The following is a 112075-nucleotide window of genomic DNA, read 5'->3' as shown; positions in this document are numbered from 1 at the left end:
ATTTATCTTCAAATCAACAAAAAATCATGATATATCCAACTTGTTATCCGGCAATTCCTCATTTCTGTGAATGATTTTTTAAAACTTGGTCGTCTAGGGAGGGAGGGTTAAGTACCGTTTTTAATTTTTTCCACGTCACATCAGTCCTAGAGGTTGGGTTAAAAAAGAAATGGCAATAATAGTGATCGCTAGCGGCTTTAATATATTTCGTTAAATTGTTACGAACACATTTGTATGCTTTAAAGAGATCAGAATCACGAGTTTTTATGAACTTCCTGTACATCCTATCTTTCGTTTGGATTCTAGTAAGTAGACTTGATGTTATCCACGGCTTGTGGATTTTATTTACTGCCTAAGGTATTCGCAAGGGGTTGTTGCATTATATATTCTCACAAAACTACCCAAGAATAATTTGTATGCATAATCTTCTTCTGTTTGGTCTATGATATATATTGCTCCAATGACAACTATTTCCGGTCTGAAAAGTTCTCAATTATTAGGAGCTATTTCTTGGAAAAGAACACGTTGTGTACGTGTTCCTTGAGCGTTTATTGTTGTTTTCAAGATTTTGCATTGTGATCACTGACATATCAACGCATAGTACTCCTGGTTTGAAGCAAGGTGTGTATTTATTTGTTATAAACACGTCAACTAGTGCCACAGATGTGGCAGTAATTCGGGTAGGAGAATTAATAACATTTGTGCATCCGAAGGACAGAATGAGTCACTCCGTTTCTCTTTTATAAATTAGTGAGAGTGTCAGAAAGCATGTTGATATTAAAATCTCCACCCAATATAATTCTGTACTTTATATTACCAACAAAGGTCAGTAAAGACTCCAAAAATATAAACAAGTTACTTATGTCTCTGTTTTGGGGTTGGTAAACAACGGCAGTGATAGTACTGCCCATCTTTAGTGACAGTATTTCATAGTCTGGATGAATGCTTGAATAGGTTGACAAGCTAGATTTCACATGAAAGCTGTTTTTTTTACCAACACTGCTACACTGTCCCTGCGGCCTGTAGTTGCTTAGATTACTGCAAGAATTCAAATTAAATGCGTTTGAATTGTCAACATACCATGTTTCTGTTAATATTACGAAGTCGAATTCCGACTGAAAATCAGGGAATAATGTTTCAAGTTGAGAAACCTTATTGCTTGCGGAGTGCACATTCAAGTGAAAAAACTTCAAAAATTAGAGTATACATTACCAGATAGTTCGTAGAGGTCTCAGACAAAAACCTAATCTACATTAATTAGCCATGAGAAACGGCTAGTGGGACCACTGTTAAGAAACAATCGATCTAGTGAACTAATAGCAAGCTTATCTAGGTAATTCTCGTGGCAGACATTAATAGCGTTGTCACCGTATTTCTGGCGAATATAGACGCTCCCATTTCAATGCCACGCGTTATGCGTCCGTTCCCCATCCTTCACGTCCCCAAGCAATGCCCTATTTTTTCCTTAAGGTTTTTAATAAGGATGTGACATTGCTTGCTCGAAGTGTTCAGGTCTTTTTGCTTCAGGAATGCCTATTTTAGCTAAGATTGCCTTCCCAGGCGGACGAGAATTCCTGGCCCCTATGGACCCCCCCCCCCCCCCGTGGGTACTGAAAATGCGGCCAAAAAGATTTGTGAGGAGTGTGCACGTCGAGTATCTCCGCACTTCCTGGGTATCGATATCCACGTCCTTTCAAGATTTCGCAGGGACGTCCCTTCGATGTCAGAGTTGTCAGTGGGCATATAGTATATAGTCGGATATTACTCAAGAACAAATTAAGCAGCAGGTGCCCCTCAAAGGAGGCCCTCCAACCAATGGCGTCAGCTGATTTTCATTGTGTCGTGGCTTTCATCCCCCTCCCCTGCAATTTCACGATAGCAGATCAAAGGAGATTGTCCACTATGTCAAAAGAATCGGTCGACACTTTGCTGGAGGGTCTCATTTGGGGGCATTTGCCGCTTCGTTCTTGAGTTGTATCCAAAGGTAGCGTTCGCGTCGGAGAGAACGGAATAAACGGGTGAAGAGGAAGAACGCAGTGATAGTATCCCTAGTCTGGCGCGAAATCGGGAAAAGCAATGAAGAAGCGAATAATAAATGGGAATTTGAATAGAAAATTAAAACCGTTGCTGACGCAGAAATGCCGCATCACATTTTATGATCACCAGTCAGTCTTCTGAGTTGTAAACATTCATGTACCCTATAATGCTGAGCGGGGCTACGAATTAATTCAGTCCACCTGAACAGCGCCAGGCACTGGTCTGGCATTTGTGGAAATTCGTTTTCGAGGAAAAGAAATGGCGCAGCAACTGTCTCACATCTCGGCCGACACCCGAACCGCACCGTAAGGGAAGGGATATAAAGGAGGGAGTGAAAGAAGAAAGGAAGGATGAGGTGCCGTAGTGAATGTCTCCTGCATAATTTCGACCACCTGGAATCTTTAACGTGCACTGACATCGCACAGCACACAGGCACATTTTGCGTTTCGCCTCCATCGAAACGCGCGCACAGCGAATCAAATCAAATCGTTTTATTTTCACCAGATCGATATTTACTGGTAGGAGCACCTGGGCTAAAAGCTGCTCGAGGCAGCTTGACGAGGCCCAGTCGGCTTCGGTCCAGGCCACATTTTCAGATAAGGATATCTAAAAACGTTGGTCCCGGGTGCGCCTTCGCCAAATGCAGCCGGCACAGCCTGACGGCCGCCGATTGGCCGCGACGGCTTGTGACGGATTTCCGGTGTATTTTTGTTTTGCGCGCTCAGAAATGTTCTGAACTGCAATAAACAGTTCACAAACTAAATAGAATCAATGCAAAAAATACTAAGCGAGATATATATTTTATGCCAACAAAAATGTTTGATTGTTATGACAACTAAGTAGACAAGATCGCGCCCAGCAGTTCGGTGAAACGAGCCGTGAAAGCAAGCACCAGCAGTGGGTGTAAAGAGGTGGCATAGGCGCGCACGAGCGTTGCGCCACGCGCTTCGATGCCGCTCTGCTTTTTTTTATTAAAGCGATGTTTATTGCCTCAGGGCATAAAAATTATGAAGTGCCGTTCTGCTTCAGCGTGGTCAATAGACGAATTTAGTGACCTCGTGGCTGTGCTCCGTCGTGCTTGTTCCTATTTGCTGTTCCTCAACCAGTCGTCGCGGAATGCTGTGCGTCATGCAAGTCTCGGTTTGCGTGCTCTATTCACCTGCGTGAGCTCTTCACTCTTTAGTAGCGTCATGCAAGTCTCGGTTTGCGTGCTCTATTCACCTGCGTGAGCTCTTCACTCTTTAGTAGTGGTCAGCGAGATGTTGGCATGCTGCTTGACGAAAAGATGTTTATCCTTCAGGCCTGCGATTGCCTTACTGTCTTGCCCATGACTGTTGTACTGGTGACACTGCAGGCGGATGTCACTAGCGCAACCCGCATTGATCTGATTACGCGTTTTTGTTTGCCGTCACCTTGTGCGAAGGGAATATCGCGGCGCCCGCACGAGCAAAGTTGTCCTGCACTCGAGATTCAAATAATTCCTTCTGTAGCTCACCAGTCAACAGGAATATGTGTGTTCTTCACTACTTGTCCCACTCCCTCGTCAGTTTTACCACAACTTATTAGGGCAGAACTTATTAATGCATACGTACAACCAAGCTTATTGACAATATTGCCGACTGCAGTGCACATAAAAGTGGACGGTAAAGTAAAAAACGACTTGTTTATTTTTACGCTGCTTTGTTTAGGTGCCAGCGCATCACACAGATTACTCTCACTAGATAGTTGCTGAATTATCATTACAACTCCTTACAGCAGTACTTCACTTGGAAGGACTACATCCTTGCATGGATTAACTGCAATTCATATCTCCTTGAGTAATTTCTAGCATTTTTCTTGCACAGTAATAACTGTGCTGCACGTGACTTCCTCCAAGATGAAAGGCCACTGATTTAGTAAAAACAAAATACTTCCACTCACGTGCTCAACAGTAAGAAAGGTATTAATGTTGGTGGGGCAGTGTGCACCCTAGATGAAGTTGCAGTCATCAGGTAATCCAGGTGGGCGTGGACCATGTGGGCGCTTGGCATGTAGGCAATTTCCTCCAGTCCTTGTCCTTTAGCACTGCTTCATATTACCCACGTGGCCCTGGCATAGATGTTATTGCGCGGAGGACAGCACTACAGTTACTGCACTCCTTTGCCGCATGCGAGCATGAGGAGCCTGAGATTTTTTTTTGTAAATATATGCAACCATATGTAAACTGGCGTGATCTTTCTATCTTTTTCTGTGTCCTAAAATAAATAATTTACCACGCATAGTAGGCTAAATCTTGGTGTAAATAAACTGCAATATGTGCAATGCTCTTAACCTGTGCAAATAACATGAAAGCTATCCAATGTGTTTACAACTTCCAGCTGTGGGAGAGTTCATGTGCACTGTCCAGAGATGCAATTACAGTGCCTCCAGCCACTCAGCTTTGATTTTTAGATTTATTAAATGCAGTGGACTGGCTGTCAGGGATCGCACAAATGTTCATAGCAACTTTCCTTACACTCATACTAAAAAGTGAAATATGCATGTACACTAGGCTGAACTTTTCGTTTGCATGCAGGACGAGGAACAAATTTTATTTGTCATATGACAAAGAGGGTAAGGGATGAGGCTTAGACATGGGCCCTCGTGAACTGCGCTAAGTGGCTTGAAGACCATGCTTCTTGGCGACCTCAGGGCCCAGCCCACTATCCAGAGTTTTATCTCCGTGTGAGGGCTGAGCAATGGAGTCTCCAACTGACTTTGGAACTGACTTTGATTTCAGATTTGGAAGCTCAAGGGTGGTGGGTCCTTTGGGCACTCGAATAGGATGTGATTGAGAATTTGCTTTAGAATCATTGCAGAGTGTGCAGCGGGAATTGTATTCCACAGGATACATCAAGGAATAGATATAAGGATTTCGTAATGTCCCCATCTGAAGTTGCCACCAGGAAACCTGCTCTGCTTTGGTGAGGGATTTGTGTAGGGGTGGGTATTTGAAGTTTGAGCTGAGAGTCATTGCCTTTCTGTAGTCACCTTCGTCCTTGGTACAGTGTATTGTGCTGCTTCTTGAAGATGTGTACCACCAAGTAATCCAGTTGTCTAAGCTAGTGGGATTTTGTTTCCAAGTGGACTCAAACATGTCTGCAGCCATTTAAACATGAGCTTAGAGCTTAAAAAGCAGTTCAGTAATGCAGCAGTTGTTTCTGAATGTTGCAATGTTTTTACTGTTGCTAGTGAAATGCAGCACAATATTTACATACACTTCCCCCAGCAGCAGTATATAGTCTGCAAAAGATGCAGAAGCCAGTTTTCATTTGACTGTAGTCAGAGCATAGAGGAATGATTAAACAGGCCCTGCCATCCAAGCTGCATTCCAGAAAGTGTCGTGGTTTTTCACGAAGAGCACCAAGATTTTTTAGCCATCAGTCATGTTAATGGCACCTGCAGCAAGCTCGAAGAGGATTTCCATGGTATCTGCTGCCCTGCACTGCTTTTTGCATGCTCAGGCATTGCTATAGCAAGAGAGATACCAGTTGCTCTCGGCTTCCCAATTGGTCATGTAAGTGGTATTCATGGCAATGCCTACTTGTCGCCACTGAAAAACTGCTGTAATGCAGTACAATGCCCTTTTATTTTTCATCTTTCCGACACACATCTCGATCAGCGGTGAAACACTGTGTGCATATCAGTAAAGCTGACCAGAAACTTCATAGAAATGAAAGTTGAACTTCTTGTGGACTGTCTCTGTAGAATCACAAAACACCACAAAAGTAATTGTTCAACACAGTATGCTGTCAGAAAGACTGTACAAGTTACAGGAGGCAGTAAAGACATTTCAGATATGGCTTTATGCTGTAGAGCTCAGTTGGGCACAGTTAATACGAACGACCCAAAGTATACACAGCTTTTCTACTGACTAAACTTTCTCAATGTGTTCTGTTAAGATGGAGATCTCCTGTTTGGACAATGGACAGAATGAAATGCAGAGAGTCCTTTAAGACCCATGGATGTTCGTTGCTTCATTATGGAGAGCAATGTGAACAAACCTTGACTGTGGTGACCAGATACTATATTACAGAACAAGTACTGATAGAACTGTTGGGCAGAAGCATCCAATATACATTGAACCGAACGACATTCTTACTCAGTGGAATGCACATCATACTGCTTATCAGTGTACAGATATTACTTCATTACCCCATGAACTGCAGGCACACTGGCTACCCCTGTTCACACATTTCCTGGCTGCCAGCACCTCCTTATGTAAAATTCATGGGTAGCAAGTTGCGCCCAAAGGTTTCGGCAACTAACTGTCTGGCACGCATCATTTTTATAACACTCAAGAAATGAAGCTACTCAAAAATAAAAGAACACAGCCACTTGCGAACAGGATAATCTTCCCGAAAAGGGCATGCAACAAATAAAAAATGCACGCTTCTCAGCTACTTAACAATAAACAGCAGCAGCAACCACATCACTCAATCCGAACAGTATAGGAATTGGTTCAACTGAAACTTGGTCACCACAGCAGCTGCCTAGCATAGCACTGCGAGCATCCGCCTGATATGTGGCAGGTCCAAGGCTTTATCTCTAGTGCCTTCGGGCACCCACCGGTTTCCAACGTGTACAAGCTTACCGCTGTACTGGTGTTTGGTTTCCCTGGGGTAAAATTATAGGAAAAATTGGATCTTTCACCTCACCTGAAGCACAAACACAATAGCAATGGTTTGTCTTGGCCTAAGTGTCCTTGGCAGGGCTTAAAACCAGGGGCTTAAAATAACTAGTGTTGACAAAGGACCTGAGACCCAACACCCCACCCCCCACCCCCTTACTAGAATGTGGGAACTGCATGAATCTGAAGCAGGCAATTATTTCTTATTCTTGTGAGTGATGGTCGGAACATTTATTTGCTATAGTTTCAGAAATTTCATTGTGATTTTTATTAAGAATCACTGATATGTTTTCTAAAACCAGAGAAGGAGAAAAATAAAAAGTTGGCAGCACTACACAAAGGCTGGAAGAAAAATGGAAACCTATGCCCTCACACCACGAGGCAATGCAGAGGTGGTCACGTAGCTCCAAGGCTAGACAGAAACAATGCATAACAACGAGCACACTGGCAGAGTGAGAAGATCATTTGTTTCTAGTCTGTGTTAAATTGAGCAAACGACGTTTAAAAATGATTTCTCCCCTTCGTATAAAACGATATGTAAAACAGGCTGCTAGTCACTTTCCCTCCGCCTGTCATTGCACCACTAGAGAACCCCCTTTGATGGAGCCAGACTTTAGCTCTTGGAGCATTAAAGAGAAGCCATCACTAAACGCGATTTGAGCCTCGACGGGCAGGCACTTGTATCAATAATGTAGTATTTGGAAACCGCTCAAAGCTGGCACTGCAGAGTCAACCACCATGTAAGAGCACTAGCACACTTCGAAGAATTGGGATCAGCCCTAATAAGGTGATACAGAAATATGCATGGTTTCACATGGTTCCATGAACACATAAATGGCAAAAGATACACTTACCAGGAAACATAGCTGGTTACAGCAAAAGTTGCAAATCAGAATCTATGTTTGAACAAAGTTTTGACAATGCAAGTGCCTATATTTGTCAATTTTGTTCTTTTGCATTTCTTTTGTTTTTGATCTTTCCCTGGCACCTGCTTCTGTATCATTTCCACTTGACTGTACATTGGATACAATGCTACTGCTCCTTAGCCAATTGTGTGTCACTTCTTGGCTCATATCATATATGTACCCTCTGGTGACTTCCAAAATATGTGAAAGTTAGCACCCATACCGACCACTCCTGTGTTTTTGTCTATGTTTCTGTCATGCTGGCCCTACATTGGCTAAGGGTTGGAGGACTAGGGAAAACAAGAAAGCAATTTTCATTGGTTAAGCACCGTTATCACTAAACAGAGAAGAAATCATGTCATTGCAGACGATCACAAGCAAAATGCAGCAGACGGATGCACATCAATGATATGCCCCGTGCAATGCTTTGAGAATGCCTTCAATAAGATGATGCTGCCGAACAAGGAAGCCTTGCTCAATGCCGGTAAAGAACCCGAGCTGGATGAGCGGCTCAGTGATGGCACTATTCTGAATACGGCAGCAAATACAGAATCAGAAGACAATACAATGAGCACAGTTTCATGGTGAAGAGTTAGGTCAGTGCAAAGCGCAGTACTATGCATACTGTGGCCCAGGAGTCTCTTCATACCTTGTCGCATTTTTGGAAGGCTGTACAAGATGCAACATGTACTTGAAAAATCACCAAAAATTTGCCTAATATCGACTGCACTACACACTGCTAGGCACAGAAGCATATTTAATTTACAAGAATTTTTCTGAACCCACGTTATTCATCATCAATAATTATTACAGCCAACTTGCTTTATTGAAAATTTTGGTTGAGAACCAAAGTGTTGATTTCAACAAGACATGACTAAACTGTATGAGACAGGACTCTTATACCTCTTAGCTGCGCTCTGCAACTTTCAATTTGTCAAAGAAGGTATGGAGATGACACTTAGCAATTCTATCACAGCTGTGTGAAGAACCGCATTCCATATATCCTGCACGTCACCTTTTCCATGTTGACTAAGAAAATAGGGCTAATCAGCGGCCCATGCCATTAGCCAAGCTAACATAAGCAACCAAAGCTAAATGGAAAGCTGCTTTATTGATGGATGCAACTCCCAATTGCATAAAGGGCGTTAAAATATGGGCGAAATCTATTGCCACAGGAATTATGGACGACCATGTTCAACATGCATAAAAAGCGTTTCTGGTCTATGTACCATAGGCTGCAGTGTCTGGAAGAAAATTAACAGTGTGATTTCGTTTATGGAGCCCCTTTAATTACTGAAACTGCATTCCAATGCATACTTATACAGCCCAGCATTAGAAAAAAGAAAGTCAAGAATCGCTTTTACTCATTTACGATGCTCGAAAACATTTTCAAATGAAGTCTCAAAATGTTTTCATCACCAAAGGGTGCCGTCTCGAGAATGTTTCAAGCAGCAAAAGCTGCAGTCTTGTCTGTATGCCAGACTTGTTTTTCCCCATTTTCTCGTGCGGGGCACAACCTGATGCAATTTGACCATGTGACAGGTGGGTAACAGGGAGGCGGGCATGTGAGGAGTAGTGCAAAGGAAAACATCGCCATGGAGAGAACACACAGCTCGTGCATTCTCAATTTCAAATTTACCGCAAGGGAGGCCGAGTCGATAATTGTGCTGAAAGAGGTGCAGGTTGTATGAAACAGAGATGAATCTCAGAAATATCAAACAACATAAAAGTTGACCGAAAACTGGAGGAGACACTTGAGCTGAAGGATATGACGCTATAGCGTTAATGGGTTAATGTCCATATATTCAGAACTGGTCATTCTTTACTTTAAATTCATACATTGCTGAGGGTCCTCATACCCCTCGTCGTGCAGTGCTGTAGCAGTAAGGTGATGTGCCACTTCCCTGGAATGGCAGGTGCTGCCCCAGTGGGAACCGAGAGACCCGAACTGATCTTTTTGAGCAACCTTTCGCGACCAGTCATTAATTTAACTGCCACCTGCCATGGTGGGCACTTCACAATCCGGTGGGCAGGTTATGACGATGCCACAAACCAAACAAAACCAAAGTGTCCCACATGTCCCCTAGGATGCTCCTCTGGGGATCTTTCGTGGATTTTTCGCTCACGGATAATGATGCCGATGACGACACTGGAATTTTGCGCGACATGAGGCCCTTACCGCTAGCACATTAAAAAGCACTGGGAGGAAAATTGTCAAAGGTATCAGAAGCTAGTGTTTCAACAGGCTGCACGAAGATATATAAGACTGGCCAGTGCCTGTTGAAATGAACAAGAAAATGGAAAAAAAAATGCAGCATGTGAGAAGGATAGCTAGGAAGAAACTAAAGAAGAGCATGGAAAACAATTTGTGGCGATCAATTGGATTGATGTGGAGAAAGTGTGATAGTATTGTTATTCCCCGCGTCAATCGATTCTATTTCTGATTCCGTCATGGTAGAATTAACTCAGACTTATAAATACCTCGGCGTAACAATGTCCAATGGTCTAACCTGGAACGCGCATGTAACAAAAGTCATATCCGCTAACAGGAGCCTTGAATTCTTAAAACGACATCTACGCCATGCGCCACAAAACGTAAAATTACTTGTCTACAAATCACTTGTCCGTTCTAAATTCGAATACACCTCTGCTATTTGGAGCCCAAACCAAAATTATCGAACAAATTCCCTAGAATCAGTACGAAGTCGAGCCACAAGGTTCATATGCTCGTGCTATTCATATAATGTGTACCACCATATATAATGTTAGTATATATAATGTTAGTATATCGTCATTAAAAGCAGAGGCAGGCTTAACATCTCTAGCTTGTAGACGTGGTAACACTAGTATGTGCTTGTTTCATAAACTTTATTACAGCTCACTTCGTTCTCCGCCCTACATCAATCCGCCGGCATGCATTTCCCCCCGCATTGGTCATCCCCTTCAAGTTGCCCGGCCTCGTACGCGCACTACTACATTTGCATCGTCATTCTTTCCACGTTCAGCCACGGACTGAAACGGCCTTCCACACGACATCGCCGCAATCACCTGTCCAACAACATTTGTGAATTGTTTAAAACACATATTTAACAGCGTATAATTTATGTACCTTACGTGTTTTCTTTGTTTATTAAATCTGTTTTATACATGTAACCGGCCCCTTATGTAACACCCCCAATCCCGGGGGCCTTTAAGGTAATAAAGTGAAGTGAAGTGAATTCCAACTACAGAAAATATGTAACATTGCCAGGTCGTGCCAAGTCCTCACATCACTGCCAGCGCATTGGTTAAGCGATGCGCCACTGCATTGGCCAGCGACTGTTTCAAGCACAGCCACCAATGGGGCTTGCGAGACCCAGGTCACTCTTTCCAAGCAATGTGACAAAGAACAGCTCCCGCAAGCCACATTTTTGCACAGACAGTTTTTCAGGATGATGTATATTTTGCTCATAGGACTTCTGTTGTCCGCATAGTTGTCTGCTCAGTTCGTCTCCCCTGCGAGTGAACAGGGGATAGGAGGCAGGTAAGAAGGGGGGGCAACTGGCAGGTGGAGAGAGAGAAATCCCTCTAAACACTACTTGACACGGTTGGCAGGTGGAGGATTTATGATGCTGCTGCCGCCGAGGGAGGCTCCAAGACCCTCCAATGTTATCACACTAAGATGCAGCATTTCTTTTTACTCGTCGGCTACTGAAGAAGTGCATTTCAACAGTAGAAAAGGGAATTTGTTGGCGAAATCTCTCTCGCAAACAGATAGAATGTAATAACCTTTTATTGATGTATTTCGACATGCCAAAGCAACACCATCAGCCATGAGGCACAGCATAATGAAGGCCTCCTCTTGGGATTCCATAACAAGCACCAAAATGTCAGTACACATAATTTCTGCACTTTGCCTCCATTGAAATGGTGGCATCATGGCCAGGATAGAAACCATAACCTTCAATCTAACAAATGAATGCCATAGTCACTGCGCCACAACTGCGTATCACTGTTTTCAAAGTACAATTGAGGCCCTTTATGGTTTGATGCCATTAGAGAACAAAGCATTGCAGAGGAGCCCCATTTCTCCTGTAAGGTGATACTAAGCAATGTTTTGGGGACCTGCCCGGCACCTGACTCGGCACACACTTGCCAGGGTCATCTACCTGACAAACATTTGGACAAATGACCCTCGACAACACATCATGCTACAGTTCATCACACAAAAAGGCACTAGCACCACCACAAGTGCTGACATTCCAAGGATGAGTCGTTGGGCATGTACAGAAGAAAATGTTCACAGCGTTCAGACAGATGAAGCTGATATGCTTGGTAGCTAGCTGCCACTCCTCACAGAAGTGCAAGCTGTCAATAAATGTGCAATACCTTTTACCCCATGGCCTTTTCTTCTTTCATTTATACCTCCTGATAGGGCTCTTAATCAATGCGCACATCGCTATAGAAATCCCAGTGACCACCTCCCCTTTGCTATTTGCAATCCTGGCTTCAGAACACTGCATACATTCAGGCATTGCCTTGTCACTGCAAGGCCAATGACAAATGTAAATACAACTGACCAGGCATTTCTGAAAATGATGGCAGTTTTCAATTTTAGCCACAAGATATTTTGTTACGTTGCATTTGCATTACCTATCAACACAATCAAAGTTTCACTGCAGCACCTCTTCACCCCCCCCCCCCCTCCCCAAGCCCCTTCCACTGAGGCCCCTATGGTCAAAACGCATCACAAAGATAACGAATGGTTATAAAAGATTTATTTCAATGCAATGAAATTCCATCATATACAAAATATTATTAGACAGCACATAGTTTTTAGCAGTACTGTCAGAAAACCTGCATGGCCATGGTCCTGCATTTTAAGCAATGGCGAGACAGGTCTAACCGAGTAAAGGTATAGGCCAAAGTTGACGCTCCCTTTAGAACATTAGGGGAGGAGGGGGGCCCTGCCTTGCCCTGCCCCCCCCCCCCCCCTCCCCCCGTGCGCACGTGTAATGATGAAGACCATAGAGTTTCTAAATATTAACTAGAGGGCAAGCTGGCAGCCTTGCTGGCATCCAAGGAGGTCATCCTAGGTATGCCGAGAAGACATGGCTTTGGACTAACATCTGGTAGCTTGTAGACACTTCTGAAGATCAGATTTTTTTGGTTCAGTTTCGTTTTCAATGATGTTTTTCGTGCTTTCAGTGGTGTAGTTATCCAGCTATGCAGGCAGTTCATTTCAGATCCGTAGCATGCGAAGGCTGGAACTGAACTGAACACAGTGTCTGGCTGCATGTTGGAAGAAAAATAGTGCAAAACAGACAAGGGCAAATGAAAAGGGGACACATACAAGCGCTTTCTCACAATGAAATTTTATTGGGAAGGCTGCAAAATACATATCAAAATGGAAGCAGGCAAAAACAAAACAAAAAAGGAAGAAGAAGGGCAAAAAACTGAACTGACAACTGCGGAAAAAAACAGGTCTGAAAAAAAAAACATAAAACATGTATGGCAGCATTATTGTTATGTGGCCCAAGGCGAGAACCCAAGAACGACCCGGGCACAGCGCAAAGGCTGACGGCACAGGGCCCGCACAGAGCACCCAAGCCCAGAACATGTGCACCACCGAGACACTCCGTTAACCTCTCCACTCACAATATCCGTTGCGCAGCCCCCGGTCGCAAAAACACCGTCTCTGTGTACATCAGGACACGGCCGGGGATGGCGACAGGTAGGGCTTGAGGCAAGAGACGTGGACAATGTCATGCTGAGCTGCACGGGAGATGGTCTCCGGGAAGGCCCGGGCGATCGCGTAGGTGACAGCGGTTACCTGGCAGAGCACACGGTTTGGGCCAACATACCGGGACAGAAGTCTTTTACAAAGCCCGACGCGGCGAGATGGCGACCAAAGCAAGACGAGGGCGCCAGAGGAGAAAGTGACCATGAGATGGCGGCAGTTGTAGTAGTCCTGCTGTGAGGCCTGCGATGCTAGTAGTCGGGATCGCTCCAGTTGGCGGGCGTGGTCTGCCCGGGCAATTGCGTCGTGTGCGTATTCAGAAGGCTGTGAAGTAGATGTCGGAAGCAGCATGTCCAGAGGTAATGGGGGCTTGAAGCAGTACAAAAGATAGAATGGTGAGTAACCGGCAGTGCCATGACGGGAAGAGTTATAAGCGAAAGTCACGTACGGAAGGAAGCCCAGTCCTGATGGTCCGGGAAAACATGCATTGCGAGCATATCCATGAGAGTGCAGCTGAGGCGCTCTATGAGGCCGTTGGTTTGGGGATGATAGGCGATGGCCAGCTTATGTTTAGTCAAGCAGGAATGGAGAACATAGTCGACAACTTTAGACAGACAGCAATGGCCGCGGTTGGTGAGAAGTTGGTGGGGTGCACCATTATGAAGGATGAGATCGTACAGAAGAAAGTCTGCAACATCAGAAGTACTGGTAGGGAGGGCCCGCATGATAGCGTAGTCAGTGGCATAATCCATAGCAACTGCAACCCATTTGTTTCCGGAGGTGGACTCAGGAAACAGGCCCAAAAGAACCAAGCCAACACGATGTAAAGGTTTGGGGAGCACATCCACAGGTTGGAACATGCCCGCTGAGAGAGTGGCAGGGCGTTTCCAGCGCCTGCACTGGTCGCAGGCACGAACATAGCGGCATACAGACTGGTAGAGGTAGGGACAAAAGAAGCGATGACGCATGCGGGCATAAGTACGCGAGACACCCTGATGTTCAGCAAAGTGGAGGTCATGAAGCTCGTGGAGGACGGGGCTTGGCGGGGTTCAGGCTTCTCTGCGGTATAGTGTGTCATAATGCAGCACAAACCGGCGCACAGCAGGGACAGATGGGGAGGAGTTGAGCTGGTCAATAATAGAGTGCAGCTCAGTATCCCGTTGTTGCTCATCGCCAACGTGAGCAATAGCAGAGTGCGAGAACAGGTCAGCAGCGCAGGCAGTGCAAGATGGTCAGAAGGGTCAACGGGATATCGGGAGAGGCAATCAGCATCTGTGTGTGGCCGACTGGACTTACAGACCACTGCGTAGTCATAGTCTTGTAGGCGCAAAGCCCAGCAACCTAGCCGGCCAGTAGGATCTTTCAGAGAGGTGAGCCAGCAAAGAGCATGGTGGTCTGTGACAACCATAAAAGGGCAGCTCTATAAATACGGGCAAAATTTTCTAATGACCCATACGAGGGCCAAGCACTCTCATTCTGTGATAGCTTCTCATTCCGTGAGGCGGCTGGCACAGGCAATGACACGGTCAGAACCAGATTGCCGCCGAGAAAGGACAGCGCAGATTCCATGACCGCTGGCATCAGTGCGGACTTCAGTGGGAATGACCACATCGAAGTGTATCAAGACTGGCGACGTGGTGAGCTTCGAGATTATAGTGGCAAAGACGTTTTCTTGTAGGGGTCCCCAGGTGAAAGTCATGTCCTTTTCGAGCAGATCACCGAGAGGGCGGGCAATGAGAGCAAAGCCTGGCACGAATCGACGGAAGTAGGAGCACAGTGCCAGGAAGCTCCGCACATCGTTGCAGGAACGCGGCACCGGGAACTCTTTCACGGCTCAGATTTTAGCTGGATCAGGGTGAACATTCGTGGCATCGACGACGTGGCCCAAGATTGTGATCTGACGACGCACAAAACGGCATTTGGAGGAGTTGAGCTGTAAGCTGGCATGACGGAAAAGGTAAAGAATCTTGGAAAGATCATCGAGGTGAGAGGAGAAGCTGCATGGGGGGAAGACTATGACATCGTCGAGATAGCAGAGGCACGTGGACCATTTGAATCTGTGCAGAAGGGCGTCCATCGTACGTTCGAAGGTGGCTGGTGCATTGCATAAGCCAAAAGGCATAACTCTGAACTGATACAGCCCATCAGGTGTCATAAATGCAGTATTCTTACGGTCCTGGTCATCCACTGCTATCTGCCAATAGCCAGAGCGTAGATCTATGGAGGAGAAGAATTTGGCACCGTAGAGGCAATCAAGGGCGTTGTCAATGCGTGGGAGACCCAGGTACAAGTCCTTTTTACTTATCTTGTTCAGGTGGCGATAGTCAAAACAAAAATGCCATGAGCCACCCTTTTTCCTCACAAGAACGACTGGCGAGGCCCAGGGGCTGTAGGAGGGTTTGATAATGTTTTTAGCAAGCATCTTCGTAACCTCAGCGTTGATGACCTCACATTGACGAAGATGGCAGCTTTCTGGACGTTTCGCTGCAGAAACCGCAGTGCAGTGACATCCTGCTGCTGCTCACAGTCGCGACCAAACCGACATCTACTTCCGGTGTTTCGAGCAATCAGGTTTGGCCGCTGCAGCAGATTGTGATGCTTTTGATGATGACACAAACTCAGAATACGGACCTTACTTGCAGTAGACAGGTTTCCGTTTCCTAATTCATGCTATTTTTTTTGCAAGAACCACAAGACAGTGCCAGGACATGGTGACAGCCAGCACTTTGCATGTGCAAACAAGTTTCTCATAGAAAGGTGAAAAGTCAGGCATGTTTTTCATAGCGTGAACCACAGCCTATGCGCGAGCATAGTGTGCAAATCCAGAATAGCAGACTACAGCAATGAAACGTTTCGATATTTCACAATGCCAAAAATGGTTTTATGGGAGTTAACGTCCCCAAGCGACTCAGGCTATGAAGGACAACATAGTGAACGTCTCTAGAAATTTCTGACCACCTGGGGTTCTTTAACGTGCACTGACATCGCACAGTGCACAGACCTATAGAATTTCGCCTCCATCGAAATACGACTACAGTGGCTGGGATCAAACCCACGTCTTTTGGATCAGCAGCCGAGCGCTACAACCACTGAGCCACCGCGGCGGCTCAATGCCAAAAATGGAAACTGAAGTGTTAAATTTTTTTCAATGAACATTTTCTCTGATATGTATACATGAGGTTCCATAGTGCAAAATGAAGGGACAAGACACAAGTGCCCTTGTACTTGTGGCTTGTACTTGTGTCTTGTCCCTTCATTTTGTGCAATGGAATCTCATATGTGAATGACCCACTAGCCTCAATCACCCTTCGGAAAAGTGCATCTACTAACAGCAAAAATTGTTTAACTATATTTGCTAAGATAAAAAGCCCTCTCTAAACTCAGTGCTCATTTACAACTATTTGCTTTTCTGTTCCTTTATTGCCATATAAAGTTTTTATTATGGGTCACTTTGACTGTACTATGAAGTTTCCTTGCTATATATTTTTAAAATTTATTTTTGCAGTCGTAGTTATGTTTTATGGCTAACAGTAGCGAGGCTGAGAAACCTCGTCGCCTCAGCAATCCCCATAGTTGAATAGCTCTTTTAAGGAGTATAGACAACTAATTAAGTATACATTGATAACCATGTGGTATCCACTTATGTATGCAAAATAATTTATATTCGAATTTCTCTGTCAGAATGCTGGCTCCGACGTCAAAGTTGCATATAGGTCACGTGGGGCATGTGAAAACAGATATAATCACTGCTTCGTTGCATTAATTCACTGCAATGCTAAGCCAGCAGCCTCAAGAACCAAAATAATGAATGAAGGAGCAGCGATTTTATTGCTGTCTTCGCACGCCTCACGTGGCCTATCCGGAACTTTGACATCACTGAGCTGTTGAAACCAAAACCGAAATTGCATGACAGAAATATTCAATTGTAAATTTGTTAAGAGTTGCAAGCAAATATCACATGATAATCCATATATACAGTTTTATACATAAAGTGCAATGGTGTCAAAGCTATTCCTGTTGTTTGTGCTGCCTGCATCTGTGGCCAAAAAGTAGTGCGTTCCTTGTGGTGAGAAGAAAATATTAAATACTTTGCCTCCAGACTTACTACATGTTACATTTGTCATGAGCTTGATTAAATGCACTCTTATCGCTGACGACACATTGTCGCTTTCTCGTGCCTTAGAACACTACACCACACAAGAAACGCTGAGTAATATGCCTCCCTTTATTTTTCCGTGCGGACTACTTCCGTACCTTTCACAGCGTTGCACCTGATGTATGAAACGGAGGAGTCTTATGCATCACTACAATGAAGAAAACATGCCACCAAAATTAGGTATCTATACTTCTTTAAGAAACTCGCAGAAACGGTGGCGCCAGCTTTCCCTTTAGGTAATATTTAGAAACTCTATGATGAAGACGATCAGTTGCTTGAGCATGACAACATGGCCTGGGCAAGGTGACAGTTTAAAAGCTTTTGTGCACAGTAGAGATGCACTTGTTAGCGAATAATTTTGTAAATAAAAACACCTGCACGCTGCAGTCAATGATGACCAAAATCGAAGGAACAGTCACAGCCAGTCACAGCGAAACGCTTATAATACAGACCATTGACGAGGCTGAAACTGTATGTAAACACGATCAACGGAAAAGCAGTACTGAACAAAACAGGTGTAGGCACGTCATCTTTCACAATCGCCTAGGCCATGAAGAAAGCATCGTGAACAAGAGCAGGTTTACTCCAGACGCAAGACGTGACATTTGTTCACAAGTGCGGCGTCTTTTTCCATGTCTGCTGTTTCAAGATTGAAAGAAATGCAAACTAACCATCACATGCACCAGCAGCCTCAACTCGAGTACAATGCTTTGTCCGCACATTTAGCAGTAAGGCAATGTAAACAACTGTAAGGCTCGGTTTGCTCCTACTTACGACGCGCAATATCGTACTCAACTGCGAGATTTCTGCGAAGAACATGCCGCCGACGTATGGGACGACCGTTGATGTGAGGCGTTTTGCCCTCCCGTTCAAGAAGAGGACACCAAGGCAATGCAGGCCCAGCAAGCTGCGTCTTGTGCACAAAGCAGACACACCGCATCATCATCTTGGAGCTCACCAGAGCCCGTGTTTGCCCGCCGCAAATCCTTTTCGGCACTGCGTCCCATCACAGATTTCCTTGAGTTTTTACCACAAAATATACTGACAATAACCTGGTTTCTACTTCAGATTAAATCCCAAATTAAGCAAACGGGCAAAAGCATGAAGAACCCGACGCCACTTTTCACTCCTTTCCATCATGGCGACTTCAACTTTGGATTGGATTGGATATTAGACGATGCGTCAATTAGGCAAGGCAACTATAGACGTCCTCTTTGTTAAAAGATGAATAAAATAAAAACGTTTCTGATATAACACGCACAAATTTTTTTTCAGAGTTATAAGTACATAAATCGTACTAGTGCGCAAAATACCATTCGCAGAGTAAGACAATAACGAAACCGAAACTCTTCACATCGCGCCGCTTCTGAAGCGTTGAAATGCGCGCGCTAAACTATTGCGCGAAAGTTTGCAAGTTCTCCGTGGTGTGTCTTCTGTAAGCCGACAGCTACGCCTAGCTGAGTGACAGCGACCTGCACAGTCTGATCGCATCCCTTAATGACAATAAAGTTGGCACCATAAAGTGCGCCATGGACCTTGGGCCATCCACATCTTTGCAGGGGGATGAACCGGCCGCCGGCGCTCTAGAGTGCGTGGAAGATTGCAGGTCATCCACTAGTGATGTGAAGGTGCTCCGCTGCAACTTGTTGGATGGAAAAGCCGCAGAACTGTGGGTGCGCCAATATAGCACGAACACTAACACCTCCTGGATTTGCGAGAAGATCCAAACAAAATGCACCAGGTAAGCGAAACTGCGGTTTTGGCATGACGAAATGTGATGCGTGTTATTCAAATCAGGATGTATATGTAGGTGGCTCCGGATTAATTTCAACCACCTAGGGTTCTTTAAAGTGCGCTGACATCGCACAGCACACGCGCGCCTTTCGCCTCCATCGAAACGCGGCCACCGCGGCCGAGATTGCAACAGGGTCCTCCGCCAGTAGTCGAGCGCTCTCGCAATTATAACCTCAAGAATTTTGATGTCTCAGGCTTGTTTGATATAAAGTCCCTTCATGAGCTTTATGAAGATCCATCCATTCATCCATCCATCCATCCATCCGTCCGTCCGTCCGTCCGTCCATTCTCAAGGATGGAGGAAGCCGATGTTGCATGCAAGCAGCTTGAGGAACCCTAGACTACTGTACAAGCAACAGTCGCAGAAGGCATATACACACTTTATGGAGCACTTTCACAGGGTGACAGATCGTAATGGCTTCAATACAACGAAACAATGTATAAATGCAAGTATAAAAAAATTGATTCTTTAAAAAAAAGACTAAAAAATTCAGGGGCACTTTGTTAACCTAAAGTGCGGTGAGGCGATAGCCTTTAGCGCGGTGTCACTGATGTGTAGTTAAGATGTTAATTAAGTACACAATTATTTGTGAATCTTAAATGCTGGAGACACTGGAGGGCATTTGGGAGGCATCCGCCTGATTCGACGCCTTTCTGCAAACACTCTCCAGCGACGTAGACAAGGAGAACTACATGTGCGTTGGCAGGAAGTAGAGTAGTCGTTAGCACTCTAAGCTGCGGAATGGGAGTATGGTAGTTCGAATCCCATCGTGCACAAAGATTTTTTTTCTTATCGAAATGAAGAGTGTCACGGACGGATGGACGAATGGACACCGCGAGTATGAGCCATTAAAGGCTTTCGCCTTAATAATGCAGCTTAAAATATATACAATTAAGTGTGATGAACATATTGATTAGAGGTAAGAGTTCATGAGCAACTTGATTTCTGACGGAGTTTGGTTGAGAATTTCTTTGCCTCTGTTGTGACAACTGTTTAGAACTTTGGGTAGGTGACACTGAAGCCTTTGATCACCATAATTAGTACGGGAGCTGGTAACTTTCCACACATCTGTATGATGATTTAGACGTGCTGATGCAGACTGTTGCAAGTTTGCTATTTCAGTTAATGTCATGCAATGTTTTCAAGAACTGAAATAAAATTGTTTTATCGTCTTCGGTTATAGATCTGCTGATTTTTAGGAAGATTATATTTTTTGAAACAGGTTAAGTGTGCTCTGTATAAGGTAGGTTTTCAAAAAAGATTTTTTTTGCAATAATAGAAGTTTGTTAAAGGAGTATAGATACCTAACTTTTGGGCGCGTGTTTTCTTCTTTGTAATGATGCGTAAGATATTATTATACATGGATCACCACGTGTTATTCTCCTACGACCGCTGAATAATTTATAATCGCATTTCTTTCTCGTGCTGTTTCGGTTTCAGCAGCCTAATGAGGACTGTGATGTCAACTTGTGTTTACAGGTCACGTAACGCATGAAAAAACTGCAATATAATTGCTGCTTCTACATTCGTTGGCATTTCGTCTCTTGAGGAAGGCTCACTTCAGCACTGCAGTAAATTAAAAAAATGAAGCAGCGATTATACGGATTGTAATGGGGCCGACAGGCGCAGCGCAGCGAAGAAGCGGACGAGTTCAAGCGGGACAACGAAGAAGCAGACGAAGTGCAGCTGGGTTTTTCGAACGACGCCTGTGAGTGTGCCCGTTGTGTCGCCGGACAACCAAGACCAACCGACCTGTGCTTCAAATAAACGCCTTGACACTTGGTGGAGGTGCCTCGGTTCCCGTCCCGGTCCTCATCCTGGAACTTCGAAGTGGAACGCTCCTCGTCTCCGCCACCATGCCGGAAGGTCCGAGTGAACCATCGCAGCCCCTCCCTGCCACCGTACTCTGTCACGGGGTGCAGCGCCAGCGCGACCCTTCTCCTTTTAGTGGCACCGATGACCAAGACGTCGACGATTGGCTGGCCTCCTATGAGCGCATCAGCACTTACAATCGGTGGGACGATTCCGTCAAACTTAGCAACGTCCTATTCTATCTAACGAACGTTGCCAACCTATGGTTTCGCAACCATGAGGCCGACCTTCCCACCTGGTCGTCCTTTAAAACAAGCTTCGCCGACGTTTTCGGCCGCCCCGCCGTCCGGAAGCTTCGCGCCGAGCAACGTCTTCGTGCTCGATCTCAGCTCCCTTCCGAGACGTTCACCAGCTACATCGAGGACATCGTTGACCTGTGCAAGCGTGTCAACCCCTCCATGTCCGAAGGGGATAAAGTCAACCACATACTTAAAGGCATAGCCGATGACGCTTTCCAGATGCTGCTGGCGAAGAACCCCACCTCCGTCGCCACCGTCATCCAGCTGTGCCAAAGCTTCGACGAACTCCGCAAGCAACGCGCATCTACGCGGCAGTCCGGCGCGCCTGCGGGGGGTCTTGCTGGCTTGGCCCTTGGTGGCTCGTCTGCTGAGCAGTCCCTGTTCATGCAGCAGGTTAAAGACTTCATCCGCGAAGAGGTCGCTCGCCAGCTTTCTCTGCTGCATCACCTTCCCGACCCCGTTTGCCCTCCGCACGACCTGGCGCCATCTCTCACGCCCACAATCCGTCGTGTTATTCAGGAGCAGGTCGCTGCAGTTCTGCCATCCAGTCCCCCACCTCCTCCAGTGGCAGCGCCGCTCACCTATGCTGAAGCAGTCACCGGTACACGGCGCTCGCCCACCTCTGCCGCCTACCCTAGCAGCCCGGCCTTTTATGCTCCACCGCCGTCTATACCCCCGCCGCAGGTCCCGGTTCGTCGACCCCGCCGAAACCCTACGAACCCTTGGCGTACCGAGGACAATCGACCGATATGCTATTCCTGCGGTCTTCCGGGCCATGTCGCACGCTTTTGCCGTCAGCGATCTCCTCGTTCTGGCGATTTCATGCGCAATTTCCGGTACGATTCCGGGCCGGCCTTGCCTAATGTCTCTTCTGCCTCCTCTACACATCGCTCCCAGTACCCTACTCGTCGCTCGCCTTCCCCTCGTCGACGTTCCATTTCTCCGATGCTCCGCCGCCCGGACCCTCTCCCAGAGGAAAACTGACTGCCGCAGTTCAGGAGGCAAGAACTGCGTGTTTTGCCAACTTTTTAAGTCCTCCGTGTTCTCCTGCTAACGTGATTGAGGTGTCTGTTGAAGGCGTCCCCGTTCTCGCGCTCGTCGACACGGGTGCTGCAGTGTCAGTAATTAGTGATGCTCTTCGCCGCAAACTTCGTAAGGTGACAACGCCGCTGTCTGACTTTTCACTACGTACGGCCACCTCTCAGCGCATCCACCCCATCGCAGCCTGCACGGTCCGCGTTACTATCAACGACGTCGCCTATACCATCGAGTTTGTTGTGCTGACCGCCTGCTCTCACGATGTCATCCTCGGCTGCGATTTCCTCTCGACCCACCGTGCAGTGATTGATTGTGCCCGTGCGGAACTTGAGCTTTCTCCCCTGTGTGATGTTTCGTTGTGTGACCTACCTGTGCGCTCCGCTAAGCTTCTTGTAGCTGCCGACACCGACATACCTCCCTCCTCTTCAGCCCTCGTTCCGCTCCGCCCCGACTCTTTCCTCAGCGGCCCTGTTCTTTTCACACCTACCGCAGCACCCACTCGCCATCAGCGCCTCCTCATTCCATTCGCCGTTGTCTCGATTTCCGATGGCCACTGCGCCATCTATGTCACCAACCCATTTTCTTACCCGTCGTTTGTTCTTCGCGGCGAATGCCTCGGCTCTATTGAAGAACTGGACCCTGCTCTTGCTTCCGAGTTCTCCGATACCCGTGCCTGCTCCCCAGTTACTGCCTTAGCCTCTTGAACAAACAGCGCGAACAAAGACGAGCACAAAAGACAAGAAAGCGAACGACACGGCGCTCGTGCTCGTCTTTGTTCGCGCTGTTTGTTCAAGATGCTTAACCAACTAGCCCGCCAAAACGTGTTAATGCCTTAGCCTGTTGTGCGACAGCGCCCGATCCGATTTCCATCGACGTCTTTCGTCGTAACATCGCTCCCGACCTTCCGTCCGCTTACCGTGACCAACTCTTGGAACTTCTCTGCCGCTTCCGCAACTCTTTCGACCTTTCCCAGCCCTCCTTGGGGCGCGCATTGGCCGTCTCTCACACAATTGACACTGGTACCCACGCTCCCTTGCGTCAGCGACCGTACCGAGTCTCGCCGAGCGAGCGCCGCGTCATCCGTGACAATGTTGACGACATGCTTCGGCGCGGCATAATACAGCCTTCTCACAGCCCTTGGGACTCTCCTGTTGTCTTGGTGACGAAAAAAGATGGCTCCATCAGGTTCTGTGTGGACTACCGCCGTCTCAACAAGATCACACGCAAGGATGTTTATCCTCTACCCCGAATCGACGACGCACTGGATTGCTTGCAGGGAGCGGAGTATTTTTCATCCCTCGACTTACGCTCCGGCTACTGGCAGGTCCCGATGGCGGCGAACGACAGGCCGAAAACCGCTTTCGTCACCCCAGACGGCTTGTATGAGTTCAATGTGATGCCATTCGGCCTCTGCAATGCTCCAGCCACATTCGAAAGGATGATGGACACTATTCTCAGTGGCCTCAAATGGGAAACTTGTCTGTGTTACTTAGATGACATTGTCGTTTTTTCCAAAGATTTTCCTTCCCATCTGCACCGCCTTCAGCGCGTACTCACTAGCCTTACTGACGCCGGCCTCCAACTAAACTTGAAAAAATGTTACTTCGGTGCAACGCAGCTCACAATATTAGGCCATGTCATCTCCAAAGACGGCGTTCTTCCTGACCCTGCCAAACTTCGCGCCGTCGCTGACTTCCCCAAACCAACCACCTTAAGAGAACTTCGCAGTTTTATAGGCTTATGCTCATATTTTCGCCGCTTCATCCGAAATTTCGCCAGTATCATCGCCCCTTTAACGCAGCTTCTTGCCGGCAGCCCGAACCTTTCGTCTTGGTCCCCCGCCTGCGATACCGCGTTCAGCACTTTACGTCGCCTGCTGGTCTCTCCCCCCATCCTTCGCCATTTTGATCCCGCCTGTCCGACAGAAATTCACACTGACGCGAGCGGTGTGGGCTTGGGCGCAGTTCTTGCCCAGCGAAAGCCTGGGTATCCGGAATACGTCGTCGCTTACGCCAGCCGCGCCCTCACCAAGGCGGAATCAAACTATTCTGTTACAGAAAAAGAATGTCTCGCCATCATTTGGGCAATTGCCAAGTTCCGCCCTTACATTTACGGCCGGCCCTTCTATGTCGTCACAGACCACCACGCCCTATGCTGGCTATCCTCCCTCAAAGATCCTTCTGGCCGACTCGCCCGCTGGGCTTTACGTCTCCAGGAGTTTGATATACACGTCATTTATCGCTCCGGCCGCAAGCACTCGGACGCCGACGCCCTTTCTCGTTCACCACTCCCATGCGAGTCAACCTCTGCCCTCGTCTGTGCCTACGAATTCTCTTCGTTCAACATCCCTGATATGCTCTCCGAACAATTGGAGGATCCTTGGATCACCTCGCTGCTAAACTTCCTGAACACTCCCTCGCCGCATCCTTCGACCCGGACCCTTCGCCGCCAAGCCCACCACTTCGCCGTTCGTGATGGCCTCTTATACCGCCGTAATTACCTACCCGACGGCCGGAAGTGGCTGTTGGTCATCCCTCGACACCTCCGTGCTACAATCTGTGCCTCTTTTCACTCCGCTCCACAATGCGGCCACGCTGGTGTACTGAAAACATATGCTCGCCTTCGTCAGCGATTCTACTGGCGAGGTATGTACTGCTACATACGTCAGTACATTCGGTCATGCATCGCCTGCCAACGTCGCAAGAAACCTCCCCACCCCGCCGCCGCTCCTTTGCAGCCGTTACCTTGCCCTGGCCGTCCCTTTGACCGCGTCGGCATTGATCTTTATGGCCCGCTTCCAACTACTTCGGCTAATAATCGGTGGATCATCGTTGCCGTTGACCATCTCACCCGTTACGTCGAAACGTCAGCTCTCAAATCTGCTACCGCAAACGATGTCGCCCACTTCGTTCTACACAGTCTTGTTCTTCGTCACGGCGCCCCGAAAGAACTTCTGAGTGACCGCGGCCGTGTTTTTCTCTCGGACGCCGTCGAGGCCCTGCTCAAGCAATGCCAAATCGTTCATCGCTACACCAGCGCCTATCACCCCCAGACCAACGGCATGACTGAGCGGTTCAACCGCACTCTGAGTGACATGCTCGCCATGTACGTTGACACCGCCCACTCCAACTGGGATCAAGTGCTCCCGTTCGTCACGTACGCGTATAACACAGCTACTCAGACAACAACGGGGTTTTCTCCTTTCTTCCTCTTATATGGCCGGGAGCCTACATCCACCATGGACACCATCCTTCCTTATCACCCTGACCCTTCCGAGACCTCCTTACTCTCCAAAGCTCACCTGTATGCCGAAGAATGCCGGCAACTTGCCCGCTCTTTCACCACACAGCAACAATGGGATCAGAAGCACCGTCGGGATTCCCCGGACCCTCCAGCGTCATACCCATCTGGCGCCCTCGTTTGGCTCTGGGTGCCTTCCTCCACTCCCGGCCTCGCCACGAAACTACTGTCTCGCTTTCACGGACCTTACCGGGTTGTCCACCAAACTTCTCCGGTGACTTATATCGTTGAGCCGCTCGTTCCCTCTTCGGACCACCGTCGCCGGGGGCGCGAAACTGTGCACGTTGAGCGCCTCAAGCCTTACTATGACCCGCACATCCTCTCCTCTCCGTAAGTCGCCAGGATGGCTCCTTTTTCGGAGGGAGAGTAATTGTAATGGGGCCGACAGGCGCAGCGCAGCGAAGAAGCGGACGAGTTCAAGCGGGACAACGAAGAAGCAGGCGAAGTGCAGCTGGGTTTTTCGAACGACGCCTGTGAGTGTGCCCGTTGTGCCGCCGGACAACCAAGACCAACCGACCTGTGCTTCAAATAAACGCCTTGACAGGATATTTTTCCATGCCTCACGTGACACAAAAGCACTTTTTGACATCACAGCCATCGTTCAGATATTGAAACCGACACAGCATGACAGAAAAATTCGATTATAAATTATTTACCAGTTGCAGGTGAATATTGAATGATGATTCATGCGTAGTAGTGTCTTCCGCATCATCGTAGAGAAGAAAACATGCCATCAAAATTAGGTGTCTATAGTCCTTTAATATTGGATTCCGCTGTCGAGCGCCATTCCAAATGGGAATACTGTATATTAAATATAACATATATATTGTATATATGTTATGTTGTGATGATAAAAACGTTTGCAAAGGTTGGTCCTTTGTTTGTTGGTTTGGTTTTATAGAACTTTAGTTAACGTCCTAAAACGGCTGAGGCGAGGGACACCGTACTGGGGAGCTCCGGAAAATTGTGACTACCTAAGGGTTCTTTAAAATGCACTGACACTGCACAGTACACGGGCCTCTAGCATTTTGCCTCCATTGAAATGCGACCGCTGCGGCTTGGATAGAACCCGTGTCCTTCAGGTAACTAACATGGAGTGAGGAACAGAGCTTCAAAAAGTTTCTTTTGATGAAAATAACCCTCTGTATTGTGCTCAGTTCTTTCATAAAGTGTAATAATTTCTCCAGGCGACATAGGTTGACTGCCATCAGAGCCTCTAACTTTTATCTCGGTGTGCCACCACCATCTGTTCTGGCTTGACATTCTTTGCAAATTCAAAATGTAAATCCTTGCTGAAACCCCCAGTTTTCCTATCGTTATTGTCATCATAGGGAAAGGTGTGCAAGAATATGCCAATAATTTAAACTTGTCCAAAAAGTTGACTTCGTTCGTTTAAGGATTTTGGTAAACTGCGTTATGAATTTTTACCTGTTCATTAATTATAATAAGCTATGGCTGTAATAACATTTTATACTGAACTATGAAACAGTACTGAAGTATGAAGACAAAGAAATCCCTTCCTGGCTCAAAATTTCAGAATTCCTCAAAACTTTTCATAATAAGCATGCCTTATAAGCACTATTTATTTTACCTCTCCCCAAAGGCACAAGGCACATATATCACACATATATCATGTATGATGTTAAATAATGGCACATAATTTGCTCCATATGCAAACTGTTAGGCCATGTTTTTTTTTTTTGCCCTGTAGAGGCCTTCTCAGTTATTACACTCCTTGATGTGTCTGGATTCATTTCAAATAATTTGGCTTGCCTGCTTTGCACAATTACATAAAGACTGTCTTGTTAAGGTCATTACCAAACCTCATAAGGCCTACATTATGCACGTGTGCACTGACTGTGGCATCTTTTGGTTCTTGTAGGATGGTCTTCCACAAGGTGTGGCGGTGCCAGCATAATCCACGTGACAAATCGTCACACCGCAACACCTCGTGCCCAGCGAAGCTGGATATCAAGATTAAAAAAGTGAATCGCGACACTATGAAAAATGACCTGTTCCTCTGCCGGCAGACACCTCTACAGGCCGTTGTGAAGGTGTCACAACACAACCACAGCCTGCAGTCAGCTGACTCACTAAGAGTTCTTCGACCCAGCGAAGAAACAAGAGCTGCTTTTCAAGAATATTTTGAAGATGGAATGACGACAGCTCAAGCAATAAGCCACCATGAGAGGGTTCTCACTGAAAAACCAAATGGGCACACCCTGCTGGCAAATTCCATGGCCAACCCACCACCAAGGAGTGTTTACCGGTGGCACCAGGAATGGCGGAGTCAAAAATATGGACCCCAGGGTAACCCGTCTTTAAAGCTGCAGGAAAACAAGCCCAGGTATTTAGCCCAAGGTAAGCAGGATTACCTATTCCAAAAAATTCCAGCATTATTCTTTGAAATTTTTAATTTCTGCTACTGCTTCCAATCCTGATAAGTGTTTGCATCACCACATATCAGAGATGTAAGTAATGTACAGTTGTGTGATGGGGAAGACATTCAGGAAAATACTTTGGACAGGTGCTGTACACTCTGCAGTGATTTAGCTCTTCATCATCCGGGCAAGGCAGAGCTAACGCATTGCCAGCATCTGTGCTTATTCATGAGAGTGTATTGTGAAAACAAAAAATGGGCCATCATTTCCAAGCTATACTAGCTGTGCATTTTCAGTGAAAGTCCTTACACTGTGGGAAAAAAATTTACGTTATAAATTAGAGTCCTACATTCATGCAAAGAAGAAGCGTGGAGTAAGTTCAGCAGGGTTCATTGCTGGGCAAGTTGGTTTGCCATACTCAAATATGCAACACTGGCAGACGACGGAAGTCATCAGCCAGTGCTGCATATATGAATGCAGTAAGTGCTCAGTGTTAATTGCTGACTTCAAAATTATTCTTGTACGCCAATGCACTGCACATGTAAAAGCTGTGTAGTGACAGACCTGTGCCATGTTTGAGCACAAAAAGCCATAAACAGAGGCATTTCCATGAAATAGTCTCAATACTACACTACAATGTTACAAAGTTCTAAAAGCGGCACTGTTACCACAGTGACCTCAGTTATTGTCAGTCTACGAAGTCATACCGAAATGATGTGTTGATTATTATTTACCTGAAAACACCTTAAACGAAATGAGGCCACAATGCAACTCACTGTAACTCTAAGTTGTCTGAGAAATATACATGAATGGTAGATGGGCAATACACTGCATATGTGTACACTCAAGTACATCTTCATCACTCATTTTGAAGAGCCAAAAGCATCATAAAATTGAATACAGCCGCTTTTATACATTTTCTCCTTCCTTCTGTGTATCTTTGAGTAGAAGGATTACCTGTTCGTATGACTACTGTAAAAAATTTATCACCGCCTCTACTGCTGTTGCACTGCATGAGTTGCAGGTTCTTTGTGTCCTACTAGTCCTAATTCTGACAAACTGGCTTATATTTACTGTTGAGCCATTGTTAGAAAGCTGCAAAGCATTGAAGGCAACAAGAGAACTGATGCATGACATGATAAAGGAAATGAACCATGTAAACAGTGCACCAACTCAGGCGGTGCAAAAAGATTCTCAGCATTACATAAGCGTAGATGGAGACTTTGCAAGTCACTGCTGCTGGTAGCATTCCATCACGCGCACTTATCAATCTATGATTATTTTTAAAAATGCATACAGTCATTTGATCACTTCAATGATATAAAGGTAATGAATAGATTTAGGCAAAGAATCTATAAAGTGCTGCCAGAAACTCAAGAGCTGTGGTATACAAGAGCGATAAACTTCCTGGCTGAAAACGTGCTAATCCTTGTTCACTGTCCAGAGACCTGACCAATGTGGGAGTTACACACATGAGCAACATTATCTTTTAGAGTAAGTGAGAACAAATTTATTGTCGACTTTGTCGCTTACGCTTGCTGCGGTGGACAGAAGAGGAATATGGAAATATCAGATTTGCCCTGCTCTAGAATTCTAAGGAAAAACTAAAACTATTTATTAACATTTTTTCGCCAAGAGATTACAATACAATATCTTTTTATTTTGCATTGGCAAAAAATATTGGCAAATATGCTAAGATAAGTGGCCTCTACAAAGCAATGTAAAGCGTGGCTATACCAACCGTGTCCTTCATTCATGTATCAATAGACCCCTACTTTTCCCTTTCTTAGCAACCCAATTCCCCAACAAATGGCCTTGAGCCTCCCTTTCTAAATAAACAGCTCATTCATTAATTCATTCATTTTACATGAAACATCAAACTGCTCTGAAAATGCACTGTTAAGATGCAAAGATATTAAAAAAGACTGTCTTCGAACAAGCTTGTGTTACTAGAGGGAACATTCTGTGATAAAAATTTACAATGCACAAATAAAAAAGACTGCCTTTGAACAAGCTTATATGTTATCAGAGGCAACATGCTGTGATAAAAATTTAAAATGCATAAAATCTTCTAGACAAAGTACTGCCAGTACAAGAGCTGGAATATGGTATGTGGAAACACCTGCATCAGGATTAGTGACTAGCTAAAATTAGTGATAAGCTCTTGTTCAAAATACCTTGCACACCAGTTGCAGTGCGGAGTAGAAACTGATGTTCAGAGTGCTGTGGTTTTATAAAAACAATAGCGAGCAAGCTTGTGAAGTCAAACATACAAATTTTACTTTACTCCGCTGCTGTAATCCATAGTGAGTAATAGAGAGTTCTCCTATATACATAAAAATGTTACGAAAGCTAGCTATTGGGCATAAAGAGAAACACAAAAGGTGGAGAGGCTAACCCTCATGTTTATCAGTCTTTTCATGCTCCTTCAATGATATGCTTGTTTGTTTTGCAGGGACAGATGTCAGCATCACGAGTGTGGCAGATGACAGCTGGGCAGTCCTTGTCGTCACACCCATCATGCATCGAGCCCAGCAGCTGGAGTCCGCACGTGACATTATATTCGTGGACTCTACATCATCATGCGACGAAACTAGGAGCACCATAACGGTGCTGCTGACAGCCACAAAGACAGGGGCAGTGCCTATTGCACTCGTCATACACAGCTCCCAGACCAGGGAGGGGTACAAACAGGCCTTCCAGCAACTCAAAAGCCAGCATCCATTATGCTTTAGAAACAGCCCGGTTTGTTGCTTTATTGAATTATGAGCAAATTAGAATAACATTAATTTTTTTTGCAAGACTTCCCATCCAAACTGCCTTACTATCCGAAATATGACAATGGTGACAGATTGATGTGGCACGATATTGTATTTTGATTTGGTTTTCTGTGCGTCTTACAACTTTTACATCTGACACTTCTAATATGACCACTGTATTTTTCTCTTAGATGCCTATTTGTCATATGCCCTGCATTAATGCTGCTACGAAGTGTACCTTGTACCTATGTATATTTTTGCCTTTAAGTTTTGCCACGTACAATAGTTTATTTACTTTTTGCCTTCCATCTCATGTTGTATTAATTAGTTTCTCTTGTACATATGCCACTTCTTGTCCCTCTTACTCAATGCATTTCTGACCCTTGTAAGGTATTATGAATAAATAAATGAATAAATACAGTGCATATCTAAAACCGAACACAACTGCAGGAGAAGTTGGATTTATAATGCAACAAGCTGGACAATTTTTTGGTATAGGTTCAGTCACATGTCAGGCAAAGGATTACCAACTTTCTTTTTCGAAGAAGATTGGATAGAGGCCAGGACACATGACAGACAAACAGCTGCATGTCGAAATTAGCAATTTTTTGGTTAACGCGTATCTGCCTACAAGCTGATTTTCTCGACCACGCTGCCTTTCAAGGCATGTTTCCACCAAGGAATTTTCAAAAGGAAACACAATGCAGGAAAAGCAAGCTACCAATTTTTCCACCAACTCGTTCTTGGTTTTTATCAAGGAACTCCTGCAGACTGTTGCTTTACCCCTCATGTAAATCTCTCACCCAAGGACCCTTGAGGTATCTATAACAACAAAAAATAAAATCAAGCACGTTCCTGAATTCTAGATGAATCTTTAGCTTAGTTTTGAGAAGTTATGTAATTAGCTGCATAGTCATCCTTTTCTTCTTATCTTTCCAAGAGTTCTTCACAGTAGAGAATGCTTTCTTCTCTGACTGCTGTTGCAAGGCAGATAGGTTAGAAAATGAAAACCCTTTGGAGTGGCTATTTATTCCTGGCTATATGACCTGATCGAACTCAAAAAGTGGTTATTTTGATAAGGTCATGTTCGGAACAGAAAGTGTGATTTGGAAAACCCTCACAAAACATGGGCTAATCAGTAATCATATACAACAGCATTGACTGCTTTTTTATACATGCCGAAGTGCTGGTCAGCATTGGTGTTAATGTCCACACAGTAAGTACATGTCCCACTACAACATTTTAAACATGGGCTGTAAGTGCCTCTGCATTTAGAAACCTGCCACCCACAGGCTCTAGTATGTGCCAGAAGTAAGCATAAATTTTTTTTAATCCTCTTGCCACAGTGTTTGCAGAATATTCAAGAAAAAACAGGGCATAGAGTTGGCAGATGGGTAGAATGTTAAAATACAATCTTGCCGAGGTGTATACGAGTGCGTCAGCCTGTTGGTTTATGCTTGTGATGGGTTCCTTTTCACCTTACAGGCTCCAGCTGTGTTTCTGACTGACAATTCAAGACCCGAAAAAGATGCCCTACATGAAACATGGCCCAGCGCACGACAGCTGCTGTGCCACTTTCATGTTCTACAGGCCGAGTGGCGTTGGCTGACCTCCACAAAGAACCAGGCAGCCAAGGAAGAGCGACGCCACTTGATGAGAGCTTTTCAGAAGGTGATGCAGACACTGTCATTTGACTACCTGCCTAGGCCATACAATACAAAAGAAAAGAGAGACACTCTGCACATAAAACACTTCGCCATGCCCATTTTGGCTGAAACATTGCATTACTCAGAAATAAGAATGTACAGCTAATATTTAAAAGGACGCTAAGGGTAAACTGAAGTTGGCCTGCACTGATAGATTCCTGCAAATGAAAAGAGGCTAACCACACCCCTAATGATGTAGCTTTTAGAAGTGAACAAAGACAGAAAAAAATGAGAGTTATCGCTACCACAACCATCCTAACAAGCAAACTAGAATGACATTAAGACCTAATCTTATACGTAGATTCCCAAGGCAAGGATCCATCACCTCCCACTTCTAAACAGTGATCACAGAGCTCTTTCCAGTCTTGACGGCATGAGTTTCAGTCAAGTGGAGGGAAGAAAACAAGTGTTTCATTTTTACAGCCAACTTTCCAAGAAATAAATGCCTCTTTCACTGCCATATGACTGTGCGGCACTAGTCATTTTGTTTTTGATTTTTAACGAAGTAAGTACAACATGCAGAACCTGGCACATATAGTGAACACCTTGAGGTAAACATACTCACGATGACAGGAAAAGAATTCCATGCACTTTTCCTGTCACATACATAGTCTCATTGCCATGCTTCACAACAATGTAGCAAACACAGATGAGAGAGACTGGACATAACAAGCACTTGTTGTGTCTAGTCTCCCTTTCACCCATGTTTGCTGCACTGTTGTGAATCATGAATATATATCAACTCGCCCAACCTTCTATACTCTCATTGCCACTTGATTCAATGGCCACTGAACTGAATGGAAATCCGCTGGTGCCAAACTTTAGTTTTTTCACTCGCCATTCAACTCTATGGGGATTAACTTAACAGAGGTTTGAAAATGCAAATAGATAATGTCAAGAAGCCATGAGAACAACCACATGGTCAGCATACATTGGAAAAAATACACAGGATTGAAACAAGAAAAATGAAAATTTTCTGTTCATTATTTTATTAACTGTTGACTTAACTAACTCCTTCAGAAATTACTTTTTATTCGATCATCAAAATAACAGCTCCGCAGATTTCCAGAAGTAAGCAAAGCAATACCATCTTTTTTGTATGCCACGTCTCTGTAGTTTGCCGATTTTGCCCATTTAAGCATAACTGCATACTTCATGACAACCAAGAACTGGCAATGCCCTACTGGTGCTACAACACAAAGAGAAGAGAACAGATAACAATTTGTTTGTGAAAGTACCACTGGAAAAAAAATAAATGCTTCTAGCTGAAACGAAATGCACAGTGTTACCTCCCATCTCTGTCTTTGGATTGTGCCTACTTGCAAAGTGTGCAGTGCTTTATTTTCTGAACATGTGTGAATTAAAAACTGCATTTACAACAATAACAAATGTTTTCCTAATCTGCTGCTTCAGGCCGAGTGTTCATCCCGAATGTAACTTACCTAGTTAGATATATCTTTTGCCAGCCAACAGATTTCATGCTTTCTTATTAACAAATTCATATCTGCGACAGCAACACACATGTATGGCCCTTGAAAAATTTTATGGTCATTGACTCCTTGCGCATTTAGATTGCTCATGTGACAGAGGATCCCTGGTGAGAAAAACTAAGCAAAGTTAACTGATCGAGGAAGGATGATGAGGAATGCAGAAACAGCTTGTACTTGCGCAAGATATAGGTCCAATCCTTTTGTGATATAAAGACATTCAGTTCAAAAATGAGTTCACGTGTTATGTATGGTACAGAAATAATGGTACGCAGCTAGTAATACAAAACACCACTGTATGCGTAGATGATATGCTTTTTTTGTTCTGGTTTCAGATTCTGTATGCAAAAACAATGGAAGAGCTCCAGACAGCTAAGGACGAGCTTCACTGCCACAAACACGAAGCCTTCATAAAGAGAGTGGAAACCTTCCTTCAACACCAGCAAGAGTGGGTGCTCCTCTACCGTGCAGGCACAGTCACCAGAGGCCATAACATGAATAATTATTCAGAGGCATCCATACGAATCCTGAAGGACATCGTTTTGTGCCGCACCAAGGCTTACAATGCAGTAGCCCTGGTAGAGTTTACGATCACAACTTGGGAAAAATATTTTGAGGCACGGTTGCTGAGGCATGCGCATAACCGTGACTCCTCCCACCGTGTTGCATTCCAGCACCTGCTGCAGAAGCTGCCCAATGATTTCGCCAAGTCCATTGTACAGGTGGATGGCGCTTTGTATAGTGTGCCAAGCTCATCTGGCACCAGCTCTTATGAAGTGGATGCGGACATTGGCTTCTGCAGCTGCTGGAGAGGCAGCCAAGGTGCTTTTTGCAAGCATCAGGCTGCTGTCCAGAAGGCTTTTGGTGGCTGTTTTCCGAACAGCCCGGAGCTGACGCCCGAAGACCGCCGACGGCTCGGCTACCTGGCACTGGGTGACCGTTGCCCAAACATAGAATTCTTTCTTCCAATGATGCCAGGAGGCAATGAAGAGGTCACAGTAGCCTGTACATCGGCACACAGTGAACAGGCTATGCATGCAGATGTGAGCCAGCTGCCAGAATCTCCTCCCGGGCCATTTCCAGAAAGGAAAGAGAAACCTGAGGTACAGTGGAGCATTAATCCTTTCAACTATTATAATGAACTATTGTAGAAGCATAACAAAACTTCTTGGAGGTTAATCGCATAGTCATCACTTTTAGCATAGTATATCCCTATGCTCATTACCTGGCTGATAAGAATATTGTAATGAACCACTAGGTTGTGGACAGTTTTTGTTATGTACTGTGTGCAGCAGGGTTAAAGTTTGGGGCATGCTTGCCCCAACTTGTAACCAGCAGCTCCATAATATTACATAAGTGTGAAACAATATATGAATGCAAGGCCAAGACACGCACCACCAACATCCCATTCCCAATAGTGTTATATCTTGTAGTGAGCCTTCAGATAATTTTTGTGCATCTTGAAGCACTGAAAAGCACATGTGTTTGACATACATGAACACATTAATACACTACATGCAGTCATATACATGCATGTATATATGCGTGCATGTCTATGCACACATGTATGGCAAGCATACAGTTGCCACTAGTGAGAAAGTTCCTTTTCAGGTGAGAAGGCCCTGAAGGTCAAAATAAAATGAAACAGCAGATCATGCATCAGTGCGTTCACCTTCATTTGGGATGGCGTGCATGCATGTGTTAATGATTACAGTGCACATATATTCAGGAAGGGCAACCTCCTTGAGAATACTGACAGGGTGATAAATCTAATGGCCAGGATCGAAACTTCACTTATTCTTGAAAACAGAGAGACAGATGCAAGGAAAGGCATAAAGGTTCACCAGGAAATGCCCAACAGGCTGCCCCACATGAGGAGAGGGTAAAAAAAGGACAAAACAGAAGAGAGAAGAAAAGTTGAATTCAATTAATTGAGAGGATGGAATATGTCCATATTGTCGTCTATAATCTACAAAACAAACAAGAGCTATTGTGTGTATACAGACTGTAGCTTAGGATAAACGTCATGTTTGTGACAGTAGAGGTAGTTTGGCAGCAGCACGTTTTAGGCATGCAACCAAAACAAAAATATACACATATCTGTAACTCAAGCTGGAAAGGCTGATGGTGGGTCAGTTGGTGTAGGATGTTCAGGAGGGTGAAAACCAGAAAAAAAGATACGGTGCAGAAGATAGAGGGCAGGACAGTGGCTTCACTAACAACTAAAGTCTGTATTGAAGACTGGCTGCGAATTAGTAACACAGCCATACATGGGCAAACAGAAATTTATCTATGAAAATTCACAACATCAATGTCTTTGTTATAGATGGTGCACTCACATTTTGTGCTTCCTTATCAGGAAGGTCTGAAGGATTTTGCGTGCCTTATGTGTTTTCTGGTGGCCTAGAATGGAAACCTTGCCAAAATATGGTGGTACATCTGCTACAGTGAAAGGTAGCATTACAACCAAGGCGGAATGCCTGTTCAGCTCGGACTTTCCATCAGGAATGACAAAACAGCAGAATCCGTCTTGAAAAGTAAGAACGGCAGTGCCAAAATAGAAAAAAGGAAAGATGTGACCAAAAAAAGGTACATTAAAGTCAGTCATTACTTATTTTCACAACATGATGCACAGCATAAAAAATTTACCAAACATCAAGGCATAAATGATTTTTTTTTTAAGTACAGCAAAGCCATCGTGCCTCATGAAATATGCACTGAGTAAAAAAGAAACTGTGCGCCACCAAACATGACAGCCAGCACATGTAATGCACCACAGAAGCGGTTTACAAGATTCCTTTAATTTGTGGAACAAGTTATGCCTGGCAGCACATGTGTTAATGATAGGAGAAGTGACAGATTGTAAAAGTACTAAGCTAGTGAGCAATACTGATGCTGGAGAAAATGGTCGTCTTGCCTTTTAATGTAGCTGATGTACCACAGTATCTATAGTCGCAGCCATTTAAATACAAAGCATTTGTTAATGATCAAACTCCTCTCGCACCTCACCTATAGTAAATTAGGAGGTACCCGACATGCACACAAACAAGTTCCGCTGGTGTGTTCATACATAACGTCTAGAAACCTTCACACTTTCGCTAAATGTATGCAAAAAGTTGAAATGATGAAGCTTGCTCTATATAGTTGTGGCCTTGACTGCACGTCACGTTTAGTGAAGTTTACATTCTAGGCCAGAGCGACATCCTTGAGGCCTTTCATATCAAGAAGTTTGGTGATTCTTATGCGAGTGTACCATCTCTAGCGCTGATGAAAAAAGAATTTTATGTTATGAATTCTCGTATGTAAATTTCTCTTAGCTGCGGCTTTGGCATATTTAGGCTGTATTATTTGGCAGCCTGCCTTCAATAAATATTTTAGTCCAGCAGTTGTCCACCCCTTTGTGTTGTGTACCGTCTTTTCTGGCTGATTTTCATCTACCTGTTACCCACTCTACCCACCCGTCCATTTAAAAATGTCGCATCAGTTTTGAACCCTTTGAGGTGTTATTTTTGTTTTAATCGAAAACAAACATTTTTCATCCTAAATAGTATATTCAAGCCCCATGAAGAGATAATTTGTTAGTTTGCAAGTGTGAAATACCACTTTATTTTTTAAACGGATGTGCAAAATCCGGTACATTGTGTCACAATTAATCGAAACAGCAATATTGAAATGACAGGAGTTGTCGAGTAAACAGCCGAAAAATAGTGAAATCAATTTTTGTTTTTGAGTTGCACATTACGCTTGAAATTGCGAGACAAAAATGACCTTACTGCTAGTGGCAAGATCTATCTGCATAAAAATGGCGAAGGACATGCTAATACCCTGCTCAATGTTTCGCTAAATATTACTTATTGTATTCATTAAGTGGCATAAATAAGAACCACATCATATGTGACATGAAGGACACTAATTCCATATGAAAGAAATTACTGCTAGGCATAGCACACTCTCAGAAAAGCCCGTTAGTTTGCCCTGTACACAGTTATGTACAAAATGCCTTAAAGGGTTAAGCAGGACTCACTCTTTCAGTATACAGTCAGAGATAGTATCATGATTATTTTTTTATTTTCCATTGCAGGACATGGAGGAAAAATACTGTGCACTTGAAAAGGAGCTGCGACGTGTGCACAAGCTGGCTGAAGACAGCGCTGTTTATCCGAAACTACTGGATGCAGTCACTGCACAGCTCAAAAATGTGACAACAAGTAGTGGTGCACATGCTCTTCTGCTGAAGCTAAAGGCCTCCTCTGCAGCAGATAGGAGGCGTGGCCAAATAATAAGAGTACAGCAACAAGCCTGGCAAGGCGCCGGCCTGGCCTACCAAGGGGCTCGAAACGTGTTCCTGCTGGGCGGCCACTCACAGCAGGACAAGCAAGAAAAATCAAACGTGGCCACAAACTGGGCAGTAGCATTCAGGAAAATGTACCGGGGGCAAAAAGTCACTAGACCTGCTTTCATAGGTAAAGACGAACAGGATGCAGCAGCACAAGAATACAACCACTGCTACTGCATCCTAGTGGCGTCGCTATAACTGCACCCAGTGCGGTGGCAATCGCGTCACCCTCCTGCCCCCTCCACCTTCTCTTCCAGTGTGTGCCGCATGAGCCCTCCTCCGCTTCACTCTTTAGCTTACTTCATACCATATGAATATAATTCAACTAACAGTGGCATGAAAAACATGCTTGGTGAACTTTCATATTCATATTAGCAGAGCCAGGAAAACGAAACCTCTGAAATTTGCTTTTTGAACAAAGGTGCACCAATTAAGAGAAATTTACACTTGTGTTTTGAAGACATGAATGAATGCAGCGACTGACAGTGTGAAAAGAATTGCGAAAATTGTGTGGGCGTTTAAAAGGTTTGCAAAGATATGAGTACCAAAAGCTAAAAAGAGTTATAACGGTAACCGCCTAAGGACTGTTTCAGATGTATACAGAACCACTGAATTGATATCTGCAGAGGTAATTAAAAAGAAACAATAATTAACTGATGCAAACTCCTTTCCAGTATGTGAAAATGTGTGTACTCATTACGCAGGAACCATGAAGGACAATTGAATGTCGAAGTGCACAAGGCCCTGACAAAAGTACAGAAAACAACTGAATTTTATTGCTGTTGGAATAAGCAACAAAAATGTAACCATTCAAGAGAGTTTTGACAGTTAGAAAGCTGAATTAAATTGCAAGAATGACAGGGCAACGTTATTTATTACTGCAAAACAAACACCTTCAGAACGACTAGTAAGTCGTTAATTGCAGTATGCAAAACACTTCTGGAGATGTACACACTAGCACTTCACTCCAATTAAAGCACTGGCAGTAACGGGATGACAACTGTAGTTAAGTGTGGGCTAAACAGAAATCAAAGGATTTCAAAATCTGTGCAATGGAATCACAGGGTTCCCAACTGTATCTAAAGAAATGTAGTGTACAAATTTCAACTGGAAAGATTACGGCCATACCCTTTTACAATACAGGAGGCTTTTTATTACTATAATGCATGCCATGTAATACGAAGACTTCAATATGCTTCAGTAACGACAAATATGGGAAAAACCAAAGTGAAATGTTGTGTGAAGCTGACAGCAAATGCGTTACGGCAAGTCTGCTCACGTCGATGCGCCAATATGCAAGCCTTTCAAATCTGAGCTATCTGGGAAGGTGGCTTCATGAAGCTTGAGCATTCACCGTGTTGCTCAGGCCTCGGTGGCGGTGATTATTTTATCTTCTGTAATACAAGCAATTTCTGCGTGGGCAATGATTTCCTGACGATAATGTTCCGATAGGTTCCTGCAGCGCCAAGAAGTCTCCTCAGTTGTGAGAGCAATGACGTAAGATGAAATTTGTGTTCATGTCAAGCAGTATTACACTGATAACAAGACGTACAATTTCTCTCCGAAAATTTTGTTTCAAATGCAAGTAGACAACCTATTAGCCCTTGGTGAACAACTCACTCACCTTGAGTTTGTATCGCGCAAATAAAACGAGCAATAATTTTTTTATTCAAGGAGAGGGTTGCAAGAAGCTCCTGATCGTTTCTTCAACTTCAGTGCTTTTTCCCAGTTTGCTTTCAAGAGATAATAATGCAAGGCCTGAGAACCTAGACATCTTATTTGTAGATGTTAAGTAGTTTTTGATAAGTTAGAAATTAGAACCACATACCACCTCATTATGCCCCAGGCAGGGGTATCCTGAGGAATATTTGAACGTCTAGTGAAAAAGCTCTGCAAGATGAAAAACCCAACTGAGGGATGAACGCAAAGATGTGCAACAAGGACGAATGCTTGGCCTCATGCAGGTCAGTGCCTGCCGCTTCAATGTGTCTCCGTAGCCAAAATATTTTGGCTCGAACAACTGTTCCGAGAGAGCTGTGAGTTTAGGAAATGAAGCATTAAGCTAAGTGGCAGTTAACAAAGGCACTGCGTGCCCCCCGCCATCCTTCTATCCTGCAGCTGCACCGCCTTGAGCCCTGCTCCTGATGCAGACCGCACCCCCTCACCCCCCTCGTGACGCCACTGCTGCATTATGCCACTGACTTTGCAAAGTGTCGCATTGCTATGCCTGCCACTTTTAGAAAAGGCCTCCCACCTCAGTTGTGCTCAGTATACATTCCTATTTCATGTTGGAGTGTGCTATGAGGTGTCCAAAGAAGCTCTAAGGGGCAAAAGAGAAAGGCTGTAAAGCTTTATTTAGTTGTTAAAAAAAACTGAACAACTGGAGACTTGAGATTACTGGTACGTTTACGATACCTAAGTGCATTTCTGTTCCATAGAATGTTTTCTGTTCCACCGATCCGTTTTCTGCTTTGCAATAGCTTAGTCGCGGTGCGAACTGTGCAATTTTTACACTTTTCTGTATACTGTTTTTTTTTTGTGTTGCCTTACGCTATGATACCTCAGTGCATTTCTGTTCCATAGAGTTTATTCTGTTTCACCGATCCGTTTTCTGCTTTGCAATAGCTTAGTCATGGTGCGAACTGTGCAATTTTTACACTTTTCTGTATACTGTTTTTTTTTGTGTGTGTTGCCTTACGCTACGATACCTCAGTGCATTTCTGTTCCATAGAATTTTTTATGTTTCACTGATCCATTTTCTGCTTTGCAATAGCTTAGTTGCGGTGCGAACTGTGCAATTTTTACACTTTCCTGTATACTTTTTTTTTTGTGTTGCCTTACGCTATGATACCTCAGTGCATTTCTGTTCCATAGAATTTTTTCTGTTTCACTGATCCATTTTGTGCTTTGCAAAGCTTAGTTGCGGTGCGAACTGTGCAATTTTTACACTTTTCTGTATACTGTTTTTTTTGTGTGTTGCCTTACGCTATGATACCTCAGTGCATTTCTGTTCCATAGAATTTTTTCTGTTTCACTGATTCATTTTCTGCTTTGCAAAGCTTAGTTGCGGTGCGAACTGTGCAATTTTTACACTTTCCTGTATACTGTATTTTTTGTGTTGCCTTATGCTACGTTACCTCAGTGCATTTCTGTTCCATAGAGTTTATTCTGTTTCACCGATCCGTTTTCTGCTTTGCAATAGCTTAGTCACGGTGCGAACTGTGCAATTTTTACACTTTCCTGTATACTGTTTTTTTTGTGTGTGTTGCCTTGTGCTACGATACCTCAGTGCATTTCTGTTCCATAGAGTTTATTCTGTTTCACTGATCCGTTTTCTGCTTTGCAATAGCTTAGTCACGGTGCGAACTGTGCAATTTTTACACTTTTCTGTATACTGTTTTTTTTTTTTGTGTTGCCTTACGCTATGATACCTCAGTGCATTTCTGTTCCATAGAATTTTTTCTGTTTCACTGATCCATTTTCTGCTTTGCAAAGCTTAGTTGCGGTGCGAACTGTGCAATTTTTACACTTTCTTGTATACTGTTTTTTTTTGTGTTGCTTTACGCTACGATACCTCAGTGCATTTCTGTTCCATAGAATGTTTTCTGTTCCACCGATCCGTTTTCTGCTTTGCAATAGCTTAGTCGCGGTGCGGACTGTGCAATTTTTACACTTTCCTGTATACTTTTTTTTTGTGTGTGTTGCCTTATGCTACGTTACCTCAGTACATTTCTGTTACATAGAGTTAATTCTGTTTCACCGATCCGTTTTCTGCTTTGCAATAGCTTAGTCACGGTGCGAATTGTGCAATTTTTACACTTTCCTGTATACTGTTTTTTTTTGTGTGTGTTGCCTTACGCTACGATACCTCAGTGCATTTCTGTTCCATAGAATTTTTTCTGTTTCACTGATCCATTTTCTGCTTTGCAATAGCTTAGTTGCGGTGCGAACTGTGCAATTTTTACACTTTCCTGTATACTTTTTTTTTTGTGTTGCCTTACGCTATGATACCTCAGTGCATTTCTGTTCCATAGAATTTTTTCTGTTTCACTGATCCATTTTGTGCTTTGCAAAGCTTAGTTGCGGTGCAAACTGTGCAATTTTTACACTTTTCTGTATACTGTTTTTTTTGTGTGTTGCCTTACGCTATGATACCTCAGTGCATTTCTGTTCCATAGAATTTTTTCTTTTTCACTGATCCATTTTCTGCTTTGTAAAGCTTAGTTGCGGTGCAAACTGTGCAATTTTTACACTTTCCTGTGTACTGTATTTTTTGTGTTGCCTTATGCTACGTTACCTCAGTGCATTTCTGTTACATAGAGTTTATTCTGTTTCACCGATCCGTTTTCTGCTTTGCAATAGCTTAGTCACGGTGCGAACTGTGCAATTTTTACACTTTCCTGTATACTGTATTTTTTGTGTTGCCTTATGCTACGTTACCTCAGTGCATTTCTGTTACATAGAGTTTATTCTGTTTCACCGATCCGTTTTCTGCTTTGCAATAGCTTAGTCACGGTGCGAACTGTGCAATTTTTACACTTTCCTGTATACTGTTTTTTTTTGTGTGTGTTGCCTTACGCTACGATACCTCAGTGCATTTCTGTTCCATAGAATTTTTTCTGCTTCACTGATCCATTTTCTGCTTTGCAATAGCTTAGTTGCGGTGCGAACTGTGCAATTTTTACACTTTCCTGTATACTTTTTTTTTTGTGTTGCCTTACGCTATGATACCTCAGTGCATTTCTGTTCCATAGAATTTTTTCTGTTTCACTGATCCATTTTGTGCTTTGCAAAGCTTAGTTGCGGTGCGAACTGTGCAATTTTTACACTTTTCTGTATACTGTTTTTTTTTTTGTGTTGCCTTACGCTATGATACCTCAGTGCATTTCTGTTCCATAGAATTTCTTCTGTTTCACTGATCCATTTTCTGCTTTGCAAAGCTTAGTTGTGGTGCGAACTGTGCAATTTTTACACTTTCTTGTATACTGTTTTTTTTTGTGTTGCTTTACGCTACGATACCTCAGTGCATTTCTGTTCCATAGAATGTTTTCTGTTCCACCGATCCGTTTTCTGCTTTGCAATAGCTTAGTCGCGGTGCGGACTGTGCAATTTTTACACTTTCCTGTATACTTTTTTTTTGTGTGTGTTGCCTTATGCTACGTTACCTCAGTACATTTCTGTTACATAGAGTTTATTCTGTTTCACCGATCCGTTTTCTGCTTTGCAATAGCTTAGTCACGGTGCGAACTGTGCAATTTTTACACTTTCCTGTATACTGTTTTTTTTTGTGTGTGTTGCCTTACGCTACGATACCTCAGTGCATTTCTGTTCCATAGAATTTTTTCTGTTTCACTGATCCATTTTCTGCTTTGCAATAGCATAGTTGCGGTGTGAACTGTGCAATTTTTACACTTTCCTGTATACTGTATTTTTTGTGTTGCCTTATGCTACGTTACCTCAGTGCATTTCTGTTACATAGAGTTTATTCTGTTTCACCGATCCGTTTTCTGCTTTGCGATAGCTTAGTCACGGTGCGAACTGTGCAATTTTTACACTTTCCTGTATACTGTATTTTTTGTGTTGCCTTATGCTACGTTACCTCAGTGCATTTCTGTTACATAGAGTTTATTCTGTTTCACCGATCCGTTTTCTGCTTTGCAATAGCTTAGTCACGGTGCGAACTGTGCAATTTTTACACTTTCCTGTATACTGTTTTTTTTGTGTGTGTTGCCTTGTGCTACGATACCTCAGTGCATTTCTGTTCCATAGAGTTTATTCTGTTTCACCGATCCGTTTTCTGCTTTGCAATAGCTTAGTCACAGTGCGAACTGTGCAATTTTTACACTTTTCTGTATACTGTTTTTTTTTTTTTGTGTTGCCTTACGCTATGATACCTCAGTGCATTTCTGTTCCATAGAATTTCTTCTGTGTCACTGATCCATTTTCTGCTTTGCAAAGCTTAGTTGCGGTGCGAACTGTGCAATTTTTACACTTTCTTGTATACTGTTTTTTTTTGTGTTGCTTTACGCTACGATACCTCAGTGCATTTCTGTTCCATAGAATGTTTTCTGTTCCACCGATCCGTTTTCTGCTTTGCAATAGCTTAGTCGCGGTGCGGACTGTGCAATTTTTAAACTTTCCTGTATACTTTTTTTTTGTGTGTGTTGCCTTATGCTACGTTACCTCAGTACATTTCTGTTACATAGAGTTTATTCTGTTTCACCGATCCGTTTTCTGCTTTGCAATAGCTTAGTCACGGTGCGAACTGTGCAATTTTTACACTTTCCTGTATACTGTTTTTTTTGTGTGTGTTGCCTTGTGCTACGATACCTCAGTGCATTTCTGTTCCATAGAATTTTTTCTGTTTCACCGATCCGTTTTCTGCTTTGCAATAGCTTAGTCGCGGTGCGAACTGTGCAATTTTTACACTTTCCTGTATACTGTTTTTTTTTGTGTGTGTTGCCTTACGCTACGATACCTCAGTGCATTTCTGTTCCATAGAATTTTTTCTGTTTCACCGATTTGTTTTCTGCTTTGCAGTAACTTAGTCACGGTGCGAACTGTGCAATTTTTACACTTTACTCTATTACTGTTTTTGTTTGTGTGTTTCCTTACGTGCCTGTTTTTCAAGAATCTATTTTCGTACGGGCCCACAGCCAATATTAAAGCTAAATGTTTGTGGTTCACCCCCTTGCCGAAAGTGGCAAATAAATTAAGGCTTATTAAAATACCCCACGCTTTGATACCAGGACCAACAGTAGATTGTTATGGCACAACAGCTGTGTGCAATTTTCTTATTGTGCATGCAATGTCCATGTGGCAAATTTAATTTAGGCATAGAAGAAATATGTAACCGTTCTTGTCTGCACACACTAGCAAAAGTCATGACCTGTATGCAAAATGCTCCTTTTCATATGTAAATCTATGAGGCCAGTACCTTCAACTGCACAAGAATTTTTATTGATATAAGTCGTCATCAGCACCACCCAAGTGCAGTACCGGACAGAGGCTCCTCCTGTTGGCCCCTAAATTTCCTGTTTTGTGCCAGCCACGGCCATGCTATCACAACTAATTTCATGAACTTGTTACTTCCTCCTGCAGTCAGCCACACTTGAATGCTCTTTCTTAATAGTCCAGAGTGCATGACAAAGAATTGGTGAATTCAACTAGTACGTCAGACTTCCAATCACATCTACCTCACTCCACATCAGCAGCCACACGCTTAAGTTAATTAGTACCTGGCCACTCAGTGTTGAGTGAAAAATCTAGGATGACAAAATTAAAGGGGCTTCTTCCTCTGGCTTCAGTTTTTACCTCATCACGAGTGCACCAACTGATATTTTATCAGTGGATTACTTGGAGACTTGACATATACCTGAGTAATAAAATTCAATCACTAGGATATATCTCAGCAGAGGAGAGGCTACAGTTTAAAAAATAAGCAAACATATAGTCAGAGAAGTACAAGATCATCACATCAATCAGCATACCAGTATATTGCAAATATGCAAAAATGCTGTGCACTGAAGACAGCTCAGAAATTCCTTATCAGATTATTGCTTTGAGAACAACTTTTATAATGCAAGTACTCTGCTGATAGATAGACAAATTGGGAAATTTAGTGTCATGTCACAGGTATTTTATTTCTGAAGAAGTGTTAGTTCTGACTCATAATGCCCCATTATTAGGCAAGCACCGAGGTGGCTTTGAGTGATGGAGTAGAACTAAGTTCAATAAGCATGCCTCACGTCCTTGTCACAATCAGCCTCACTGTGTCCACTGTCCAGCTTGCGCAATGACTCACAAGCGTGAAATCTTCACTGCCGCTTCCTTCCATGCCAGCAGTGTTCTCAGCATTGTCAGCAGTTTCCCAAGCATCCTTAGACAAATATGACAGCACCTATGTGTTAACTTTAACCTCTCGTGAAAGGCGACATGGTAGGCTCCTCAGTTATGCAAGCTTCCATTGCCATATATTAGTACGTCTCTAACATATCCCATAGGTCACCGCAGGCCCTAGCTAGCTACTCGCCTCATTGCAACGTACAGGGAGTTATCTCCTTCATTTGTGTTTTAACACTCTCATTGACAGCTTCAGGACCGCATGAATGGAAGCAGTAACAAAACACTAGTTGTAGGATAAAAAAAAAATTATGATGGAGTCGTTATTCCAGTCTCAAGAGAGCTTGCTTTTGGGTTTCTTAAACAGTTCTCAATCGGACATCGGCCTCACTGTCAACATGCCCTTCACACACATGCAAACACTGCCATGAAACTTGCAAAGTCTCCAGTATGTGCCTTTATTATAGTCATAGTTTTTACTCAAGTTCTGAACTGTAGTGCCTAGAATAGGCAGTATAATGGAACCAAAGAACCCTATAATTTTCACGCGATATGTAGATATAAGCGCCTACTTATCACTGCACAGTCCACTGTCAGTCTACAATTCACAGAAGGTAGTAGTGCGTATTGTGGCGCGCATAAACAGCCCACGCGCAAATTCACTTGGAATTAACACACCAGTCAATGCCGTGCAGTCTGTCGGCTGCTGTAGGTAACAGTATGGCGTATAAGTATCGAAAACAATCCAACAAGTGAAAAGTTAAGTGACCACCACTCGCCGCCATGGAGCGAGTTTCGCGGCCGTACAGCACAGTGCGTGCCAGTTGCATATCGCATATAACTCACAGGCGCCCCTCTTTAGCGCAGGTAAGGAGGCCAAAGTAGCAGAAAAACGCGCGTCCCCGAGGTGCGCAACGAACAGGCCGGGCGCAATGCGAGCGGCCATGGGGAAGCAGTTACCATAGCAATAACAACAACAAACAAGCAGCATAGAAGCATGGGGCGGAAATTACTTCAACGCACAGCGCAGCCAATTGGCGGCCGTCTGGCTGTGCCGGCTGCGTTCGGCGAAGGCGCGTCCCGCGCCCCCACATATACCCTCTTTAAACGGCCAGCCCTAACCGTGGTTAAGCTTAACTGCAGTTAAGGCGGTTAACCGCGGTTAGAGTGAACTGCAGTTCGCCGCGCTTACACACAGTTTAGCCATCTCGATTAGTGCTACGAAACAGATCATGTGATACTCGCCTCAGTGAAGTTACAACGTCGCCTACTGAGGCGTATTATTGAACAGGGCTACGTTGAAAAGAACACATAAGAGGAAAAATTTTGTTTCTTGCGCTAAGGCCTGCTTAAAAACTTTTTCCTTGTGCTTGTGTAGTTAAGATCCTTCGGACTTTTTGTGTGTCAAGCCTATGTTGGCCCTTAGCAGGCCTGTCGCGAACGAGGGCGACGCTCAATTTTGGGCTGCGCTCGTGGCGCATCAGGCAGCGCTACAACGCCTGCGCGTGCAGATGCTGGCGCTGAGCATTGAAATTGTCATGCTTGAAGAGACGAGGAAGTGACACCGGGGGCGGCCGAAGCTCTTTTTGTTGGCGGGGGCGCACCTGTCCGTCCGTGAGCGAAATCTGTAGGCGTACCCGCGCCCAGACTCGCTTCCGCACCTTCCGGACAGCGGACTCCGAGAAAACTTTCGGATCAACCGCAGCACATTCCGGTACATGGTGGCTGTTTGTGGAAGCATGAGCTATCAAGATACCAACATGCGGAAAGCGATTCCGCCTCGCAACATCAGCAGAAGAGCGGACTGCTGTCAACTTGTTTGGCGTGAGCACTGCGTCAGTTAATTTAATATTTCACGAATTTTGCGCCATGGTAGTGGAGTAGTTGGAAGCACGATTTGTGAATTTCCCAACACCAGCTGAGCTTTACGAACACGTGTAAATTCACAACAGTCTGCGGTTTCTCTCAATGTGTCGGTGCAGTGGATGGCTGTCATATTAAGGTGTGCCCCCCAAAGCAAGAGGCTGCTGACTAATACAGTTATAAGGGGTGGTACAGTGTCATTCTACTTGCTGTCGTCGACTACACATACAGGTTCCTATGCACGAATGTTGGGAGCCCTGGTAGGAAAAATGACCCGGCACTGTTTCAGAAGTCTCCACTGCCAGCTACTCTGGCTAGTGAGCTGTTCTGGCAAGAAACAAAACTCATTGAAGGTGTGCAAGTTGGCACCATTCTTCTTGGTGATCAAGCTTTCCCCTTGCAGACGCACCTGATGAAGCTGTTCCCCTTCCAGGTGCCTCTGGGTCAACCTCGCAGACCTTTAACTACCAGCTGCCGAGTGCCAGACGTGTTGTCGAAAATGCTTTTGGACGTGTCAAGGCACGCTTTAGAATGGTGCTGAAGGGCCTTGAGTGTGACATCCACAATGTCAGTTATGTGATCCGTGCTGCTTGTGTGCTGTACAACATTGTGAGCAGCTCAGTGACCACTGTGATTCAAGCTAGTTTGGTGGGGTGCAGAGCGCTGATGAAAGGCGGCCTCAGCCGGTGTGCACAAGCAACCGGGAAGAGACGTCAGGTGTGGATATCGGGAATGCCCTGAGCTAGAACCACGTTCGTGGGAAACTCAACAGAAGCTAAGAAGGGCACCTCTACCAAGAGGGAACAGCCCTGAACAGAGCTACACACACATTATTGAAGGAGCAGACTCTGGGTTCGGCTCACCTTAAATGGCTACCATTGCACGCACATGATGCATACTCCCTACTGGGGTGAAGGTTATGAGGGCTACAACTAGTGCAATTTTCGTAACCTACATGCGCTTCATAAAATAGGTTTGGTTTATGGAGTTTAACGTTCCAAAGTGGCTTGGGCTATGATTGACGCCGTAGTGAAGGGCTGCAGAATTTTCGACCACCTGGGGTTCATTAACATGCACTGACATTGCACAGTACACGAGTGTTTTGCTTTACACCTCCATCAAAAAGCTACCGTCGTGGCCAGGCTTTCAGAAAATAGTCTTGCATTATATAGCTAATGTTAATTATTGGTTCTTGTTAAGCTACAAAACGAAGTGGTTCGTACTGACTACTAGAACTCTTTATGACAAACCTTCACCTACATGCAACCATCTCTAATGAACTAATAATGATTTCATTGCTTCCTGTAAACAAATCTCTTCAAATAGTTTTGCTCGCAGACGATAGTAAAATGCCAGCATCAGCCTTAAATATTTATATGATTCGTTCTTGTTAAGCACTGCTGTTTATGTTGCTGTTTCATTGCCATTGTACTACCTTTTCATTTTGTGTTTGTGTCACATGGTTTGCGTATTGGCCGCTATTCTATCACTTGCTGTTTGCTTATAATTTCCGTGTATAACTGGCCATCGTCTTGCCACATTGCCAATCAGCAACTTGTTGGCTCCTTGTCAAGCAGTACAAGCTTTTAGTCTTGCACTCCTACTTCTGAAAGCAGAAGCGCTTGCTGTTGGGCTAGTTGGTTCATCATAAAACTGAATGGCACAAAGGAACAAATACAGGAAGACACAGCAGTGGCGCTTTTTCTTTCTCTGTCTTCCCGTGTTTGTTCCTTTGCGCCATTCAACTTTATCCTGAAAGCAGTATAGTGAATGAAATGCATTCACTATAATGACCTTCCCAATAAGGGCCCCCTGGGTATTACCATATTTTTTTGCTAGGCTGTTGCATGCACCTGATGCTAGCCCAGTGGAAGCGGATACCTCTGACCAAAAAAGCTGTTGGTACTTACAATCATATTACAGTGAACATTTTATATCTAGTCGAAGATTAAGCAACAGTTGCGAGAAATTTTTTCCTTTTGCTCATGAAGGTAACGAAATCATGTCGGTCACAGGTGGAAGCTTCACATTTTTGCACACATCATCCACACACAAAGCAAACACAAAAATGTGACGTAAATATGACCCAATGGTGAGAGCTTTGAAAGACTTAGTGTGATAAATTTCATTACATTCCCATCCCAACTCGTTAAACCAAAGTATGCTTTCTGTGAACAATTTCATGCCATTACTATTTTGCTGTTGTCAAAATTCCCCACTTTTTTATCACTTGCCCCCCCCCCCCCCCCCCCCCCCCAAAAAAAAAAAAAACACCCAGTTATGTTGCAAGAAAAGTATCAGCCTTGTAGCAAACAGTTCCTCGTGAACATGCAACAGCCAGCGGTTCTGAGTGGAGAAGCAGGTGGTGTGTTACTGCAAGAGCAGCAGCAATGTATTTGCAAGACTTGTTTGATTATTGCACTTATGTACCCCTGCAGTGTATGCATGTGCTCTGTTTATAACTAATACTGCAAGCTACCACGGTAGCCAGCCCGCACAATACAATTCATTGTTTAAAACACAATACAAAACTTACAGCAGTAAAAGATCTTTCATCACATGCTGTAATATCATGGAAAATCAAATAACTTCCAGCTTTTTTGATCACTCTTTATTGAACGAGTCATTATTTTCTTTGTTGTCCAGAAATTTTGCAAGCAGTTGCACCATGCTTACATTTATGGCATTCACTTCCTTCTGGAGGCGCACCATTTTCTTGCGCATTTTGTGTACCTTGCGGTTGGCCTTTGCTGCTGCCTCACTTTCTCCTTTATGGAGGGCAACTAGCTGCTCTATAGCAGATCCTTGTCGCTTGTGGCAGCTCTTTTGGGGTTCCCTTCTTTTGGCGCTTGTGCCAGCACCGGCACTGCTGCTTGCCCCTGCTGTGGCACTGCTGCTTGCGCCAGCACTGGCCCTGCTTGTGTCGCCGCTGCGGTTGCCTGTGATTTGCAGTACAGGTACTGCAGCACTGGCACTGCAAATGGGGGGCTGGCCACAATTTGTGAGAGGCCGTCTCTTCTGCTTCCTTCAGGCAGGCTGTCCTCCAATGACAGGAGCACTTCTGAGCCATCTGGTGCCTCATTGACAACTGGTAGCTGCACATGATGAAACATACAAGACAGCATGCTATCATCCCAGAAAAGAGGTTAAACTGTCCTAATGTAATTTAATCATCCGCTTCCACAACATATTACAAAAACACAAACTTGTGATGGTCAAACTGGAAAGAAGACAGAGGTTCAAATTTTTGTTTTCCTGAACATAACTAAATAGATATATGAAGGTCCCGACATGTACATCAGCATTCCCTAGCCCCAACTTTCACATGAACCAATAGGTTCAGTTAAGTTTTTTCCTGAATACTGTTGCAGAGTGCAATCGCCTTCCTTTAGGTTTATGTGACTCGAAATATTTTGTGAAGGAGTTGGAGGATTTTCGTATGGCTCCTAGTGTTGGTGTTGTGATGAATGTTGGATTTTATGACCTTTAAATGACTTGTGGCTGTTGCGGCTAATGGTTTTATGGCTTTTATAATTGTGTGCCCCTCCTGCTTAGGCCAAAGTTATGGCTCGCAGTATGTACAAATAAATAAATGAATGAAAAGCAGAACAAGACAGTATACCAAGATGATCAAAATCAATAACAAGCAATATGTTAAACATTTGCAAGCATGTCGGGCATGGTTGACCAAGGGTAAACCGAGCTGATGAGGTTGAGTTGAACAAAAGTACATGGAAAGTGAGGTGCGAACTCTGGCACGACAAGGCACCGCGATTTAAAGACGCAAGTGCCATTTCCGCTTCCTACTGCCATTAATGCCCATGGTTGTGGGAGTAACTTACTCTACATCCCCCCCCCCCCCCCCCCCCCCCCCCCCGAGTCTGTCCAATGGTTCCAAAGGAAGGATTGCTGGGTCAGTTGGTTCATCATTCAAGGCTAAAAACAGCACGAAAAATGGAATGATACAGAAAGAAGGAATAAACAGCACTGAACCTGCAATTGAGTGTATTTTATGTGAAATGGCAATAAATACAGAAAGCATGCACAAAGATCTTATAGACAAAAACGCAATAAAATACAGATATTACTTAAATACTTCGAACGAAGACAGCGCAAAAAAGGACAACCACAGAAGAGGACATGACACAAAGAACGCCCCTTTGTCCTTTTTTACGCTGCCGTTCGTTCCAAGTATGAATCACCAACTAGCCCACCACAATGTTTTATTGAATTACTTGGACAGTACAGATATCACATAGAAATTTATTATCTACTTTGCTACTTCCTTTCAGTCTCCTTGTAAAGAAACAACAGTTCGCAATAACAGCTTATGATCCACAGGTTGCTGTATTACTCCACTGTATTCAAGCCCAGTTGCTAATGGAACCAATGGATGACGATGAGTATCTACAAGAGAGAAGGATGAAGGTGAAGCTGCATGTGCACAGGTGTGAAAGATAAAGTCAACAGACGTCCCGATTTAGGCGGGACAGTCCCGCTTTTGCAGCCATGGTCCCGGTGTCCCACAGAGGTACTTGTGGGACAGCGTTTTGTCCCGCTTTGGCTTTCCCGAACGAAGCTTTGGTTGATAAATAGCTCTCAGAATCATCTCCTTTGAAACATGATGGTGTGAGCAACGCGAGCAAGTTCATTTTTTTCCTTTTACTGCTTTCCAAGTTGTATGTTTTCGGAACGGCCTAGAAAGATACCTTGTCTCCATCACTAGCGGCTTTATCCGCTCTATCCATCACAGTACGGCAGCACCACCTGTCCAACGTTTCACCTGACCGTGGCCTCCCCAAACTTGCGTTACAGCCTTCTAGAGCACTGTACTCGCGTCTGCTTGCATGGCTGGATGGATACTGGATAGGCTGGACAAGGCTTGCCTCCTTGCTGGCTCGGTGGCCTGCGTGGCAGTGACTGCTGCAACCAGGTCGAAATAACGCAAGCGTTATTTCAACCCATGACGTCACATCTGGTTTGAAGAAAAGACGTCACGTCCGGCAATTTTTTTGCTGTTTGAGGAGGCTATGGTTTGAGCCGAGCTGAGCATTGATTTCAGTAGCACCCTGGCCGGTCGAGTCGTCAACGGAAAGAGCGCGCGATCGTGTTGCACGTAATTTGTTCTTGCTATCTTTTGGTATGCACATACTGAGTGATTGCCCGTTATCTGACACTCGGCATTCCGTTGTCAACTTCCTTGCGCCCGAATATTTTGTGTTAGCAGATAACCCAGGACTAGCGCTGAGACCGCTTGCCCGGCAGTGGACCCAAAGGCCCGGAGGGAAAGACTCATCTGTTTTATCGTAAGTTCTGCTCAAAAGCTCTCTGCAGGTATACGGAAAAGTGCAAGCGCTGAGCGTATTTTTATATCTTTTGTCAACCCAGCCCAACCTAACTCATGGTCATGTAAAACACGCATAATTACCAGCTTTTGCGTGCTCCCGAAAAAAGGCGAGAAGCTTTTGACAACAGTCCAGTTGAACTAACCGTTTGTGCGATGAGTTTTGTACGCGGTCCGATTTTTTTGTGGCCTCGCGGCTGGGAAAGTCTGTAGAGTGTTGAATTAATGCTGCACTTTACAGTTGTGTGCTGCTGTTACAATTCGCTTTCTAAAACAGGTGCAAAAACTGCGGCGAGATAAGCGATTACGCTTTGGTGTCTGCAGCGTGAAACATGTTCTTTTAAATTCATATTTATTTCAGAAAACAGGACTTTATAAACTGACTGGCAGTTTTGTGGTATGCACGGACCTTCCCGATTCCTGCTTCGAGTCCGGCGTTGGTTTGCTGGCGCAGAGGCTGAACAAATGGAACGTTAAAATGCTGAGGCAGCAAAGGCTCTAAGGCGCCGCAAGGTGAGCCCTCAGCCTTCTGTGAGAATTTTAAAATGAGTGCTGTGCCACCTGCGCCGAGCATCGGTTTTACGTAGGAAAGGTGCTTGGACCCAGGTAGCCAACTAGAATGGAGTGCATGAGGCAACTGGAAAAGCAAGCTTAATTTTAAGGCCTCTAAGCTTAAGACAATTTTACAGCTGATGGTGTAAAGACCCCTTAAAGAGATGAACATTGTGGGCAATGTGCTTGATGTCCTTTAACTGTTTGGAAGCTTGTGAGGTGCATAAAGCTCACAAGACACTGTTGCAGTGTGTGACAAGTCATTGTGGTGATATTAGAAGACATAGTGCAGCACAATGAAACAGAGAAAAGGAGCACACAGGATAAGCGCTCGTCCTGTGTGTTCCTTTTCTCTGTCGCATTGTGCTGCGCTATGTCTTCTAATATGCTATACGAACAAGCCCAAACTACAACTTTGTTAAGATTGGTCATGATAGGTTTCTTTGATTTGGCTGCACTCTCTGCACTAGTTCTGTGAAGTTCCGCGGTGGTGCCGGCAGCGTGCAACGTCAGCTCAGGCAGTTCAAATGCAGCTTGGCACTGGCCGCTTCCAAAACGAATGGTCGAGTGCAGGCCCGATTGTCCAATAGCCTTGCTGTCGTCACGAAATTGCAACCAACTGCATGCCGCCGACACCAACAACCACCAAAATCCTGAAACACTTGGAGGAATTTTCAAGCAGCAAATCGCAATGAAGTTTTACCATGAACCTGCTGTAGGAAATGGTCATTTCACAGAAAGAAAAAAAAATATCGTTGCATGTATACACATAGGCGACTTACGAATTAGCGCTGAAATGCTGCCCATGCGACTCGACTGCTTAGGTTTTCATTATGACTCCTCAATCACTCACCTCCTCTATGTGTAGGTCGAAGAAGCAGAGAAGGTATGGCACGAGTTATTTAATGAAATGGTGACAGTTATTTGCTGAAAGGTTATGGCTTACGGGGGTTTAACGTCCCAAACCAACTCAGGCTATGAGGGACGCCATAGTGAAGGGCTCCGGAAATTTTGACCACCTGGTGTTCTTTAAGGGAGCATAGACACCTAACTTTTGGGTGCGTGGTTTCTTCTTTTTAATGTAATGACGCCACTGTGGTGGCTCAGTGGTTATGGGGCTTGGCTGCTGACCCGAAAGATGTGGGTTCGATCCCGGCCGCGGGGGTTGAATTTTGATGGAGGCAAAATTCTAGAGGCCCATGTACTGTGTGATGTCAGTGCACATTAAAGAACCCCAGGTGGTCGAAATTTCCAGAGCCCTTCACTACAGTGTCCCTCATAGCCTGAGTCGCTTTGGGACGTTAAACCCCTATAAACCAAACCAATCTTTTTTTGTAATGAGGTGTAAGGCATTATACACGGATTACCACGTGATATGCTCTCATAGCTGCTAAATAATTTATAACTGAATTTCTTTCTTGTGCTGTTTCAGTTTCACTAGCTGAACAATGAATGTGACCTTAAAGAGAGGTTGTAGGTCATGTGAAGCGTGAACTGCAATATAATTGGTGCTTCTACATTTGTTGTCATTCCTGCCCTTGAGGAAAGCTGCCTTCAGTACAGCAGTAAATTAAAATGATTAAGCAGCAATTATATGTTTTTCTCTGCCTCATACGACCTAAAACCTCTCTTTGATGTCACAGTTCTCATTCGGCTGTTGGAACTGAAACAGCATGACAGAAATATTCGATTATAAATTATTTAGCGGTTGTGGCAAATACCACATGGTGATGCATGCATAGTAGTGTCTTCCGCATCATTATAAAGAAGAAAATATGCCACCAAAATTAGGTCTCTATGCTCCCTTAACGTGCACTGGCATTGCACAGTACACGAGCCCCTAGAATTTCGCCTCCATCGAAATTCGACCGCCGCGGCCAGGATGAAACCCGTGACCCGAAAGACGCGGGTTCGATGCTGGCCATGGCAGTCGAATTTCGATGGAGGCGAAATTCTAGAGGCCCGTGTACTGTGATGTCAGTGCATGGTAAAGAACCCCAGGTGGTCGAAATTTCCAGAGCCCTTTGCTATGGCATCCCTCATAGCCCGAGTCACTTTGGGATGGTAAACCCCCATAAACCATAAAGCTTTCAACAAAGAACTGTCATCATTTCATTAAATAACTAGTGCCATACCTTTTCCGCTTCTTCGACCTACACATGGGCACCGCCGTATTGCTGCACCGCAGCTGCGCTTCCATTTCGGCAAGTGCAAGCCAGCCTAGAACTCGTGCTGCACTTTTTGAACTAGTGCAGAAAGTGCAGCCAAATGGAAGAGACCTTATGATTATGTGGCTATTTCCTTTGCATTGGGTGGGTGACAGTTTTTGTCCTAGCCATTACATAGAAAGAAGAAACAAAAACGAAACGTGGAAACATTCACTATTAAGACAACAGCTTTCACCTACAGACCCCAAATGAACAAAGCCTGCCTGTATAATGAATAAAACAACTAGGCTATCACAGATCTAGCAAATTATAACTTTGAAAGTGGGCCTCCTGCTGTGAAACTGGCAATGTTTGTACCCCTAGAAACAAGCAGTGGCGAGAGGCGAGAAGCCATAGACGAATGTATGTAGGACAGGGAGCTGAACGAGGAAGTAGTTCCTATAATTGAAGAATACATAGAAAGACAAGGACGAGACATGTTTATCTTCTTCCTTCTGTGTTCGTCGTTTTGTTTTCACAAGTTAGGAGTAGATGTATTTTCACTTTTTGAGAAAAATGGGGAGGGGGTTGTTCCATCTTGAGACATGTAGCCCAAAAGACAGAGCACAGGAGTGACTCACACATTAGTGTTTGCGTTTTGTTCCTACTGTTTTGTGTGCTTGCACCCCTTGTCCCCAAATGAGGCATTGACATGATCTTACGTGGTGCTATGCTGGTAAAAGGATATGTGCTGCATGCATATGGGTGTGTGGCATTCAAATTCAAGCACCAACACACGGCTTCTAGTGCAATAGCAATTACGGGGGGGGAAAAAGCCTCAAGGATGTAGATGAATAGTTTAGTTCTTCAGTTTGCCTTTTCTGAAAAATTCTGTGGCAGGAAGTTTTAATACATGTCAGCCCACCCCTTCTGCAATACTCCCTTGTGGGCCTTTGAGGTACAAATAAATAAAAAAAGTAATGCCCTTTCAAACAGTATAATTTGCAGCTTTGGTGCAAGATTTTTGGTGGCCACTTCAGGGAGTGTTTGCCCAGAGCTTGTAGTGATTGCTTAATGGCGCTTGGTCCCAAGAACCGTACAATTAACCAATTGCCCTTGTGCCTCTTGGTGAGAAAATCTGAGAGGTCAAAATGACAATTTACCATAGCTGTGAACAGTAATGAGCTGGATGTATTGACGAAGAGAACCGAGGTCATCTGCTTGACAGTGGTAAGAATTTTGGGTTGGTTAGAGAATAGATGGCTTAACACCATCTTCCATATCTTAATAGATGTGGCATTGTTGGCATGTGTAATTAAAAATTTGTTTCGATGTGTGTGGCTGGTGAGCTGTCCGAAGTTGTAAGCTCAACCAGAAGTACCTGTGCTGTTTGAGCTCAGGGCAAGAGCTTTGAGCGAGGCCGCTGCACTACGTCCTTGTTGTAAATTTGGCTTTCATGGTGCTCCTCCTTCCCCCACCTCTGTTAGGAATGTCGCCATGGGTCCGAGCGAAAGTGGTGGGGTGTAATTAGAACAGTGGCATGGCCATAAGGTCCATCCGAACAGCACTGCATAAGACTTGTTAGCTGGATTGGCCCCGCAGTCAGAACTGGGGTGAGTTATGAGTGGGCCACTGTGGAAAAAGACAGTAGACCAGCGGAAAGCTTGCCACGAATGGTGGAGAGCTATAGTTTGGAGGCAACCTTTGATGCCTTTGTTGCCATTGTGGTCAAAGTAATCTGTGAGACCATCAAGGGCAGCACCTGTTCTGAATGCATCGCATAGCAATAGATCAGAGCTTTAATTTTATAGTTGGATAAGTAAAACTCTAGTTTGGGCGAGTTGGTTCATGTTGAAAGAAAAACTGGTAATGGCGCAAGAAACGGGGACACAAAAGGCACACAAAAGACAGGACTGACGCCAACTTACAACTGGGGTTTATTGCACCTAGCCTGCCTTTTATACCACAACCAAGCCATATCAACAAACGCAAAAACAGGCAGGTTATCCGCTTTGTCTAATTTCGGCGGTTTGCGAAATGCTTTTGCAGAAACTTAAGCAACTCACTCGCATCAGGGAGCCGGTTTCGCATTCATCAGTAACAGTAATACCGTATATTCACAAGGTGTCGCATAATATTAAGAAAATAGCGAGCAGACACAATGTTCAGGTTGTATTCACCGCGCCTTGTAAGCTTTCAAGACTTTGTGCCATGACCAACAGAGAAAAGTGGCCGGCTTGCACTATAAAACACCAAAAAAAGTTCACGCAATGCAGGACACAAGTGGCTTATGAGATACCGCTTAGCTGTGGCCTCGTTTACATCGGGCAAACAGGTCGTTGTTTCAATGAGCGTGCAAGTGAACATTCCCGAAACTTGCGCAACAACGAAAGGACCTTCCTCGTTGACCACTGCAATAGCTGTTCTAAGTGCCGTCCCAAATTCGACAAAACTAGATTTTTGAAGAGTGGAAAAGATAAAACTGAGAGAGAGAGTGTTGAGGCATATTTCATCAAAAAAGCTGGAAACAAATGCGTTAGCAAGCCTTCCATTATTTTTAGCAGTGCCGAGACGTCTTTTATAGAAGGTTTTTTGTAGTTCGCAGATTTCCCTTGGTTTTGTGCTCTTGTTTCGTCCTTTCTTTTGGTGTTTTACAATTTTTAGTTTTTTAGACGCTAAGACGACTGTTTTTTTTTACAGGAATGATATTCAGTTTTTATCACTTGACGCTAGGCGCTGTATCTTCAGACTTCATCCCTTGTTATTGTCATCTTTTTTCACGTGGTTTTATCTCATTGTCGTTCAATTCGTGCTCTTTTTCGCCTTCTTCACGCGTTTCATAATTTGATAGTGTGGACTTGTCATGCCCCTTGGATGATGTTGTTATTATTTCTGCTGGCCAGAAAAGAAGTTGGCTTCCCAAGCTCTGTGTAGATTAGATTCTGTAGTGATCAGCGTTACTTTGTTGCCAGTGTTCGCATGAATTGCCGTTTGATATGTACAACGTTTACGCATTTGTTGATATGGCTTGGTTGTGGTGTAAAAGGCAGGCTAGGTGCAATAAACCCCAGTTGTAAGTTGGCGTCAGTCCTGTCTTTTGTATGCCTTTTGTGTCCCCGTTTCTTGCGCCATTACCAGTTTTTCTTTCATTATAGTTGGATCATGGGCCTTACTGCAGGAGGTGTATGAATTGGTTCAGATTTCACATTGACATGCATCAAATTCAGCAACGTTAGTATTCACAGGTACAGTAAAACCTTATTAAGGCATACCTCGCGGCACTCTGGAAAAACTGTGCGCAAAGCGGCAATATTGTCACGAAGACGACGAAGCTGGCAGTGGTGTGGGAACGGAAAGGTCACGTTATAGGCGAGCGGCCATTAAAATCATCTCACTGCCATCATTCATTACCACTTATTATTCGGCTGGTCGCCACTTAACATTTGGTGTGAGATGCGGGGTATCATCCCCATCCTGGTCCTGGATCTTTGGAGTCCTCCGCCTGCCGTTATCGTCGGCCGTGTGCACCTTGTTCGCCCCGCTGTGCCCCAGCCCGCCGAACCTGAACCGACCTCGCCGCTCACCCCAGTCCCGTCCCCCGCCCCGACCACAAGGCACGTTGACATGACAACGCTGCCGCGACCCGAGACGCCGCCCACACGTGAGGACACCGCCCCCCTGCCCATGCCATTCGGTGCATTCAAGGGCTTCGTCCGTCGGCTACTGGCGATCTGTGTCCCGGAAGCTTCGTCGACCAGGATTCATTCACACATATCTTTCATCGTGGTGGCCAGCACTTCCCCCCATGCCATTTCTGTTGTACCGTCCTCCTCTGAGCCCATCTCCACTGAGCCGTCTCTCCGTCGGTGTCTTCTTCTATTCACGATCGGGACGATCGCTCGGCAGCCCCGGGTAGTGTCACTAAAATGACGAAGCTGGCAGTGGCGTGGGGACAAAAAGGTCGCGCTATAGGCGAGCGGCCATTAGATTGATCTCACTGCCATCGTTCATCGCCACTTATTATTCGGCTGGTCGCCACGTAACAATATGCCCAAACTGAAAGCAGCCTGAGTATATCCGTTGACCTGGTAAAAGATGATACCCGAGGCACTTCAAAGAATGCGCAGGTGAAACCTTTTAATCACATAGCTACGAGTGCAGCCTCGAAGGTATGTAAGCCAGGTCCCGTGTCGCAGCTGCTCTATTAGGCCGTATTTGAGTGAACAAGCAAGTGTCTAGCACGCATGCAGTTTTTTCCAACAGTACAAGTATAGCTGTCTTCCGCTTCCATGTAGGCGTTACTTTCATTGGATGGCGTTTTGCCAATGATGGAAGCAACAGTGTCAATACCAAACTGTGCTGAAGAAATCTTGGACTGCAGTGTCTAATACATCACCAATCATGCAAAAAAAAATGAGTCTCCGCAATGCGTCCTCTGCAACAAAATAACTCCTGTAAACAGGAGGTATTTAGGAATACCTGCTCCATTCCGAGGCCTGGATTGGAAACAGTTGGGGATGAGAGTTAACGGAGAATATTTTAGTAATCTGCGATTCTCAGGTGATATCGCTAAGTCACTCAGCAGATGAACTGCAAAGCAAGATCAGTAAGCAGAATGGTGGGTCTAAAGAATTAAAGAAGTAGACACCTAACTTTTGGGTGCGTGTTTTTTGTTTGTAATGATGCGTAAGGTGTTGTTATACATGAATTACCACCTGGTGTTCTCCTATAACCACTAAATAATTTATAATAGCATTTCTTTCTCATGCTGTTTCGGTCTCAGTTTCAATAGCCGAATGAGGACTGTGACGCCGTGTGCTTACAGGTCACGCGAGGCATGAAAAAACTGCAATTGCTGCTTCCACATTAGTTGTCATTCCGGCTCTTGAGGAAGGCTGGCTTCAGCAGTGCAGTAAATCATAACGATGAAGCAGCAATTATATGGGCATTTTTCCATGCCTCACGTCACACAAAAGCACTCTTTGCAGTCACAGCAATTGTTCAGCTATTGAAACTGAAACAGCGTGGCAGAAAAAATTGAATTATAAATTATTTAGCGGTCATAGGCAAATATTACATGGTGATTCATGCGTAGTAGTATTTTCTGCATCGTTGTAGAGAAGAAAACATGCCACCAAAATTACGTGTCTATATTCCTTTAGCACGCAGAAAACCAAATGGAAAATGCTCTTGGCCATTCCCTCCAATGCAAATGCTGTGTGGTGTATAATATTGTTACGCGGTGGCTGTCCAAAGAGTGAGTTGCGATGAATGATGGCAGAGATATAATTTAATGGCCGTTGGCCTAGCGCGAGTGCTCTGTAACGCACCGCAGCCAGCTTCGTCGTCTTTGTCACAATATTCCATTTTCTCATGAACATTGTCACTAATAGGAAACTGGGTGGTGTGTCATTGTTTGCGTAGGAACTTAAGGACACTGAGAAGTTCCCTAGGCAGCCGCTGACCACACACCATACGTGGCAAAATTACTTTTGAAAAGTAATTAAATTCCATTACTAATTACTTTCCTAGAAATCACAGAATTGGGAGTGCAATGACTGCTTATCCACGCATCATCCCAGAAGTGCACAGGTGCGTGAGAAGCTGTCAATTCTGCTGTTCAATTGATTTGTTCTGGAGGCAAGTTGGTGGAAATACATTGCATGTCGCTGGGACGCTGTTGCCTATCTTGACCTTGAGTTAGAAATACGGCCTCAGATGAGGCCACAAAAACCCGACAGCTCATGGCTAACTTTCTTATACATGCCAGTTGAGACTTCTTGTCAGTGCGGTGACGTCAAAGTACTTGCTCAAGCACTTGCAGTGCGTCTGCGCGAAGGTGCCATATGGCATGCCTTGGTCATCGAGCTCTCCTGGTGGCTATGCAGTGCGTTTGTGTGAGACCCTAAGCAGTGCAGGAAGATGCGTAGCAGTCCTGTGACTGATATGCAGACTCTTCACCAAGGCAGTGCTGACGCCTGCGCGCACATCACCTCTCGTCCGCGTGCGTTGCCCCCCCTGGGGTGCTGGCTATTACTGCTTGCGCGCTTTTAAGGCACAAGCCTTAAGTGGCACATTAACACCGATACCCGGCGTTGTTGTCGATGTCCAGGAAAAGTGGTCCATAACCCCCAATGACATCATCAGCAAAGAGAAAAATTTCTTCCAAAGGTGCAGAGAATTGAACCAAGGGCTTTCTGATTGCGATGTGATCACAACCCATGGGCCACAAAACCGCTTTGCTTCTTGGCAAGTAATGATTCATTTAATGTATGTGTTGCCCTATGACTGTAAGCTAATGAGTAGGTGTGTCACTAGAAAGGAAGGAAACAATATAAATTAAAAAGTGAATGTCTTTCGTCTTCAAAGCATGGAAGTAGTCTCTAATGCCCTCCGTAATTTATTCCTGCTTTGGGAGTCGCCGCGGTGGCTCATTGGTTATATGGTGCTCGGCTGCTGACCCGAAAACTCTGGTTTGATCCCGTCTGCGGCAGTCTCATTTCGGTGGAGGCGAAATGCTAGAGGCCTGTGTACTATGCGATGTCAGTGCACGTTAAAGAACCCCAGGTGGTCAAAATTCCCGGAGCCCTTCACTATGGCGTCCCTCATAACCATAGTCGATTGCTTTGGGACGTTAAACCCCCATAAACTACATCTTTGCTTTGTATATGCTCATCTCCCAAACACGAGGCCAAAGCATGGCAGATGCCAGGAGAAACATGGACTCGGTATGCAGCAATAGTAATATTGCTATTAATTAATTACTTTTCCATGAAATTACTGCTTGAAAGTAGTTCATTACATTACTAAATTACCAGGTCACAAAAGTAATGAATTACATTAGAAATTACCGAGAAAAATAATTTATGACTGTAATTATATTACAGTAATTTAAGTGCTGGCTAGTCTGCCACACACTGATTTCAAGATGATTGCACACTGCTTTTCAATGAATGCGAAATCCTGACATGATAGCTTCTGCAAATGGTACGAAACAAGGCCTTTTGCATTTTTAAGGCAAAGGTTTGTGACACCTTCCCTTTTATTTTGTTGTCTCGCCCAACCCCCTTTTTCCCCCTCCATTTTTTTTTTGATGTTATGAATGCAATGTTTTAGCAAGAAGCTTGAATTAGCACCTATGAAAAAAATTTTTCCTGGTCTGCACGTGAGTGTCTCTATGTCCAGGTTTTGCGCCATTTCGTAGTCCCTGGCATTTATTGGCACTTTCACTTCATTAAAACTTTTGTGAATGTGCTGGCACAAGTTTTGAAAAGTTCCTTTTCTAGCGCTTGCAAGTTGTTTCCATATTTTTGTTTTACATGGGGGTGAAGTTTCATGGCATGTCCAGTTCGTCACCTACTTCTTACCGTTCTCAGATACTTTGTCCCGTTACACTTGTGCATTGTGGAAGAGCCGCAGCTATTCTTAAGATGCTTTGTGTCCTTGTCTTTGTGCAGGGCAGCAGTGGCGTCTTCTCCGCAGCGCTCAGGTGCATGTGGGCAAAGCATCCAAAAATGATGACTAGCTTGGCTGGCATTTTCTCTTGGTCTCTGAATGCATCATATGGTCAGAATTTGGCAAAATTATGGACATGTATACCAGGGAATCGTTTCAAAAAGTTATCCAGGATTTGTATTGTGAATAAAAATAGCACAACACGCATAATTTTTCGTTTTGTGATACTGCAGATTACACAAACCAAGAACAGAACAGCAAGGTTCTACTGTATTTCTTTGAAGGGCTGTGACGGTTTTAAAGGGTGTCTAGCAACCTAGAATTGTCAAGAAGAATTTCGTTTACCTGAAAAAATCGGGGAATTGTGAGGGATACCGTCAAGAAAGTGGTCAAGACTGGGAAAAGGACGGACTGAAATTAACGCAGAGGTCTACTGCAAGTTTTAACGATACTGTGAGTGTCCAGCATATGGTTCGTTCTTATTGGCATGACATATTTTTGCTTCTAACAAATATTAGGCATGGCAGCCTGTCTGTTTTAGCTGTCTTTTTCTTGTCTTCAATTAGGTGAGCATTGTATATACTGGTTGGCTCTGTACAGGTTGCCTCACGCCTCATTAAATTTGGCCTGGTGCATGTGAATAGACACAGCTACGTTCAAAACTATTTTCCGTGGAATAAGCCGTAGTCATAGTAATGTGCAGAATTCATGCACTTTCAGCATACTGATGCGAGGTGCCACGCCACCCCAGTGTGGCATCAAAATCGATCTGTAAATCTTGCTCTCAGGCCTCGTCAATCTTGTAGGCTATTGCAGAAATGAATAAATAGAGGCTAGTTCGAGCTGTGATGATGAGGTCGTAAAAAGCTGTTACTTTTTGTGGAAATTGCTTGGTGCTTGTCCTGTGGCATTGCTGCTATCGAAACGGATGCCAGAGTGTGCCTTCATTGGAAAGGCAGTGGTTCTCAGTGATATGCAAACCAACCTTTGTCAGCCCTCCTGTTCAAGGGTTCCTTCTTGAAAGCCTGAAATATTCTTTTGCAGTACAGTGAGCAGTGTATGGAGCCCCTGAAAGCATGCAGAGTGTTCTGTTTAGAAATTTTCCAGAATTTTCTCAAAGAGTTTTGTTTCTTTTGTGAAAGCACATGTAATGTCAGCACATGTGGACACCACTCTTATGAACAATTAAAAGAAAGCAAAAACTTGTGAGCATAAGTTTAACAAACTTCCAAATCTAAGAGTCCGGATCAGTCAGGCACTTTTCGTCCAGTGAGAAAGAAAACAGCTGCTGAAATTCCTGCACAGATTCCTAGTTGAAATGTGCCAGCATCTGTGGGTCCCTTACGGGCAGGGATTCCAGTGTGGTGAAACCCATACACAAGAGTTAAGTGGGCCATGTCCCGTTAAGAATGCTGCATCTGGGGCAGCATTCCACAGCTGGAGGTGTCACAAGAAAGTGTGGAAGAGGTCGTCTTGTTAATGCTCTCACTCTTGTTGTAGCTTAAGCTGCTGTTCATCGATTTTTTGTGTCATTAATGTTTCTAAACAATGCCACATCACGTCATATGCCTTTTCAGTGTCTGAACTGTGACAAGAGCATCTCCACCACAGCCGTGGCCTCATGCTTGATTGCTCGCCTCGGCTACGGGAGGTCATGGGCACGATTCCCGCGGCCTCCGGCCCACCAGCCAATTAATCCAATGGGAACAGGTGGTCCCCCGGCCTAGTGCTCGGCTCTCCAGGGCTGCACTGCGTGGGAAGAATAGCTTGCGCCTCAAAATTCCCGTCAAATGCGGGCACAAAAACGTCTCCACGTGGTTAAAACCCGCAGTCCAAAACTCTCGCCTTGTGCCAGTTACAAAACTCACAACAATCACTTCTCTAGCCTCAAGATAGATGTGCCATAAGCACTCTCCACTCACAAACCCCCTTCGAGCAAAGTGCGGTGGTATTTGATTGCTACCGTTGTGGCTGACTCACACGCATCAGCAGGTGTGCATGACGGGTTAAAAAAAAAGATGGGCTTCTACCGCACGAGGTGGATTTAGGGTTGCTTGACGGCGGAACTTATCTCTGATCCATCAAGGCAACGGTTTGGTCGAAGACCCTTCTCCCAAGCATCTCACCCTAGATGAGCCGAGCACCATGGCGGGGAAATCTTAAAACCGGTGGGTACTCGTCGGCACCGGTAATCGAACACAGCACATACCGAATGTGAGGCGGATGCTCTACCACAAGGCCGCGCTTCGGTGCTATGATTTTCGCCAAAAGACCGAGAAATGAAAAGCCGAAAGATTGTCGTTCGGCAGCTTACAAAGTCAAGCTGTCATGTTTTTTCCTGAACACAGTTATGGCTCAGACTAATTGTACCATTCTACATGATTTTCCCTCATTCATTCAGATGCTCAATAAGCTTTAGAATGCGATAAATTATGAGGAGGAATGAAATATTTGTGTGAAATGTTTCTTTTCATCACTGCATTTTGTGGAAACATGTTTGTATTGCAATTTCAAATATCTGTTTTATAATTTGAACTACTCGAAAATAAAGCATATCGCAGTACTAGCCGGCATTTCGAAAGGCCCTGATATGCACAGCATGTGTACGAGGTCAGACGATGCAGCAGTCCCTGTGTCACTACTTTTAGAGCCCACATGACCAGGGTTGCTGCTCTTCCTCGGGAGTGATGTCATAATGCACCCCGACACAAAGAAACCAAAATCGCTCAGTATAAATGATGCGATAATATTTAATGTGCATATTTGAATTGCGGAGCACGTATCACGTGCCTGGTGGGAGCATGCAATGTTTGAAACTAAGAACACTCCAATAAAAAATTTGATGCCTCCGCCCCTTTAAGGTTTTGGGTTTAGCATATGGAGCTTGTGACCTCCTGTGTGCCAGCGTCAGAAGCCCTTCAGAAACCCTTTTGTTGTTTTTCTTGACTATTTTTATTCATTCTTGGTCTCTGCCTTGTACACACTTCTTTTTGTGTGTGGTTTCTCTTGCACATCTTGATCAATGTTCCTTTTATTCTTTTTTTTTTTAAGGATCTTTCTAATGTCCTTACGCAAAGCCAATACAGGAGTGCGTGGGCTGCTGCTGTAGCCTTTTAGGAGATGTCCTTATCTTTTTTCCCTCATATGCATTCCATTTTTTGTGTACTTGTTTGTGGGTTTCTCTTAGTGGTTTATTAGTTGCATTTTATTGTTCTGAGCTTGCATACTTTTTTCTCCTTTCATGGCATCCAACCCTGTGTATGACTGACACTAGTGGAGGGACTGCAGCAGCCGACCTTGCATGGCGCGGCATTCTCTCGTCCAAGGCACCTATTCCCCGTTCCAACCTACTGGCTCAAGATTGTGCCCATAAGTCTGCACCTTGGCCTACAGACAGAGTCGCATTAGGCCCACGTCGGCCAGGACTTTCTTGCCAAATAAAGTGTTCCTACCGACACGCCTTGTCAGTAATTGATGAAGCGTATGAATAAATGAGTAACAACTTCGTTGGTCGTATAGAAAAACCGTGTTACAAAGCAGTTTTTTTTTTAAGACCATACCCAACCACCATTGTTTCCTCTGAGTAACCTACTCATCTTTGAGGTAAGTGCTTGCCGTGTGTCGCATTAGTCTGAAGTGTTGCTGCAGAACCGCATGTTGCCTTCCTGTTTATGCCATTGCAGCAGAAAATGCTCCACAAAGCTAATGAAAAAAAAAATTTCACCAACATACTGCTCTGAGACAACTGCTAAACAGGTGATGAAGCCCACTGAAAATGTAAATCAAGGAATGAACAGGATGACTGTGGGCACTGCACGTGCCAACTTTTAATGCATAGGAGGGGACAGTTTCAACTTTCTTATAGGTACTAGTGCCTTTTCGAATTGCATCTACACTGAGTGGGATGCTTGTACCCGTACCACCACCTCATTCAGCACTTGAGCATTGACAATGCTAGGGAACCTCTTGCTGAACATTGTAATTGAGGCCCTTTGAATTGAATATTCTTTGTACGTATTTTACAAAGGCAAGATAACAGTCCTAGCAGTGCTACTGGGATTGCAACTCGCTGCAAACGAGGCGAATTCTGTAGCACTGGGCTCTTGCTGGCAGTGTGTGAAATTGGCATTACCCGAAACTGCACTGTAAAAGAGCATAAAGAAAACGATGTCTTCCTCGGTAATTCATGCCATGCAACATTTCATGGAAACCATCCCATGGCCAGTTTATCCATTGCCTTCAGGTTCAAGACATCTGCCAGTTTCTATACGGTTGCTTCAGACTGCTGCACTGGAAAATTACATTTCTCTTGAAGGCACTTTTTGAGCAGAAATTGGGTTTAGCCTGGTCTTCGTGATTTATGCTTCGGGTGCACAAACTGGGTATTATCAGGCTTTAACTGCTAACAAGAGGCCCTAAATATTTGCTAAATTTGATTGATAGTCTTCTCTTACTGTTGTGACCTATCTTTCCTCAAGCAGAACAGTGGTATGAGTTAGGTGGCTGAGTGAATTCGCATCACCTGTTAATGTCAGATTAATTTTTTTCTTCTAACTTTTCTCAGCTGCTGAGGGCCACTATTGCCAGAGGAGTGTGTAAGGTGCGTACTGTACACAGACAGGGAAATCGCTTAATTAAAACCTGAGGTATTTACAAACTGGCACTTCGCTCCCGTCAAAATCGCATATTTCAGTGCGACAAAGCTGCCGGTAATATAAGCATACGCAACAGCTGTACAGCTTACCTGTCCTGACCGATGAAGCATGGCAATGCAGCGTGCTGCATGCGGCAATTGTGGAGAACCACTCATCTACTACGCCTGTTACACGGTGCGTTCAAAGTGCAGTTTCTCTCCCCAGCTGCGCTCCTGTTCCTGCCACGACGTGGGACCAGTTTATTTCACCGTATGCGGGGCCTATCGAGTGGAATCTATGAGGCACCGCTGACAGTGCTGATGAGCGGTCGCATGAGAATGAAAAGACCCGGACCAACCCATGGTCGGGCTCCCAAATTTATTCCGAACTCTGCGTAAAGAACTATTTTCGGTCCCCTTACCCTTCGTTTTTAATCAGCATAGTTTGAACAAATTTGCGGTCGCTTAATAGTTTGAAGTATCGAGGCGCCGAATGCCTGACCATTGGTACGTGGCCATGTACATACTTCCCATCCATGGCGCACGCACAATTTGTCCCTAAACGTAATGGCCCTTGGATATATTGTCTTCATGTTCAAAAGACTTGTCGCAAATCTCGAAAGTTTATTATAGCGACAAATTTATATATAAGACTGCTCAAAGGAAGCCCGGCTACAAAACCACCTCCACACGCCGCTCTTAATTCAGTTCCAATAGATTGACCGAAAGTTTGAGCTATAAAAGCGAGCACGAAACAACGAGCATTCACTGTGTGAGCGTATGTTTGAGGAAGGATCGCGCATAAAAGGTTTTACCACTAAACGCACTGATCATAGTGCTTGCATGCGGCACAGCGAAATGGTGATATCGATATGAGATGGAATTGCGCATCTGGCGCTTCTAGCCCTCGCAATGAAAAGAGGGAGGATTAATTTTTCCCTTTGCAAAACAAACATCCAGTAGAACCCGCTGTTACGTTCGCGGTTGCAGCGTTTTTCCCGGTACGTTTTTTTTTTCTTTCATATGAGCCAGATCTAGTCCAGCTGCCACAGAAGCCCCTACAACTGAAACTGGATCGCCTATATCTGTTACATAATGCAATTGTTGCATAATTCCCTTGTCGTACGTCGCGAAAGTTATCTCACGATGGTAGTTTACACCGTCCCGGAATTCGTTCAATGCGCGCGTAATGGCAAAGCCGGCCAGAAAAAGCGAGACTATACACGTACTCTATATAGGCACTTGTTCGCTGCTGCATTCGGCGACTTCTGGAAGCACCCAGGCCAACGCCAACGCACTTACAGACCATGTGATTTTTTTTGCGTCTGTTGGCACAGTTGCATCGACGCTAGCGTTAACGACAGCACAGAAACGAAACTATGCCGCGGCAGATGGCACAAACAGCTCTGTACAAAATGCGCTTGCGTGGGTTCGCTCCGACAATTTTGTTTCTGCCATCCGTTTTATTCTTGTCGCCTGCACCTTAAAATACACAATTTCTAGATTCTAATATAGCGATGATTGTATGGGATTAATGCGGCCACCGCGATAGCAGCGAAGAAGCGCACGCGTACCGCAGGTATGCTCCCTCTTCATTGCTAAATCCCTTCCACAGACAGCTGCTCAGGCTAACCTAGACTCATCGCAGTGCGTTTCTGAAGAACGGTATTTGCTTATATCAGCTTTGTCCCCCTTTCCCTTATATATCATGTTCATTCTACTTGATCGCCATGCATTGGGGACTTTGCCATCCACTACCATTTTTTTCACTACCTCTATTAATGTTTGCTTGGATTTTGGTCAAAGCTTCTTTATTAATATAATTGGAATACCATCTGGTCCTGTTGACGTGTCACTAGCAACCTTCTTCTCTTGTCATAACGCGAGCGCATGGTTGCGCTCTCTGGAGGGCCACCTCGTCCGACATGGCTGCGCATCGAAGCGAAGTGGCAGATGAGGAGAAGCGCCACGCGCAGGTCCAACTTCTCTAGCGCCACTCGGCTGAGTGGCCGTGTCGGACGCAGTGGCCCTCCAGAGAGTGCAGCCACGCACTCGCATGTTCAGGGTGGACGACCCTGTACTTATGGGACCGCTGTTCGCTTCGACCGACGAATGCCTCGGGGACTGCGGAACCACCGTGCCTGATCACGTTGTAAAGAATTCACATTACTAACTTGCCTATACTCTGCGCAAATCAGGATGAAAGCTCGGAACTTATGAGCGCACATATACCCACTCGACCAACCCATAAATTACGTGAAATGAAAGCATATTTTCATACGGGCAATTAATCACGACAAGATTTTCTTGAGAAAGCTTCGAAAAAGACTTTCATTTTTCTGGAGCACCTTCGAAGGCACAAGCACTACACAAGTGCGAGCACACAAACCACGCAAGCACATAACCGTCCTTTCACAACCAATGTGCCACACCACACGTCCAGAGCAGCCAGAAGCCGACCAAACAAGCAAGCGATGCAAAACGCCCGCGCCTGCACAACAGCGATGCATAAATCACAAATGACGCCAAGCCAATCTATAATCCATAGGTGAAAATAACGCTTTCGTTATTACGACCAGGTCGGAATAATGATTTGGCTTGGCTTTCCGTTATTTTCACCTGGTCGAAATAACGCCAGCTGGCCTGCATTGTCCAGCGAGCCGAAGCCATAATCAAAATCAAATGTCCCGATTTGTTGACGGCGCCTCGTAGCGGCTTTGTCAGCTTTTTTTTTGGTTTTTCGACTTCTTTCGTCGTGTTGCCGGCGACAATGCCGAAACGCAAGTGCAAATTCACGGAACAGATGGGAAAAGAGTACTCGTTCATCAAGAAAACTAAGTCAGAGGCGGATGTGCGCTGTGATGCATGTGGGGCAGACTTTTCAGTCGCTCACGGTGGACGTTCGGATATAGTAAAACACATCAGCTCTGTCAAGCACAAGCAGAGTGTGTCGGCTGCTGCTAGATCCAATGCAGTAACCCAGTTCTTCAGACAGGAACGTGCCGGGGAAAAGGAACTCCAACTTGCTGCATCAAAGGGTGTATTCGCCTTCCACACGATCGCTCACAACCATAGCTTCCGATCAATGGACTGCACTTCAAAGCTTCTGCAGAAATTGTTCAACGAAAAATCCTCCTGCGCTCGCACAAAGGCAGAAGCGATTGCTTTGAACGTGCTTGCTCCGTCTGCAGAGGAAGAATTGAAGACTGACCTGCAGGAGGCTAAATTTATCTCAGTGTTCTGTGATCCTTCCAACCACAAGGATTTGAAAGTGCTCCCGATAATGGTGCGCTATTTCACCGCTGCTGCAGGAGTGCAAACGAAGCTCCTTGAGATTAACACCTTGCCAGGCAAGACTTCAGCTATGGTGAGCCAATATATAATGGACGCACTCGAAGCCAACCAAGTTACATCAAAGCTGGTTGCTTTCAGTGCCGACAACGCAAATTGCAACTTTGGTGGTGCTGCGCGAAACGGGAAGAACAATGTGTTCTCGAGATCGCAAGATTCTATGGATCACAAGATCGTTGGAATTGGCTGCGCTGCGCACATAGCGCACAACACCGTTCAGACTGCTGCCGATTGCCTGCCATTAGATATTGAGGCCGTGATTGTGAAAATCTACTCATACTTTTACATTTACACGGTCATAATGGAGTCTTTCAAAAAGTTTTGTGATTTTGCATCAGCGGAGTACCAGCGGCTTCTGGGCTATAGCAAGACCAGGTAGTTGGCATTGATGCCAGCTGTTGAGAGGGTCCTAAAGCTCTAACCAGCTTTAAAGGCATGTTTTTGTCAATAGACAAGTGTCTGTCTCTCATCAAGTCGTTTTTCGAAGACCCATGTGGAGAGCTCTGTCTCTATTTTCTGCATAGCCAAGCTGCTATGTTTGAAGCTACTGTACTCCAAATTGAAAGAGACACGAAGACAGCTGTGGAAGTCTACAGCGCCTTAAGCTAGCTGCAGACTGAAGTGTGAGAAAGATTTGAGCAATCATTTCTACCATCAAGTGTGCGCTCAAGGGCAACAGAGCTCGAAGAACAGGGACAAGTTCAAAGAGAACAGGTTGTGAATACTGTGGTGAAGTTTTATGCAACTTGCGTGTCATACCTCGACCAATGGTGCCAGCAGTTTGATGAAGTACGAAGCCTTCTATGGGTCTCGCTTGGGTCATCCCCATGCTGCAATGACATGCAGAAAACTGTAGAACTCATAACTTCAGGGTTCAATCATGTCATAGTTGATCAGAATGCCATGTTTGATGAAATCAATAATGTCTCACATTATGTGACCGCTGAAAAAATTTAGGAATGGAAGGCGCAGAAAATATCTGTTGGGGAACGCTTGATGGAGATTCTCGGGCACTTCGAGAAGAATGATGTGCCTTGTGAGAACTTGATGACCATGCTGGAATATTGCATGTGCCTGCCAGGTACAAATGCACCCGTAGAGAGGGCGTTTTCTCTCATGAGCAAGATATGGACAGCAGAGAAGACACAGCTTAAAGTGGCGACATTAAAAGCCATGCTTGCGCTGAAGGTAAATGCATGCATGACGTGCGAGGAATACTTTTCAAATCTTTGCAGAAAGGAACATTTGCTAAAGAAAATACATTCTAGCCAGAAGTATTAAAGAAGGAGACACTTTTCGCACAGGTTGATTTAGAAAAACGACAATGGCTTTTGCGTGTTCGAAATAAAAAATAAAAATGTATGATTGAATGGTCTCTTTGTACCCACCCCCCCCGTCCCACTTTGGGTTCCATAGAATATGGTCACATTAGTGAAAGATGAATTGTCATACAGCATTAGCAATGTTAATATACCACGCAAATAAAGGCACCGAAATTCTGGTGCGTATCGTAACTTCATCTTACTACAGACTTGAGTCAAATCCATCCACAAAGTGTGCCTTTTGACATATGATTCCCACCTGAAAAAAAAAAGGATGTAACCTAAACCAGCAATGCACATTGAACTCCCTGTACAACAAAGCGGTCTTTTCTCTGGCATGGTAACATTAAATACATGGGGAGACAACCAGCTAACTACCGATATGTAGATTTGCTAGAAAAAAAAAACAAGGATTTATGGACGAGCGGTGGGAGTTGCTTGGCTAGTTGGTTCACGCTTCATGACAAAGAACAACAGCACAAGGCAAAAATGTAGATGTGGAGGCCAGTGCCCATGTTTGTGGGAGTGGTTTACACAACTGCTTGAGTCTGTTCTTTATTATCTATTGTTGGCCACCATTTTATAATGAGTATAAGTTCCGCACTGAGAAATGAGCAGCAATAGAATTCTGAAGCGATCTGAACGACAGATAACACGCAATGTTATAAATCACAAATTACCTCTAAACTTTCCTTGACTCGCCCATCATCGTTGATGGGAAGGCAGCCAAGGAAGTGTGGAGCTGCCAGTAGAAGATACATGGGACACCAGGTGACCCAGTTGAAGTGCCTGTCCGTCTCAGCTGCCTGGACAAATAAAAATGATGAGAGCTATTAAATGTGTTGCTAAAAAAAACATTTGAGGGTTGTGATCACAGCATTTCTCTCAGTGGATTAAGCTTCACTGTACACATTCTCAATGCAAGACTAAAATTTCATAGATAAGTGTCTAATGCATATGCACAGGTACTGGTGAAATTAATGCATGCAATTTACATTTGCAATGTGACTAAACTACATCCTGCTAGTTGCTGCTTTGCAACTGAAGCCACGACTGTGCATTACGGTTCAACTATTGTCATTCTAGCAATATCTTACTAGGTTAATTTCTAGATTTATTTATTGCATATATCTTTCCCAGGCTGCACTGTGTATGCTATTTCACAAATGCTGCTAGTACACAGTGAAGCCTGGTAAAGAAATATGAAATAAATCTAGAAATTCAATTAACTATATTGTTGCTCTAGCAGGCGGCCAGAAATAGCGACGCGTACAGCAATGCTGTCAGCGCTGCAGCTCGCAATTTGCAAATAACAACGACCAACAACACGTGCGTAACGAGGAGGATGAAGTTTACATGCAGCGCCGTGCACGCGTGCACGAGCGAAGATTCGAAGTGCTGCGTATGCTGCTACTGCCTGAGGACATTACTCTCGAGTCTCAACAAGAAATACCGGTAAGTACGACCTTTACCGAACGATTCTCGTGCTATTGGGTTCTTGGCACTGTTTTCATAGTGCAGCTGAACTGCTTACATCAGCCTCGCATGTGCGACAGTAGCATGTGTTGTCGCTGGAGCAATGCGTCGATTCTCTTCGCCGTCGTCGCATAGGTCGGGGGTGTCGCAGACGATCTTGAGAATGCACTGTTGAGGTAGTAAGGTTTTCCATTTTCAGCTTCACTTGTTTGTTGTTGCATGGGCCTTCTCCCGGCGGCAGCCCGGCGTTCAGTTCCGCTACAATCGCAGCATATAGGCGAGCGTCGCGCGTGTTACCGTATAAGATCCGTATCAGATGCGTATAAGAGCCGAGGTTGTTGAATCAAGCCAGATGACAACTATGGGAGGACGAGTCCTTCGACGTTGCTGCTGCTGCTGCTGCCATGGGCGCTGCCATCTTGGCGGTTAAGGTAGCAAACAGAGGCTGCGGAGGTCGGCAAGCTCGGTTTGGTATGGCAGAGTGAACTAGAAGATACAGTGAACGAGAAGATAGGCGTAGTGGTTAGTGAACTCGCTTCACACGCAGAACACTAAGGTTCGATTCCTCCAGAAAGAACGATTTGTTTTTCATTTATTTTATTTTAAATCGCAGTTTGTTTTAGTGCAAACAAGCCGTGGTAGCAAGAAAAGAAAAAGTAAACCGCACCGAAACTGAAGTTTGTGAAGCGTCGCCTTGCTGCTGCTGTGAAAATAAATGGCCCCAGAATCTCCGTACCACCTGCAGCGCCAACATTGAATGCGCGTTTAGAGCACACCCGACGTTACTCTCCAAGCTTCGATCTGTGCTTTTAGCAGATGGGTAAGACAAACACTCCTTTTCAAACAGTGCCCAGGGAATCGTTTCGTTCAGCTTGGCGTCTGCGAGCTGCACAGAATGCGCCACGCAGAGGTACGCTGTCAATGACGGCCAGCTGTGGGGCGCGAGTTGATGCATGACTGAAAAAACCTCGGCGCAATGAAGACAATAGAAGGAAGAAAGACAACACATGCGCACACTACCAACTGTTTATTGGAACAAAATGGGCACATTTATAACCCTCATTCACTGTTCTATATCGCTCACACCCAAGTAACAAGTAATATGCAAATTACAAGTTTAAAAACAAAACGCAGAAGGCTTATCTACAATTCGCTTAAACCTCTAGCTTATGTAAAGATTGCACAATTTAAGCACTAGGTTATAATAGAAAGATAACCAAACAAAATCTTAGCAATAGCAGTGTCACTCAATCGTAGCAAAAGCAGTGTCATGCATTCGACGCCAAAACTGAAAAATTCGTTCAAGGGGAATCAAATCCTGGTCTTCCGCGTGTGTAGCGAGTTAACTAACCACCACGCCACGCAGCGCGCGGGTTCTGCCGCCCTTAAAAAGGCACCTAAGGAAGGATAACGTTCGCAGCGATCCTAGCGGAAATTACCCTCTTTTTGCCTCAATTTTGATACACAGGCGGCATAGGCGTTTGATACACTCTTTTAGTTCACTCTAGTTTGGGTAACTGTGGTTAGGTGGCGTAACTGCAGTTTCGTCTGCCGTAGGAGCACGGTTATACAGTATTGTGCGTTTTTATCGCTGACACATTCAAAAATTTCCCCGCCTCAACCGCTGGCTCATTTGCGGTGAAACTGCGCACAGAGCTTGCGTATTATGGTAACTTTTGTATCGTAGCAAGTTTGACAATGGCACTTACTTAGTTCAGGCGCACATGATGCGAAAACGTAAGCGTCTACGAGAGATCGGCGAGCCAAAACCCGCAGACGACGCTTTTTCGCTGAGAACCGGCAGTGGCGCCATCTGTATTCGGCAGCGGAAAGCGTCACGACTAGGCCGCCGAGGCGAGCGTTGCAAGGAGCGCGGGCCCTTTGAATATGCCGTTCGGCATTTGCTTCATCTTAAGTATTTTCAAATTATAGCACTGAAAAACAAACCAATTCTAGGCGTATCTCATCATTTGCCCTATTAAAACGATATACACACATTAGGCCGGAAGAACGGCTCTTTTTCTCGCAGGACGCCCCGCCGACCTCCTCTAAGTCAGCGCAACCGGTCCTTTGACTGGTCCCCTGTTTTTGGGCGCAATAAAAGAGTTTACCTACCTACCTCCGTCGTCAAAAGGGAATGGTGTGAGCTGTTGAAAGAAAGAATACTAATTTATTGGCAGTACACGCCGTACGCTCGTGTGTACATTCCGTCCATGTGTCCGTATCTTTCTGAACTGTTTTAAGAATGATCTGCCACCGACTCACCCTTGCCGCTGCATTGGTTGGAAAGCTGGCAAGTAAAAGACGTTCAGGCTGCAAAGCAATCAATCCTCAAAGTGGCCTCCTGCAGCGTCTATGCATCGCTGCAACCTGTGAGCGTATTCGCTGAACACTGCAGCTCTCATGTCGTCGCTTATCGTGTCGAATTCTTTTTTTATATGCTCATGAAGACGCTCAACACTGTGAAGGCTTCCAGCCCTGTAGACGCGCGATTTTATGTATCCCCACACGAAAAAATCGCACGGCGTCAAGTCTGGCGATCGCGGTGGCCAAGACATATTGGGCGACCCACGCCCCATCCACCGGCCCGGAAATTCTTCATTGAGCCATTGTCTAACTTTGCTTGCGTAGTGAGCAGGGGCGCCATCTTGCTGGAAGATGCATAGCCGCTGCTGCATGTGGTACTCCACCAGCTCCGGCAGAAATCGTTCCTTCAACAGGCGCAGATAAGAGTCAGCAGTCACACTGTCCTCAAAGAAGAACGGGCCGACCACTCCCTCTCGCCAAATTGCGCACCAGACAACAGTCCGTGGCGAGTTCACGGCCCTGGTGTGAGTGAAATGCGGGTTGTTTTTCGACCAGAAACGTGTGCACTGCCGGTTTACTTGGCCGTCCAGGTGAAAAACAGCCTCGTCACTGAACATCAAAAAATCGAGGCGTCCAGGATCTGCTGCCAGTCTCTGCTGCTCTGAGCGACAGAATGAGACCCGCTGGGCTTTGTCTGCTGGGCTTAAGTGCTGGTGTACACGCACCCTGTACGGACGCCATCCTTTAATCTGAAGTGCTCGGCTCACCGTCGATGGGGCTACGCCGAAAAGAAGCCCAGCACGGGTGCATCTCATACGAGGGTTGGTTTCAAAGACCCCCTCAACCGAATCACCGATTCCACGGCGTCCCTTTCCTTTATCTTTTCTTGCTTGCCTATTCACGGATCCAGTGTCTTCAAACTTATGGCGCCATTCCGAAACGGCTGTGTGAGACGGTGGCCGCCGACGAAACCGCACCATAAATTGTTTGCGGACGTAGTGCATTGAGTTTCTCTCAATTAGCCATACCACTGCCGCAGCTTTCTCTTTCGCACTGTAAGTTGGCATACCGAAGCTCATCACACAACACAGTGCAACGAAGACGTCTAAACAGCAGGGAAGAATAAAAAGTTCGCACCACACAACGAAATTAAACGAGAACAGCAGTTCAGGACTTCGTGGTGTCACCCTCCGATGCTTTCAGAGAGTCCCGAAACCAGACGAAATGAGCTGAATTGGATAAGCCACTCGGCAGAAGAAGAGATCAAACAATATTCTTATTAAGGTAAAGCCTCTTTAAATCAGTAATTTTGATATTTTTCCGCTCAATTAGCCGAAAATGTTGTAAGCGCTTCAGTTGAAGCAGACGCAAATGCCGAACGGCATATTCAAAGGGCCCGCACTCCTTGCAACGCTCGCCTCGGCGGCCTAGTCGTGACGCTTTCCGCTGCCGAAAACAGATGGCGCCACTGCCGGTTCTCAGCGAAAAAGCGTCGTCTGCGGGTTTTGGCTCGCCGATCTCTCGTAGACGCTTACGTTTTCGCATCATGTGCGCCTGAACTAAGTAAGTACCATTGTCAAACTTGCTACGATACAAAAGTTACCATAATGCGCAAGCTCTGTGTGCAGTTTCACCGCAAACGAGCCAGCGGTTGAGGCGGGGAAATTTTTTAGTGTCAGCGATAAAAACGCACAATACTGTAGTTACGGGGACCCGTTGTTTTTAAGGTCGCCCGTGTAAATGCGGTATTAGAAACATAAGCAATCACGTGACAAAGACATTTCGTTTGATTCGGTCACGGCAGACACATTTAAAACACGCGCGGCGCAACCGTTAGTGCGGTCTTGCGGTGCGGGATTCAAAATTTGTGTACATGTGGTAGTACGCTGTTGACTACGGCCGCTACCCATCATATCTGCCATACGTTGAATGTGGCAGCGGCGCCTTGTCTTTTGTGCGAAAGCTTTTGATTAGCGGTGAGTGCTGCAGCTAGTCGTGTACTGGATGCTCAAGCGTTTCCTTTCATTTCGGTGCTTAAGTCTAAACCATGGTTTTCTGAGATTCGCTTTTGCATGTATCATATTTGTCTTTTTTTCTCTCACTTAATTAAGTCGTGTACCACCTTCTGCTACCGGTTCTAACACTGCTCAATCGGGCCTCCCGTATTTTGTTTCGACAGAATTAAGGAACATGGCTGGGAAGCTGCTAACCTTCTCACCGCCTTCGAAGGTGCCTTCGAAGGTAGTCGAAGGCAGAGCTGTGGATGCCGAGGTGCCCATTCTGCTGCTGCAGCCATTCAGCAAGTCACCGCAGGTCACTTTCGAACAGATTCCGGTTGGCCAAGAGGCAGTTCGCCAGCTAAAAGTCTCGAACCCCTCCAACACCGACCACATGGTGACACTCAGCGATACGCTGCGGTCAAAGGGATTCAGAGCAGACCCAGAAGTGTTCAAGCTTCTGCCTGGACAGAGCCAGCTCGTGTCATTCTTCTGGAAGCCTAATGGCAACGAGACATCAAGCAGGCTGGCTGTCCCGATTTCTACCGACAAAGGCTACAAGGGCCGATTCGTCTTGCTGGGAACAGTCCGCGAGGAGCCGAAGCCATTGAAACCACCGCGTAAGGTACGACTGGCCCTTACTCAATTCCTGAGGGCGCCTACTTTATGAGCACGTAGCTGCGTAGCTGCTTCAGTCTCTATCTGCTGATCATACCTGAACTTGCTTCCAGACTGATGCATTGAAATCCATTTTGTGTCTTTATCTGTTTTAGCTAGTATGGCCTATGTTCTGGCGACATTCTGCTTCCAACTCTGGCGTCATCGATCTTATACTTAATTTCGCTACTCGGAGCTTAATCACTGAAAGTAAATTTCTTCCTGTCGGGTGAAGAATAAGTGAGGAAAACGCACAAGCAAAAAGCACAGACAGAAATGGTAACATCCTGAGTTACTGCCATACTGAAACGGGTTTTGTACAAAAAAAAAAATGTTCTTTCAGCCTGCATGTTCACTTGAAAGTGACCCTTCTAGGCAGGATGCTCATCCAGAACTATTTTTCTGTTGGTATCCTTCTAGGTACATTAACAAATCCAAACCCAAGAAGCTTATGCTGGCCCACAATGTTGCATTTGCACTGAAATGGGCTGCTTCCAAATACACGGCCTTCAGAGAGATAGTCACCCCAATTTAGAAGAGATTCCTTGTGTCCCATCTCCCCATGCACCTTGCTTATCTCTGCTTAGCCCCCGTCCTTCCAGACCTTCCTTTTCCTGCTGAAAGAGCTATTTTGTCTGCATTTCAACTTGGTGCGTGACATAATTATGTCTGCAGTATTATAGCTGGATTTGCAGTAAAAGGCCTTGTTCAGACTTGACTACTCATGCACGTATTGCTTTTTAATGTGCAGAATCTGGTCAAGTCAAGCATCCTCACCAGTTCACAGAAGCCAAACCTGAGCTCAAGAGCTACAACCTCTGTGCAAACACCAAAGAAGGTTAACTCAACTCCTGCACGTGCGTGCAAAAAAGCGGTGCCTCCCATCAGAGCGACCATCCCAAAGGAGTTCAAATCCTCTGCAAACAAGAATGCTGGTCGTGAGAACCTGACCTCAAAAGTTTCTGCATCTGCACAAGTGTCCAAGAAGGCAGCCACAGCCATGTTAGAGCCATGCAAAAAAACAGTGCCTCCAGTCAGAGTCACTGTACCTAAATGTTTCGCATCTCGTCCAAACAAGAATGCCACTTCCAACCGTCCTGCAAGCAGCTCATTACCTGCATCCATCACCTGTGATCCTCTCATTGGTGGCGACGCTCAATCCCTGCTAGGTGGAGGAACCATTTCAGTGGTGCCGGCGTCCAATAAATCTGGAGGCCTCTATCCTCTGAAAACAGCAACATGCACGGAGGAGATCCGCAGAGAAATGTTTGCCTGTGGTGCTCCTGCTTTGGAAGCCACAGCAAACGTCACGGTGGAGGATAGTGAGGATAGCTTCAAGACTGCTAATGCTACATTTGAAAACAGCCTAGAAATGTCCAAAAATGCTTTTAATGACAGCCTGGAACCAGGTAAATTGGCAGATTCAACTGCTGTGGATGCAGCAGCAACAGTCAACAATAGCGAAGAACACTCAGACTTTGGCAATGGCAATAATGACACCTTTGTACTTGACCTCAGTGCTGAGATGTTATATCAGCAGATAATTGAAAAGCAGTCCTGTGCCAGTTCACAGAAAGAAGAACCCATCACCACATCTGCGGAGCAAGCCAAACCGCTTCTGTGCACCCCACAAGAGGCTGACATTGAAGGGTCACTATGGCCTCCACAGCTCCAGGCCATTTCAAATGAACAGCGTTCTTCATCACCGAAGTGCCCGGCCAAGGCTAGCAAGGAGGACAGTTTGCCCGACATCGAGAACCTGCTCACTGAACTGGAGCTAGTTGCAGGCCGTGATCCAAGATGCAGTGTAGATGACTCGCTGCTAGAAATGCTGTAGGTGTTTGCAGCTGGTTCTCACACGCAGCTGGTTCTCACATAAGAAGGATGTCACCTGCCGCACAGGTAGATGTTTTCTTGTCGAATCCCGACGAAGAAGCACGTCCACTCCTTCCGAAACGCATCTGCTCCGTTCACTGTCTGGTGCCTTCCTCGCGACCTGATGGACCACGGCAAGCAACTCCGGTGCCGTCTTCCGAGGTTCTACGGCGAACTTGGGGCCCAATGCCAGGACATTCTTCACGTGCTCAGGTAGATGGACATCTCCAATAGTAGTGACGTCCCTTCGAACCGTGCGACCTGTATGTGCGACCTGTATGACCTGTATGTGTTGCTACGCACCACCAAACCAGAACGTCAAGCCGACAGGGATTTCCAGGCATACCTTCGCATCGCCTCACAAACGACAGAGTTCATGTGCGAGGCTTCTCCAGGGCTGTGTTCCAAAGATACTGCAACGCTTGCTGCCACATGAACTCTGTCGTTTGTGAGGCGATGCGAAGGTATGCCTGGAAATCCCTGTCGGCTTGACGTTCTGGTTTGGTGGTGCGTAGCAACACATACAGGTCATACAGGTCGCACATACAGGTCGCACGGTTCGAAGGGACGTCACTACTATTGGAGATGTCCATCTACCTGAGCACGTGAAGAATGTCCTGGCATTGGGCCCCAAGTTCGCCGTAGAACCTCGGAAGACGGCACCGGAGTTGCTTGCCATGGTCCATCAGGTCGCGAGGAAGGCACCAGACAGTGAACGGAGCAGATGCGTTTCGGAAGGAGTGGACGTGCTTCTTCGTCGGGATTCGACAAGAAAACATCTACCTGTGCGGCAGGTGACATCCTTCTTATGTGAGAACCAGCTGCAAACACCTACAGTGACCTAAGTTACATCAACAAACAATCTATTAAAAATTGCTATATTAATACTTTTTTGCTTGCTTGTTTTCTTTTTCATTCTAACTTAATTCTACTTTTCTGTTTTTTTTTACAGGGGGCACAAAGAAGCCTCTCAGAAAAGTGTGAGAGGCAGGGCTATATTTGTCCACTTGCAGACTAAAAGCATTTTTCTTTTCAGTGGCCATAGATAGATTAGATAGATAGACAGAGGCAGACAGACAGACATACAGACAGGTAGGTATGCATGTATGCATGCATGGTAGGTAGGTACACTGCTTTTGCTACGATTGAGTGACACTGCTATTGCTAAGATTTTGTTTGGCTTATCTTTCTATTATAACCTAGTGCTTTGTGCAATCTTTACATAAGCTAGAGGTTTAAGCGAATTGTAGATAAGCCTTCTGCATTTTGTTTTTAATCTTGTAATTTGCATATTACTTGTTACGGGGGTGTGAGCGAACGGTGAATGAGGGTTATAAATGTGCCCATTTTGTTCCAATAAACAGTTGGTAGAGTGCGCATGTGTTGTCTTTTTCTTCCTTCGGTTGTCTTCATTGCGCCGAGGTTTTTTCAGTCATGCAGTCACTCGCGCCCCACAGCTGGCCGTCATTAAGTGACAGCGTACCTTTGCATGGCGCACTCTGTGCAGCTCGCAGACGTCTAGCTGAACGAAACAATTCCCAGCACTGTTTGAAAAGGAGTGTTTGTCTTACCCATCTGCTAGAAATGATTGAGAATTACGGCAGCACTGAACTCTTTGAAGACCATGTTCGTGTCGAAGACTTCTTCCCTTCTGACGTTAGCAGCATTAACCAGGCAGGGAATTCCACCCATATGTTTTAGCAGTGGAGGTCAGCAAAGAGTAGCGGTACCTATGCCTTTTAAAATTTTATGCATGACGCGATTGTGTGTTTCCCTTGCTAAACTTCGCCAAAGTGAAAACAATCAATGGACGATTAAAAGAGTTTAAAAGGTCACCTCTGTCATTGCTGACATTGCATGCACACCTCCATTGTGTGTAGCGTAATTCTCTTATGCATGCCCAGGCTAGTACATTATCGAGAGCAGGAACTTTTAAACTGCAGCTCCTATTTAGCCCTGTCGTTCTTGGTATGTGACGTCTGTACCACTTACCATGGCAGCACTTGAAATCATTCAAATGCAGATAATAATAACTAGCAGCATGCTAATCAACTTATAGATGCCTACAAGTGACCACTAAGCACCGATTTATTACTGTAAGGAACAAAATGTGCCGAAAAATTCATCATCGTCAGCCCAACAACGCTCACTGCAGGGCGAAGGCCCCTCCCATGTCTCTGCAATTAACCCTGTCCCTTGCCAGGTGCGGCCACCGTATCCCCACAAACTTCTTAATCTCATCCGCCCAGCTAACTTCCTGCTGCCACCAGCTACGCTTGCCTTGTCTTGGAATCCACTCCATTACCCTTATTGACCAGCGGTCATCTTGCCTTTGCATTACGTGCCCTGCCCAAGCCCATTTCTTTCTCTCGATTTCGGCTTGGATGTCATTACCCTCCATTTGTTCCCTCACTTTAATCACCGATTACATGTGACATCGCAATAGCATAGCCAGACGTTTCACTGAACCTTTGGAAACCATTTCATTTCAGCCGCCGCGGTGGCTGAGTGGTTACGGCGCTCGGCTGCTGGCCCTAAAGACGCGGGCTCGATCCCGGCCGTGGCGGTCGAATTTTGATGGATGCGAAATTCTAGAGGCCCGTGTACTGTGCGATGTCAGTGCACGTTAAAGAACCCCAGGTGGTTGAAATTTCCGGAGGCCTTGACTACGGTGTCCCTCATAGCCTGAGTCGCTTTGGGACGTTAAACCCCCATAAAAACCATAAACCCATTTCATTTCATAGATGCTTATACCTGTGTTGGCCAACGGTTCAACTCCCGATTGATAGCAGAATCAAGCTGGGACTAGCAGTTCTGTGCTAGAGCTCATGCAGATTTGAACACATAGTCCTGCACTTGTGTGAAATTTGGGGGCCCACAATCTTTGGATCAGAAATGCCTCATTGGGCAAGAGGGTATGCACACGCACGCACGCGCACACACAAGGCAATTGGTTATATTGGTTGGGAAGTCTCGCTTGAAACTGTTTCCATTTACATTCAAATCAAACTTTATTTCACACCCGCGACAGGTGGAGCCAGGAGAATCCCCTAATGTGTGGTGATGGCAGACATCTGGATTCTTCTCCGACGCTTGTATGCCATCGCTTAAAAATTGTTGCTTGATGTTGCGCACAGCAGACAGGTTGCACAAAGGTATGCACACATCTCTTGGCAATGTTTGCTTGTCAGAAGCAATAACCTAGGCTGACAATAAAGGCCTTCTTAATTGAAACTGTAAATGTTGATATAGCCACCTGCCCTCACATTTGCTGAACTGATGCACTGTGTTAAAAGTAGATGTACTCACAGACAGCTACTTTTACAGCTCTAATAAAAGGGCACTGAACTGCTTCGAGAGTTTGACAAGATTCAAGCATTGGAACATGTGTGAAGCTTGTTAATAAGGAAGCAGTTTTTTTTTGTGGGAAAATTTTAACATGGGGAAGTAATCGCCGATTAAAGCCGCGACACTCCCAGTAAACCACTTGTGTTGACTAGACGTCAGATATACGTACTCCCCAGATGTTATGAACATTTATCAGATGACCGTATATATCTGGTTGACTAAGAATCAACATCCCCACAACTGCGAAATGCCTCTCCAGATCTGGTAACAGAGACATACTTTAGATGTTGCAGCTGGATGTTTGCAACATGATTTGGATCTTGTTCTGGCGCTCAGGTATGCTGATTGAACACAGAAGAGACGTTGCTTTTCAAAATTAAAAGTTTATGTGGAGGTCAACAAAGGAATAATAATTAGTCTTGTACTGTTGCCGAGTGCCTTCAAAATATACACAAGCTTGTTGCTGGCATTAAGAGTATGGAAGCATGCATTTTGAATTTTTATTAAGATACTGGAAGGAAAATGAATACAAATCGGCAGAAGCATCCTGCTATATCCAAAAATCTGAATAATGTAGGACATACACAGTGTTCGAAGTTAACTTTTCCAGATTTTTAAACACAAATAATTACAAGAAGGATGATTTTACAGATAGTGGTATATATTCCGTAAAAGTGGTTTGTTAGAAAATTGTGAAGGATTACTTGTGGAAACTTTGTCTTTGATCTACAAACAGGATACAGTAAGCTGTTTCATCACAATATTTCGTAAATATAGGGGTGCAATCCCATAGCAAATGCTTAAATGTAGAGTAACGGGCACTTGACTACGATTGTGATATCACCATAAATACAGTCAACATTTTTTTAAGGTACAAAAAAGAATAAAAACTAGGGTATGACACCTTTCAACATGTCGTTAAACAGAAAACTCGACTAGAATCTGAAATTCAGACACCAGGGCAGCTGGTCAAGTGAACAGAATTTACAACACAGAAGAGGCCCTCGGAATGTGACGCTATAGGCTAATGGTAAATGAGCTAGTTCAAATCGCAGCTTCAAGAAGGATCCCATTTATACAGTCCGTTCTTTACAAGACACTATACATTGGAAATTAAGCACTGGACCATAAAGTACACGTATACCCATACTTGCCTCTCAGACAAAAAGAGTAAATGCACATAGTCACAATATAACAGAATTTTTCAGATGAGTGAACCCACTGAATAAGGAGTAAATGGCACATGATATGAGTACTAATGACATGCACAATGGTCTTAGATTGTAGACTCATAGCAAAACCAAGAATTCTTTGATAGCCAAAAGACAAAGCTGTTCAAAATAAAAAAGACTAGAACACAAAAGTATCATACATTTGGCACATGTGCACACAATGAACATAGTTCAAATCTGGCAGTTGGGCGACTAAATGGCAACTCCACGTAGGTTTTTGGTTATAAGGTGCTAATGATGAACATCCTGGTCGAAGCAGCCAGTCTCAAAGATGTCAAGGCTTTATGGCTGCACATTGAACAGAACTGTTTGCAGATTCTTGGCAAAATATAGCAACAGGAAACTTTAAAATCAAATAAAAAAAGGAAAGGCTACAAAGTACAGAACTACCAAGCTGCTAAAATACTTGGGAAGTTGGACATCAACTGATAACAATATGCGAGGGACCTTTGCAATGGCCACCTCAACACGTTTGTTTCAGATGAAAACAGCAGTTGCTCTAGCTTGTATAAAATATTTCCGCGCATGCGAGTGAGTTCACCAAATGTGGAGTTAAAAGCACTAATGTAACAAATGATAAACACACCAGTCCCAAAGCCAAACCAGCACAGCCTGTGTACTTTTAAAGGCAAGTGGAAGCTTGACTAGAGTAGAAAAGCAGGCCGCATTTCGAGAATATTATGATGAAAGTGAAAGCGGACACATAATAGGTTCAACAACTGGAGATGTCTAAACTGACTGCCTTTCTACAGCAGTCTCAAATGTAAAGAGTAAGGCCCTTGCCCATGCAATGAACATAGTTCACACCCTGCGTTGGGCCAACAAAATGTGTTACATGTTGTTTAATACAATGAAATGATGTGGCAAAATATGATGGTTAAAAAAGTTAGTCTCAAAGTATGTCAGAGCAATATGGCTTGCACTGCTGAAAAGAAAGACTCCAAACTTTGAACTGTAATATTCTCTACAAGGTAGAAAAAAAACAATTATTACAAACATAAAATGACTACAGTAATAGAACTATCGGACATGTAGGCAAGTCAGTAACTTACTGTTGAAAAAGACTAGCCCTCAAAGTACATATGCTGCGATATTGTGTGTAGTGGTTGCCAAGGTAAACCTGTCACCTCAGGTGCAGGCAGTGGTTACTCATCACATTTGCAACGGCCATTATGGCCATGAAGAGAGGTTCTTGACACTTGCAGTCAGCCCACCGCATTATTCTAGGGAAGAGAAAAGACCACATTAGACCACATTATTGGTCAAATGTTCAGGGGAATCCCCCAAAGTGGAGTAGAATTTGTAATAAGGGATTAATTCCTCATTGGCATCCACCCAAGCAGCCGTACGGCTTCAAAGGAAAGCTATACAGCTTTCTCAAAGCTGTATAGCTTTCCTTTGTAGCCGTACAGCTGCGCTTGGGTGGATGCCAATGAGTCATTACTCCCTTATTACATAGACCACATAATTCTAGTGAAGAAGAGAAAAGGTTTGGGTGTGCTAGGCTAGTTGGTCATATGCTCTAATTTTCAGCAATCCATCGGTTACTTTGTACTGCTAACATTTTATAGCCATGAAAACACTGCTATGGTGTGCAAATCTTTTGCCAGGAAGCAGCCAAATCAGTTGATAACACTGCGTGTTTATTTTCAATACAAAAGTTACATTATTCAAAAATAAGATAAAGTAAGATAAAGATAACTCAAAAATCAATCCTTAATTGGCCTGTCCAGCTTTAGCAAGATAAAAAGGCTGCATTACCTTCCCAGTGGCACTGCAGTGCCGGGCAGGAGCGTGGCGCAGCCACTCATGGATAGCTGCTCCAACGACGTAGTCATTGGCGTCATGACCCCTCTTTATGGCACCTATTCAGAAAAATTTCACCCATGTAATTATTTCCTGCCTAGGTTTGCGGACCCCTCCTCCAACAGACAACTGAAGCTTCCATAAACAAACTATGATAATAAAGCATTTTAGCCAAATGCTTACGGCAAGGCTCCCCACTTACAGCGCTATATATGAAGCACAAGATAGAGGCCATAAGCAATCATCTAATATACAGCTGTACTATAACATGTCTTGAATGTAACAGCACTTGAAAAATCTTCACCCGTGCCAAAAATCCATGACTTACTTATTAGGCATGAGCAGAGCCGCAGGTCATTGAAAGCGTGTTTCCCTTTTTTGCCCAGCCACGAAAACTGGCATGCCAGGCTGTCCTCCAGAAGGTGCCGCAGGAGTCGTCTCGTTGATGAGGTTACATTCGCTCCACCTTTCCCCGAAAGTTCTTGAATCTAAAAAAAAATTAAATTGAACACAATCCTAACTGAAATTAAAGTTTCATATCCAAAACATTGCCAGCAGCTGCTTTTAGCGAGATAACATCATAGATGGCATAAAAAATGCAGTATAAGCGTTTTATAGTGTAGCCTTGACAAGCTCCATAATTGCATTCTACTTCTCTGAGTAAACAGGAATTCCACATCAAGTACCAAGTACCGTATTGCGCACAAATTCAAGTGAAAGTAGTAAAATATGCACCAACATACAGATTTCAGTTTAATAAAAATACTTACAAAATCTTCTCTCTTTGAACCATGCAGAGTCACATCAAATTCCTTCAGAGCCTCGTAATCTTTAAATGGAGTGGTGATCAACGGGTTTTGTTCACGGGAAACCACAACGTCCCTAGAAAGTCTGCCCGCCATTCCCACGATCACTTCACCTTGCTGCTGCTGCTGAATGATTCTCAGCAGGGAGAGTCTGCTCAGTACATGCTACTGGAACTCTAGAGGTGCATGCAGGCAAAATAATCCACAAAGAAAATCAGAATGATATGATAACAGAGAACTGTGAGCTGTGAAACTAATAGGTCTGAACCACACCAAACAGAGGAAGAAAACTGACAAAAGTGCATTAACAACTTAAACCAAGCAGGATGAAATTGGCGTGTTAAGCCAGGCAGTGTGAAACCGCAAATCAAAGCTACTGGTGGCATGCAAAAGCTTAAAGCACAGTGGCAGTGGCAAGTCTTGCTTGCTGTGTGAACAGGAACATATCATGCATGATAGTTGAAACCAGACCAGGCACATATAAAAACCGTACAGACCCAATGCGAGACATGCAGAAATGTTTAAGTCAGTGCTTCGTCTTTAGTCACCTTCGGGCAACATCAGCTTTCTTCGCGACCAGTGCTCTACTGCACCCTGGCTTGCAGGCAAGGGAAGACCTGTAGGAATGAGTGCATGAGCATTAAAAGTAATAAAAAAATAGCTTGCGCAAACACTACACCCACGCACCGGTCAATGGCACAAAGTAGCCAATAAGAAGGAAATCAAATATTTAGCTTGACATAAAGACAGCGACATCTGTCTAACAGGCAGCTGAAATGTAGCTGCTCTGTAAGTGGTGCAAAGGCAGCAAAGGATCTGTACTGTATTTTGTTCATTGGAATGGCAGAGCATTTGCAAATGGCCAGCAATAATTTACAACTGAAATTTCAATTTGTGCTGTTCTGTTTCAGTTTCAACACCTAGTCTAACGTTCGACGGAATACCGTCTGGACAGGATGAACCATAATAACAGGGTGAAGTTTGGGTCACTGACCAAGTCAAAAAGAAACGAAAATGACGTTTCGGGTCCCGTACGGGACCCTTGTTCACAATAACTAATGACAGCTTGTTGGCCAAATTGATAGCGAATATTCACGTAGTCTAACGTTCGACGGAATACCGTCTGATCAGGATGAACCATAATAACAGGGTGAAGTTTGGGTCACTGACCAAGTCAAAAACAAACGAAAATGACGTTTCGGGTCTCGTACGGGACCCTTGTTCACAATAACTCAAAAACAAACGAAAATGACGTTTCGGGTCCCGTACAAACGAAAATGACGTTTCGGGACCCGAAACGTCATTTTCGTTTGTACGGGACCCGAAACGTCGTACGGGACCCGAAACGTCATTTTCGTTTGTACGGGACCCGAAACGTCATTTTCGTTTGTTTTTGAGTTGGTCAGTGACCCAAACTTCACCCTGTTATTAAGTTTCAACACCTGCATAGTGATGTGACAAAAAAGACGTTCATATGAAGCACAAAAATTTCAGTAAAACACCTCCTTGGTACCTTCTCATTCGAACTCTTGAGGCTTCTTAGTGCAGGTCAGACTCCTTTAAAGTAATGAAGTAGCAATAGTACTGCACTTTTTGTATGTCTCATATGGCCTCAACATGTTTTATATGTCCCGTCAACTTTCTTTGGTTGTACTGGAAACCAAGCCATGCAAAAAAATTCAATTGTTCATTATAACTGGGCACAGGTCAATTTCACATGCCGTTCCATGTTTACTAATTTGTGCATTATTCCAAATACCATACTACTAATATTTGGCATTTCAACAACACACTACAGCTGTGTCAATTAACACAATATGGCCACCATACAAGCTACACTTCCCAGCAATTGCCTGTAGGCAACCAAGTTTCACATTATGAGTAAAGGTCAACCACAACCATTTAAATGCAGTGCTGGAACCAGCCGGAAAGCGTATATACTAAACAATCAAAAATTAGTTGCAGCACAACATGTTGTCTCAACTTGAGTTTTTAAAAATGAACCATTCCTTAGGTTCTACAAAAGACCTTCAGTCTCATAGCCACATTTTAAGTGGCCTGCTCGGTTTAGCTTAATGACTAGCTTCGGCAGTTATGCACCAAATATATTCAAAAGGGCCATGTCCAATGCCTCAAAATTTAGCAGCAACACACAAAAATTTACCACTACCTTGTTTTTGTGACAGCTGATTGTCCGTAATCAACTTGCTTGTAACCCCTAGCACTGCAATTCGAAAAACAAGCAAAGAACATTGAAAATAGCTCCCATTTTCCCTTCACTATTAAGACTACCACAGTAAAAAAAAACTATGTAGCATAATGCAAGCAATATGCACATACTTAAGCAACGGAATATCAGCTGAGTGAACACTTACTAGGATCGGTCTCCAAGAGCATCTTGGGATCTTCATCTGAAAGCTTCCCAAAAAAAGATTAGACTTTTGCTGCAAATGCCAAATTATGATTTATTAACTTCATCGGCAACTAGAGGAAGAACGTTATCATTTGCTGAAAATACAATGTATGCACATGAGAGCATTGTATAGTTGCCCTATGCAGCATACATACCTGTGCTGGACGATGGTCTGGGGAAACTGCTTGGTGGAGTAAGCCCCTCATCATCGCTCAGGTAATGACTTGGTCGCAGTACCTTAAACAAGGAGGTAAAGTAGACTGAACATGGGAATCAAACAACATAGAGGTAAATAATACCGAGCCAGCCCCAGTAATTACCTTTCGCTTCTCCATTCCTTCACTGTCGAGGTCCGAAGTATACCGTGCATGATCAAGCTTCCGCCTGGCATCTTCATAGCTGGCTGAAATATGAGTGATCATGTACAGCAGTTTAGTACCTTCTAGCTAGGCTATGCATTGTACACTTACTGTATGTTCCCTTGATTTTTACCGTGAAAGTCTTCCATTCTTTACTAGGCTCTTTTCCTTTTAGGACAAGCCCAGCCTCGTCACCTGGGCCTGGTGGCCACTAGAATTTCGCTCCAACAATCCAAGTTGATGGCGCAATGTTAATCATGGTTTCCTCCACAAATTCGACTATGCAAAACTCCATCTGCATGAGAGTTTCAGAATGGATAAACATCCAGCAGTAAATGTACGTCAAACGTTTGGAAAGGATCCAACATATTGGGAGAAATCTACGTATGGCAAAAATTGCATGAAAACTAGAAGATTGCAAATAACTGCCGTATTATAACAGTGCAGTAAGCAAACACGTATGAAGGAAAGGGGGAAACAAAAAAGCACTATAGGTGGATTCAATTCATGAATGCAGCAGTGAATACCTCTCAAAGGAGGCCGTCCAGCCAACGGTGTTGAGTGGATCTCATATGAAGGTTAATCACTTAACACGACATCGCAGGTGGCTGCCAGGTGCTTCTGTGAAAAAGGAGATGAACTGCGATGTCATGCCACTCGATCGATGCTGTTATCTGGAGGGCCTCTTCAGAGGGGCATTTGACGCCATGTCCTTAAAGGGGCCCTGAAAGGAGCTCTAATAAAGCTGCAGTATCCCTGCGATGTTGAAGAATGCCTCTTCACGAATACTGTCCAGCAAGAAATTTTCTAATGCAATTTGTAGAAGCGGCGTTATCTGTAGTCAAAATTTGAATTTCAGCGTCTTCACGCTTTTCCCTCTCCTCTCGTCACTTTTTGCACGCAGGAAGGTCGGCGCTCCAACGCCGGCCCAACCTCCAGGGGTGAAGCTTCCCGACTTGCCAGAACTACGCAATTTATTTGCCGTGGCCACGGTAGCTGCCTGACGTCTGAAAGAATCCAACTAATAGCCAGCACTCGACATGTATACTTAGATGCGTGTGACGGAGGGGGGGGTCAGAGCATGAAAAAGTCGCCAAAAAGGGCCCGCCAACTTTCGTGCGTGATTGTGGGTCCTCTGCTGCGTGCAGAAGTGTAATATTTGACCGAGGTTTTCATGACACCACAATGCAGTGATTGAGCGAGTTGATGTGCTTTCCTCGGAAGGTGTTTCAGAGCCCCTTTAAGTTGTATCGGACTATATAATCTGCACCTTTCCGTAAACTGTGCTTGCTTACCTCACGGCTACAGCGTGAACCAATATCAGCTCAGGCAGCCTTTTTCATTATTTAGCTGCAGTGCAACAGTGGCACGACTGCGTGCTTGCCATTGTAGGGCAGCACCACTGCTTTCTTCACATTTACAACAGGCCAGTACCTAACAGATGACAGTCTGTTGACAATACAAATTCAAAGTCTTGTAGAGTCAAAAGGATGCACATACAACGGCTCAACATCCAAGAACTGCCTGCCTAAAATGCATGGACAGCCATTTTCCATCCAGTGTGCGAAGGCACTAATCAGAACAGTGTCACTGCCAATTTGACAACAGTTGTTGCCTTCTTTAAGGCTCAGTGTAAAAGAATTAAACTTTGCTGCACTCTACTGCGGTCCAATACATCCAAACGGGCGGCCAGCTTTGTCATCACTACCTAGCAGATCACAGTTAGCCCTATGCTCTGCACCAGATGGCTTCATTGCACAAGCGCTTTTTTTCTTGCATCCTGTTATATATCAGGCTGAGAGGGCATCCTGGCTTGCGAAGCAACGCTTCAATTTTCTGCAAGTTATTCTCGAAAGGAAATGCTGAAAAAGATTCCAACGTACCGTATTGTTCAGCATCTGAAGCAAGGCGTAGAAGGCAGTGAACATTATACGACACATTTTGTTCGCCATAAAGCAAAGCAAAATCTTGCACAAAATTTTCCATCAGAACATGAGCATAACTTGCATGCTCCTGGCACAATGACGGCATGCAAAATATTGTGCTAGCTGCAATATTAGAAAATTTCTGTAAGCAGCCTCAGAGATATTGTCCTTCAAGATGACAGGGCCAGTGTTGTGAAGAAGGAGCCAGAACTCTGAGGCCTTCCACCTATCCTTTCCATCAAGTGCCCTTGGACGGTGCACAAACTCCTCTGGCACATGCTTTTCAAGAGACATACTCTGTTTCGATATATTTTCACGATCTTTTGGACCAATTCGAATGGACAGTGGACCTGAAAACCACAGGTTTACAAGTTTCCTTGTTACACCTAAGTACACTAGGTGCATTGGATCAAGAGGCACACACTTACACAGTCAATGGGTAGTTCGGTCAAAATGGAAACTCCATAATAATGGTCCTCATCTGTCTGCAGGCGGAATGACTCATCTGTTCTCGGCACTCCTGCCGTCAGTGAAAAAAAACTTTGTCATCAAAGCCATCCTCTGCTGTGCACTTGGGGCACCCATAGTAACTGCTGCGCTCTTTCGTTTTGAAGATGAATGAGCGAGCTGGCACATCACAGATAATGTTTCCGACCTCAACCTTTACAGTGCCACTGGGAAGTGAAATGCCTTTTTCTAGAATTTCCTTGAGCTCATTCACAAAAGGCCTTAAAAAGCTGTCGACACAACCTGGTTTTGAGGGGCCCATAGATGCCCCAACAATAAACGGCTGTAGTTCAGCAACAGCCAAGTCTGAGGTATACACAAGGCCTTGTACTGGCCAATGTTGTTGCTTTGAGCTTTTAGACAAGGGAAGCCCATCTATGTTAAAGCTTAGCAAAACAACTAGTGCAGCACAGCCAGAGTTAAGCAGAGCATTCGTTAACCCCTTTTCTAGACCGTGATGGCAGTAAAATCCCGGAGCTAGAGGTACAACACTTGCTGCCATAGCTGACTTATGAGGGGTTTCCAGCAAACTTTGTGCATCCTTTGGAAGGTCACAAAAACAGTAATGCGACTTCAGAATACCCAATAACGATGTCAGGGAACGGTGCTTTATATTATGTTCTACAGCCCACCGAGCCAAACGGACAGAAAAACTTTCAGCGCTTGGATAGGCCGTCCCTTGATCGAACTGCTCTAGTGCTTCTGAACCAAACACGAGAGAAGACAAGTCGTCTGAAATCAGGTCAACGAATTCGCGTAGCACACTCTTCAATGCACCTACGGTTTTCCTCATCCGAGAAGTCCCAAAAGCTGTCAACATTACTGTCGCAAGAAACTGTTGCCTCAACTGTCCCATGGTCTGGAGCAATTGCCGTAGTCCCCGCGACATGCTTTTCCAGTATGGATTGTTCATGAGAAGTGTCTTGAACATTACTGTCATTTAGCGCACCTCGTGAATGCCCAGAATGTGAAGAGCAGTCACTGATAACGTTGTCTCGGGGAACTGACACTCCTAACTATTCGAGCATGCCTTCTACTTCAAGACGCGCTTTCTTCCGAGCATGATGCTCTGTCATTAGTTTTGGCATCTTTTCACACTCAAAACACTAATCCCTATTTTTTTTTCTGCGCACGTGCTCCTTATTGAACCGTGAGCAAGAATGAGCCAATAAATATGCGAAAAAGAATATCAGCGCTCAGGTGAACCAGTTATGCCCATACAGCACATAAAATTGCGTTACACTTCACTGGACATGAAGCATGAATGCATATAGTTGACAATACGCATACATACGAGGTAGAACGTTCTTGCGGGCTAGGTTGGTTCATTGCAGAAAAAAGGTTAGAACTGTGCGAATTAGACACGACAGGAGAACAGGAACAAACACGACAACCGAGGCGCAGATAATGTTTCTCAACCTTTAAGTGAAATGCCTTTTCTAGAATTTCCTTGAGCTCATTCACAAAAGGCCTTAAAAAGCTGTCGACCCAACGTGGTTTTGATGGGCCCATAAATGCCCCAATAAACGGCTGCCTGTGTTGTAGTGTTTGTTCCTGTTTTCCTGTCGTGTCTAATTCGGGCAGTTCTAACCTTTTTTCTGCATACATACGTTCCTTCTGACAGCGACGCTCCCGACATTATCACACAAAGGGTGCTGCATTGACTTTGCCAAGCCTACCAAAGTTCCTTGTTTCGGTGTGCTAGAGGAGACAGTGTAAAAAAAGAATATCAGCGCTCACGTTAAACAATTGTGTGAATGCAGCGCATAACATTACGTTAAACTTCACTGAACATCATCAAGCGTGAATCCAGAGTTCAAAACTGTATACATAAGTTCCTTCTATAGAGCTGCACCACGCCGCTTGTTGCAAAAAGCGCGCGCTATGAAAATTGCTGCGCTGACTCTGGCCCACGACCGGCTTGATTACTTGGCTTATTACCAAGTAATAAAGCCGGTCGTGCTCTGGCCCAAGCCCCGCAGCGCCCCCAGTCCCGCCAAAAACTTCGCGCGCTAGCTTTTCGCCTTGCATCTGAATCGCTCCAAACGTTAAACGGCTTACTAATAAATCAACGCAACAAAGAAAGCATTTATTTGTGGTAACACTTCAGTCTGTTATACTTATGCCCAGATTTCTGATGAGGATGAACAACGCCTCCTTTAAGTAAAGGAGGCACTGGGATGAATCATAAGTCACGTGACCAGCGGATCTGCGGTAGTAGCCATCGTCATTGTGCCTCGACAAGAATTACATAAAGGCGCTAGTTTTGAATCGCTAAATGTAGCTTGAACGTCCAGCTCCAGTTTCCAGCCAAGCCGCCAAATTACTAATGGTGTCTTCGACTGGTCGCTTTAGATCGCTCTAGAGCACTCTGAGAGGCGACCACACATTCGGCTGGTCGAAACCGGCCGCTATGACTACATTCGGCTGGTTCTTTGCGCGCCTCCAGTTCAGAGCGCTCTGAGGCGCTCCGAGAAAAAAGTCGGAGTGGCTCCGAGATGAGTCCACGTGACAGAGCCACTTCCGCCATTTCGCGGAAGCGGTGCGAGGCCTCGGCGTCCCCTGCGCGTAGGCAGAAGCAAGTGTAGGCTTTTGACGCAGTAGTAGCGTCCTTGCTGTGTTGTTTTGCGGGTGCCGCGCTGTGCGAGGCAAAATGTCCAAGAGAGGCCGGATAACTACACTAGGAGCGCGGTCTGCGTTGCTGCCGCATGACAACAGCGATTCCAGCAGCAGCTCAGACGAGGACGACAGTGCTATCCACCACAAGGAGATGTTCGAAAAATGAGCGTCCCAGCCTATATCTGTTACATAATGCAATTGTTGCATAATTCCCTTGTCGTGCGTCGCGAAAGTTATCTCACGATGGTAGTTTACACCGTCCCGGAATTCGTTCAATGCGCGCGTAATGGCAAAGCCGGCCAGAAAAAGCGAGACTATACACGTACTCTATATAGGCACTTGTTCGCTGCTGCGTTCGGCGACTTCTGGAAGCACCCAGGCCAACGCCAACACACTTACAGACCATGTGATTTTTTTTGCGTCTGTTGGCACAGTTGCATCGACGCTAGCGTTAACGACAGCACAGAAACGAAACTATGCCGCGGCAGATGGCACAAACAGCTCTGTACAAAATGCGCTTGCGTGGGTTCGCTCCGACAATTTTGTTTCTGCCATCCGTTTTATTCTTGTCGCCTGCACCTTAAAATACACAATTTCTAGATTCTAATATAGCGATGATTGTATGGGATTAATGCGGCCACCGCGATAGCAGCGAAGAAGCGCACGCGTACCGCAGGTATGCTCCCTCTTCATTGCTAAATCCCTTCCACAGACAGCTGCTCAGGCTAACCTAGACTCATCGCAGTGCGTTTCTGAAGAACGGTATTTGCTTATATCAGCTTTGTCCCCCTTTCCCTTATATATCATGTTCATTCTACTTGATCGCCATGCATTGGGGACTTTGCCATCCACTACCATTTTTTTCACTACCTCTATTAATGTTTGCTTGGATTTTGGTCAAAGCTTCTTTATTAATATAATTGGAATACCATCTGGTCCTGTTGACGTGTCACTAGCAACCTTCTTCTCTTGTCATAACGCGAGCGCATGGTTGCGCTCTCTGGAGGGCCACCTCGTCCGACACGGCTGCGCATCGAAGCGAAGTGGCAGATGAGGAGAAGCGCCACGCGCAGGTCCAACTTCTCTAGCGCCACTCGGCTGAGTGGCCGTGTCGGACGCAGTGGCCCTCCAGAGAGTGCAGCCACGCACTCGCATGTTCAGGGTGGACGACCCTGTACTTATGGGACCGCTGTTCGCTTCGACCGACGAATGCCTCGGGGACTGCGGAACCACCGTGCCTGATCACGTTGTAAAGAATTCACATTACTAACTTGCCTATACTCTGCGCAAATCAGGATGAAAGCTCGGAACTTATGAGCGCACATATACCCACTCGACCAACCCATAAATTACGTGAAATGAAAGCATATTTTCATACGGGCAATTAATCACGACAAGATTTTCTTGAGAAAGCTTCGAAAAAGACTTTCATTTTTCTGGAGCACCTTCGAAGGCACAAGCACTACACAAGTGCGAGCACACAAACCACGCAAGCACATAACCGTCCTTTCACAACCAATGTGCCACACCACACGTCCAGAGCAGCCAGAAGCCGACCAAACAAGCAAGCGATGCAAAACGCCCGCGCCTGCACAACAGCGATGCATAAATCACAAATGACGCCAAGCCAATCTATAATCCATAGGTGAAAATAACGCTTTCGTTATTACGACCAGGTCGGAATAATGATTTGGCTTGGCTTTCCGTTATTTTCACCTGGTCGAAATAACGCCAGCTGGCCTGCATTGTCCAGCGAGCCGAAGCCATAATCAAAATCAAATGTCCCGATTTGTTGACGGCGCCTCGTAGCGGCTTTGTCAGCTTTTTTTTTGGTTTTTCGACTTCTTTCGTCGTGTTGCCGGCGACAATGCCGAAACGCAAGTGCAAATTCACGGAACAGATGGGAAAAGAGTACTCGTTCATCAAGAAAACTAAGTCAGAGGCGGATGTGCGCTGTGATGCATGTGGGGCAGACTTTTCAGTCGCTCACGGTGGACGTTCGGATATAGTAAAACACATCAGCTCTGTCAAGCACAAGCAGAGTGTGTCGGCTGCTGCTAGATCCAATGCAGTAACCCAGTTCTTCAGACAGGAACGTGCCGGGGAAAAGGAACTCCAACTTGCTGCATCAAAGGGTGTATTCGCCTTCCACACGATCGCTCACAACCATAGCTTCCGATCAATGGACTGCACTTCAAAGCTTCTGCAGAAATTGTTCAACGAAAAATCCTCCTGCGCTCGCACAAAGGCAGAAGCGATTGCTTTGAACGTGCTTGCTCCGTCTGCAGAGGAAGAATTGAAGACTGACCTGCAGGAGGCTAAATTTATCTCAGTGTTCTGTGATCCTTCCAACCACAAGGATTTGAAAGTGCTCCCGATAATGGTGCGCTATTTCACCGCTGCTGCAGGAGTGCAAACGAAGCTCCTTGAGATTAACACCTTGCCAGGCAAGACTTCAGCTATGGTGAGCCAATATATAATGGACGCACTCGAAGCCAACCAAGTTACATCAAAGCTGGTTGCTTTCAGTGCCGACAACGCAAATTGCAACTTTGGTGGTGCTGCGCGAAACGGGAAGAACAATGTGTTCTCGAGATCGCAAGATTCTATGGATCACAAGATCGTTGGAATTGGCTGCGCTGCGCACATAGCGCACAACACCGTTCAGACTGCTGCCGATTGCCTGCCATTAGATATTGAGGCCGTGATTGTGAAAATCTACTCATACTTTTACATTTACACGGTCATAATGGAGTCTTTCAAAAAGTTTTGTGATTTTGCATCAGCGGAGTACCAGCGGCTTCTGGGCTATAGCAAGACCAAGTAGTTGGCATTGATGCCAGCTGTTGAGAGGGTCCTAAAGCTCTAACCAGCTTTAAAGGCATGTTTTTGTCAATAGACAAGTGTCTGTCTCTCATCAAGTCGTTTTTCGAAGACCCATGTGGAGAGCTCTGTCTCTATTTTCTGCATAGCCAAGCTGCTATGTTTGAAGCTACTGTACTCCAAATTGAAAGAGACACGAAGACAGCTGTGGAAGTCTACAGCGCCTTAAGCTAGCTGCAGACTGAAGTGTGAGAAAGATTTGAGCAATCATTTCTACCATCAAGTGTGCGCTCAAGGGCAACAGAGCTCGAAGAACAGGGACAAGTTCAAAGAGAACAGGTTGTGAATACTGTGGTGAAGTTTTATGCAACTTGCGTGTCATACCTCGACCAATGGTGCCAGCAGTTTGATGAAGTACGAAGCCTTCTATGGGTCTCGCTTGGGTCATCCCCATGCTGCAATGACATGCAGAAAACTGTAGAACTCATAACTTCAGGGTTCAATCATGTCATAGTTGATCAGAATGCCATGTTTGATGAAATCAATAATGTCTCACATTATGTGACCGCTGAAAAAATTTAGGAATGGAAGGCGCAGAAAATATCTGTTGGGGAACGCTTGATGGAGATTCTCGGGCACTTCGAGAAGAATGATGTGCCTTGTGAGAACTTGATGACCATGCTGGAATATTGCATGTGCCTGCCAGGTACAAATGCACCCGTAGAGAGGGCGTTTTCTCTCATGAGCAAGATATGGACAGCAGAGAAGACACAGCTTAAAGTGGCGACATTAAAAGCCATGCTTGCGCTGAAGGTAAATGCATGCATGACGTGCGAGGAATACTTTTCAAATCTTTGCAGAAAGGAACATTTGCTAAAGAAAATACATTCTAGCCAGAAGTATTAAAGAAGGAGACACTTTTCGCACAGGTTGATTTAGAAAAACGACAATGGCTTTTGCGTGTTCGAAATAAAAAATAAAAATGTATGATTGAATGGTCTCTTTGTACCCACCCCCCCCGTCCCACTTTGGGTTCCATAGAATATGGTCACATTAGTGAAAGATGAATTGTCATACAGCATTAGCAATGTTAATATACCACGCAAATAAAGGCACCGAAATTCTGGTGCGTATCGTAACTTCATCTTACTACAGACTTGAGTCAAATCCATCCACAAAGTGTGCCTTTTGACATATGATTCCCACCTGAAAAAAAAAAGGATGTAACCTAAACCAGCAATGCACATTGAACTCCCTGTACAACAAAGCGGTCTTTTCTCTGGCATGGTAACATTAAATACATGGGGAGACAACCAGCTAACTACCGATATGTAGATTTGCTAGAAAAAAAAAACAAGGATTTATGGACGAGCGGTGGGAGTTGCTTGGCTAGTTGGTTCACGCTTCATGACAAAGAACAACAGCACAAGGCAAAAATGTAGATGTGGAGGCCAGTGCCCATGTTTGTGGGAGTGGTTTACACAACTGCTTGAGTCTGTTCTTTATTATCTATTGTTGGCCACCATTTTATAATGAGTATAAGTTCCGCACTGAGAAATGAGCAGCAATAGAATTCTGAAGCGATCTGAACGACAGATAACACGCAATGTTATAAATCACAAATTACCTCTAAACTTTCCTTGACTCGCCCATCATCGTTGATGGGAAGGCAGCCAAGGAAGTGTGGAGCTGCCAGTAGAAGATACATGGGACACCAGGTGACCCAGTTGAAGTGCCTGTCCGTCTCAGCTGCCTGGACAAATAAAAATGATGAGAGCTATTAAATGTGTTGCTAAAAAAAACATTTGAGGGTTGTGATCACAGCATTTCTCTCAGTGGATTAAGCTTCACTGTACACATTCTCAATGCAAGACTAAAATTTCATAGATAAGTGTCTAATGCATATGCACAGGTACTGGTGAAATTAATGCATGCAATTTACATTTGCAATGTGACTAAACTACATCCTGCTAGTTGCTGCTTTGCAACTGAAGCCACGACTGTGCATTACGGTTCAACTATTGTCATTCTAGCAATATCTTACTAGGTTAATTTCTAGATTTATTTATTGCATATATCTTTCCCAGGCTGCACTGTGTATGCTATTTCACAAATGCTGCTAGTACACAGTGAAGCCTGGTAAAGAAATATGAAATAAATCTAGAAATTCAATTAACTATATTGTTGCTCTAGCAGGCGGCCAGAAATAGCGACGCGTACAGCAATGCTGTCAGCGCTGCAGCTCGCAATTTGCAAATAACAACGACCAACAACACGTGCGTAACGAGGAGGATGAAGTTTACATGCAGCGCCGTGCACGCGTGCACGAGCGAAGATTCGAAGTGCTGCGTATGCTGCTACTGCCTGAGGACATTACTCTCGAGTCTCAACAAGAAATACCGGTAAGTACGACCTTTACCGAACGATTCTCGTGCTATTGGGTTCTTGGCACTGTTTTCATAGTGCAGCTGAACTGCTTACATCAGCCTCGCATGTGCGACAGTAGCATGTGTTGTCGCTGGAGCAATGCGTCGATTCTCTTCGCCGTCGTCGCATAGGTCGGGGGTGTCGCAGACGATCTTGAGAATGCACTGTTGAGGTAGTAAGGTTTTCCATTTTCAGCTTCACTTGTTTGTTGTTGCATGGGCCTTCTCCCGGCGGCAGCCCGGCGTTCAGTTCCGCTACAATCGCAGCATATAGGCGAGCGTCGCGCGTGTTACCGTATAAGATCCGTATCAGATGCGTATAAGAGCCGAGGTTGTTGAATCAAGCCAGATGACACAACTATGGGAGGACGAGTCCTTCGACGTTGCTGCTGCTGCTGCTGCCATGGGCGCTGCCATCTTGGCGGTTAAGGTAGCAAACAGAGGCTGCGGAGGTCGGCAAGCTCGGTTTGGTATGGCAGAGTGAACTAGAAGATACAGTGAACGAGAAGATAGGCGTAGTGGTTAGTGAACGCGCTTCACACGCAGAACACTAGGGTTCGATTCCTCCAGAAAGAACGATTTGTTTTTCATTTATTTTATTTTAAATCGCAGTTTGTTTTAGTGCAAACAAGCCGTGGTAGCAAGAAAAGAAAAAGTAAACCGCACCGAAACTGAAGTTTGTGAAGCGTCGCCTTGCTGCTGCTGTGAAAATAAATGGCCCCAGAATCTCCGTACCACCTGCAGCGCCAACATTGAATGCGCGTTTAGAGCACACCCGACGTTACTCTCCAAGCTTCGATCTGTGCTTTTAGCAGATGGGTAAGACAAACACTCTTTTTCAAACAGTGCCCAGGGAATCGTTTCGTTCAGCTTGGCGTCTGCGAGCTGCACAGAATGCGCCACGCAGAGGTACGCTGTCAATGACGGCCAGCTGTGGGGCGCGAGTTGATGCATGACTGAAAAAACCTCGGCGCAATGAAGACAATAGAAGGAAGAAAGACAACACATGCGCACACTACCAACTGTTTATTGGAACAAAATGGGCACATTTATAACCCTCATTCACTGTTCTATATCGCTCACACCCAAGTAACAAGTAATATGCAAATTACAAGTTTAAAAACAAAACGCAGAAGGCTTATCTACAATTCGCTTAAACCTCTAGCTTATGTAAAGATTGCACAATTTAAGCACTAGGTTATAATAGAAAGATAACCAAACAAAATCTTAGCAATAGCAGTGTCACTCAATCGTAGCAAAAGCAGTGTCATGCATTCGACGCCAAAACTGAAAAATTCGTTCAAGGGGAATCAAATCCTGGTCTTCCGCGTGTGTAGCGAGTTAACTAACCACCACGCCACGCAGCGCGCGGGTTCTGCCGCCCTTAAAAAGGCACCTAAGGAAGGATAACGTTCGCAGCGATCCTAGCGGAAATTACCCTCTTTTTGCCTCAATTTTGATACACAGGCGGCATAGGCGTTTGATACACTCTTTTAGTTCACTCTAGTTTGGGTAACTGTGGTTAGGTGGCGTAACTGCAGTTTCGTCTGCCGTAGGAGCACGGTTATACAGTATTGTGCGTTTTTATCGCTGACACATTCAAAAATTTCCCCGCCTCAACCGCTGGCTCATTTGCGGTGAAACTGCGCACAGAGCTTGCGTATTATGGTAACTTTTGTATCGTAGCAAGTTTGACAATGGCACTTACTTAGTTCAGGCGCACATGATGCGAAAACGTAAGCGTCTACGAGAGATCGGCGAGCCAAAACCCGCAGACGACGCTTTTTCGCTGAGAACCGGCAGTGGCGCCATCTGTATTCGGCAGCGGAAAGCGTCACGACTAGGCCGCCGAGGCGAGCGTTGCAAGGAGCGCGGGCCCTTTGAATATGCCGTTCGGCATTTGCTTCATCTTAAGTATTTTCAAACTATAGCACTGAAAAACAAACCAATTCTAGGCGTATCTCATCATTTGCCCTATTAAAACGATATACACACATTAGGCCGGAAGAACGGCTCTTTTTCTCGCAGGACGCCCCGCCGACCTCCTCTAAGTCAGCGCAACCGGTCCTTTGACTGGTCCCCTGTTTTTGGGCGCAATAAAAGAGTTTACCTACCTACCTCCGTCGTCAAAAGGGAATGGTGTGAGCTGTTGAAAGAAAGAATACTAATTTATTGGCAGTACACGCCGTACGCTCGTGTGTACATTCCGTCCATGTGTCCGTATCTTTCTGAACTGTTTTAAGAATGATCTGCCACCGACTCACCCTTGCCGCTGCATTGGTTGGAAAGCTGGCAAGTAAAAGACGTTCAGGCTGCAAAGCAATCAATCCTCAAAGTGGCCTCCTGCAGCGTCTATGCATCGCTGCAACCTGTGAGCGTATTCGCTGAACACTGCAGCTCTCATGTCGTCGCTTATCGTGTCGAATTCTTTTTTTATATGCTCATGAAGACGCTCAACACTGTGAAGGCTTCCAGCCCTGTAGACGCGCGATTTTATGTATCCCCACACGAAAAAATCGCACGGCGTCAAGTCTGGCGATCGCGGTGGCCAAGACATATTGGGCGACCCACGCCCCATCCACCGGCCCGGAAATTCTTCATTGAGCCATTGTCTAACTTTGCTTGCGTAGTGAGCAGGGGCGCCATCTTGCTGGAAGATGCATAGCCGCTGCTGCATGTGGTACTCCACCAGCTCCGGCAGAAATCGTTCCTTCAACAGGCGCAGATAAGAGTCAGCAGTCACACTGTCCTCAAAGAAGAACGGGCCGACCACTCCCTCTCGCCAAATTGCGCACCAGACAACAGTCCGTGGCGAGTTCACGGCCCTGGTGTGAGTGAAATGCGGGTTGTTTTTCGACCAGAAACGTGTGCACTGCCGGTTTACTTGGCCGTCCAGGTGAAAAACAGCCTCGTCACTGAACATCAAAAAATCGAGGCGTCCAGGATCTGCTGCCAGTCTCTGCTGCTCTGAGCGACAGAATGAGACCCGCTGGGCTTTGTCTGCTGGGCTTAAGTGCTGGTGTACACGCACCCTGTACGGACGCCATCCTTTAATCTGAAGTGCTCGGCTCACCGTCGATGGGGCTACGCCGAAAAGAAGCCCAGCACGGGTGCATCTCATACGAGGGTTGGTTTCAAAGACCCCCTCAACCGAATCACCGATTCCACGGCGTCCCTTTCCTTTATCTTTTCTTGCTTGCCTATTCACGGATCCAGTGTCTTCAAACTTATGGCGCCATTCCGAAACGGCTGTGTGAGACGGTGGCCGCCGACGAAACCGCACCATAAATTGTTTGCGGACGTAGTGCATTGAGTTTCTCTCAATTAGCCATACCACTGCCGCAGCTTTCTCTTTCGCACTGTAAGTTGGCATACCGAAGCTCATCACACAACACAGTGCAACGAAGACGTCTAAACAGCAGGGAAGAATAAAAAGTTCGCACCACACAACGAAATTAAACGAGAACAGCAGTTCAGGACTTCGTGGTGTCACCCTCCGATGCTTTCAGAGAGTCCCGAAACCAGACGAAATGAGCTGAATTGGATAAGCCACTCGGCAGAAGAAGAGATCAAACAATATTCTTATTAAGGTAAAGCCTCTTTAAATCAGTAATTTTGATATTTTTCCGCTCAATTAGCCGAAAATGTTGTAAGCGCTTCAGTTGAAGCAGACGCAAATGCCGAACGGCATATTCAAAGGGCCCGCACTCCTTGCAACGCTCGCCTCGGCGGCCTAGTCGTGACGCTTTCCGCTGCCGAAAACAGATGGCGCCACTGCCGGTTCTCAGCGAAAAAGCGTCGTCTGCGGGTTTTGGCTCGCCGATCTCTCGTAGACGCTTACGTTTTCGCATCATGTGCGCCTGAACTAAGTAAGTACCATTGTCAAACTTGCTACGATACAAAAGTTACCATAATGCGCAAGCTCTGTGTGCAGTTTCACCGCAAACGAGCCAGCGGTTGAGGCGGGGAAATTTTTTAGTGTCAGCGATAAAAACGCACAATACTGTAGTTACGGGGACCCGTTGTTTTTAAGGTCGCCCGTGTAAATGCGGTATTAGAAACATAAGCAATCACGTGACAAAGACATTTCGTTTGATTCGGTCACGGCAGACACATTTAAAACACGCGCGGCGCAACCGTTAGTGCGGTCTTGCGGTGCGGGATTCAAAATTTGTGTACATGTGGTAGTACGCTGTTGACTACGGCCGCTACCCATCATATCTGCCATACGTTGAATGTGGCAGCGGCGCCTTGTCTTTTGTGCGAAAGCTTTTGATTAGCGGTGAGTGCTGCAGCTAGTCGTGTACTGGATGCTCAAGCGTTTCCTTTCATTTCGGTGCTTAAGTCTAAACCATGGTTTTCTGAGATTCGCTTTTGCATGTATCATATTTGTCTTTTTTTCTCTCACTTAATTAAGTCGTGTACCACCTTCTGCTACCGGTTCTAACACTGCTCAATCGGGCCTCCCGTATTTTGTTTCGACAGAATTAAGGAACATGGCTGGGAAGCTGCTAACCTTCTCACCGCCTTCGAAGGTGCCTTCGAAGGTAGTCGAAGGCAGAGCTGTGGATGCCGAGGTGCCCATTCTGCTGCTGCAGCCATTCAGCAAGTCACCGCAGGTCACTTTCGAACAGATTCCGGTTGGCCAAGAGGCAGTTCGCCAGCTAAAAGTCTCGAACCCCTCCAACACCGACCACATGGTGACACTCAGCGATACGCTGCGGTCAAAGGGATTCAGAGCAGACCCAGAAGTGTTCAAGCTTCTGCCTGGACAGAGCCAGCTCGTGTCATTCTTCTGGAAGCCTAATGGCAACGAGACATCAAGCAGGCTGGCTGTCCCGATTTCTACCGACAAAGGCTACAAGGGCCGATTCGTCTTGCTGGGAACAGTCCGCGAGGAGCCGAAGCCATTGAAACCACCGCGTAAGGTACGACTGGCCCTTACTCAATTCCTGAGGGCGCCTACTTTATGAGCACGTAGCTGCGTAGCTGCTTCAGTCTCTATCTGCTGATCATACCTGAACTTGCTTCCAGACTGATGCATTGAAATCCATTTTGTGTCTTTATCTGTTTTAGCTAGTATGGCCTATGTTCTGGCGACATTCTGCTTCCAACTCTGGCGTCATCGATCTTATACTTAATTTCGCTACTCGGAGCTTAATCACTGAAAGTAAATTTCTTCCTGTCGGGTGAAGAATAAGTGAGGAAAACGCACAAGCAAAAAGCACAGACAGAAATGGTAACATCCTGAGTTACTGCCATACTGAAACGGGTTTTGTACAAAAAAAAATGTTCTTTCAGCCTGCATGTTCACTTGAAAGTGACCCTTCTAGGCAGGATGCTCATACAGAACTATTTTTCTGTTGGTATCCTTCTAGGTACATTAACAAATCCAAACCCAAGAAGCTTATGCTGGCCCACAATGTTGCATTTGCACTGAAATGGGCTGCTTCCAAATACACGGCCTTCAGAGAGATAGTCACCCCAATTTAGAAGAGATTCCTTGTGTCCCATCTCCCCATGCACCTTGCTTATCTCTGCTTAGCCCCCGTCCTTCCAGACCTTCCTTTTCCTGCTGAAAGAGCTATTTTGTCTGCATTTCAACTTGGTGCGTGACATAATTATGTCTGCAGTATTATAGCTGGATTTGCAGTAAAAGGCCTTGTTCAGACTTGACTACTCATGCACGTATTGCTTTTTAATGTGCAGAATCTGGTCAAGTCAAGCATCCTCACCAGTTCACAGAAGCCAAACCTGAGCTCAAGAGCTACAACCTCTGTGCAAACACCAAAGAAGGTTAACTCAACTCCTGCACGTGCGTGCAAAAAAGCGGTGCCTCCCATCAGAGCGACCATCCCAAAGGAGTTCAAATCCTCTGCAAACAAGAATGCTGGTCGTGAGAACCTGACCTCAAAAGTTTCTGCATCTGCACAAGTGTCCAAGAAGGCAGCCACAGCCATGTTAGAGCCATGCAAAAAAACAGTGCCTCCAGTCAGAGTCACTGTACCTAAATGTTTCGCATCTCGTCCAAACAAGAATGCCACTTCCAACCGTCCTGCAAGCAGCTCATTACCTGCATCCATCACCTGTGATCCTCTCATTGGTGGCGACGCTCAATCCCTGCTAGGTGGAGGAACCATTTCAGTGGTGCCGGCGTCCAATAAATCTGGAGGCCTCTATCCTCTGAAAACAGCAACATGCACGGAGGAGATCCGCAGAGAAATGTTTGCCTGTGGTGCTCCTGCTTTGGAAGCCACAGCAAACGTCACGGTGGAGGATAGTGAGGATAGCTTCAAGACTGCTAATGCTACATTTGAAAACAGCCTAGAAATGTCCAAAAATGCTTTTAATGACAGCCTGGAACCAGGTAAATTGGCAGATTCAACTGCTGTGGATGCAGCAGCAACAGTCAACAATAGCGAAGAACACTCAGACTTTGGCAATGGCAATAATGACACCTTTGTACTTGACCTCAGTGCTGAGATGTTATATCAGCAGATAATTGAAAAGCAGTCCTGTGCCAGTTCACAGAAAGAAGAACCCATCACCACATCTGCGGAGCAAGCCAAACCGCTTCTGTGCACCCCACAAGAGGCTGACATTGAAGGGTCACTATGGCCTCCACAGCTCCAGGCCATTTCAAATGAACAGCGTTCTTCATCACCGAAGTGCCCGGCCAAGGCTAGCAAGGAGGACAGTTTGCCCGACATCGAGAACCTGCTCACTGAACTGGAGCTAGTTGCAGGCCGTGATCCAAGATGCAGTGTAGATGACTCGCTGCTAGAAATGCTGTAGGTGTTTGCAGCTGGTTCTCACACGCAGCTGGTTCTCACATAAGAAGGATGTCACCTGCCGCACAGGTAGATGTTTTCTTGTCGAATCCCGACGAAGAAGCACGTCCACTCCTTCCGAAACGCATCTGCTCCGTTCACTGTCTGGTGCCTTCCTCGCGACCTGATGGACCACGGCAAGCAACTCCGGTGCCGTCTTCCGAGGTTCTACGGCGAACTTGGGGCCCAATGCCAGGACATTCTTCACGTGCTCAGGTAGATGGACATCTCCAATAGTAGTGACGTCCCTTCGAACCGTGCGACCTGTATGTGCGACCTGTATGACCTGTATGTGTTGCTACGCACCACCAAACCAGAACGTCAAGCCGACAGGGATTTCCAGGCATACCTTCGCATCGCCTCACAAACGACAGAGTTCATGTGCGAGGCTTCTCCAGGGCTGTGTTCCAAAGATACTGCAACGCTTGCTGCCACATGAACTCTGTCGTTTGTGAGGCGATGCGAAGGTATGCCTGGAAATCCCTGTCGGCTTGACGTTCTGGTTTGGTGGTGCGTAGCAACACATACAGGTCATACAGGTCGCACATACAGGTCGCACGGTTCGAAGGGACGTCACTACTATTGGAGATGTCCATCTACCTGAGCACGTGAAGAATGTCCTGGCATTGGGCCCCAAGTTCGCCGTAGAACCTCGGAAGACGGCACCGGAGTTGCTTGCCATGGTCCATCAGGTCGCGAGGAAGGCACCAGACAGTGAACGGAGCAGATGCGTTTCGGAAGGAGTGGACGTGCTTCTTCGTCGGGATTCGACAAGAAAACATCTACCTGTGCGGCAGGTGACATCCTTCTTATGTGAGAACCAGCTGCAAACACCTACAGTGACCTAAGTTACATCAACAAACAATCTATTAAAAATTGCTATATTAATACTTTTTTGCTTGCTTGTTTTCTTTTTCATTCTAACTTAATTCTACTTTTCTGTTTTTTTTTACAGGGGGCACAAAGAAGCCTCTCAGAAAAGTGTGAGAGGCAGGGCTATATTTGTCCACTTGCAGACTAAAAGCATTTTTCTTTTCAGTGGCCATAGATAGATTAGATAGATAGACAGAGGCAGACAGACAGACATACAGACAGGTAGGTATGCATGTATGCATGCATGGTAGGTAGGTACACTGCTTTTGCTACGATTGAGTGACACTGCTATTGCTAAGATTTTGTTTGGCTTATCTTTCTATTATAACCTAGTGCTTTGTGCAATCTTTACATAAGCTAGAGGTTTAAGCGAATTGTAGATAAGCCTTCTGCATTTTGTTTTTAATCTTGTAATTTGCATATTACTTGTTACGGGGGTGTGAGCGAACGGTGAATGAGGGTTATAAATGTGCCCATTTTGTTCCAATAAACAGTTGGTAGAGTGCGCATGTGTTGTCTTTTTCTTCCTTCGGTTGTCTTCATTGCGCCGAGGTTTTTTCAGTCATGCAGTCACTCGCGCCCCACAGCTGGCCGTCATTAAGTGACAGCGTACCTTTGCATGGCGCACTCTGTGCAGCTCGCAGACGTCTAGCTGAACGAAACAATTCCCAGCACTGTTTGAAAAGGAGTGTTTGTCTTACCCATCTGCTAGAAATGATTGAGAATTACGGCAGCACTGAACTCTTTGAAGACCATGTTCGTGTCGAAGACTTCTTCCCTTCTGACGTTAGCAGCATTAACCAGGCAGGGAATTCCACCCATATGTTTTAGCAGTGGAGGTCAGCAAAGAGTAGTGGTACCTATGCCTTTTAAAATTTTATGCATGACGCGATTGTGTGTTTCCCTTGCTAAACTTCGCCAAAGTGAAAACAATCAATGGACGATTAAAAGAGTTTAAAAGGTCACCTCTGTCATTGCTGACATTGCATGCACACCTCCATTGTGTGTAGCGTAATTCTCTTATGCATGCCCAGGCTAGTACATTATCGAGAGCAGGAACTTTTAAACTGCAGCTCCTATTTAGCCCTGTCGTTCTTGGTATGTGACGTCTGTACCACTTACCATGGCAGCACTTGAAATCATTCAAATGCAGATAATAATAACTAGCAGCATGCTAATCAACTTATAGATGCCTACAAGTGACCACTAAGCACCGATTTATTACTGTAAGGAACAAAATGTGCCGAAAAATTCATCATCGTCAGCCCAACAACGCTCACTGCAGGGCGAAGGCCCCTCCCATGTCTCTGCAATTAACCCTGTCCCTTGCCAGGTGCGGCCACCGTATCCCCACAAACTTCTTAATCTCATCCGCCCAGCTAACTTCCTGCTGCCACCAGCTACGCTTGCCTTGTCTTGGAATCCACTCCATTACCCTTATTGACCAGCGGTCATCTTGCCTTTGCATTACGTGCCCTGCCCAAGCCCATTTCTTTCTCTCGATTTCGGCTTGGATGTCATTACCCTCCATTTGTTCCCTCACTTTAATCACCGATTACATGTGACATCGCAATAGCATAGCCAGACGTTTCACTGAACCTTTGGAAACCATTTCATTTCAGCCGCCGCGGTGGCTGAGTGGTTACGGCGCTCGGCTGCTGGCCCTAAAGACGCGGGCTCGATCCCGGCCGTGGCGGTCGAATTTTGATGGATGCGAAATTCTAGAGGCCCGTGTACTGTGCGATGTCAGTGCACGTTAAAGAACCCCAGGTGGTTGAAATTTCCGGAGGCCTTGACTACGGTGTCCCTCATAGCCTGAGTCGCTTTGGGACGTTAAACCCCCATAAAAACCATAAACCCATTTCATTTCATAGATGCTTATACCTGTGTTGGCCAACGGTTCAACTCCCGATTGATAGCAGAATCAAGCTGGGACTAGCAGTTCTGTGCTAGAGCTCATGCAGATTTGAACACATAGTCCTGCACTTGTGTGAAATTTGGGGGCCCACAATCTTTGGATCAGAAATGCCTCATTGGGCAAGAGGGTATGCACACGCACGCACGCGCACACACACATGCACACACAAGGCAATTGGTTATATTGGTTGGGAAGTCTCGCTTGAAACTGTTTCCATTTACATTCAAATCAAACTTTATTTCACACCCGCGACAGGTGGAGCCAGGAGAATCCCCTAATGTGTGGTGATGGCAGACATCTGGATTCTTCTCCGACGCTTGTATGCCATCGCTTAAAAATTGTTGCTTGATGTTGCGCACAGCAGACAGGTTGCACAAAGGTATGCACACATCTCTTGGCAATGTTTGCTTGTCAGAAGCAATAACCTAGGCTGACAATAAAGGCCTTCTTAATTGAAACTGTAAATGTTGATATAGCCACCTGCCCTCACATTTGCTGAACTGATGCACTGTGTTAAAAGTAGATGTACTCACAGACAGCTACTTTTACAGCTCTAATAAAAGGGCACTGAACTGCTTCGAGAGTTTGACAAGATTCAAGCATTGGAACATGTGTGAAGCTTGTTAATAAGGAAGCAGTTTTTTTTTGTGGGAAAATTTTAACATGGGGAAGTAATCGCCGATTAAAGCCGCGACACTCCCAGTAAACCACTTGTGTTGACTAGACGTCAGATATACGTACTGCCCAGATGTTATGAACATTTATCAGATGACCGTATATATCTGGTTGACTAAGAATCAACATCCCCACAACTGCGAAATGCCTCTCCAGATCTGGTAACAGAGACATACTTTAGATGTTGCAGCTGGATGTTTGCAACATGATTTGGATCTTGTTCTGGCGCTCAGGTATGCTGATTGAACACAGAAGAGACGTTGCTTTTCAAAATTAAAAGTTTATGTGGAGGTCAACAAAGGAATAATAATTAGTC

At 45.1% G+C, this 112075-nt stretch overlaps 10 protein-coding genes across 19 annotated transcripts; 6 read left to right on the top strand and 4 right to left on the bottom strand.

The window, feature by feature from the left end:
• Positions 1–18994: 18994 nt before the first annotated feature.
• On the top strand, positions 18995–31625 carry LOC144121773 (uncharacterized). The gene is made up of 3 exons (XM_077655194.1): positions 18995–19206; positions 27592–28070; positions 30546–31625. Exons 1-3 carry the CDS (start codon positions 18995–18997, stop codon positions 30857–30859), a joined length of 1005 nt encoding a protein of 334 aa, XP_077511320.1. The 3' UTR covers positions 30860–31625.
• A 4-nt stretch (positions 31626–31629) lies between these two features.
• Positions 31630–40862, top strand: LOC144111295 (uncharacterized). Its single transcript, XM_077644547.1, has 3 exons — positions 31630–32520; positions 34378–35145; positions 38124–40862. Exons 1-3 carry the CDS (start codon positions 32503–32505, stop codon positions 38574–38576), a joined length of 1239 nt encoding a protein of 412 aa, XP_077500673.1. The 5' UTR covers positions 31630–32502; the 3' UTR covers positions 38577–40862.
• Positions 40863–50672: 9810 nt separating this feature from the next.
• Positions 50673–75742, bottom strand: LOC144111274 (uncharacterized). 4 transcript variants are annotated; one of them, XM_077644519.1, is made up of 5 exons: positions 75031–75742; positions 74422–74849; positions 73568–73693; positions 72325–72395; positions 50673–51178 (listed from the first exon to the last, which is right to left on the bottom strand). In XM_077644519.1, the coding sequence occupies exons 2-5, from the start codon at positions 74554–74556 to the stop codon at positions 50854–50856; spliced, it is 657 nt and encodes a 218-aa protein (XP_077500645.1). In that variant the 5' UTR covers positions 74557–74849; positions 75031–75742; the 3' UTR covers positions 50673–50853. The 4 variants fall into 4 exon arrangements, with proteins under 4 accessions (XP_077500645.1, XP_077500638.1, XP_077500653.1 ...); XM_077644536.1 differs by lacking the exon at positions 75031–75742 and adding an exon at positions 64567–64649 and having other exon boundaries at positions 51014–51178; positions 74422–74914; XM_077644512.1 differs by lacking the exon at positions 75031–75742 and having other exon boundaries at positions 74422–74908.
• LOC144111251 (uncharacterized) lies at positions 52795–72316 on the top strand. 4 transcript variants are annotated; one of them, XM_077644491.1, is made up of 4 exons: positions 52795–53199; positions 53311–53389; positions 53789–53940; positions 66856–72316. In XM_077644491.1, exon 4 carries the CDS (start codon positions 70985–70987, stop codon positions 71942–71944), a length of 960 nt encoding a protein of 319 aa, XP_077500617.1. In that variant the 5' UTR covers positions 52795–53199; positions 53311–53389; positions 53789–53940; positions 66856–70984; the 3' UTR covers positions 71945–72316. The 4 variants fall into 4 exon arrangements, with proteins under 4 accessions (XP_077500617.1, XP_077500626.1, XP_077500610.1 ...); XM_077644500.1 differs by having other exon boundaries at positions 53308–53389; XM_077644484.1 differs by having other exon boundaries at positions 52795–53223.
• LOC144111243 (uncharacterized) lies at positions 74146–81261 on the top strand. Its single transcript, XM_077644468.1, has 3 exons — positions 74146–74342; positions 78850–79292; positions 80076–81261. Exons 2-3 carry the CDS (start codon positions 78861–78863, stop codon positions 81159–81161), a joined length of 1518 nt encoding a protein of 505 aa, XP_077500594.1. The 5' UTR covers positions 74146–74342; positions 78850–78860; the 3' UTR covers positions 81162–81261.
• A 3772-nt stretch (positions 81262–85033) lies between these two features.
• Positions 85034–95296, bottom strand: LOC144111233 (uncharacterized). Of its 2 annotated transcripts, XR_013310007.1 has the most exons (9): positions 91275–95296; positions 91125–91207; positions 90960–91041; positions 90767–90809; positions 90562–90615; positions 88940–89008; positions 87914–88073; positions 87541–87644; positions 85034–87002 (listed from the first exon to the last, which is right to left on the bottom strand). XR_013310007.1 is itself a non-coding variant. In XM_077644455.1 (4 exons), exons 1-4 carry the CDS (start codon positions 88485–88487, stop codon positions 86985–86987), a joined length of 414 nt encoding a protein of 137 aa, XP_077500581.1. In that variant the 5' UTR covers positions 88488–88563; the 3' UTR covers positions 86856–86984. The 2 variants fall into 2 exon arrangements, 1 of the variants encoding a protein (XP_077500581.1); XM_077644455.1 differs by lacking the exons at positions 88940–89008; positions 90562–90615; positions 90767–90809; ... (1 more) ...; positions 91125–91207; positions 91275–95296 and adding an exon at positions 88356–88563 and having other exon boundaries at positions 86856–87002.
• Positions 95297–96397: 1101 nt separating this feature from the next.
• Positions 96398–99106, top strand: LOC144111205 (uncharacterized). The gene has a single exon (XM_077644418.1). It carries the CDS (start codon positions 98082–98084, stop codon positions 99039–99041), a length of 960 nt encoding a protein of 319 aa, XP_077500544.1. The 5' UTR covers positions 96398–98081; the 3' UTR covers positions 99042–99106.
• Positions 99107–99251: 145 nt separating this feature from the next.
• LOC144111214 (uncharacterized) lies at positions 99252–102260 on the bottom strand. Of its 3 annotated transcripts, XM_077644437.1 has the most exons (4): positions 102130–102260; positions 101519–101948; positions 100665–100790; positions 99252–99492 (listed from the first exon to the last, which is right to left on the bottom strand). In XM_077644437.1, exons 2-4 carry the CDS (start codon positions 101651–101653, stop codon positions 99400–99402), a joined length of 354 nt encoding a protein of 117 aa, XP_077500563.1. In that variant the 5' UTR covers positions 101654–101948; positions 102130–102260; the 3' UTR covers positions 99252–99399. The 3 variants fall into 3 exon arrangements, with proteins under 3 accessions (XP_077500563.1, XP_077500555.1, XP_077500569.1); XM_077644429.1 differs by lacking the exon at positions 102130–102260 and having other exon boundaries at positions 101519–102007; XM_077644443.1 differs by lacking the exons at positions 99252–99492; positions 102130–102260 and adding an exon at positions 100116–100243 and having other exon boundaries at positions 101519–102008.
• On the top strand, positions 101243–108368 carry LOC144111204 (uncharacterized). Its single transcript, XM_077644403.1, has 3 exons — positions 101243–101439; positions 105949–106391; positions 107173–108368. Exons 2-3 carry the CDS (start codon positions 105960–105962, stop codon positions 108256–108258), a joined length of 1518 nt encoding a protein of 505 aa, XP_077500529.1. The 5' UTR covers positions 101243–101439; positions 105949–105959; the 3' UTR covers positions 108259–108368.
• On the bottom strand, positions 103787–104584 carry LOC144121701 (uncharacterized). The gene has a single exon (XM_077655089.1). The coding sequence runs from the start codon at positions 104582–104584 to the stop codon at positions 103787–103789; it is 798 nt and encodes a 265-aa protein (XP_077511215.1).
• Positions 108369–112075: the final 3707 nt, after the last annotated feature.

Source organism: Amblyomma americanum, chromosome 1 (genome assembly GCF_052857255.1).
Source record: "Amblyomma americanum isolate KBUSLIRL-KWMA chromosome 1, ASM5285725v1, whole genome shotgun sequence".
Classification (NCBI taxonomy): Eukaryota; Metazoa; Arthropoda; class Arachnida; order Ixodida; family Ixodidae; genus Amblyomma; species Amblyomma americanum.
The sequence above is the reverse complement of the archived record's forward strand: the minus strand, read 5'-3'. Positions and strand labels throughout refer to the sequence as shown.

What these genes read in the sequence shown, in the direction of transcription:
- LOC144111274 (XM_077644519.1), bottom strand. Translation starts at nt 74,556, where the DNA reads ATGGAAAACCTTACTACCTCAACAGTGCATTCTCAAGATCGTCTGCGA. An exon ending in GTCGCACATGCGAGGCTGAT is followed by an intron (nt 73,694 to 74,421) that starts GTAAGCAGTTCA and finishes TTATTTGTCCAG; the next exon opens with GCAGCTGAGACGGACAGGCA. An exon ending in TGCTGGCACCATTGGTCGAG is followed by an intron (nt 51,179 to 72,324) that starts GTATGACACGCA and finishes CATCATGTGCAG; the next exon opens with CTACCAGTTGTCAATGAGGC.
- LOC144121701 (XM_077655089.1), bottom strand. Translation starts at nt 104,584, where the DNA reads ATGAGATGCACCCGTGCTGGGCTTCTTTTCGGCGTAGCCCCATCGACG.
- LOC144121773 (XM_077655194.1), top strand. Translation starts at nt 18,995, where the DNA reads ATGGACCTTGGGCCATCCACATCTTTGCAGGGGGATGAACCGGCCGCC. An exon ending in ATCCAAACAAAATGCACCAG is followed by an intron (nt 19,207 to 27,591) that starts GTAAGCGAAACT and finishes TGGTTCTTGTAG; the next exon opens with GATGGTCTTCCACAAGGTGT. An exon ending in GCCCAGGTATTTAGCCCAAG is followed by an intron (nt 28,071 to 30,545) that starts GTAAGCAGGATT and finishes TTTGTTTTGCAG; the next exon opens with GGACAGATGTCAGCATCACG.
- LOC144111205 (XM_077644418.1), top strand. Translation starts at nt 98,082, where the DNA reads ATGCCGAAACGCAAGTGCAAATTCACGGAACAGATGGGAAAAGAGTAC.
- LOC144111214 (XM_077644437.1), bottom strand. Translation starts at nt 101,653, where the DNA reads ATGGAAAACCTTACTACCTCAACAGTGCATTCTCAAGATCGTCTGCGA. An exon ending in GTCGCACATGCGAGGCTGAT is followed by an intron (nt 100,791 to 101,518) that starts GTAAGCAGTTCA and finishes TTATTTGTCCAG; the next exon opens with GCAGCTGAGACGGACAGGCA. An exon ending in GAGTCAAGGAAAGTTTAGAG is followed by an intron (nt 99,493 to 100,664) that starts GTAATTTGTGAT and finishes ATGTCATTGCAG; the next exon opens with CATGGGGATGACCCAAGCGA.
- LOC144111204 (XM_077644403.1), top strand. Translation starts at nt 105,960, where the DNA reads ATGGCTGGGAAGCTGCTAACCTTCTCACCGCCTTCGAAGGTGCCTTCG. An exon ending in CATTGAAACCACCGCGTAAG is followed by an intron (nt 106,392 to 107,172) that starts GTACGACTGGCC and finishes TTTAATGTGCAG; the next exon opens with AATCTGGTCAAGTCAAGCAT.
- LOC144111233 (XM_077644455.1), bottom strand. Translation starts at nt 88,487, where the DNA reads ATGGCGGGCAGACTTTCTAGGGACGTTGTGGTTTCCCGTGAACAAAAC. An exon ending in GTTCAAAGAGAGAAGATTTT is followed by an intron (nt 88,074 to 88,355) that starts GTAAGTATTTTT and finishes ATTTTTTTTTAG; the next exon opens with ATTCAAGAACTTTCGGGGAA. An exon ending in GCTCTGCTCATGCCTAATAA is followed by an intron (nt 87,645 to 87,913) that starts GTAAGTCATGGA and finishes TTTTCTGAATAG; the next exon opens with GTGCCATAAAGAGGGGTCAT.
- LOC144111251 (XM_077644491.1), top strand. Translation starts at nt 70,985, where the DNA reads ATGCCGAAACGCAAGTGCAAATTCACGGAACAGATGGGAAAAGAGTAC.
- LOC144111243 (XM_077644468.1), top strand. Translation starts at nt 78,861, where the DNA reads ATGGCTGGGAAGCTGCTAACCTTCTCACCGCCTTCGAAGGTGCCTTCG. An exon ending in CATTGAAACCACCGCGTAAG is followed by an intron (nt 79,293 to 80,075) that starts GTACGACTGGCC and finishes TTTAATGTGCAG; the next exon opens with AATCTGGTCAAGTCAAGCAT.
- LOC144111295 (XM_077644547.1), top strand. An exon ending in AAAGGAAAGAGAAACCTGAG is followed by an intron (nt 35,146 to 38,123) that starts GTACAGTGGAGC and finishes TTTCCATTGCAG; the next exon opens with GACATGGAGGAAAAATACTG.